Source organism: Dipodomys merriami, unplaced genomic scaffold, assembly GCF_024711535.1.
Source record: "Dipodomys merriami isolate MVZ:Mamm:240054 unplaced genomic scaffold, mDipMer1.0.p SCAF_19, whole genome shotgun sequence".
NCBI classification, from domain to species: domain Eukaryota; kingdom Metazoa; phylum Chordata; class Mammalia; order Rodentia; family Heteromyidae; genus Dipodomys; species Dipodomys merriami.
The window spans coordinates 15,325,093-15,464,965 of NW_027203270.1; the positions used below are offsets into that span (position 1 = coordinate 15,325,093).

The 139,873-nt window shown below is 46.9% G+C and overlaps 3 protein-coding genes across 7 annotated transcripts in view; 2 read left to right on the forward strand and 1 right to left on the reverse strand.

The window, feature by feature from the left end:
- Positions 1-14,964, forward strand: part of Rph3al (rabphilin 3A like (without C2 domains)) — a 161,804-nt gene extending 146,840 nt beyond the window's left edge. The window contains exons 9-11 of one of the 4 annotated variants that reach the window (XR_011373059.1): positions 8,644-8,746; positions 13,886-14,084; positions 14,879-14,958. Coding sequence is in view for 1 of the 4 variants with exons in the window: in XM_070027440.1 (XP_069883541.1) it covers positions 8,644-8,675 (32 nt within the window). In the remaining 3 variants the exon portion in view is untranslated. Of the gene's footprint in view, positions 1-8,643; positions 8,884-13,885; positions 14,421-14,878 lie in introns of those variants that run through there. The other 3 variants (XR_011373060.1, XR_011373058.1, XM_070027440.1) reach the window with 3 other exon arrangements.
- Positions 14,965-21,440: 6,476 nt separating this feature from the next.
- On the forward strand, positions 21,441-55,562 carry Doc2b (double C2 domain beta). Of its 2 annotated transcripts, none has more exons than XM_070027431.1 (9): positions 21,441-21,976; positions 30,917-30,996; positions 35,464-35,538; positions 37,041-37,150; positions 37,299-37,425; positions 42,443-42,600; positions 51,209-51,290; positions 51,863-51,959; positions 52,785-55,562. In XM_070027431.1, exons 1-9 carry the CDS (start codon positions 21,604-21,606, stop codon positions 52,919-52,921), a joined length of 1,239 nt encoding a protein of 412 aa, XP_069883532.1. In that variant the 5' UTR covers positions 21,441-21,603; the 3' UTR covers positions 52,922-55,562. The 2 variants fall into 2 exon arrangements, with proteins under 2 accessions (XP_069883532.1, XP_069883531.1); XM_070027430.1 differs by having other exon boundaries at positions 21,532-21,976; positions 37,299-37,500.
- Positions 55,563-64,934: 9,372 nt separating this feature from the next.
- On the reverse strand, positions 64,935-112,430 carry Ywhae (tyrosine 3-monooxygenase/tryptophan 5-monooxygenase activation protein epsilon). Its single transcript, XM_070027443.1, has 6 exons — positions 112,267-112,430; positions 85,153-85,352; positions 78,964-79,070; positions 77,622-77,828; positions 73,822-73,958; positions 64,935-66,007 (listed from the first exon to the last, which is right to left on the reverse strand). The coding sequence occupies exons 1-6, from the start codon at positions 112,328-112,330 to the stop codon at positions 65,955-65,957; spliced, it is 768 nt and encodes a 255-aa protein (XP_069883544.1). The 5' UTR covers positions 112,331-112,430; the 3' UTR covers positions 64,935-65,954.
- Between the last annotated feature and the right edge of the window lie 27,443 nt (positions 112,431-139,873).

The window sequence follows — 139,873 nt, forward strand, 5'->3', positions numbered from 1 at the left end:
GGGAGAGAGACTGGGTTTTCAGTGTCAAAACCGGGGAAGTTCCTGGGCAAAGTGATCCATAGAGACAGCTAGTACTCGGTCACATGTGTTGCAAGGGAAGGTCACACTGAGCCTTATATTAATTCCCATAAACTAGCGGTAAAGATGAGTCCCTGCCTTCCCCCACTTCACAGACAGGGGAAACAGACTAGGAGAGGTGAAGTACCTGGCCAAGGACAGCCAGCAAGTGGCAGAGGAAAGATTCGAGCACATAGCCTGTGCTTCTAACTACATGCTCATAGTGTCAGCCAGCTTTCCATGTTGTGGTGAAATGCCTGAGATCAACTAAAAAGAGGGAAGGTTTCTCCGGCTTCAGTGTTCAGGCAGTGGTAGCATGGTCCTGTTGCTTTGGGCCAGTGAAGAGGCGTCCTATCATGGTGAGGACATGTGGCTCTGCTCACATCATAGTACCTGAAGAACAAAAAAAGGGAAAGAGGAGAGGCCAGGGTCCCACTGCTCCCTCCAATGACTGTACCTCCCCTGACTAAGTCCCGCCTCCTAAAAGTTCCACAAGTTCCAAATAGCTCCCTGAGCTGAGGACCAACCTTTGAGCACACTCACTTCTGGAGCTTCCCTGGTGGCTCACACTTGTAATCCTGGCTACCCAAGAGGCTGAGCTCTGAGGATTGAAGTTGAAAGCCAGACCCGGCAGACAAATCTGAGGGACTCTTCGCCACCAAAAAGCTAGAAGTAAAAGCATGGATCAAGTGGTCAAGTGCCAGCCTTGAATAGAAAAAGCTAAGTGAGAGGGCAAGACCCTGAGTTCAACCCCAGTAATCACACACACACACACACACACACACACACAGAGGACCCTCGTTTGTATCCTTGTCTCCACTGTGTTCCATGTCCCATCCTACCCCGCCCCAACACAAATCCTCCCCACGCCCTCTTGCTGGCATCCCTCCTGGCCCAGGAGGCAGCGTTTCCTGCCTGCCCAGCCTGGGGAATTCTGAGCTGGGAATTCAAAGAGCTCAGCACAGAATAGACTCCAACAGGGTCAGCTAGTGGAAATAACAAGATGATAAATTATTCTAGGGAAAGAGCGATTTTCCTTATAGCCTACTTGACTCACAAAACATCGTGATCATGTTGGAAATTGGAGGAGTCAGAGCTGGTATCTGGGGAAAGAGAAATAAAAGCTCTCTGCCTGCTGCTGACAGCACAGCCCCCAGGTGTGAGAGTGAGTGTGGGGTCAGTTCCAGACTGGGCACACAGCTGGCCCCAGGCAGCCATGTCCTCCCTTAGCTGGCCCCAACCAGCAGGGCCTGCTACTCTCTTCTGGTCCTGGCTCTGACCAGATCTTAGACGCATCACTTAACCTGAGATTCAATAAGTTGCAGCTGTTGGGCCTCTAGGCCAGTCAGGCACTGGCCTTGGGATGCTTCTGCATGCTCTCAGATGCTTGCAGGTAACAAGTTTATCCTTTCCTTTGCTTGTTTGGGTTTTTTGTTTTGTGTTTTGAAGTTTTTTTTTTTGTTTTCATTTATTTTTCTGTTTGTTTGTTTTGGGTCAGTAATGGGGCTTCAACTCTTGGCCTAGGCTCTGTCACTGAGCTCTTTTGCTCAAGGCTAGTACTCTATCACTTTGAACCATAACACCAATTCCAGTTTTCTGGAATTGGTTAATTGGAGATAAGAGTTTCATGGACTTTCCTGCCCAGGCTGGCTTTGAACTGCCATCCACAGATCTGAGCCTCCTAAGTAGCTAGGATTACAGGCGGGAGCCTCCAGTGCTCAGCTCTTATTTGGGTTTGGTTCTGGTTTTTTAGTTTGTTTTTGTGATACTGAAGATTGAGTTCAGTCTTACACATACTTGCTAGGCAAATTCTCTACCACTTGAGCCAAGCCTACTCCTTTTTTTTTAATTTAATTTTATTGTATTTGTGAACATACTGTACAGAGGAGTTACAATTACATGGGCAGGATAATGCGTACATTTCTTACCAAGCATTGCAGCCTCCTCCTTTGTTTACCCTTCACATCCCTTCCCAGCCTCCCCCCTCCCCCCCAATAAGCCTACTCCTTTTTTTAGTTTGTTTTCAGACTTTTTTTTAAATGCTGGTCCTGAGGCTTGAACTCAGGGCCTGGACACTGTCCCTGAGCTTTTTTGCTCAAGACTAGTGCTCTACCACTTGAGCCATAGCTCCATTTCCAAGTTTTTGGTGGTTGGAGATAATCCCATGGACTTCCCTGTCCGGGATGACTTTGAACCATGATCCTCAGATCTCAGCCTCTGAGCTACCTAGGGTTACAGGCCTGAGCCACCAGCACCTGGCAAGTCTCAGTCCTGATCCACCTACCTCTGTATGCCAAGTAGCTGGGTTATAGGTATGCACCACCATATTCTATTATAGTTGTTTTTATTGCTGCTTTTATGGAATTCTTTTTTTTCTTTTGGTGGTGGGGGTCAAACCTAGGGTTTTGTATATGCTAAACACAGAGTTATACGTATACCCAGCTCTTGTGGGAATCTTGGATGGATGAGGAGCACCCTTACTTTCCAGGTAAATATTATCTTGTAAATTTTGATCTCTCAGAGAGTTTAGGAAAGAAGGGGACCTCTTTGCCCTCACACTGAATGGCCCTAGGGAATAAGAACTACAGTTGGCACCTAACAAACACATCAAGAGACCAGCCCGAGATACACTTCTCCTAGCTCTGTTGCTCATGCCCCCAGGGAGATCAGGCATCTGCCGGTGGACAGGAGATAAACGAGCATCACCAAATTGTTGTTCTGGGCTTGCTGGGAGGCCAGACTCGGACTCTGAGATGAGCTCTGTTCTAAAGACATTTCTCACTGTTTAAAGGGTTTTGATCCCTTCGCTGCCCAGGAACTGGCTGAGTTCCCAGGGCTGAAGTTGCCTTGAAGTTGACTGCTGGGTAAGACAAAGAGCTTTCCCCTGTTTTCTTATGGACTTCATCCAGAGCCTGAGTTTGCAGCATAAAGATTTCAAACATCCTAAGTAGGTTTCTGCAACTAGACTTTTTTTTTTTTGGCAAATACAAGAATAAAATTGAGGGTGGGGGCAGACACAGAAAGAAAAATAAGACCCAATGCCAGACTGAGGCAGACTGAGCAGGGGGTATCCTAAAGAGACTCAGACTCAAGGGGGATTCATCAGCCAGAAAAATAACTTAGATTTGAGGGTCCATATTTTAACTTGCCAACCAAGAATACAAGATCAGCATCCAGGAGTGGTAGAGCACACCTGTAATCTCAGGACTCAGGAGGCAGAGGTAGAGGCAAGAGGATCTCTCATTCAAGGCCTTGTGTAAGATCACCCTTATAATAAGATCATTTTAGAAAGGAGAAAATTTTCATAAAACGGCTTTCTTATAAATGAAGGGAATTTAACCTTGTGAATAACTTACTGTAACTGCCCTCTGCTTCTCCCACTTTGTCTTGGACCAGACAGGAAGACGTCCTCATGAACCAGTCAGCCTATCTATGGCCTTTTGCAAACTACCTGGGCAGGGCCATGACTTGGGAGCTGGATGCCAGAACTCTGGATAGCTGCTAGGTCGTAGGGTCTTCTGAACATACGGCCTGGAGTTGAACTCAGAGCCTAGCTCTTGCTGGCATAGAACGCTGTAGGTAACTTTGCCTCAGTTTCCCCATCTGGACAGTAGTAGTAGTTGTTGTGCCCATTTCTTTTTTTTTTCTTTTTCTTTTTTTTTTTTGTGGGGCCTGAACTCTGGGCCTGGGAGCTGTCCCTCAGCTCTTCAGCTCAAGGCTAGAGCTCTACCACTTGAGCCACAGAGCCACTTCCGGCTTTTTTCTTTTTGCTTATGTGGTGTTGGGAAATTGAACCCAGGGCCTCATGCATGCAAGGCAAACGCTCTACCACTGAGCTACCCTCCCAGCCCCGTGCCCATTTCTTAGACTGGCAGTGAGGCCATGTGTGGGACACACTGTGCACTTGGTCCTAGATTCCTATTGGTTGTCTATTTGGTTGAACTCAGGGCCTCAGACTTGCTAGATAGGGACTCTACCACTTGACTCAGGCCTCCAAACCTTTTTGCTTTTGTTATTTTTCAATATGGTCTCAAGTTTTTGCTGGGACATCCTGGACTCCAACCCTCCTATTTCCACTTCCTACATTGCTAGGATGACAGACACATGTCACTACACCCAGATACTGGTCTCATAAACTTTTGCCATGGCTAATAGCTGCCTCCCTACTTGGGATTATAGGTGTGAGCCACCATGCCATCTACTGTCGCTTTTTCGCTGAAGTCCCCACATCCCCTTGTGGCTCTGTGGAGGGAAGTTCAAATGAGTGCAGAGATAGGAATGGTCTTTGGAGTAGAAGCTTGAAAGCTACTTGGTAGAAAGGGGGCACAGCAGTCCCTGAGATCATGCCCACATCTATTCTCCTGGGCAGAAACTATGACAGGCCTGTAGCAGGCAGCTCGGCAGAAGCTGTGGGGCTCAGGGCTAAGCCCCACAGTTAGTGCCTTTGGGGAGGTACCTTATCAGAGGGGCATCCCAAAAGCTATCCCCCATCTCATACCACAAACAAAGTAATTCACATACCCATGCACATGTGCACAAATACGTGCACACACTCTCTCTCATACACACGCATGCACCCTGAGCCAACAAAGAGCCTTAGAACCTCAACCATGGCTAGTTGAGTGTCTGTTCAGCAATGTGCATGCACATGCCTGTGTGGGTGTGCACCTGTATGTATTGCTTGCTTACACAATTGTATACACAGACATATGCACATCAGAGTGCCACATGCCGTGCATGGAATTGTAAGTGCCTTCATGGGTGTAGCTTGAGTGTGAAAGAATTCAAATGTTGGCTCTGCCACATCTTCCTCCCTCCTTTTTCTCTCTTTCTCCCTCTCCCCTTCCCTCCCTCCTTCTCTCTTCTGCTTTCTCCCCCTGTCTCTCCCCTCCTCTGCCCCACCTTCTACTTCTGTCTTATTTTTTTCTTCACAAAGAAAGGAAGGCAGCAGAGGAGACAAGCAAGGGGCCAGGCAAACTTGGGAGTCACATAGCTTGGTTAAGGTCGCAGTTCTACCACTCCCTGTCTGGTGTAGCACCTAGGCATTTCCCTCCCTGAGCCTGGCCTACACTGTGGGAGCACAGCCCTGGATGTTTCACCCCACGGCAGGAGAGTTCTCAGCTTCACAGTGGCCATGACCTGGGACCCTGGGGCTGACTGGGACCAGCCCTGGGGCTCACAGTCTGTTTCTGGTAACAGTGACCTGGGCAACCTCTTACCCTCTCTGTGTCTCCATCATGCTAAGACTCTGCTCCTTTCCAAATCACCATTAGGACCAAAGGTGGTGACATGTGTAACATCCTCGGGGCAGTGAGATATTTACTGGGAGCTTTCTAAGGGGAGATTACCAAGATGTCTATCCTAAAGCATTGCCAACAGGCTACAGAGAAAATAAGCAGCGTTTAGATGTGTGTGTGTGTGTGTGTGTGTGTGTGTGTGTGTGTGTGTGTGTGTGTGTGTGTGTGTGTGTGTGTGTGTGTTCTGGTACTAGGGCTTGAACTCAGGGCTTTAGACACTTATTTGGATTTTTTTATCCCAAGCTGGATCTCTACCACTTGAGCCACACCTCCACTTCTTGGTTTTTGGTGCTGAGGAATCGAACCCAGGGCCTCATGCATGCGAGGCAAGCACTCTTCCACTAAGCCACCTTCCCAGCCCTCGGTTTTTGTTGTTTAATTGGAGTTAAGAGTGCCACAGACTTCTCCTAGGATTACAGGAGTGAGCCACCAGCACCCAGCACATTTAGGCTTTTTTTTTTTTTTGGGGGGGGGTCGGTCATGAGGCTTTGAACTCTGGGCCTGGGCACTGTTCCTCAGCTCTTCAGCTCAAGGCTAGTGCTCTACCACTTGAGCCACAGCGCCACTTCCAGTTTTCTGAGTGGTTTATTGGAGATAAGAGTCTCACGGTCTTTCCTGCCCAGATTGGCTTTGAACCGAGATCCTCAGATCTCAGCTTCCTGAGATTACAGGCGTGAGCCACCAGCACCCGGCTCATTTAGGCTTTTTAGAAGAGATAGAAATGTTTTGAAACTGGATTCTGCTGATGATTGCATGACTCTGTAAATTTACTAAAAAATCATTAAATTGTACACTTGGAATGGTTGGATTTTATGGTATATAAATTATATCCCAATAAAGCTGTTTTCTTTTTTCTAAGCATTTAGAGTTGAGGGGAAAACAACTGGCTGGATTATATATGCAATATTTTACCATCTATGAAAAGTTATAAACTATATGAACTGCTCTAATACAAATGTGCACAGTAAAAACATCAAAGGTGGCCTGTGATGACGTAGGCAAGTTTCATAATTGAGCATATAGTTAAGGGTATGGTTGGGATACAAGAAGGGAAGTTTTATTTTTATTTTATTATGTATTTATTCTTTTTGTGTGTGCTGATACTGGGGCTTGAACTCAAGGCCTCATATTCTCAATAGACTTTTTCATTCAAGGCTCTTTATCACTTGAGCCATACCTCTACCTCCAACTTTTTGTGGTTAATTAGAGATAAGAGTTTCAGGGACTTTCCTGCTGAGAGGGCTTTGAACTGAGATCTTCAGATCTCAGCATACTGAGTAGCTAGGATTATAGGCATGAGCCACCAGTGCCCAGCTTATATTTACACTGTGTGTGTGTGTGTGTGTGTGTGTGTGTGTGTGTGTGTGTGTGTGTGTGTGTGTGTGTGTGTACATGTGTGCGCGCACAGATCCTAGGGCTTAAACTCAGGGCCTGAGCATTGTCCCTGAGCTTTTTGTGCTCAAGGCTAGCATTCTACCACTTGAGCCACAGTGCCATTTCCAGCCTTTTCTAAGTAGTTTATTGGAGATAAGAGTCTCAGGAACTTTCCTCCCCAGGCTAGCTTCAAACCTCAAGCCTCACATCTCAGCCTCTTGAGTAGCTAGAATTACAAGTATAAGCTACCAGCATCCAGCTATATTTACACTTTTAAGACAGCAGGAAAAACTGTGCAGTGGCATCATGAGCATAGAATACAGTGGGTCCAGGAGGCTGTCATGTGGGTGACGGGAACTGGAGGGAGGGACAATTCCATTTCCGACTTGGCTGGCAATTTTGCTGGCATGTGCTATATGACTGGTCATTACCCCTGGCATCTGCATTCTGTGCATCTTTAAGTATAGCAGTCATAGTTGCGTGTGTATGTGTGCGTGAGCGCACGCACGCTGCGGATGGAACACAAGGCCTTTGCATGCTAGTCATGCACTCTGTCACAGACCTACACATCCAGCCCCTAGAGTCCCAATTTTTATAAGTTGAAAAGAATCTCTTTTTTAAAAAAAGATGAAACTATTTGGTGGATACCTCTCTGAATTTGTTGTGTTATTCTTTATACCCTGGTGTATTCAACTTTAGATAAAATAAAAGGCCTGTCCAGCAGAATGAGGGCTACAAGGAAAATGGGAACACATTGAAGAGCCTGGGGAGAGAAAAGGAGTGGGTGGTGTGGAGCACCTCCCTCTTCAACCTGGGGAACTGTCCCCAGTTCCCATGACACAGCCTGCCCATCAGGCTCCCAGATGACCCAGAGTGCCATGCAGACAGTAAGGGAAGGGACCTCAGACAGCCTCCCTGATTTACCAGGCTCTCCACGTCGCCGGCTGATGGATGACCCCCCTCCACTCTAAGCACTGCTGTCTCCAAGGCCACCACCACCACAAGAGCAGCAGGAAGGAACCACTAGCCTGGGCTGCTGGGCCCCTGCAGGCCTCCTTCCCAGCTACCTTGCCAGTAATGCCATTGATTCCGACCTTGCCCATCACCCCTGGGGACTGAGGGCGCAATGACTGAGGGACACGCTAGGTCGCTGTCAGAAGGAGCATGCAGCCAATATACAATAAATAAGCCAGACACCAGTGGATCACACCTGTAATCCTAGCTACTTGGGAAGCTGAGATCTGAGGATAGAGGCTCAAATCCAGCCAAGGCAGAAAAGTCCATGAAACTCTTGGGCTGGGAAGGTGGCTCAGTGGTAGAGCGCTTGCCTTGCATGCATGAGGCCCTGGGTTTGATTCCTCAGCACCACATAAGCAAAAAGAAAAAAGCCGGAAGTGGCGCTGTGGCTCAAGTGGTAGAGTGCTTAGCCTTGAGCTGAAGAGCTGAGGGACAGCGCCCAGGCCCAGAGTTCAGGCCCCACGACCGGACCCCCCCACAAAAAAAAAAGTCCATGAGACTCTTATATTCAAGTAACCAGCAAAAAGTCAGAAGTGGTAGAGCACCAGCATAGATTAAAAAACCTAAGGGATGGGCTGGGAATGTGGCTCAGTGGTAGAGTGCTTGCCTGCCTAGCATGCATAAAGCCCTGAGTTTGATTCCTCAGTACCACATATACAGAACAAGCCAGAAGTGGCACTCTGCCTCAAGTGGTAGAGTGATAGCCTTGAGCAAAAGAAGCTCAGGGACAGTGTCCAGGTCCTGGGTTCAAGCACCAAGACTGGAAAAAAAAGAAAGAGCAAGCTAACGGACAGTGCAAGGTTCTGAGTTTAAGTACCAGTACTAGCACAGAAAAAAATAAACATAACAAAACACCGGTGCTTACAGATGCTTTTAGTGGTTCCTCTGGCTTCTCTAGGAGTCATCCTTGAGCTGAGACCTGAAAGGTGAGAATGTGCCATCATGAGAAGATTTGATGTGGGGATACTCCAGAAGGACTTTGCTAGTACAAAGGCCCTGAGGTAGGTCTGGGCATTGGTCTGGGACTGAGCAGGCATAAAACTAGGAAAGATGGGAGAAATAAGTGAAATGGGTTCTTCCAAAGCACTGAATGGCCTTGCCCTTGTGGGAGGGGGCCTAGGTACTGTCAATACCAGGCTAAGGAACAGCCCCCAAAACAACCAATTTGTAGGCCTCACCGGGTTAGACTTAAAGCCTTGAGCTGGAGGCTGTGCCCAAAGATGGCAGGAAAGGATAGGACCAGCTTCCTACCCCTCCACTGCCCTGGACAGAGAGGGCACAAAGCTAGGATCCTGGTCCACCTTCAAAGTTACTATGACATTTAGTGGTTCAGTCACCTCTCTGGGCCTCAGTTTCCACATTAACAAAATGTTCTGTGCTGTGAAAGCCCTGCTTGAACGCGGCTGGGACATTGGGAACACTGGGGCATGGCTGACTCCTGACAGGACCGGCCCAGAGCTGGCAACTCCTGCCAAGGATCTGAACCTCCATTATCCCCAACACACCCACAGAGAGAGGCTTGACTATGTTCAAACTAAAGGTAGCCTGTCACAGCCTCAAACGTTGGCTTTGACTCTTTCTAGTTAGGAAATGTTGGGTAAATAATGCAATGTATTTTATTGTGCTGTTGTGTGTTTATCTCAGTGTTCCAGGACAGAAATATACTCTTGTTAGGACAAAGCTAGCCTGACACTTTGTGGATTTGGTTCGAACACACTGAGCACACTCTACCACCAAGCTATACTCCCAGCCCCCTGATGCATTGTTGAGTCAAGTTTAAGAAAAATAAAAAGCAGGGCACTGGTGGCTGACGCCTATAATCCTAGCTACTCAAGAGGCTGTTTAAAGTCAGCCTGAGCAGAAAAATCCTACAGACCCTTTTTTTTTTTTTTTTTTTGGTCCGGTCGTGGAGCCTGAACTCTGGGCCTGGGTGCTGTCCCTCAGCTCTTCAGCTCAAGGCTAGCGCTCTACCACTTGAGCCACAGCGCCACTTCCGGCTTTTTTTCTTATGTGGTGCTGAGGAATCGAACCCAGGGCCTCAGGCATGCAAGGCAAGCACTCTACCACTGAGCCACCTTCCCAGCCCCCCCCCTTTTTTTTAAATGCCAATCCTGGAGCTTGAACTCAAGGCCTAGGCACTGTCTCTGAGCTTCTTTTTACTCAAAACTAGCACTCTACCATTTGAGCCACAGCACTACTTCTGGCTTTTTCTAAGTCATTTATTAGAGATAAGAGTCTCATGGAGTTTCCTGCCCTGGCTGGCTTCAAACCTAGGTCCTCAGAGCTCAGCCTCCTGGGTAGCTAGGATTCCAGATGGGAGCCATCAGTGACCAGCACCTCCTCCAGACTCTTATTTCCAATTCACCAATAAAAAGCTGGAAGTGAAGCTATGGCTCAAGTGTTAAAGAACCAGCTATGAGCGAAAAAGCTAAGGAAGAACTTGGCCATGAGTTTAAGATTCAGTACTAGCACAAAGGGTATGGAGGTGGGAAGGGAAGGAAAGAGGAGAGGAGGGGAAGGGAGGGGGAGGGAGGGGAGGGGAGGGAGAGTTCAGCTGAGAAACTGGTTTCTAGCAAGGGAGGTGAGCGAGAGAGTGAGGTGAGGTCAAGGGTATATTTCACACCTGGCTATGGTTTGGGTTTTTCCTGGAGGCCAGAAGTTTTCAAACTGTGCCTCCGATTCTGTGACCCTGAAGGGACTGGGCCTCTGGTTAAGGGCAACAGGGGAGAAAGGAGGCTACTCACCCCTGTAGACTAGGTGTCCCTTCTTTGAGGTCTGACCCCACCATTCCACCCTAGCACCCCAGCACACGTATGACTTACATAGGGCATTCCTCTGTGGGGCAGAGAGAGAGACTGAAAGGAAGCAATTCACGCTGAGGCCAACGGGAATTAGGGCCACATGCAGGCTGGCAATGTATATGGAGGGTGTTGGGGTTTTCATGGGGCTGGTGGACTACATCGGGGGCAGAGTCTTAAAGGAAATAGGGGTGGGGATACACTGCCAATTGATGAGGAATAGTGGAGAGACCCAGGTCATCTGAGGTCTGTGTACACACAGGAGTGGAGCCAGGGCTGGAAGGAAGTGTGGGGGCTGGGGAAGCTCAGGCCAGTGCGGAGAACCAGGCCACTAGATCAATGGGGTACAGCCATGGTGGGTGGGGCTAGGCCAATGGGGCACAAACTGGCACCTTCTGCTTTAAGGAGAGCCTTGGGATCACTGCATCCTCCCATGGAGTGTCCTCCACCGCCCCTCCACCTCTCCCCCCCACCCTTACCACTTCCTTGTGAGCTGCTGTTTCCAAGCCTGCTTGTTCTTGCAGGGGTATCTATGCAAATACATATGCGCTCTCTCGCGGGCTCTCTCTCTCTCTCTCTCTCTCTCACACACACACACACACACACACACACACACACACAAGGAACACATTGGTTTATACCTCTTTCTTTTTTTATTTTATAATAAATCTGAAGCTCATTCCTGTAATCCTAACTACTCAGGAGATTGAGATATGAGCTGTGGTTCAGTGTGGTAGAGCACTAACCTTGAGCAAAAACAGCTCAGGGACTGTGCCCTTAGTTCAAGCCCCACAACCACCACCACCAACAACAATAATAAATCTGAGAAATCAGAACATCAATGTGCCTTCCACATCAGAGCTGCTCTATTCTCCTTTTTTACCTTGAGACATATTTGGCTATGTAGCTCAGCTTATCTACCTCAGCCTCCAGAGTATTGAGGTTACAGGTGTGTTATCACCACACTCAGCTGCTTTGTTCTTTGTTGTTGTTGTTGTTGTTTGCTTTTGAAACAGGGTTTCCGCTATGTTACCCAAGCTGGCCTCCAGCCATTTTCCTGGCTCAGCCTCGCAAGTTCTGGAATTACAGCTATATACCACCATGCCCTCCTGCTTCAGCCTTTTACTTGTTTTATTTTTTATTTTTTGCCAGTCCTGGGGCTTGAACTCAAGGCCTGGGCACTGTCCCTGAGCCTCTGTGCCCAAGGCTAGTGGCTCTACTGCTTGAGCCACAGCGCCACTTCCTGCCTTTTGTGTGTATGTGGTACTGAGAATCGAACCCAGGGCTTTATGCATGCTAGGCAAGTATTCTACCACTAAGCCACATTCCCAGCACTGCTTCATCCTTTTAAATAACCTGTATAATGATTTCTCCATACAGGAATGACACTATATTTAATCAATCCCTTACTGATAGAAATTCTTTCAGCTGGGCACCAGTGGCTTATACCTGTAATCCTAGCTACTCAGGAGACTGACATCTGAGGATTGAAGTTTGAAGCCAGTGTTAGCAAGAAAATCCATGAGACTCTTATCTCCAATTAGCCAGCAAAAAAAGCCAGGAATTGAGCTGTAGCTCAAATGATAGAGCCCTAGCCTTGAACAAAAAAACAAAAATCAAAAAGCTTAGAGACAGTGCCCAGGTCCTGAGTTCAAGCTCCTACACAGAGAGGAAAAAAAGAAGAAAGAATTCCTCCATTTCACTTTTTACATTTCTTTATTGACATCATGTGCCTACCTTTAGAGGCAAAAATGAATTAGCACTAGTTAGAAGGAAAACAAATTAGAAGAGAAACCCTTTAATGACTCTCAGAATGTCAAAACCACAAATGTTGATGAGGATGTAGAGAAACTGACAGGAAAGGGATGTCTAGTGGGAGGAAACTGGCTCTAATCAGTGCAGGGAGCAATTTAGTAATTCCTAGTCAAGCTAAAGGAAGGCACTTACTTAGCCCCTGGAGTGGCAATCCCCTGTTCAGGAGTTACAAGAGCACCAGCACTCCTACGAGTAGGCCAAGAACTAGAGCTAAGGTGTGGTCCAGTACCAGAATGCTTGCCTGCATGCTCAACACCCTCGATTCATCCCCAGCCCTGCCAAAAATAAATAAATAAAGGAAAAAAAGAGACAAACAAGAATAACCATCACAGCACATTGATAATAGGGAAGTATAGGGACCAACTTACATTCCAAAATTAGAAAAAAGAAGTAAATTACCATGCATTCCCAAAGTAGAATAGTACAGTAGGGAAAACAAACACAGCTACACCACAGGCAGGAAGAGAGCTCACAAACATTGTGAGTCAGACCTAAGCTAATGAGGATCTGTGCATTCTATAGCATGTGTGTGAAGTTTTAATGCAAACTAAACAATGCCATTTATTGCTTAAATACATATTTATTGAGTAAATATAAAAACAAATGCATGGTTGCCAGGTGCCAGTGGCTCACGCCTGTATTCCTAGCTACTCAGAAGGCAGGGATCCGAGGATCAAAGATTGAAGCTAGACCTCACAGAAAGTCCATGTGACTTGGGCTGTGGCTCCAGAGGTAGCGTGCTAGCCTTGAGCAAAAAGCTCAGGGACAGTGCTCAGTCCACAACTTCAAGCCCCCAGGACCAGCACACACACACACACACACACACACACACACACACACAAAGGCATGGTATTGACCGAATTCAAGATACTTTTTGCCTCTGCAGAAAGCCAAGAGAAGGAGGAGAAATATTGCATCAGGGCATTTCAAACACATTTGTAATGCTCTTTGGTTTTTTGTTGCTAGTCCTGGGGCTTGAACTCAAGGCCTAGGTGCTGTCCCTAAGCTTTTTGGCTAAAGGCTAGCCCTCTATCACTTGAGCCACAGCTCTACTTCTGGGTTTTTGGTGGTTAATTGGAGCTAAGAGTCTCACAGACTTTCCTGCCCGGGCTGCCTTTGAATGGAGACCTTCAGATTTGAGTGTCTTGTGTAGTGTGAGGCATTGCTGCTCAGCTTTTTCTGTTTGTTTTAGACAGGGTCCCACTATGTATCTGTGGAACTAGTTATGGAACTCAGGCTGACATCTAATTCCCAATCCTCCCACCTTTGCCTTCCAAATGTTGAGATTATAGATATGTACTACTATGTGTGGCCTATAACACATTTGTAATAAGATACAAATAACAAAGTTTGCCTTTTTAATCATTTTATGGGTGTTGTTAATTGAACCTAGAGCCTCTTAAATGCTTCGCATGAGAAACTCAACCCCCCCCCAATTTTTGATCATTTTAAATGTACAATTTGGTTTTACATTCACAATATTATACAACTCTTATCACTTTTTGTTGTTGTTGTTGTCAATTGTAGGGCTTGAACTCTGGCCCTGGCTGTCTCTCAGCTCTTCAACTCAAGACTAGCACTCTACCACTTAGTCACAGCACTTCTGGTTTTCTGGTGGTTTATTGGAGATACGAGTCTCATGGACTTTCCTGCCTGGGCTGGCTTTGGACAGGAATACTCAGATTTCAGCCTCCTGAAGAGCTAGGATTACAGGCGTGAGCCAACGGTACCTGGCTTTTTATCACTATTTTTGAGACTTTTTTCCATCACCCCAAACAGAAACTGAGCTCCTCAGTTTGGGTACCCTCCAATCTGTGTTCTGCCTCTATAAATTGACCTAGCCTAGATATCTCATGTAAGCAGAATTATATCCTAGTGTGCTTTTACTTCACTTTCCATGTTTTTAAGGTTCATTCATGCGGTAGCATATATAAGAACTTTTTATTTTTGTGACTAGACAACACTCCACTACTGAGCTATCTATCAGATTTTGTTTTGTATCCATTCACTTGTTGATGGGAACCAATTGTAGCACCTTTGGCTATTGTAAATAAAGCTGTCACTGAACATTGGGGTTTGAACTCAAAGCCTCCTCATACGAGGCTGCCTGCTGCTCTACTGCTGAGCCTCACCTCTAGCCCTATTTTGCTAGTTATTATTATTATTATTATTAGTCAGTTGTGGGGCTTGAACTCTGGGCCTGGGTGCTGTCCCTGAGCTCTTCTGCTCAAGGCTAGTGCTCTACCACTTGAACCACAGCACCACTTCCAGTTTTCTGGTGGTTATTTGGAGATAAGAGTCTCACAGATTTTTTTTTTGAACTGAGATCCTCAGATCTCAGCCTCCTAAGTAGCTAGGATTACAGGTGTGAGCCACTGGCTCCCAGAGCTAATTATTGTTAAGATAGGGTCTCACTTTCTGTCTGCACATGTGGCCATGCTGAGATCTGCCTACTTAGGGTTCCCGTAGTTGCTGTGATAACATGAACATTGTGCCATGAGTGTGTTTCTCTCTATTCAGATGGAGTCTCTTGGGGCTCTTTCTGCCTGGGCTGACCTGGAGCTGAGATTCTCTTCATCTCCTCCTTCAAAGAAGTTATGATTACAGGTGTGAGTCACTGACTTTTTTTGGGGGGGGGGGGGGTCCAGTCGTGGGGCCTGAACTCTGGGCCTGGGCGCTGTCCCTCAGCTCTTCAGCTCAAGGCTAGTGCTCTACTACTTGAGCCACAGTGCCACTTCCAGCTTTTTTCTTTTTGCTTATGTGGTGCTGAGGAATTGAACCCAGGGCCTCATGCATGCAAGGCAAGCGCTCTACCACTGAGCCACCTTCCCAGCCCGACTTTTTTTTTTTTTTAAAGACAGGATCTTGCTATGCTGCCCAGGCTGGTCTCGAACCCCTGAGTTCAGTTATCCTACTTCAGCACACACCACCATGCCTAGCTCCCATGCTCAGCTTTTCCCTTTTTAAAATATTTATTCTTGGTCCAGGAAGTTGGCTCAGTGGTAGAGCACTTGTCTTGCATACATGAGGCCCTGGGTTTGATTCCTCAGCACCACGTAAGCAGAAAAAGCCAGAAGTGGTGCTGTGGCTCAAGTGGTAGAGCACTAGCCTTGAGCTGAAGAGCTGAGGGACAGCGCTCAGGCCCAGAGTTCAGGCCCCAAAACTGACTATAAAAAAAAAACACTAAAATATTTATTCTTATTTATCATTTGTTTATTTTTTTGTATAACGATACATTTCAAACCCAGGACCTTGTACATATTAGGCAAGCATTCTACCACACTGAGCTACACCTCCAGCCTCTTAAATTTAGGATCTTTGAGGAATTTGGAATGAGTTACTTTTAAGTCAACTGATGGGTACATTATACTCGAAACCCTTTTTATATGACTGAACTATTTTATGAATTTAAGAGGTGGAACGGGTTATAATTGGAAGCTCCCACTTGCATTGTTAATACCTTTGAATTGCATGTGCCTTGCATTTCAAAATCATTAGTTTGAGTACTTCCTTTTTTTTTGGCAATGCTGGAGATCACACTGAGGATCTTTCACATAGTAGGCAAGTGCTCCACCACTGAGCCATACCCTCAAGCCCAAGTCCCTGCCACTTGGATACATTTATTACACTCGGATGTCCACCCCAACACTTGAACCAAGCCCCTGAGCTGCAGTGACCCACAGGCCTGGGGCAAGCCCATCAGTGCTGTCACCTAAGACTCCAATGACTTCTTTCTCCCAGAGGTCCCAAGAGAACATAGCATTTTCCCTTTATGGGAAAACGATCTCCCTGAGCTAAGTCCCTCCTAGAAGATGGGCCTCTTTCTAGCCTGGTCGCCCAGTCCATGGCCATTGTGGAGGGACAGGGCCTAGACTCTCTACCCCCAGGGGGCAGAGGGAGCCACACATCAAGAGACCTGGTTGGGTCACAAGCCTGCCTTATGGGCTCTCTTGCCAGGCCCTCTGTCTCTCCAGGCCTCAGGTGCCTCATCTGGAAAGCTGGAGCGGGTGAGGTGAGGAGCTCCCACATCCCAGGTGCCTCATTTAGCCCATCATTGCAGCTCCAGAGCATTTGACATCTGCAAAACATCATTAGGTAAGTGTTAACTTGTCCCCACTGCTAGGCCAGTGCTCGTAAATGTACTGTGACGAGTGTAATGTGTTTAGGAGAATGCACATAATAAATTATCTGAAAGAGCTGTATTTTTAATATCGTTTAGTACATCACATTTGCCCTGAAGTAGACACAAGCTATATTGCAAACACTTAAACAGACCCCCCACCCCCAACTCCCCCTTGGGCCATGGCTTTGGTGAGTACAAAGGTACAATGAAGGCAAGGGTCCCACGGAGAGAATGGCTCTGACAGCCCATCCTGATTTACCCCCCACCTCTGTCATCCAAACTCTAAAGAAAATCAGAGCTTTGCTGGGTACCTGGTCCCCTGCAGCCCACAGCACGGGGCCTGTTACAAAGGCATCGCTCAGTAAACATTTGTTGAAATGTGACTTCATAAATAAATGAATGGACAAGAACCTCTAGATAACTCCTCGCTGCCAGCCAGCAACAATGTTTAGAATTCCTCTACCAGCATCCCCTTTGGGTTAAAAAAATTCCACTTAGTACAGACAAGACTCTAGCCACACAGCAGGAAAGGAGCTCCCCAATAATCAGGGAAAGATGGAAAAATTGTGTGTGGGGGTGTTATGTACCCAGGATACATGGGAACTAGCCAGAAGTACCAACCAAGGACACCCAGACAAGTATCAGGTAGAGGCTGCTTCCTCAAAAGTCATGTCACAAGCCAGGCCCCGGTGGCTCATGTCCATAAGCCTAGTTATTTGGGAGGCTGAGATCTAGGGACTGCAGTTCGAAACCAGTCCACGCAGGAAACTCCATGTGACTCTTTTATCCAATTAACCAGCAAAAAAAAGCTAAAAGTGTAGTGTGGTTCAAGTAGCAGAGTGCCAGCCTTGAGCACAAAAGCCTTGAGTTTAAGCCCCATCCCAGAAGTCCCCTTTCCCCCCAAAAAGCATCTACCTATTGGAAGGAAAAGTATGCACTGGTTTTTCTGAGCCAGGGAACACATCCTAATAGCCAAGGTGGGGTGTATCAGGCTCCCCACTTTGGCTTTGCTAAATCCCTCTGGAAATTTCAGTACTGCCACTTCCTCCACATAACTCCCTCTGGCACTCACCTTCCCAGCTGAGAATTGCTAAGTATCAGGAGAGGGTGTTGGTGGTGATGGTGTGCATTACACATGTGAGCAATGTGGGGGCTGCCAACAGGTTGAGAATCGCTGGGAAGCTATTTGCACCTCCTAACCCAGTCATTCTCAGCCTTCATTGTGCATAAAAATGATCCAGGAGAGCTTTGTTGAGACACATCTGGACCTGCACATATTCTGGGTCAGTGTGAGGTAGGAAACTGGAATCTGCTTTACTAATAGACACCAGAATGGGACAGGGGCATAAGGCTCCAGATGTTTATGAACAAGAGCAGATTCTACCCATTTAACTTTGCTCAAGGGCCAGTCCAAACTGCCCATCCTAGCAACATGACTGATAGGGCTTGGACATTTACAGCTGCTTCAAGAGCCTCACACATGGCAGCCAGTGCAGTCTTGGCAAGTGCATACACTTCTCGATGTGCTGCTGCTCAGCATCCTTACCTGGTTCTGACAGCAGACAGGGAGAGCAGACAGGTGCTCTGCACTGATGGAGAAACTGAGGCAGGCCTTTTAGTGGTTAATTGGAAATAGATAAGAGTCTCACAGACTTTCTTACCTAGGCTGGCTTTTAGAACTGGAATCCTGAGACTCAGCTTTTTAGAAGTTAGGATTACAGGCATGAGCCATCGGCACCTGGCTAGACATTAGCTTTTTTATTTTGGGGGAGGGTTGGTCATGGGGCTTGAACTCTGGGCCTGGGCACTGTCCCTCAGCTCTCCAGCTCAAGGCTAGTACTCTACCACTTGAGCCACAGTGCCACTTCTGGCTTCTTCTGCTTATGTGGTGCTGAGGAATCGAACCCAGGGTCTCATGTGTGCAAGGCAAGCACTCTACCACTAAGCCACCTTCCCAGCTCCTAGATATTAGCTTTTGAATCCAAGTCTGTCTTCTTGCCTAACCCACATTCTTTCTAGAAATTGGACACCTGTCCACTTCTATCCCATCATGGGCTCCACCTCATCTGCACTGGGCTCATATCTGCAGTTTTGCCACCTGTCAAAGGTTTTCTCCACATACACCCCACAAGGTGAAAGCGTATTGGTGTTCCCTGGCTCTAGTCTTTGGAGGCTAGGCCCTCTACCCTACTTCTTCCAGGCCCTATCCCCCAAGAGCCAACTCCAGCAGAGCCAAGAGCGACGAGCTCATCTCCAAAATGCTAGATCCACAGAGAGTCAAGAAACCAGGAGGAAGCCATCCTCCATCCCAAACCCTAGGGAACACAGGGTCAGGGGTCAGTGTATCCAGGCTCCTGCTCCTGGTCTGTGTCTTACTAGCCACTTGACCACCTAAAGCCTCAGTTTACCCATCTGCAAGATGATTAGCACATCGTCTTACGCCTCAGTAAAGAAATTATGAAACATCAATTCTATTCTGTATTTTAATCCCTATATCATTACATAATCATGATACAGCCACCTCTGGCACAGCAAAAGTCGCTGTGTGCCTATTTAAGACTAATCCCCTTAAGTAGTCCTAGAAGGAAAACACCACTGAGCCCAGGCTCCTCCGCCCTTCTCTGGACTCTCAAAAGGCTGGAGCTATGCTCCACCAGGACCCAGGGTTTTTCCATTGTAATCTTTGAAGATCTCAGTGCCTTTTTTCCTCTTGCTCCTCTCTCCTCCTCCTCCTCTACACCTTTCTCCATCCACCCAGCTCACTCTGAGCCCCTGGGGCTCTGTAGGGCTAGGGGAGAAAAGAGAGTGGAAAGATCAAAAAATAGAAGATCCATGGGTTCTAATCCCAGCTCTCATCAATCAAGCAGTCATTTAGGGCAAATCCCTTGCCTCAGTCTTAATTTCTTTCCTTTCTTTCTTTCTTTCTTTCTTTTTTCTTTCTTTTTTTTGTTGTTGCTGGTGGTGGTGATGGTGGTGGTGGTCATGGGGCTTGAACTCGGGTCCTAGGCACTGTGTTCTTTTTGCTCAAAGCTGGCATTCTACTACATTGAGCTGGAACACCACTTGCGGTTTTCTGGTGGTTAATTGGAAATAAGAATCTCGACGGGTGCCGGTGGCTCACACCTGTAATCCTAGCTACACAGGAGGCTAAGATCTGAAGATCACGGTTCAAAGCCAGCCGGGGCAGGAAAGACTGTGACAGACTCTTATCTCCAATAAACCACTAGAAAACCAGAAGTGGCACTGTGGCTCAAGCGGTAGAGCGCTCGCCTTGAGCTGAAGAGCTAAGGGACAGCACCCAGGCCAAGAGTTCAAGCCCCACGACCGACAAAAAAAAAAAAAAGAATCTCACCGACTTCCCTGCCTGGGCTGGCTTTGAACAATGATCATTAGATCTCAGCCTCCTGAGTAGCTAGGATTATAAGCGTGAGCCACCTGCACCTAGCTCTGAATTTCTTTTTTTTTTTTTTTTTCTTTTTGCTTATGTGGTGCTGAGGAATCAAACCCAGGGCCTCATGCATGCAAGGCAAGCACTCTACCACTGAGCCACCTTCCCAGGCCCGCTCTGAATTTCTTTACCTACAAAATGGGAAGTGTATGCTCTGCTTGTTTTCTGGACTAGTAAAGGAATCCGTGAAAGATGTTGTAACAGTCAAATGTGGTTGTCAAAAGTAGATAGAAAGCAGCACAAAATAACATACAGTTCACTGCTACTCAGCAGTGTCCATTCATAGGGAGTGGGGGGGAAGGGGATGGAGAAAACAAAACAGACCTTATTGAGCACCTTGAACCTGTTAAACTCAGTGCTAATGGATCCTCCTCACAAAGCTGTGAGGTTGGAATTCGCCCCAACTGGGGAAATCGAGGCTGGGAGGGTTCAAATGACCTTCCTGAATGACACAAATGCAAACAGCCAGGAGACAGCCTCTATTACCGCTGCTCTTCACTCTCCATGGGGCTTAGGGTGAATCGTGGCTTGGGACCCTTCTTTGAGACCCATTGGAGGGACCCAGCCCAAGAATTCCATCCACACCGTGGTTTTCTGGGGCACACCTGTATACACAGCAGAGTCTACTCCCAGGAAGCTGGACATTAGCTTGTCAGGGATTTGTTTAGTCAGGTAACCGTGTGGGAGGCCTGAGAGGGTGGGCGGCTGACCCCCTCTGTGCCCCCTCCTGACCTGAGGTCCAGATCCTGTCCCGGGGTGGGGGTGGGGGGTCCTTCACTCAGTCATGGTCTGAGGGGTAGACACAGGTTAGAGTGCTCACCTTTGTATGTGACAGGAGTAAGTGGACATAGGCAGGGCCAGGAGTGTCCTGGGACAGCTGAGGGGCACATGTCCTGCTAGTGTGCGCAGGACCTGCTCCCACACGCCCAGGAGTGAGTTGATGTCTCCTAGAACGGATGCCAGGCCTAGGTACCCCAGTGGCTTCTACAATGGAGGGGGAGGGTGTCTATTATTTGTGCCTGGTGTCCTTGATCCATGTGCGTGTGTGTTGAGTGTGTGTTGGGAGAAGTGTTGTGCCACAGCATCCTCCACCAACTCTGCCTGCTAGTTTAGCTGCGGCGTTCTCATCCTTCATCCTGGCATGGGTGGACACTCCCACTAAGTGTCTCCACACGCGTTCGTGGGTGCCTGGAGTGTCTGTGCACACCTGCTTGCGCAGGGAGAGAGAACGGCGCCCCGCACGGGCTGGAGCGTGTGCGCGCAGTCCTGCGGGCCCCGGCTGGGGCTGGCTCCCCGCGGGCGCTCTGCGGGACGGCGTGGCCCGGGGCGCACGTGTGCACGCGCGGGGTGCCGCCGGCGCGCGCGCGCGGTGCGGGTGAGAGTGCGAGTGTGGCGGCGCTCGGCTCGGCGCCCGCCTGCGCGCACAGCCCGCACACTCGCTGCTTGGTTGCTACCGGGTGACGCGGGCTGGGCCCGCCCCCTGCCTGCCGGCCGCGGGCACTCACTCGCCCGGCCACCGCCGAGCAGGCAGCAGCCGCGTCAGGGCCGTCCGGGGGGCCGCGCCGGGGGATGCCCGCAGCCGCCGCCGCGCCCCGCCGGGCCTGCTGAGCCGCCCACCGGGCCAGGGTCACGCCGGGGGCCGGGGTCGCGCCCAGGCGGGGCGGCGCTGCCTGCATGACCCTCCGGCGGCGCGGGGAGAAGGCGACCATCAGCATCCAGGAGCATATGGCCATCGACGTGTGCCCCGGCCCCATCCGGCCCATCAAGCAGATCTCCGATTATTTCCCCCGCTTCCCGCGGGGCCTGCCCCCGGACGCCGGGCCCCGCGCCCCGGCGCCCCCGGACGCCCCCGCCACCCCCGCCGCAGCCAGCGCGGGTCGCCGCAGCCCCTCCGACGGCGCCCGCGACGACGATGAGGATGTGGACCAGCTCTTCGGAGCCTACGGCGCCAGCCCGGGCCCCGGCCCCGGCCCCAGCCCCGTGCGGCCACCCGCCAAGCCGCCCGAGGAGGAACCGGACGCCGACGGCTACGAATCGGACGACTGCAGTAAGTTTCCTAGTCGCCGGCTCCGCGTCCCCCCCGCCTCGCGCGCCCCCTCGGCCCCGCGGTCCCCGTGCGGGGCTCGCGCGCTCTCCGGGCACGCACCGCCCGCCCCGGCCCGCTCCGCGCTCCCCGCGCGCCCCGCAGGCCCGCCCGACACCCCCCCCCCCGACCTGGACGGGAGACGTGGGAAGTTTGGGGGCGCACCCTAGGGGGTGTCCCATTTCCAGGTCCAGGCACCCCAGCGTCCGCGCCGCGACCCCTCTCGGCCCGCGCGCCTGGAACCCCGGCGCGGGCAGCGGCTTTTGTTCCCGGGAAGGGCGGAGCTGCGCCTCTGGGAGACACCAGTTGCTGCCCGCCGCGCTGTCTCCCGCCGGCCAGGCGGCCCGGGGCAGCCCCGCGGCCGAGGGTCGGGATGGGGCGCGCCGGGCAGGGCCAGGGCTGGGCCCGCCCGCATGCCCGGTGGGCCCGGCGGCCGGCACAGCGCCGCGGCTTTACTGGCGTGGGCCGAGCACCAGGAGGACCGCGGAGCCGCTTGTCCTTTGGAAAAACCTTGGCGTTTCTTCCTCCCGAGCGGTTGGACCCCGTTGTGGCAGCGCTAGCCCGGGCGGCCGACCTTCACCCACCTGTTACGCCAGCTTTCTAAGGCAGGAGCCCCCCCAACCTCCCTCAGCCGCGCCCCTTCCTCCCCGGACGGGCCCCAGCCAGTGAGCAAGTGCCAGGGTCCCCCAGGCCGAGGGAGACCAGGCTGGCAGGAGCTCCTGGCATTTTGTACAGACCCTGAGGGTGCTTCCCTCACGCCACCTGATCATCGGGGAAACTGAGGCCCAAAGACGCCACAGGCCGGTGCCCGGTCGTCTTGCATGGGGACAAGGAGGGGGTCACTGCATGGAAAGCCCCCAACTCAGTTGAGGTCCCAGCCACAACGCCTAGACCTGGAAATCCACCATCAAAAGGGCCAGGGGTGGCAGGGGAGGCGTGGACCTCCCAGAGGGGGGGGTCCTGCACCAGCCCCACCATGGCTCCTCCATCCCCCCCCCTGCAGCAACACTGGCTGTGCCTGGCCTGGGCACTCACTCAGGCCTCTGAGCTGGAGCCTGGAGTCCTACAGTATGCTTCCAGAAGCTGAAGGTGGGGGTTCACAGGGCCACCTGGGGTGCAGACCCCTCATTGCCCCACCTCTGGGAAGCCGTCAGCGGTGGTGGGTTAGAGCTGGCTGCTTTGGGGAACGTTGCTTGCTGTGCACTTTCTCAGGCCTGGATCACAGCCCTGCAGCCCACGCATATTGAGGTCCTGCTGCGGGGCATGAGGGCTTGGGAGCTGTCCTCTCCCTCACTTTCTTGCTGGCTTGGAGAAATGGGGTCCAGGGAGCTTATTGCCTGCAGGGCTGTGCCCTAGATCTGCTCCCCTCCCAGCTCCCAGCACCCTGTGCAAGGCTCCTCCCTAGCTTACTGGCCTCTGGAGAAACCCTGAGACCCACGTCAGCCCTTTGACTGCCCTTAGACGGAGCCACCCCCAGGAGAAGGGATGGGAAGTTGTTTCTGTTTCCAGCATCTTGGTTGCCGAACCAAAGAGGTGAGCAGGGCTTCCACCCAAGCCTCCGGCCACTCTCCAGGTTCTATAGCAGGCCTAGGCCAAGAGGGGAGAAACACAGCCATTGCTTTTAGTTGTCCCTGAACCCACAGATGGAGAGCACCAGAAAGCCCAAAGCTCAAACCAGCAGCTCAAACCATCTCCCTCCAGGTCCCTGGGCTCAGAACACACAGGTGTCCCCCCTGGGGACACACTCACACAGGGTGGTCAATACCTTTGCCAGCTTGAAGGGAGGGGCTGGCCACACCCATATCATCAGGACACACTGGAAGTTTGGGGGCCAAGGAAGCAGGGGTGTGGATGAGCCAGGCAGCCCCCCTTCAAAGGTGCCCATCCTAGGCATGGAGCCCATCCATGGCTGGGGGGCATAGAAATCTTGGGGATCACAGGTTTCGCATCTGGCTGAGTTCTGACAACCAGATACCTAGAATAAGCTTAAATGATTCAAGCCAGATGGTTTGTTACAGCTTTAGCCAGGGTTATGCTATTTGCTGCCCTAATTATTGGATTATCTCTTCTGACAAAAAAAAAATTAGGGCGGCGGCTGTGTTGTCTAAGCAGAGAAAGAAGTGCTGTTTACACGGCTTTTTTCTCCTCTTTAAAGTCTTTTGTTTGTCACCCCAAAGCACATACCTGGGACCCACATGTCCCCTGCCCATCTCCCAGAGGGACGATTATGGGGAGAAGGCAGAGCACAGGGAGAAAGCACCAGCCCAGGCCTCCCTACTTTCCAGGTGTCTCAAGCTGACTGCTACCTGCACCTTCTGTACAGGCCCTGTGGCCACCGCCCCCCTCCAAGAACCTCCCCCCCCCCACTACTGCACACAGCCCCCAGCAGAGATGCAGTCCCACCAGCTCTGTTCCTCACTGGGGCAGTGGCTATAGGTGCTTTGGTTTGCAAGTAACGGAAAGCCAATTCCAAGTGGTTTAAACGGAGGACAGTAGAGAGATCCTGTGGGGCAAGGGTGTATTGCCACAGCAGCCCCTCACCACCTGTTTCTCTCCCCACTTGGCCAGCTCTTTGACTCATTCCCAAGCAGGTATGGGTGGGGGGCACCCAGATGCAAACCACAGTCCTGATGATGCTGTTAATCTCCATCACCTGAACAGGACCCTCGCTGTCCAAGTGGCTGCTGTGGGTCCAGACATCAAATGTAACAATAAGGTCCTACCTTCCATTTGAAGGATGGGTTTCCTCCCTCAATGTCGAGTTTAAGATCAAAGAAACCTCTCTTAGAAGATCCCAAGAGACCTGTCCTTTTGTCTCATTGGCCAGAATTGTGCCACCTGCCCGGCTGCAAGCTGCCCCTGCCTGCCTTACCCTGGGTACGAGCAGGAGTGATGGTTATTGAAGGACAAGAGGTGAAGGAGGGCATCATTGCCTCTTCATGGCTGGGGCAGATCCCAGATCACCGGGTATGATTTCCCTTCCTTTGAACCCCAAACTTCCGTGGGGCTGAGTCACAGACCTGGCATCACATTTTTATATACTCAACTTTCCAATGCCACCGTGTGTCAAGGCACTATGCAAGATTCAACCTCTGACCTCAGGGGTCCAAACAGGAAGCTCCGGCTTGCTCCCACAGAGAGGGCTCTGCTCTGAGGCTGGCCCTATGAGAGGAGAGGAAAGGGGACAGAACCATGAGCACAGAGCATGGAAGTCCGGGAAACAGCTGGCAGAGGCACGTAGAGAGCATGCGGCTGAAGCAAGAAGAGCTAGATGATAAGGTCCAGGCCTTAGTGGTTATATCACAGGTCTTGAATGCTACTCCAGGGAGGTTGAATGGAATCTGGGAGGTGGAGAACTTTTGGATAATTTCAAGCAAGAGATGGATAAAGGTCCCACAAACCTTTGCCTCTAAGGTTCTGGGAAACAGGGATGTGTAGCACAGTCCTCTATCCCTCCCTACCCCCCTCCACCGCCAACAGTGTCTACCTCAGTTTCATACTGAGTCCCTATTCCCCAGGGCCTAGGGGTCAGGCAAGTTCAGGTGCAGACTAAGGTCACAGTGAGGCTGCCAACCTCCCCCGGCCCAGCTGGGGGGGTGTTCAGCCTTAGAGGAAACCACAGGGCCTGGAGCTTGATTTTCTCTGAATTAGCCCCATTAAAGCTCTATAATTATCGACAAGCGGGTGACAACTCTCAAAGGCCCATTAGTGACCAACCTTCATTATGTTTCCAAAGATGTAAACTTTCATCAGGGCATATGATTTGAGTGGCTCCAGGGAGGAGGTGGCGGGATCCTGGGGGCACGCAGACACACAGCCTCCCCTCCCTGCGGGCCTCCCTCATCCCTCCACAGACCCGGATGCATTTCCAGCTCCGGCCCTGCCCCAGTACCCCTTCTGTGTGTCTCTCTCTCCTGCTTTATCCCCCCAAAGACTACAATGAAAGTAACAGAAGTTTCAGGAGTTGGGGGCTGGGAAGGTGGCTCAATGGTAGAGCGCTTGCCTTGCATGCCTGAGGCCCTGGGTTCAATTCCTCAGCACCACATAATCAAAAAGCCGAAAGTGGCGCTGTGGCTCAAGTGGTAGAGCGCTGAAGAGCTGAGGGACAGTGCCCAGGCCCAGAGTTCAAGCCTCACGACTGGACCCAAAAACAAACAAACAGAAGTTTCAGGAGTTAAAGGGGGAAAAAAAAAACTGCCCAGCTCTGCTGGGCCCCCCTGACCAGTCACCTCCCATTCTGAGCCCTATTTCTCCCTTTGGACCACAGGCCTCCTATGTCTCTCCCTATCCTCACACTCTTACCCACACATCCCTCAAGACTCTGACCAAATTTCCACTTACAAACTAGCTTCCCCCACCCACATAGCAGGGCTTGTGCTCAGCGTTGCAACCACTTGCTTGGCTTTTTCACTCAAGGCTGGTACTCTAGCACATTAGCCGTATCTCCACTTTCAGCTTTTTTTGCTGGTTAGTTAGAGATAAGAGTCTCTCAGATTGTCTGCCACGGGCTGGCTTCAAACCATGATCTATAGATCTCAGCCTCCTGAGTAGCTGGATTATAGGCATCAACTCACCAGTGCCTGGCTCCAACTAGCACGTCTTACAGAAATCCCAGTGGAGTAAGGATTGCTGCAGCAATCCCCTCCTGGGGCACCTGGGGTGTGTTGCCCTTTCCCAGAATGTGGTTTCCCTCTGTACACAGGGCCTTCCGAGGAGTAGTGGCAGAGACCCTTCCTGTCCTGCAACCGTACTCCTTTTGGTCAGCAGGGAGCCCATCTGTCTCCTTGGCTCATCTTTTCCTGGGATTGGAAGATAGCATGACATGTGTGCTTTCACACACGACACCACACCAAACCCAGCTACTGGGAGCAACTGGTGAGCAAGGTGGTTTGGAGGCCCACTGAATTCCTTGCTAATGTCAAAAGGTGTGGCCAAGGCAGACCTGAAGGGGACAGAAGATTGGTTGACTACCATTCAGAATCCACAGCTCAGGGCTGGGAAGGTGGCTTAGTGGTAGAGCGCTTGCCTTGCATGCATGAGGCCCTGGGTTTGATTCCTCAGTACCACATAAGCAGAAAAAGTCAGAAGTAGTGCTGTGGCTCAAGTGCTAGAGCACTAGCCTTGAGCTGAAGAGCTGAGGGACAGCGCCCAGGCACAGAGTTCAGGCCCCACAACTGGCAACAAAACAAAACAAAACCCACAGCTCAGCCTGAGGTCGGTGGCTCATACCTGTAATCCTTGCTACTCAGCAGGTTGAGATCTGAAGATTATGGTTCAAAGCCAACCTGGGCAGAAAAGTCTATAAGACTGTCATCTCTAATTAACCATCAAAAAGCTGGAAGTAAATTTTTGCTCAAGTGGTAGAGCATCAGCCTTGAGTGAAAAAGCTAATAGCACTCAGATCCTGTGTTCAAGCCCCAATACTGGCAAAAGAAAAAAAAAACCTTCATCTTTGAGATTGGTATTACTGCAGCCCAGGCCAGGTAAGTCTTGGGCCTATGGCTGGGTTGGTGGGTACAAGAAGGCTGATGGGTATTTCTCCTGCTTATCCTCACCTGCCCACAGCACAGATGGAAGCAAAGACACAGGCAATGAAGGACCAGACTGAAGCCGGCATGTTCTACTCAGGCTCACTCCTGACCTGTTGACTTGTTGTATGGCCACAGTTTAACAAGCAACATGGGGTTCTAATTGGTCTCATGGATAGAAATGAATAGGAAAGAGAATTGTCTGCATTACCATAAGGCAAATAGTCTGCTGCTGTGGAGGGAAGAGGCAGAAAAGAGAATATCTTAGCTGGCCACCAGTAGCTCACACCTGTAATCCTAGCTACTCAGAAGGCTGAGATCTGAGGTTCATGGCTCAAAGCCAACCTGGATAGGAAAGTCCATGATTGTCTTATCTCCAATTAAATACTAAAAAAAAAAAAATTTCCAAAGTAGCACTGTGGCTCAAGTAGTAGAATCTAGTCTTGAACAAAAGAGCTCAGGGACGGGCTGGGAAGGTGGCTCAGTGGTAGAGCGCTTGCCTTGCATGCATGAGGCCCTGGGTTCGATTCCTCAGCACCACATAAGCAAAAAGAAAAAAGCTGGAAGTGGCGCTGTGGCTCCACTGGTAGAGTGCTAGCCTTGAGCTGAAGAGCTGAGGGACAACGCCCAGGCCCAGAGTTCAGGCCCCACGACCGGACCCAAAAAAAAAAAAAGAGCTCAGGGACAGCACTCTGGCCCTGAGTTCAAGTCCTAGGAGTGGTACAAAAATAAAAGGGGCTGGGCACCGGTGGCCTGTAATCCTAGCTACTCAGGAGGCTGAGATCTGAGGATCACGGGTCAAAGCCAGTCCAGGCAGGAAAGTCCATGAGACACTGATCTCCAATCAACCACCAGAAATCTGGAAGTGGCACTGTGGCTTAAAGGGTAGAGCGTTTGCCTTGATCGTCCAGGCCCAGAGTTCAAGCCCCACAACCACCCAGAAAAAAAAATCTCACACAAGGGGGCTTCTGGATCCCCCAAGGAGGGATTGCTTCCCTCCCCTCTGTGTATGATGATAATCACAGGATGATCACAGGCTTCCAGAGACTCCGGTTACTCAGAAGCTTAAGTGACCAACGGCACGTTCCCCCAGAGACAGGGAGGAGTGATCCAGTTTAGAATGGGTTCCTTCCAGAGCAGGCCTCACAGGAGCCAGCACGGTTATCTAGAAATGTCACTGAAATAGATCTGCTTCTGTAATCGTCCGCTGAGAGCTCACCGCACCCCAGGTGCTGCAGTGGCCTCTTGTGTCCTGAGCCCCTTTGTGCCAGGAGACAACACCTACTGATCATTCTTGGCACAGGTGAAGCCTTGCCTCCTCCAGGAAGCCTCCCCTGATGGCCCCAGCTCATATGAAGCGCAGGTGTCCTTCCTTGTGACCCAATAGCTCTTAGAGGCTAACCAGACTGTTAGAACCTGCCCAGCAGTTGGCAGGACCAGGATTTCTGAGTCATTTAGGAATGTGCTGGGGTCTCCCTCACCCCTGCTCTGGCCTTCCTACGGGAGCCTCTGGGGCACAGAAGACACAGCTGCTGGGAATGACACAGCTGCACCTGGTTGTTGCTGCCTGCTCTGCCTGCCCCTCGGGAATTGCCCTGGGGGTAGCAACATAGGACCTCGCTGGCTCATCACAGTCCCCCCAGTCCCTCCTCAAGGAGCCAGGGGATGGGGGAGTGAATCAGCATGTCAGCCTGGCCGGGGCTGGGGCCTTGTTCACCTCACACGTTCCTGTGATACCGCCCACGTAAAGGGAACCTAGAGCTGGTACCCAGGCCAGCAGTTGCACAGTGGGGGCTGGGTTCCTGGGGCACGGGCACCACACGGGGCCGGGCCAGGCAGTGCAGTTAGGGCTGAGGCCTGGGCAGCTGCTGGAATGTGATTTGGGTTATCACTCATGGGGCCTTGAGTGGAACGTGCATATGCGCACACACAGGCACACACACAATCTGAGCATCAGCTCCTTCTCTGGACAGTGACAGAACATTGTCACTTTCCACAGTTGGGTGGGGCAGGGGTATAGGTAAAAGAATTGGCATACAATTGGTATTCATTTGGTGGTTTGGCATTCTTTGATTCCTCAATCATTGTATGCCATTATACTGGAATGGTTTTATTGAGTGTGTGTGTGTGTGTGTGTGTGAGAGAGAGAGAGAGAGAGAGAGAGACTTAATTATTTGCTTTTTGCAGTGGTAGGAATGGAACAGGGCTATGCACACGCAAGGCAAGTGCTCTTCCACTGAGCACACCTGCTCGGTGTGTGTTATTTGCCAGCAAAGGAGTGTTGAGGATTCAGTGGTGGTGGTGATGTTTCTCACTGTGAATGAGAAGGACTGTCTGGGCTCTTGGCCAATCTCAGTGTTCCTCAGCACTAGGAATTTCATATTCTTCCCTAATCTCAACACAGAAGTCTTTTGGGAGGAGGCTGAGATATGAGGATCGTGGTTTGAAGCCAGCCTAAGCAGACAAACTTGAGACACTCTTCTCTCCAATTAGCAAAAAGTCAGAAGTGAAGGTGTGGGAGCATGCCACCCTTAAGTGAAAATGCCAAGCAAAAACATTAGGCCCTGAGTTCAAGACCCAGCACCAGCAAAAAAAAAAAAAGAAAGAAAGAAAGAAAAATCATTTGATAACTTAAAATGTTGCTAAAGCTCTCCCTGGATGGTTTCACTAAGCTTTTTGTTGTTGTTCTTATGGGGCTTGAACTCAGGGCCTGGGTGTTGTCTCTGAGCTCTTTTGGCTCAAGGCTAGTGCTCTGTGACTTTGAGTCACAGCTCCACTTCCAGTTTTCTGGCAATTAAGAATCTCTTTGGGCCGGGCGCTGGTGGCTCACACCTGTAATCCTGGCTACTCAGGAGGCTGAGATCTGAGGATCGTGGTTCAAAGCCAGCCCAGGCAGGAGAGACCGTGAGACTCCTATCTCCAATAAACCACCAGAAAACCGGAAGTGGCGCTGTGGTTCAAGTGGTAGAGCGCTCGCCTTGAGCGGAAGAGCTGAGGGACAGCGCCCAGGCCCAGAGTTCAGGCCCCACAACAAAAAAAATTATCTGTCACCTTTTGGTTTGCACAGCAGCCATGAAAACAGTGAGTGACAGCTAGTGTCCATTGGAGCTGGTGGCCTGGGAACTGGGTCTGCTCACACCTGCGGTTGATGTGGGATCGGCTTTATTATTGCTGCCTCTACTCCATGCAGATTTAGCACATTTGAATATTCTGAAAAGGAGTATGAAGGATCTTCGTTCTGTGCAAACCTTTCCAAATCAACCTTTTAATCTTGGGGAGGCCTGAGAGGGAGAGAGTGGCTCTTCAAACCCCACAGGAGGGTGGCATTCCTACAGGATGCAGCTCCACTGTGACCCATGTCTTCCTCTGCCCACAGCCGCCCTGGGCACACTGGACTTCAGCCTGCTGTACGACCAGGAGAATAACGCCCTGCACTGCACCATCAGCAAGGCCAAGGTAGGCCCCGCCCCTGCTCCCAGCTCCAGGCTCCTGAGGAATGGCCCAGAAATGAGAGGGCAGTCTCCCCCCCATGCTTTCTGTTCAGGCTTCAAAGCGTCTATGTTGTGTGAGGTGCAGTTTGAAGGGGGGAACTTCTTACCTAGACCTATTGCCTATTCCTAAAAGTATCCTTACAAGCTGGGCACTGGTGGTACACACCCGTAATCCTAACTTAACACAAGGCTGAGATCTGAGGATGGAAGTTCCAAAGCAGGAAAATCTGTGAAACTCCAATTAATCATCAAAGAGCTGGAAGTGGAGGTGTGGCACCAGCCTTGAGCCAGAAAGCTAAGGGACAGTGCCCAGGTGCTGAGTTCAAGTCCTAATACAGGCAGTTCTGTACAGTTAGTGCATTTGGTGGAGCAAAAGCGGCCAAGGGGCCAGGCCAGGCTTAGGGGAGGCCAGCCTAGAGGAGCTGTTGAAGATAGGAAGCAGGAAAGCTAGGTCTGTCCTATAGGAAACAGGGAAGGCTAAATGCAGAGGTCCCCTGGCCTCCCTACCCCAAGCAGTGTGGACCCTACTAGTTTGCTCTGCAAGCTGCAGGTGCCACCAAAGGAAGCCGACACTCCAGCAAGGGCCCTGAGAGCCTTGCTGTTGGGGCTTATGGGTGTCTATCCTTGAGCCAGCAAATGTCAGCTGTGTTCTCATCTGTGTTTCTCCATCCCCCACCACATGGCTCCCTCTGGGAGGAAGGTTCCAAAGTTGATGTTCTCTCGAAAGGTAAGAGCCTGGGTGGCCAGTAGAGTGTCTGGTAGATCAGTAGAGCACCCTGTAAGGCTGTAAAGTGCCCAGTAGGGCTGTAGAAGGGCTTAGGCCAGCCCTACTCAGGGGGAGGGGCTGCCATAGAGCTGCCTGGCCCAGATACAACCTGCTCTACCCCTGTGGACACCCAGTAGGACTACCTGGGCTACACCACACTTGTCTCCCAGCCCAGCCAGACGGCCACACAAGGATTATCATGGCAAGTGTGAGGACCCGCCACACTGGGCCTAGCTGCTCTATCCTCTACCCCTTCCCTTTCCTATGGACTTTAAGCCATGACTTGGGAGATGCCCAGACCCACTCCAAAGAATGGAGCCTGGGGACCCTAAGCTCTCAAGAAGAGGTCAGGCTGTGGGCCAGGCAGACCCTTCTCCTCTCCCCTCTCCTAGCTTTACAGAGCTTGTCCAGGCTTGGGGACTAGACATTAGGCCACCCTTTCCCCTCCCCCACCCCCATGCAGACTCCAGACTCATCCTACCTTCTCTACCTTACCCCAGGTGTGCGTGTGTACGTGCATGTCTGTACGTGCACAGATCTCTGCGATTATTGGTGCATACACTAATGTGTCCACTTAGGGTGCATATCTGAAGGCATCAGTGTGGGAGTCCCCTGAATCACAGTGGGCCTCCTCTAATTCCTTCTCTGTAATTGCATCTGTGCAGGGGAGATATGGGGCTTTGGGTGGAGGGGAGCCCCAGAATAGGAATTAAAGCATGACTGAGGAAGTGAAGGCATGGATCAAGTGTCCAGCACCAGCCTTTACCAAAAATTCTAAATAATAGTGTAAGGCCCAAATAAAAATAAACCAAATAAAGAGCTGGGTGCCGGTGGCTCATGCCTGTAATCCTAGCTACTCAGGAGGCTGAGATCTGAGGATCATGGTTTGATAACACAGAAAAAAAGCCGTAAGTGGCATTGTGGCTCAAGTGGTAAAGTGCTAGCCTTGAGCAAAAAAGCTCAGAGTTCAAGCCCCAGGACTGGCAAAAAATAAAGTAGGACTGACTCAGTTCTTCTCAGGGGGCCCTGATAGAGGAGATATATCCAGGGCATCCCCCTGCCTTGGGTGAAGGTTGGCTTCTCTTTGCTCATTTGTAAATGAGGCTCATTGCACCACCCTGTGTGGCTTCTGTGAGCAGAAATTGAGGGAACAGGCAGTACCTGTCGTTCTTAAGTACTCAGTGCCTAGTACTGTCCTGAAGGGCAGTGGCACCCACTCAGGCCACAAGGCACAGTCCTGGAGGACTTGGTCAAATAATGCAAATGTAAACTTTACCATGGTAACCACTCTGAAGTGTACAGGGCAGCTGCAAGGTGGTGCTCCATCAATACCATCCATTCCCCAGAACTAAATTGGTTTTATTGTTTGTTTGTTTTCATTACTGCAGGTTGAAACCAGGGCCTTGCTTAGCAACCACTCTCCCACTTCAGCTGTACTTCCGGCCCTTTCAGCTTTGGTTATTTTGAGGATAGGGTCTCCATTTATACTCAGCTAACCTGGACCACAGTCCTCCTATTTATGTCTCCCTGTGTAATGGGGATGGCAGATGAACATCACCATGCCCATCTATTGATTGAGATGAGGTTCTTCCAACTTTGTGTGTGTGAGAGAGAAAGAGAGAGACAGAGAGAGGGGCGGGGGGGGGGAGAGGAGCATGCATGTGCATGAGTAAACCATAACCAGGGTTTAAACTCAGGGTCTCTTGCTCAACTTTCTTGCTCAGGACTGGTAATCTACCACTTGAGCCATGCCTCTAGCCTACGATTTTGCTGATTCATTGGAGATGGAGTCTCACAGACTTTTCTGCTAGGGCTGGCTTTGAACCACATGTCCCTAGATCCCAGCCTTCTGAGTAGATCAGACGAGTGCTTGTCATTTCACTCAACCCCAAATCCCCCACCAGTCACTGCTGGAGTGTGTCAGAACCCTTTCCTTCTCCCGGCTGGCCAGGTGATGACCTTTGCTTTGACAATGCGGAGAGCGGCCTCTGAGGCCCTCAGCAGCCATAGCCTCTGCCATCTGTCCGGTGACAGCAAGACCTGGGATCTGGGAGGAAGACCGTCTCTCTAGGTCAACCCCATCTGAACCCTTGGTGCCAGCGCCTCCTCTGCTGCCCTCCCTTGGCTTCAACTTTTGTCTCTTGTAGATATGCTAAGCTGAGGAGACTCCTTCAAAAGCCCCTCACCTCCTTTCTTCACAGGGTCAGGCTCCCTGTGGGCAGCCCCCGACAGACAGCTGAGGGAGGCATGCTTAAATGGTCACAGGCATGACACTGGGGCCAGGGACGGGGACAGGGAAGCCACCTGCATGAAGACAAGAGTAATGCCACTTCTGTCCATGTCAACTCTTCATGCTTCTGGCCACCTGGGTATCCAGGACTGGCCTGGGAGAGGGGTGCAGGGACCCCATGGCAGTCTAGGGGTCAGAAGGACAGGGCAGGCCTCACGCCTGGCGATCACACTCCCTCCTCTCCCTCCCTACCCCCCAGCCCAACCTAATCATGAGGATCCCAAAGAGCTGCAGATTTGACTCAACAAAAACATTTTAAGCCATGATAATAAGTAAATGTGTGAGAATTATAGAAATAGAAGCCTTCAGCCATCCCCTGCTCACATGGAGTCACCAAGATTCCCCAGGACCCTTTGAATGTTGCTATAGGCTATGGAGAGAGGGCAAGAGGCCCGGATGAGGACAGGCCAGGCTTGGCCCAGGGCCCCTTGCCTAGAAAATGAGAGCCAGAGCTGAGTGCTGAGCTCCAGCCAGCCTGCCCACCCCCCAACCTCTGCCCTGTTTTGGCAGCCAAAAAGTGGTAGGTGGAAAGCCCCCTAGTCGACCATCCAACCTAGAGGCCAGGCCTGGGGGAGGAGCCCAAGAGTGCCCTGGTTAGCAGCAGCAAGATGGGAAAGATAATGGGCCTGTTGCTGCACCTCTCACATGTCACCCCTGCCTACTCCCCCCACCAGCACCCTCTCCCCTCCTTCTCCCCCCAAGGCTCCCCAGCCCTGTGCACCTACCCAGAAGTAAGAAGGCAGTTTCCTGACAGAAACTCCTGCAGGCCAGTGGTACCTGTTTGCCTCTCAGACCATGCATACCTGAGTTGTCGGGAACTGGAAGCAGCGTTAGGGAGGGGTGCCATCTTGTGGAAGAACCCTCTAAAACCAGGCAGCCTGTGGCTCTGGGAATACTGGCTAGCTGACACTGAGGCAAATCCAGAGAAAAGCTGAGCACTGAGTCCAGCTGGCCTGCCAGGATGTGGAACACACGTCCCAGCCACCAAAGCAGTATGTGCATGCGTGGGCAGCAGGTCACGTGGACTCAGGGTCAGGAAGGGAAGTGTCCAAGGAGCCAATGTTGGAGAAATGGGAGAGGAACCTGGGAGAGGGAAGGGCCTCCCCAAAGCAGGGCAATGAGGCTTGTTTGTCCCTGCCTCTCATGATCCCAAGGCTAAGAAAAGAAGCCCCATGGCAGCTGCCCTGGGCCAGGGTGTTGTAGGGAGGGGAGACTGACTCAGCCCTACATAACCTATCTAGGACCTTGAGGTTGGGAACTTCTGCACAGAGGGTATGAAAGGGCCGAGCCCGGAGGCTCCAGGGACACGAACCATTATCTGCTGGCTGCTCCATGTCCAACTTCCAGCTCACACCCTCTGCTGGTCTCTGCTCTAGGGCCTGAAGCCGATGGACCACAATGGGTTGGCAGACCCCTATGTCAAGCTGCACCTGCTGCCAGGAGCCAGTAAGGTGAGAAGGACAGGGTGGCATAGAATCCCTGCATCCCTGCCCCCCCATGTTGGATGAGCTAGACAGCAGACAGAAACACAAAGGGAAGAGGAGAGGCACTACACCAGCCTGGACATGACACATGGTGACAAGACATTCTCTTGGCAGAAGGAACAGCCTGAACAAAAGCCAGCAAGAGGGGACATGAAGGATGTCCCCTGCCTCCTGCAGAATCAGTGCTTCCTACAGAGGCCTGATGCTGAAGTCCTCCTCAGGGCAGCTCCTGTGGCTGCTGTGACAACCTGCCACAAAGTTAAAAGCTTAAAATAACACATTTATTATCTCCCTGGTCTGGCTGTGGATTAGAAGTCTGACAGGCCTCACTACACTGAAAATCAAGATGTCAGCAGGGCTACATTTCTTCATTTCTTCTGGAGTCCGCAGAGCAATGTTATTTCCCCTCCCTTCACAGCTTTTAGAAGTTGATCTGTATGCCTTGGCTTGTGGCCCCTTCCTGAATATTCAGAGCCAACCACACACATCCCCTGACCTGCTCCGTCATACTTCCTCTCCAGTCCTCTCTTCTACTTTGAAGGATGGGATGGGATGACAGGGATTCCTCTCTAGGATAGTCAGCCTTTTTTTAAATTGTCAGTCTTGGGGCTTGAACTCAGGACTGGGCACATCTTTGAGCTCTTCTACTCAAGGCTAGCACTCGGGGCTGGGAAGGTGGCTCAGTGGTAGAGCGCTTGCCTTGCATGCTCAAGGCCCTGGGTTCGATTCCTCAGCACCACATAAGCAAAAAGAAAAAAGCTGGAAGTGGCGCTGTGGCTCAAGTGGTAGAGCGCTAGCCTTGAGCTGAAGAGCTGAGGGACAGCGCCCAGGCCCAGAGTTCAGGCCTCATGACCGGACCCAAAAAAAAAGGCTAGCACTCTACCACTTTGAACCACAGCTCCATTTTGGTTTTCTGGTGGTTAATTGGAGATAAGAGTCTCACAGAAGCTGGGTGCCAGTGGCTTATATGCCTATAATCCTGTCTACTCAGGAGGCTGAGATCTGAGGATCACGGTTCAAAGCCAGCCCAGGCAGGAAAGTCTGTGAGACTCTTATCTCCAATTAACCACCAGAAAACCAGAAGTGGTGCTGTGGCTCAAAGCAGTAGAGCTTATCCTTGAGCTAAAGAGCTCAGGGGGACAGTGTTCAGACCCAGAGTTCAAGACCCACAATTGACAAAAAAAAAAAAAAAAAAAAGTCTCACAGACTTTTCCTGCCTGTGCTGGCTTTCACCCATGATCCTCAGATCTCAGCCTCCTGAGGAGCTAGGATTACAGGTGTGAGCCACCAGCGCCTGGCTCAAAGTCTGCCATTTGATGATTGTCATTCCATCTGCAGTCTTAGGCCCCCTCTGCCTTGTGATCACGCCCACGGGTTCCAAGCATTAGGATGCTGTCTACTTTGGAGGCCATGATTCTGCCTACTGCGCTCATTGGGTGCTAATAGAATCATTTTTTTCCTTACCCTAGGCAAATAAGCTCAGAACAAAAACCCTGCGGAACACTCTGAACCCCACGTGGAACGAGACCCTCACTTACTATGGAATCACAGATGAAGACATGATCCGCAAGACACTGCGGTGGGTGAGGGTCCCGGCCGCCCGCCCCCCCCCAGCCCTACCCACAGGGCTGCCCTGCCCAAAGCCAGAGCCCCACTGGTTGTGGAAGCATGTGGAGAGCCCCCCGACCCCCCTGAGACTGAGGTGCTGGCTTTGTCCTTCCCCCCAGGATCTCTGTGTGCGATGAGGACAAGTTCCGCCATAATGAGTTCATCGGGGAGACACGGGTGCCCCTGAAGAGGCTGAAGCCCAACCACACGAAGACGTTCAGCATCTGCCTGGAGAAGCAGCTGCCGGTGAGCGGCCTCCGCCCCCACGTGCGCGGCCACAGGTGTGGGAGGCACGCGGGACTTCCTTTTGGAGGTGTGGGGGTGAGTGGACCCAGAGCCAGGAGAGGGGACCATCCCAGGAGGGGTCAGAGGTAACAGTGGGAAGTGGACACTTGTCAGTGACATTGGGATATCTGGGGGGGTTAGGGCTCAAACTTGGCACATATATGACCAGAGCCACACCTCCAACACCAGGTTTCCTTTATTCTTTCTGTGTGTGTGTGTGTGTGTGTGTGTCTGTGTGTGTGTGTGTGGCTGGTTGTGGGGCTTGAACACAGGGCCTAGGCACTGTCCCTGCAGTCTTTCACTCAAGGCTAGCACTCTACCACTTTGAGCCACAGTACCACTTCCGGTTTTCCGGTGATTAGTTAGAGATAAGAGTCTCACAGACTTTCCTGCCTGGGCTGGCTTTGAACCATGATCCTAACCCTCAGATCTCAGCGTCCTGAGTAGCTAGGATTACAGGTGTGAGCCACCAATGCCTGGCTCTGATTTTGTTTTTTGTGCTGGTAGTAGGGCTTGAACTTGTACTGTGGCTTGGCTTTTTTTGAGCAAGGCTAGTGCTCTAACACTTGAACCACAGTTCCACTTCTGCCTTTTTTGCTGGTTAATTGGAGATGAGTCTCACAGACTTCCCTGACCTTATTACCTTCAAACTGTGATACTCAGCCTCCTAAGTAGTTAGGATTACAGATGTGAGCCAACAGCACCGGTTTCATTTTTGGCTTATTTGGCTGGTGCTTGAACCCAGGGATTTGAACATGCTAGACAAGCACTCTACCACTTGATCCAAGTCTCCAACTCTCTGCTTCTTGGGCTCAGATTGGCCAGAAGAAGAGGGAGGAGAGAGTAAGGCCCCTCGTAGGCCAGAGACAGACTTGCTTCCAGATGGATGTACCAGCAGACTGGGCCTCGGGTGAGGCAAAGGGCAGTTCCAGATCTGAGGCCTGAGTCCCTGGAGGAACAAGGCAGCTGTTAACTAGGGGCAGCGAGAGCGACAGCCATGCAGGAGCTCAATTGGACCATGTTAGACTTGAAGTGCTTCTGAGATGCCCAGAGGAGACAGCAAATAATTCTTTTCCTAGAAATTGCAATTGTTTGAAAATGATGTCAGAAGAGATTTTGCCCCCTGGCTGGCTTCAGCAGCTGAGCCCTCCCAGAGCTTTGGTCTCTCTCTCTCTCTCTCTCTCTCTCTCTCTCTCTCTCTCTCTCTCTCTCTCTCTCTCTCTCTCTCTCTCTCCCTCTCTCCCCCCTCTCTCTCTCCCTCTCTCCCCCCTCTCTCTCTCCCTCTCTCCCCCCTCTCTCTCTCCCTCTCTCTCTCCCTCTCTCTCCCTCTCTCTCTCCCTCTCTCTCTCCCTCTCCCTCTCTCTCTCTCTCTCTCTCTCTCTCTCTCTCTCTCTCTCTCTCTCTCTCTCTCTCTCTCTCTCTCTCTCTCTCTCTCTCTCAGTGCCTGACTTCTTTCACTGGGTGGAAAAGGGTGGGGGAAGCTGGGTGCTGGTGGCTCACAACTGTAATCATGGTTCAAAGCCAGCCCAGGCAGGGAAGTAGGTGAGACTCTTATCTCCAATTAACCGCCAGAAAACTGGAAGTGGCGCTGTGGCTCAAAGTGACAGAGTGCTCGCCTTGAGCTGAAGAGCTCAGGGACAACACCCAAGCCCTGAGTTCAAGCCCCACGACCAACAACAACAGAAAAAGGGGGGGGGTGGGGAGAAGCCAGAAGTGCTCAAGGCCAAGAGAAGCACTGGCCCTCAGCTACCTCCCTTCCAGGGGCCTGAGTGGTGAAACTCAGGAAGATAAAGCCCAGCAGCCTGTGTGGAGGACCTGGCAGGGTGTGGCCCTCAGGATGTGGACTGGCCCCAGTGCTGCCTTTTTTATGGTGTGTGTGGGTACAGTCTGAGATTTGAACTCAGGTCCTCCAATTATATGGATGGAACTCAATTAATGAGCCACACCTCCAGTCCAATTAACTAGCAAATTTTTGCTAGTTAATTGGAAGTTAGAGTCCCATGGACTTTTCTGTCTTAACTAGCTTTGAACCATAATCCTCCAGATCTCAGCCTCCTAAGTAGCTAGGATTCCAGTGAGCCAGCAATGCCTGGCTCCAGTACTGCCTGGTTTTGTACATCATGATCGATCTACTCTCTTTCGCATCTCTCCCCCCCACAGACGCCCTGCGATGGGTGGAACCTTTTCTGCCTTATTAGTCACTAACCACAGATTACCTACTTTTTCCAAATGCTCCTCATCACTTAGGAAGGCAACACAGGCTCCCATGGTCCTTGTGTTCCTGAGCTCCAAACACACACACACACACACACACACACACTCTGTGTGAGTGGCAATATGGATGTGCACAGATTGTGTGTACAGCCCAAACACAAAAGGAGCCTAGCACAGACTCCTGGGAGAAGCCCTGGGGGGACCGGAGGCGTGGGCTCCAGCGGAGGGTGTCTGAGTGGGAAAAGGGCAGAAGAAGGGAGTTCTGGGATCGTAGATGGAAGGAAGGAGCCCACTGTGTCAGGAGGATGAGGCGTGGAGAAGCTTTTAGCTGGTTGGTTGGGGGCTGCTGCCACATTGAGGCCCGGAGCTTGCCCTTGTGGTGGGGACTGGGCATGCTAACGCACACCAGGGACTGGGTGGCTTTCCTGCCAGACTCCTAGCCACCCTGGGGCTGGAAGAGGCAAAGGTCTGACTTCCAGTCTTTCACAAAGCTGTTCCCTGAAAGATGCTAGCAAGCGACCTAGGACACTGGAGCTAGGGGAGGCTTGCCTTCTAGAATGTTCCATGTAGCCTCGACAAGCCTTTCATCCTTTCTCTGAGGCCCACCCTAGCATGAAGTTGAACCCAAAGGGGACCATCTGACACACTGTTTGTTCCCACCTGAAGGTTAGAACAAGTTTCTGTCAGATATAGCTCAGTGTCAGGCCTTTAGCCAGCTCTGAAGTTAAAAATTATCCAACTAAGCCAAGTACCAATGGCTCACACCTGTAATCCTATCTACTCAGGAGGAGGAGATCTAAGGATCACAGCTCAAAGCCAGCCAGGGCAGAAAGTCCCAGATTCTCTTATCTCTACCAAACTAAAAAAAAAAAGCCACACACACACACACACACACACACAATACAAGTAGATCTAGGCACACTGGCTAACACCCATAAATCTCATCTACTTGGGAGACTGAAATTGGGAGGATCACTGTTTGAGGCCAGTCCTGAAAAAAAAGTTAAGACCCCCCCCCACCATTTCAACCAATAAAAAGTGGGGCGGGAAGGTGGTTCAGTGGTAGAGTGCATGCCTTATATGCATAAGGCCCTGGGTTCAATTCCTCAGCACCACATAAGCAGAACAAGTCAGAAGTGGTGCTGTGGCTCAAGTGGTAGCATGCTAGCCTTGAGCTGAAGAGCTGAGGAACAGCGCCCAGGCCCAGAGTTCAGGCCCCGTGACCAACCAAAAAAAAAAAAAAAAAGTGAGGCATTATAGTTCAAACCCATCATCTCAGTTACCTGGGATCACAGTCCAAACTAGCTTGAGCAAAAAGTTAAGATTCTTCTTGAAAAATAATGAAAGCAAAAGGGCTAAAATCAGTTGAGCACCAGTGGCTCACACCTGTAATCCTAGCTACTCAGGAGGCTGAGATCTGAGGGTCACAGTTCAAAGCCAGCCCAGGCAGGAAAGTCTGTGAGATTCATCTCCAATTAACCTCCAGAAAACTGGAAGTGGTGCTGTGGCTTAAAGTAGTAGAGCACTAGCCATGAGCAAAAATGCTCAGGGATGGTGTCCAGGCCCTGAGTTCAAGCCCCATGACAAAAAAAGGGAGAAGGGCTAGAATCATGACTTGAGCAGTACCAAGCCTGTATGGCATGCTCAAGGATGTAAGTTCAAGTTCCAGTACAAAAAAAAAAAAAAAAAAAGAATCTGTCTTCCAGAGACCTAGAATCTGAAGGGAAACACATGAAGAAACAGGGACCAAAGCAGAGAGAGAGGATAGCCAACCTCCAGGTCAGGAAAGCCCAGGCTAGAGCCACTTGGGTGGTACCCAGTCCTAGAAAGAGCAAGGCTCATGGGTAACAGGACAGGAGGGCGCACTGGAGACACAGCCTGGGCTAAGGTGTGGCATGTGAGCTGACCTCAGCGTTGAAGACCTCAGCGCAGGCCAGGTTTAAGGCAGGATGGTGAATATGTTAGGCTTTTTGGGCCTGACCATCTCTGTTCACCCACTCATTTCTGCCACTGTAGAGCCAAAGCAGCTTAAAGGAGATATAAATAGAAGGATAGTACTATGTTCCAATAAAACTTTATTGATAGACACTAATTTTTATTTTTTTTTTATGGAACTGAGGTTTGAACTCAGAGCTTTGAGCTCACTCAATTTATTGCTTGGCTGAGTTACTACTTGAGCCACACCTCCAGCCCTGCTTTTTTTTGCTGGTTATTTTGGAGATGGAGTCTGGAAGACTAGACTGGCTTTGAACCCGTGATCCTCATAGTCTCCTGAGTAGCTGGGACTACAGGCATGAGCCATCGGTGCCCAGCCTAGGTTATTTTTTGAGATATAGTCTTGTACTTTTTTGCCCCAACAATCCTGTAGCTGCAGTCATCCTAACCATGCTAGGATTACAGGTTGTGCCACTGTGTATAGACTTTGCCTTTTTTTTTTTTTTTGACCTTTCAAGAAAGAAAAAAACACTTAGCCCTCACTTATGAAAAGTCAGCATCCAGCCTGACTTGGTCTGTAGATCTGTATATGCTGAGCTGAGACATGCAGGGCCATGGCGCCAGGCCCAGGCCACGGGTGCCAGGAGCTGGGAGGGTCAGGGTCAGGGGTCCACCGCAGACAGATCCCTTAGGAAGGAAGAGGTAGCAGAAAAACCTGAGAAGACACAGCTGGGGCCACTTGCAAGGAGCCCTGACAAGGCCTGGCTGTGCAGCACAGGTGTCCACCCTAGAGAAGCAAAGAGAGCTGAGTGCCTGCCCCGCCCAACAGGTGGACAAGACAGAAGACAAGTCCCTGGAGGAGCGAGGCCGGATCCTCATCTCTCTCAAGTACAGCTCACAGAAGCAAGGCCTGCTGGTGGGCATCGTGCGCTGTGCACACTTGGCCGCCATGGACGCCAATGGCTACTCAGACCCCTACGTGAAAACGTGAGTGTGCTGCCAGGCCTGTGCCCGCATCCCCTCCCCTCCCCACTGGCCAGAGCTGTGCCCAGCACGGCCATAGTTGCTTCCTTTGACAGCTCAGGAACGGACAAGGGAGGGTTGAATGTGGCCAATCTGTTTCACAGGTGGGGAAACGGGCTCAAAAGAGCTGAGTGCTTTTCCCAGGGTCACATAGAGAATAGTTACCTCCTGGTGCCATTCCTCACCCGTGACCTTAGGGTGCGGAGTCACGTGTACATTGGAGAAGGGGACAGGAGAAGGTGGTAGCCATGCCCGGAGAGGGCAAGAGGCTGGAGACCTGGTAAGGCAGCTCGCTGGGGTCTGTCCCATGTGCCCAGCCCTATATTTGATGATGGCACTGAGGTGACTGAATAGAGGCTCACACCAGTGACCTGAGCCTGAGTCAGGGAAGACTGCTTTGAGCCTGGTGGGACAGATGTGGTCAGGGGTGAGGAATGGGGGCGGGGGTGTCTTGGGACTACCACCTCAGGTGTGGGGTTCCTCACAAAAGGAGTGAGTGGGCTCAGACTCCATAGAGACTCTCCCGGGGAAGCACTGGGGCAGAAATTCAGCTTAGAGCAGAGCTAGGGCTGCTGGGGAGAGGACCCAGGAACTATGCGACAGTGTGCCCAACCTCAGGGCACACTGAAGAGACGCAAGTGGCTGAAGGCATTTTGGTCCCCCAGATGGCCAGTTCATAACACGAGGGTGGGTGCCATGCCCAAGGGGTGGGCTCAAGTGGTAGAGCACCTGATTCACAAGTAAAAAGCCCTGAATTCAAACCTCAAAACTGCCAAAAACAGAAGCTGGGCCCCAGTGGCTCACACCTATAATCCTAGACACTCAAGAGGCTGAGATCTGCTGATCAGTGTTGGAAGTCAATCTAGGAGGACAGATCTGCCTGAGAGATTCCTAGTCTCCAATTAATCAGCAAAAAGCCAGATGAGGCCCTGAGTTCCAGCATCAGTACTGACGGGGGGGGGGGGGGGGGGGCTAGGAAAAGAAGCCAGCAAATATGCATGTCTCTTCAGGGTGTCTGTGGGTGACACATGCTCACCCCCAGTGTGGAGTTTCCTGGAGGCATCCTGAATCTTAGGGACTTTATCCACTCTAGTGTAGATGAACATTGACTTATCAGAAAAGCAGACACACTGTACGATTTCACTTACCTTGAAGCTCAGAATAGGCAAATACATAGCAACTAAAGTAGTTAAGTAGTTGCCCAGGTCAAGAATAGGGAATTGGGGAGAAAATGGAGAATTTCTGCTAATGGGTGTAGGGGTTTCTGTCTGGGGTGATGAAGATAATTGAAAATTGCTTATGGAAATGGCTGCACAATTCTTGTGTGTGTGCATGTGTATTTTACCACTATGCAAGTGTTCTGTCCCTTTAGCTACACCCCCAGCCTTTTTAAATTGTTTTTTATTTTGAGGTAGCGTCTTGCTATGTAACGCTCTTGGCCGCCAACTGTTGATCCTCTTGCCTCTGCCTTCTGAGTAGCTAGGATAACAGCCACTGGTGCCTGGCTTCAGCTGTAATTCTTGGAAAACTGCATTGCGCTATACCTTTTTTAAAAAAAAAAATGTTTAATTTATTTTTATTGTAAAGATACTGTACAGAGGGGTTACATGAGCAAGGTAATGAATACATTTCCTATCAAGCATTTTTGCCCCCTCCTTTGTTTTTCCCCTACCATCCCTTTCCTCCCCACCTCCCCCATTCTACCTTTTTAAAAGGGCACATTACACAGGATGTAAATTATATCTCAATTAAGCAGTTTTGTTTTTTTTAATCTTATCACCCAGGCCCCAGAAGCAGATGGTGCATAAAGAATGGCTACCGTATTGTCCGGGAAAGTCAGGCTCCCAGAGAAAGCAGTGCTGGGATTAGTACTGGTTTTCTATTAGAAAGATTGTTAGGGCTGGGAAGGTGGCTCAGTGGTAGAGCGCTTGCCTTGCATGCATGAAGCCCTGGGTTCGATTCCTCAGCACCACATAAGCAGAAAAAAAAAGCCGGAAGTGGCGCTGTGGCTCAAGTGGTAGAGCCCTAGCCTTGAGCTGAAGAGCTGAGGGACAGCGCCCAGCCCCAGAGTTCAGGCCCCACAACCGGACCCCCCCCCCCCCCCACCAAAAAAGAAAAGATGGTTAATTGGGCGTGAAAGTTAAATTTAGCAAAACAATGTTTTCCAGTGGAAACCCATGTGAGGGCTGGCTGGGAATGTGGCTTAGTGGTAGAGTGCTTGCCTAGCATGCATGAAGCCCTGGGTTTGATTCCTTGTACCACATAAACAGAAAAAGCCAGAAGTGTCACTGTGGCTCAAGTGTTAAGAGTGCTAGCCTTGAGCAAAAGCAGCTCAGGACAGAGCCCAGGCCCTGAGTTCAAGCCCCAGGACTGGTAAAAAAAGAAAGAAAAGGAAGGAAGGAAGGAAGGGAGGGAGGGAGGGAAGGAGGGAAAGAAAAACCCAGGTGAGTAATTGTGGGAAGACAAGCCACAGATTCAGTCTTGGGGAGAAGTTTGAAAACATGCATTAGGGCTGCAGGTGTATCCTGCCAGGTTCATCTCCTAGAAACTGCAGCAGTGGAAAGCTGTTTATGGCAGTATTCCTTGTAATAGCCAGACATTTGTCAGCAAAATAGATTAATAACATGTGGCATCTGCATACAGGAGAGTATTAGGAAGTTAAAATGAATAAATTAGAACTAGCTGAATTAACACAGCTATCCAAAAGGCGAACCACAGGAGCATGCATGGTTTGTCTAAGTATTTTCTGCATCTGTGGACTCCTCCACCTGCAGATCAAAAATATTATTCAAAAAAGTAATTGCATTGTGCTTCCTGAACACAGATAACAACAACTTCCACCACATTTGCACTGTGTATGGTATTACAGATGGCCTAAAGCATACGTAAGGATTGTCTAGGCTATATGTAGATCTGGAGCCTTTTATACAAGGGATTTGAGTACTCCTCGATTTTGTTATCCAGAGGGGGTCCTGGCAACAATCCCCCACAGATACACAGGGACCCTGTATTTTTTGTTGTTGTTGTTTTGTCGGTCGTCGGGCTTGAACTCTGAGCCTGGGCACTGTCCCTCAGCAATTCAGCTCAATGCTAGCACTCTACCTCTTGAGCTATGCCACTTCCGGTTTTCTGGTGGTTTATTGGAGATGAGTTTCACAGACTTTTGTGCCCAGGCTGGCTTTGAACCTCAATCCTCAGATCTCAGCCTCCTGAGTAGCTAGGATTACCCGCGTGAGCCACTGGCGCCTGGCGACCCTGTAATTTCTTGAACCCTGCAGAACATGTCTTGAGTGGTGGTCTCTGGGGAGGCGGTTTCGTGCCTTCACCTCTACCAGAGATGCTAGATTTCTCTTCAGACAGCAATACAGTGTGAAGCCACAGCCTCTCCTTCCGAAGCAGGGGAAATGAGGGTTCAGGTTAGATTCCCAGCAGTGCATCTCTCAGCTGTGGTTTTTTTGGGGGAAGGTGAGGTGTCAGACACGGGACTTGAACTTGAACTCAGGTCCTGGGTGCTGTCCTTAGGCTTTTTGCTCAAGGCTAGCGCTCTACCACTTTGAACTATAGCCCCACCTCCGGTTTTCACGGATTTTTCTGCCCAGGCTGGCTTTGAACCTCAATCCTCAGATCTCAGCCTCCTGAGTAACTAGGATTACAGGCGTGAGCCAGCTATAGTCTTGGTGAGGCACTGTGGTCCAGGAGGGGGCAGGCTCTGAGGAGCTTAAGCCCCTAAGTGTGATGGAAAACACCGGGTTACAACCATAGGCTCGACGTGCCAGGCTTAGTTATCCCTGCCACAAGCCCCCCGCGCTCGCTCCAGTGGCCACCTGCATTTCATTTACATGAAACTGGGAGTAACTTGCTCTGCCACGCCAGGCAGCTCCCTCCTGCTCAGCCCTCTCCCCGCACCCAAAGGGATCCTTCCAGGAGCCTTTGGTAAACACAAGGGTGCGGGTGGCTCACGCCTGTCATCCTAGCTACTCAGGAGGCTGAGATCTGAGGATCGCGGTTCAAAGCCAGCCGGGGCAGGAAAGTCCGTGAGACTCTGATCTCCAATAAGCCACTAGAAAACCAGAAGTGGCGCTGTGGCTCAAGTGGTAGAGCGCTCGCCTTGAGCTGAAGAGCGCAGGGACAGCGCCCAGGCCCAGAGTTCCAGCCCCACGACCGACCAAAACCGTCCCAGGAACGACGGGGCGGCACTGCCGCGGGGTGGAGGGGTGGGGGTGAGGGCTTCTTGAGCTGCCGCGACAGGAGAGGGTCCTCCGGAGGAGCGAGGTCTTAGCGACCTGGTTGGTGAGCACAGAGAACACAAACGCGCCAGGGAGGGGGCGTGGCGAAGCCAAGAGTGGGCGGGGCTGCAGCAGATAGTGGGCGGGGCCTGAAGGCTGAGTTGGCGCCACGAGGGCGTGGCGAGGCCTGCAGGGCATAGCCGGAAGGGAGGGGGGCGGGGTGAGAAGGAAAAGGTGAGGCCAGGGCCTTGGCAAGAGAGGAAGGAGCAAAGGAGTGAAGTGAGGCCTGAGAGGCCAGAAGCTATTGATTCCTTATGAGTCTGGGGGGGGTTGTGGGCTTGAACTCTGGGCCTGGACGCTGTCCCTCGGCTCTTCAGCTCAAGGTTGGCGCTCTATCACCACAGAGCCACTTCCAGTTTTCTAGTGGTTTATCACGGACTTTATTGCCTGGGCTGGCTTTGATCCGTAATCCTCAGATCTCAGCCTCCGGAGTAGTGAGGATTACAGGCCTGAGCCAGCAGCGCCCGGCTTGATTAGGAGTCTTGGGGACAAAAATATGTGCACATGTTCCATGTAATATCTTTGGAATATTTCCAATCTCCTGTTGATTGTATCTGCTAACTGTAGAAGTAAAGGACAGACCAACTATATTGCCATACCGTTTTCTGGCCAAGATTTTCATAGCATCCTGGGATGGATGCTGACTCTGGTGTCTGGCTTCTTGAGCCCAACAGGATGCTTTTAAGGTTCCCACGTTTGGTGGTGATTTGGGTCAGTGTGTTAAGTCTTCCTTCTTGCTGTGGGCATAAACCACAGCTGTGGCTGACCAGGTCCCCGCTAAAGGGCATGTAGATTGTTCCCAATTTGAGTTGATTGTGTAGTGCCCACGTCGCAGGACCTCCACCAAGAAGACCAAGGAGAGTCAGATGTTCCAAAATGCAAAAGCAAGGTTTTATTTAGACAGGTTGCAGCTCTGGCCTTGTCCTATACTCTGACACAGCGGAGCCTAGGAGGAGAGCCCCGAGCTAAATATTTGCAGGGCTTATAAAGGCGAACAACCAGGTGTTTGGATTACCACAACGTGTTTCTCTGCTAGCTGAGATAAACAAGCAACAAATAAATGGTCACTGCCTCAAAATGGAGTTACTTTAACCCTTCAATTGTATGAAGCTGATGTAAATAGATATCCTAATTTCTCCTCCCACTTTCGTTGACATAACTTTCTAGTGTCTCTTTAATAAATCAATATTATCTATGTAATGAAAGTTACAAATTGTTTTGTGTGCCAATACTGGGCTTGAACTCAGGGCCTGGGCTCTGTCCCTCAGCTTTATTGCTGACACTCTACCACTTGAGCAACAGCTTCTGGCTTTTGGTGTTTAATTGGAGAAAAAAGTGTCACAGACTTTTCCTGCCCAGGTTAGCTTTTAACTGCAATCCTCAAATCTCAGCCTCCTGAGTAGATAGGATTACAAGTATGAGCTACTGGCATTTGACTTATAAAATGGCATTTTTAAAAGACAAAGGAGGGATCAGAAAGAATGACATTGCCCCATTTGTTAGGAAATGGAAAGGCTTGGAAAAAATTATATTAAGTGAAGCCACGCCCAAAGAAACAAAGGTCCCATGGTTTCCCTTATTTGCAATATCTAGTATATGTCTGAGTCAAGCAGAAAAGGTCAGATAAGGTAATGTTAGGGAAATGAACCCTAAGATACGTATTCAAATGTTTTTTTTTTCTTTCATGCAATTGTTTCTAACGCATTTATAAGATTATTTCTTTGTTACTTTGTATGTCCCTCCCCCACAGTATAACCCCTGCTTTCACTGTATTTGATGTGGGTATAATTTGTGGAGGGGAAGGGGAAAAACAAGTCGTTTAAATAGGGATACAGGTGGACCTGTTGCAACAATGAGAAGTATAAGTCGTATGTCGAAAACGAACTTTACAACTTTGGGGGGGGGGAGAGGGGAGAGGATTGGGGGGGGCAGGAGGAGGATGGGAAGGGATGGGAAGGGGAAACAAAGGAGGAGGCTACAGTGCTTGATAAGAAATGTACTCATTATCTTGCCCATGTAATTGTAACCCCTCTGTACAGTATTTTCACAATAAAAAAATTTAAAAAAAGTAAAAAAATTAAAAAAAAGACAAAGGAGGGGCTGGGAATGTGGCTTGCCTAGAATGCATGAAGCCTTGGGTTTGAGTCCTCAATACCACATAAACAGAAAAAGCCAGAAATGGCACTGTGACTCAAATGGTAGAATACTAGCTTTCAGCAAAAGCAGCTCAGGGACAGTGCCCAGGCCCTGAGTTCAAACCCCAGGACTGGCAAAAAAAAAAAAAAAGGAAAACAGTAATAAGATGCCAGCAAGGTTTGAGCTAGAAGTTGATGCCACCTGCCTGAGGACCTATCATGGCACTTTTAGGACTCCTGTCATTCCTTTGACACTGAGCGGTGCACCAGGAAGCTGGGAGTGGCAGAGACTGAAGTGCTGTCATCTAGAGCACACTCAGCAGGAGTAAAGCAACTGTCACCCAGTTATCCGTGCAGGGGCAGGGCAATAGGTTCTCCAGAGAGCTGGAGCAATTCCTCCTCTCCTCCAGGCTGTCACTGGGCATGGCTTCCAAGCTCTATCCACAAGCATAACAACTGTGGAAGCTTGGACAAATCAGTCCATCTCTCTGAACTCTGGAGAAGGCAGCTTGTCTGCATCTGTCTACCAGGTGGATGCTGCAGAGCTTAGCCTAGCCTCCCTCTCCAGGAGGCCTAAAACTTGAGGATGGAAGTGGTGGTATGTGAATTCATCAAGAAAGTCTTTTTTGTTTTTGTTTTGTTTGTTTGTTTGCTGGTCATGGGGCCTGAACTCTGAGGTGCTGTCCCTCAGCTCTTTAGCTCACGGCTAAGCCACAGTGCCACTTCCAACTTCTTCTGCTTATGTGGTGCTGAGGAATCGAACCCAGGGCTTCATGCATGCAAGGCAAGCGCTCTACCACTGAGCCACCTTCCCAACCCCAAGAAAGTCTTTTTTTTTTTTTTTTTTTTATGTATCACTGTGAAGCCTAGGCTAGCCTTCTGACTGCTTGGTATTACAGGCTAGCATCACAATGCCTGGTGCTCACTCACCCACACTTGCACACACCCATGTCCTGCACAACCAGTCCTGGGGCTTGATCTCAGGGCCTGAGCACTGGCCCTGGGCTTTTTTGCTCAAGACTTGTGCTTTACCACTTGAGCCACAGCTCCACCTTTTTTTTTCTGTAGGTCATTAATTGGAAATGAGAATCTCATAACTCTACTAACTTCAAACCTTAATCCTCAGATACCAGCCTTTTGAGTAGCTAGGATTATAGGCATGAGCTACTTGTGCCTGGCTATGCATTTTTTTTCTTTTCTTTTCTTTTCTTTTGTCGGTTGTGGGTCCTTGAACTCTGGGCCTGGGCGCTGTCCCTCAGCTCTTGAGCTCAAGGCTAGCACTCTACCACTTGAGCCACAGTGCCACTTCCAGATTTTTTTTGCTTATATGGTACTGAGGAATTGAACCCAGGGCATCATGCATGCAAGGCAAGCACTGTACCACTGAGCCACCTTCCCAGCCAGCTGGCTGTGCTTTTAATCTGTTTATTTAAAGAAACGTGCCAGTGGCTCATGCCTGTAAGCCATCTGGGAGGCTGAGAACAGGCAGATCACAGTTCAAGGCCAGCCTGGGCAAAAAGTTGGTGGGATCTCTTTTCAACCTGTTCCTGGGCACGATGGAATGTTCCTGTTGTCCTAAGCTAAGTGGGAGTCTGAGATTGGGAGGATCATTTTTCCAATCTAGGACAGGCAGACCAGGTCTGTAAAGAAGATAGACATAGTGGCACCTGCCTATCATTCCAGGTAGGACAGGAAATTAAACAGGCAGATTAAGGTCCAGACACACAAGGGCAGGAAGCAAAGCCTTCATCTTAAAAACAATAAGTACAAAAAAGGCTGGAGGCTCAACTCAGCCTGCCTAGCAAGTACAAGGCCCTGAGTTCAAGCCCCAGTACAGCCAGAAAAAAGAAACAATTGAACAAAGGACCAGCTCTGCTGAAAACATTTTTCTAGTAGGAAACATGAGCTTCATGAAAATTAAACTTCCAGAGACAGGCCCATTCTCTTCCTGGGGGATGGAGGTTCTGTGGGTACCACCAAGACCACTTCCTTCTCCACAGCAACTATCACCAGCCACAGTGCAGTGCTGGAAAATCCCATGTTGAGGGCTGGGACCTTGTCTCCAGGGACAGGAGCAGTACACAGTCCCGCCCGCTCCACTGTGGCCCATGGCCCTCCCCCAGCACTGACTGCCTTTGGTTGTAATTACAGATACCTGAAGCCAGATGTGGATAAGAAATCCAAGCATAAGACAGCAGTGAAGAAGAAAACCCTGAACCCAGAGTTCAACGAGGTACGAAGGGCTGAAATGGCTTCTTGAGGGGCCTTGGGCCTCCCCAAGGGGTGGGTGGGGATCTAAAGGGGTGGGGTTTGCACTGCAGGAGCTGGTGGTAGCAAGAAAGGGGTGAAAAGCAGATGGGAAGGCCTCCTCACAGAAGGGGCGAGGCCCCCACCAGGCTTTGGTGATATGGGTGGGAAGTGGCCGGGAGGCTCCACCCTCCCAGGACGGGGATCTGAGCAGAGGGAGAAGGATCCTAAGGGGAACCTGCGCCACAGCTAGCAAAGGAGAGACTCCACAAAACAAAGCTAGCCCAGAAGTCAAGTATGAACAGGACCCCCCCCCACACACACACACACATACACATACACACAGCAAGGGGCTGAGAGCCGCAGAGGACAGCTTCGGTGAGAATGGGCTGTGGATGAGGAGATGGGGACCTTGGCTGAGCTCTTACCTTGAGTGAGAACTCATGATAATCCAGCCCCATGCCTGCCCACCTCCACCCCTCCTTGCCCTCACCATACTGCACACCCCTTCCCCCCCCCCCATGTGGCCCTGCCCTAACACTCCCCTCTGCCCAGCAGGAGTTCTGCTATGAGATCAAGCATGGTGATCTGGCCAAGAAGACCCTGGAGGTCACAGTTTGGGATTATGACATTGGAAAGTCCAATGATTTCATCGGTAAGGGGACAGTGGGATGGATTTGGCCTGAATCAGGATTTGGCCCCTCCTGGCTGGTCTCTGGGGAAGCCTGGGGCTATGGACCATCTGTCCCCAGTGTAAGGTGTTTCAGATATTGTCCCAGCCTGCCCCATGTGACAAGTGACAGATCCATAGAGTGGCGTCTGAGAGTGAGGTGATCTGATGGTCAAACCCTGGGGCTGGGCTCTTGAGCCCATGTGGCCCCTAGTCGCTGTGACACAGTAAGCCTGCCACGGCCCTACCCTTTCTCTCCTCTTCTCCCACCTTTAGTACTAGGATTTGAACTCAGGGCCTGGCACTTGCTAGGCAGGTGCTTTAGCATTCAAGCCATGCCTCTAACACGTTTTGTTCCAGGCCCTGAGTGGCCTCAGCTCATGATCCTCTCAAACAGCTGGGATTACAGAAGTGTACCATCATACTTGGCTTGCGGGAATGGGGCCTTGCGTTTTGCCTTGCTGGCCTCAAATTGTGATTCTCCCAATCTATGCCTTCCAAGTATCTGAAATGACAGATATGAGCCAGTACACCAGGTCTTCTTTCCCTTTTCCGATCCCCATTCCTCAGCCCCTAACACCTACCATGCCCCCTTTCCCAGCACTGTCCCCATCCTAGTGGAGAAAGAGCAGGACCTGGGTCTCTGACATGGGGGGTGGGGAGACAGAGTACAGCCGAAAGCCAGGCCTGTGCATACACAGGGCCTGGTGGGCGGGGAGAGTCCGCTCACGGTACAGACTCCGGGAGGAAGAACCTCCCAGGGCCCCTGGTCACTAAGGCCCCTGGCCCTCCCTCTGGCCCCTCCTGCAGGCGGTGTGGTCCTGGGCATCAATGCCAAGGGCGAACGCCTGAAGCACTGGTTCGACTGCCTGAAGAACAAGGACAAGAGGATCGAGCGCTGGCACACACTCACCAACGAACTCCCCGGGGCAGTGCTCAGTGACTGACTGCCCACCCTGCCACCCGGCCGCACAGGCCAGGCCCTGGGCTTCCTCAGCTGCCACCAAGGGCTGTGGCCCCAACGCTGGGCAACCTTCAGAACACCTGCTCGGACACAGAGCCACTGCAGCTCCACGGCTTGGAGAACCCAGTGCCCAGCCACTCAGAAAGGGAGGGGGACAGGGACGCCAGAGCCCGGGGGTCCAGGATGGCCAGTGGTAGGAAGAGACCTCAGCACTGCCTGGGACTGGCTGAGCTCCATGCTCTGGTGAAGCCAGAGAGAGCAGAGCGGGGAGGGTGGGTTGAGGCACAAGACAGAACGCTAAAGGCGAAGGCAAAAGCGGCATTCCGCCACATCCTTTCCCCTTGCGCTGCAGGCAGGTGGAGAGCCTGTGAGCCAAGTATAGTGCAGCTCCAAAGGCTCCAGCAGACAGGAGTCTGCGAGTCCCAGGGAGGTGAAGTGAGCCCTCCAGCTCAGCAGGGGGCCGAATGCTGGCCCCTATAACAGGGGGGCGGAGACCACCAGAACAGCTGGCCCCTGCAAGTGGTGTTACTGTGGCTTGCAGGAAAGTAGGGAAGGCTTCCTGGAGGAGGCCGTGCTTAGCTAGGCCTTGAAGGATGATCAAGGTTCTAGGCAACAAAGAAGACAGTCCAGGCAGTGGGAGCAGGGCCTAGAGGTTTGGAAGGGAGAGGAAAAGGATGGGAGTAGGAAGGGGTGTAGTCTTGGAGTCACTCTAGAGAGCGGCATTCCTGGTGAGGGGGAGAAATGCGAAGTTCCATGCTCAGACTCTTGCTTGCCCATTCTGGTCCCTTTGTCCTCCTGAGGAGACCTTGCTAAGTTGTCCTCAGCTACAAGAAGAGGTTTCTTTTGACCGAAGAAAACATTCCTCCATGCCCCTTACCCATCCCTCTGGGCTCAAGCTGGTGTGAGGCCCCTTCATGGCTACCCTGGACATTCTATTCTAAGGTGGCCACAATGCCCTTTTCAGGAGTATCAAGTGGCAGTCCAGGAGGATCTTGTTTCCAGAAGGCCTGTAGAGCTGCCTAGGAACTAGGAAAAAAGAGACCCTGCCACGCCAGTCAGTCTCCAGGAAGAGTTTGAGAGGATCTCAATTGTAAGATCCAAAGCCCCAACCTTCAGGAACATTGATTGGATAAACAAATGCAGAACCAAGGAGTTTCAATCCATTCTTGTCTGACTGAGCCCAGACGTCCTGAGGAGGGCAACCCAAGGCCCTAGCACAGCTGGAACCTGGATTCAAGGCCTCTGGGGTGGTAGCTTGAATCCCAAATCATTCTCAGCCCTTTTCTAGTTGGCAGGGAAAACATCTCCAGTCCCCACATCCCCTGGCGCTCTTGCTGTGCGTGGAGATGGGTTTCCCATCCTGAGGAAAGTTTTGCCTTGTGTTTGGGGGGGCAGCAGACACTGTCTTCACAACTCTTAAGTAGGTTGGAGAAAGTGTGATAGTTGGCCAAAGCCACACATCTGGGAGAGGCAAACCAAGTCTCAAACCCTTTGGTGAGGACTTTCCAGGACTTACCTCCTGGGGTACTGGGTACTGAGTATGGTCTGTTAAATTCTGGAGATATGGGGTCTTGTCTCCTAATTGGCTCTGACACCATCCTGCCACTTCAGATTTGTTCTGTGGTCAAGGAGCTTGAGGCAAAGGCCCTCTTCTATGCTCATAGCCAGAATGGGGACTGTGTGGTGGCCTACATTTAAGGGACCCTGTGTATGGGTGAGTGCTGGATACGTCCTCAGCTTCATGTTCTGGGCAGCCAATCCAGACAAGGAAGTGCAAAAGGGCCCCACTAGAAGGGCTGTGAACCCTACCTAGGATGACTTTCTTAATAAGACACTTGGGGCAAATGGGGTCCAGCTGAGCCAAGAAGGCAGGATTCCCAGTACCCAATTCAGGGCTTTCTACTACCCCAGGCTGTACAGGAGTGGACTTGACCGTGAAAATGATCCCTGTTGGCCATAAGACAGAATGGGCGCTGTCTTCTGACTACCTTGCTCAGGTGTAAAATGGGGAGCTCAGCAGGAGCCGCTAGGAATGGCAAAATCTTCCCTTGGGTCCTGAGACTATTCTAGGCCTTGTGCATATTGCATTTAAGAAGAGTGCTTTGAGAAGCTGCAGAATCGGCTCTGCTTTTGAAGGGCATCTTTCCTTGGGCCCATTACTCACACAACGCTTTTTTTCCCCCCTAAAAACAAAAGTCCAAAATTATTCCAAAGTCAGGTGTCAGTAACTAGGTCTCTGCCCTGCCCACCGCTACCACTAGCCGATCCCCGATGGGCCCGTCTTCCAACCCTGAGGCAGTAACCACCTGACCTCTAGTGGCGAAAGGGAGGAACTGCACCTCCCCGGCCCGCCGAGCTCGGGCCGTGCATGTCCTGCCCTTTGTTCCGTCTCAAACCAAGTGAACCTCCCGATGCATGGACTCTGGCTGTCGTCGACGCAGACTCTCGTGCACTGCTTAACTGTTTTGCTACCATGTGACGGCTGCAGAAAGTGTCCTCAAACTGCAGCCTCACCACAAAATTTTTGTACTTTTCGTCTGGCCTTCCCAAAGGTGTCCTTTTTAAGTCTTATTAATATTTATAATGGCATATAATCCAAAGTAAATGGAAATGTCATATTGCAATATTGATGTGGGATTCATTTTAACAGATTTGGAGGATGAATGGCTGGTTGAGGGGAAGGCTACTTACTGGGGCTTTCCTCTTAAGAACCCACTGGAGGCATGCTGCTGTTACAGTTGGGGAAACTGAGGCCCAGGAACATGAACATATAGCCAAAACTCATACTCCAGCCTTTGCATAGCCAGACCAATATGCCTGACCTGTTGGCATCTGCGTGTGTGTCCTGACCACACACAGAATGAAATGTGGGAAAGTGGCAAGCAAAATGACTGGGCAGAATCAAAGACATGAATAAAAAGGATTACTGGGCACCAGGAGGAGAAGGGGCTAAGACCTGAGAATGAGGAGGGTATGAATAATGATATAGTGAAGGTGACCCAATAGCTCAGTCTATAATCTTAGCTACTTGGAAAGCAGGGATGGAGGATTATGGTTTTGTCAGCCAGGGCAGGAAAGTTGAAACTTCATCTCAATGACTGGGTGCAGTAGCACGTGCCTGACATCCTCAGTGACACAGGGAAGCCTAAGTAGGAGGATCACAGCCCAGCAGAAACCAAGACCTTACTTCAGAATTAACCAATGGAAAAAGGGGCTGGAGATATGGTTCACACAGCATAGCACCCACTTTTCAAGTATGAAAGTACTCCAGTACTAGAAGCAAAGAGAAACCATTATTTTGTGTGTGGGAAGGAGGAACAAAGGGACTAAAAATCAGGTGGGATTGGGCATCATGATACACACCTATAATCCCAGTAGTCCAGAGGCTGAGGCAGCAAGAGTTCAGGCCAGCAAGACTTAAAACAGCAAGACCCTGTTTAAAAAAATCAGACCCAGTTTTTGCTGGGCACAGGTGGCTCACGCCTGTAATCCTAGCTACTCAGGAGGCTGAGTTCTGAGGATGGCAGTTCCAAGCCAGGCTAGGCAGGAAAACTCTGTGAGACTCATCTCCAATAAACCACTAGAAAATGGGAAGTGGCACTGTGGTTCAAGTGGTAGAGCGCTCACTTTGAGCTGAAGAGCACAGGGAAAGCACCCAGGCCCAGAGTTCAAGCCCCATGGTGGACAAAAACAAACAACAGATAATTCCTAGTTACCTGTCTGGTTATCCCAGAGTTGAAACCACAGTTAAGAACAGAGCAGGACAGCAGCAAGAATTTCTTGGACAAGTGGATAAAATCTGCTGGCCAGACATTTGCAGAGAGCCAAAGCAGTGTGTCTGGGGCACTGGTTCTGATAGTGTTGGGCCCAAACATATGCTCCCAAAACTGGAGTACAGGACCACTGGTTTACTCTGAAAGACTGTGTCAAAGTGCTGGTGGCTCATGTCTAATCCTAGCTATTCAGAAGGCTGAGATTTGAGGATGGATCCAGGCTCGAAGCCAGGACAAGAAAGTCTGAAAGACTCCTATTTCCAATTAACGAGCAAAAAGCCAGAAACAGCTGTGGCTCAAGTGGTAGAGCTTTCATTAACCCTGAGCAAAAGAAGCTAAGGGAGAGCATGACCCCACACACTCTTAATTTGGAGATGTGGTGCTGGAGACACGGGGCTGGTGATCCAAGTGGCCTCCCCAGAATGAACTTACTGCAGGGTAGGAATCAGAAAGCAGAGAAAATAACATCTCTTAAGGGTCTTGGGTTTTCCCCTACAGCTCTCTGAATCTTCCTGTGTCCCCTCCTCTCTCTGCAGGCTCACGGGCTCTTTTTAAACAGCCTTACTAAGGTGGGTATAACTGATACATTATCAATATGCAATGTTTGAACATATACTGACCATGAGACCTGCCAGCACCCCATCAATGAATACACATATCAAACACCTCCACCTCCCAGTTTTCTTGGAGAGGGTTAAGAGATGCAAACCTCAGCTATGTTGAAGTGCATAATATTATAAACACTGTTGTACAGCTCATCTCTGGAATAAATCAGCAGAAAGGACACTATATACCATTTTCCCCACCCCTCACAGTAATCTTGGCTTTGGAAAGTCTGATTATTACAAATCCTTCAAACGAAGCCGTGTCTGTCAGCATAAGCCAGTGTAACTGGCTTAGTTCATTAGCATACTGTCCTCCAGGTCTATCTACATTGTGACAAAAGGCAACATTTTTTTTTGGGGGGGGGGGTCGTTGTGGGGCCTGAACTCTGGGCCTGGGCGCTGTCCCTCAGCTTTTCAGCTCAAGGCTGGTGCTCTACCACTTGAGCCACAGCACCACTTCCGGCTTTTTTCTTTTTGCTTATGTGGTGCTGAGGAATCGAACCCAGGGCCTCATGCATGCAAGGCAAGCACTCTACTACTGAGCCACCTTCCCAGCCTCCGGCTTTTTTCTTATGTGGTGCTGAGGAATCGAACCCAGGGCCTCATGCATGCAAGGCAAGCACTCTACCATGGAGCCACCTTCCCAGCCCCAACACTTTTTTTTTAATTGGGCTGAATGACCCTTCATTCAGCACAACTGCTTTTCCCTTTTTTCCACTGATGGCACTGAAGTTATAGCAGCTTATCTGGGTCTGGGTCCAGCACCATCTGAACCAGTGCCCCAGATACACAGGGTTTGGCTCCCTACATATATTTGTTAACAGATTTAATCCACTTGTTAAATTCTTACTGGAGGCCTGCTCTGTTTGGCTCTGGCTTGGGCCCGGTAGGGGACAAACCAGACAGATGTGGTCCCTGCGGTCATGAAGGGGAGTGAGGAGTCACGGTCTGTGATCTGTCAGTACACAGTGATGGCTCAGTGGCTTTTCAGTCTGCCTCTCCACGGCCACCTAGGAACATTGTCAGGGCCCCTTAGCTCAGATTTTTAGGAGAGAAATGAGTCGACTGAAGTTGACTCCTCCTTGGGTCAAGGGGGAGGAGTGACAATGACAGTTGAAACCATAGTTGGGGACAAGACAGTCACACACTGCTTTCACACCAAGTCCCCAAGCCAGCAGCAAAAGCTGAGTGCCATCCAAGGAAAAGGGACAGATGCCAAAAAGCAGGAACCATCTCAACAGTAAAGAATGCCTAGAGAAAGCCGGGCGCTGGTGGCTCACGCCTGTAATCCTAGCTACTCAGGAGGCTGAGATCTGAGGATCACGGTTCAAAGCCAGCCCGGGCAGGAGAGACCGTGAGACTCCTATCTCCAATAAACCACCAGAAAAAAACCGGAAGTGGCGCTGTAGCTCAAGTGGTAGAGCGCTCGCCCTGAGCTGAAGAGCTGAGGGACAGTGCCCAGGCCCAGAGTTCAAGTCCCACGACCGACAAAAAAAAAAAAGGAAAAGCCGGGGGCAGGAGGGGTGGGCTGGGCTGGGAAGGTGGCTCAGTGGTGGAGTGTTTGCCTTGCATGCATGAGGCCCTGGGTTAGATTTCTTAGCACCACAGAAGCAGAAAAAGCCAAAAGTGGTGCTTGTCTCAAGTGGTAGAGCACTAACTTTGCGCAGAAGAGCTGAGGGGACAGCGCCCAGGCCCAGAGTTCAGACCCCACGACCAACAAAAAAAAGAAGAAGAAAAAGCCAGAAATGGCACTGTGGCTCAAGTAGTAGAGTGCTAGCCTTCTGCAAAAGCAGGTCAGGAATAGTGCCCAGGCCGGCCCTGAGTTCAAGCCCTAGGACTAGGATGAACACATGCGCGCACACGTGCTTGCACACACACACACAGACTTTTCTGCACAGGCTGGCTTTGAGTTGTGATTCTGTCTCAGCCTCCTAAATAGGATTAAAGGAGTTGAGCCACCAGTGCCATTAAAAAGTTTTTAATATTTCTATCACACCATACACGAAACACATTCTGCCTAATTCTAGGTCTAGATGATAGGAACCCTTTCTTTTATTTGAGACAGGGTCTCATTGTGCAAAACCTTCTGCATGTAACATAGGCATAGCACTTACCTCAAAGGAAAGACTTGCTTGATTAACATTCCTGAGGTCCTGGGTTTGAGCTCCCTTGCTCAAGTAAGAGGAAAGAAAAAAGTATCATTATTAAGACAGAGTGAGGGCTGGGAAGGTGACTCAGTGGTAGAGTGCTTGCCTTGCATGCCTGAGGCCCTGGGTTCGATTCCTCGGCACCACATAAGAAAAAAGCCGGAAGTGGCTCTGTGGCTCAAGTGGTGGTGCGCTAGCCTTGAGTTGAAAAGCTGAGGGACAGCGCCCAGGCCCAGAGATCAGGCCCCACAACCGGACCAAAAAAAAAAAGACAGTGATAGTAGCAATTACAGTTCCAAAAGCAGACTCTTCCTAAAACACCTCCTCCTACAGATCAGAAAGAAAATGACCACCTAACCAAAATAATCAAGTGGATATCTAACAAAGAGGAATATTTCAACATATTAAAAAGTCATCAAGGAAATTAAATCAGTTACCAAATCAAATCTTGAATTAAATCCATTTACACACATAAAAGAATGGCTGTGCCAAGTACCAGTGGCTCACGCCTGTAATCCTAGCTACTCAGGAAGCTGAGATCTGAGGATCGCGGTTCAAAGCCAACCCAGGCAGGAAAGACTATGAGACTATCTCCAATAAACCACCAGAAAACCAGAGGAAGTGGCACTGTGGCTCAAGTGGCAGAGCACTACCTCCCACCACCCACTTAATTCCTTTAATATACATACAACATAAATGCATACCAAAAGATGTCCAAGAATGTTCATGTGTGTGTGTGTATGTGTGTGTGTGTGTATGTGTCCTGGGGCTTGAGTTTGGGGCCTTGGCACTCTAAGCTTTCTGCTCAAGATTAGCACTCTAGGCTTGGGAAGGTAGCTCAGTGGTAGAGTGCTTGCCTTGCATGCATGAGGCCCTGGGTTCGATTCCTCAGCACCACATAAGCAGAAAAAGCTGGAAGGGGCACTGTGGCTCTAGTGGTAGGGCTCTAGCCTTGAGCTGAAGAGCTGAGGGACAGCGCCCAGGCCCTGAGTTCAGGCCCCAGGACTGGCAAAAGAAAAAGAAAAAAAAAAGTAAAATATCAACGGCATACACATAAGACCATTTCTCTACATTTTCATAAAGCACAATTAGCATTTCTTAACAATTTTATCTTCCATCTCCTTGTTCTTTTTTGGTCCTGAGCTCAAAGGTCTATTGCTCTCACTCAGATTTTACAATTATGGCTAGAATTTACTGGGCTTGAACTCAGGGCTTGGGCATTGTCCTTGTGCTTCTTTTGTTCTAGGCTAGATAGCACTCTACAGCTTGAGCCACAGTTCCACTTCTAGCTTTCTCTAAACAGTTAATTGAAGATTGTCTTTCAGACTTTCCTGCCCCCGCTGGTGTCAAAACATGACCTTCAGATCTCTGTTCAGAGTAAGCAGGATTACAGCTCATCTCTTTTCAAAATTGTTTTACTGGAGAAATGGGCTAATTAAAGTAGAAAAGCAAGCCAGAATCTTTATCTGCTCCTCCCAAAAGCAATGGTTACTCTCTAGGACACCCCGAGTTTTAGCTATTTGCTAGTTAATGGACAATAATCTCACAGGATTGCCTGGCCTGAGTAGCTTTCAAACAGAAATCCATAGATGTCATCCTTCTGATATCTTATAGATATGAGCTTTTACATCTCCTTAATGGTTAAGATTTTACTATTCATTTTTCTGGTAGAGGAATAGTCAAGTCTGAATTTATTACTTTTTAATATTTTATATTTTAAATACACAGTACAGTTAAGCCAGAGTAACATTTGTTTGCATTTTGCTATTTTTTTCGGGGTGGGGGGGAGGGCGGGGTGGGGTGTCTGGTTGTGGGGCCTGAACTCTGGGCCTGGGCACTGTCCCTCAGCTCTCCAGCTCAAGGCTAGTACTCTACCACTTGAGCCACAGCGCCACTTCCAGCTTTTTACTGTGTATGTGCTGCTGAGGGATTGAACCCAGGGCCTCAGGCATGCAAGGCAAGCGCTCTACCACTGAGCCACCTTCCCAGCACTGCATTTTGCTTTTATTTTTCAAGCTAGGCACCACTGGCTCACACCTGTAATCCTAGCTACTCAGGTGGCTAAGATCTAAGGACTGCAGTTCAAAGCCAGCCCAGGCAGGAAAATCCATGAGATTCTTACCTACAATATACCACCAGAAAACTGGAAGTGGCGCTGTGGCGTTGCAGCTCAAGTGATATAATGCTCACCTGGAGCTGAAGAGCTCAGGTACAGCCCCCAGGCCGAGTTTAAGCCCCATGACCAACAATAAAATTTAAAAAAAATACATTTTGGGGCTGGGAAGGTGGCTCAGTGGTAGAGTGCTTGCTTCGCATGCATTATGTAAGTAGAAAGAGCCCAAAGTGGTGCTGTGGCTCAAGTGGTAGTGCTCGCCTTGAGCTGAAGAGCTGAGGGACAGCACTCAGGCCGAGTTCAAGCCCCACAATCGACAAGACAAAAAAAAAAATATATATATATATATATATATATATATTTTGTTGTTTATGTGCTACTGAGGAATTGAACCAGGGTTCGATGCATACTAGGCAAGCATTCTACCACTGAGCCACAATCTGAGCCAGGAGTATGGCCCTACCCTTGCTAGGCAGGTGTTCTACCTTAAGCTACCCCACCATACCTTTCTGTGCTGGCTATTTTGGGGGGGGTGGGAGGGTGGTCTGGTCAGGGGGCCTGAACTCTGGGCCTAGGCACTGTCCCTCAGCTCTTCAGCTCAAGGCTAGCCCTCTACCACTTGAGCCACAGCACCACTTGCGGCTTTTTTTTCTTTTTGCTTATGTGGTGCTGAGGAATCGAACCCAGGGCCTCATGCATGCAAGGCAAGCGCTCCACCACTGAGCCACCTCTCCAGTCCTATGTGCTGGTTATTTTTGAGATAGAACCTCACATCTGGGCCAGCCTGGACTGTGATTATTCTTTCTCACATTGTCAGGAGGATAGGGGTGCACCACTGTGCCCTGCATTTGGTGAATTTAATCTCTTAATTTTTTTAAGATAGGCTCAAGACAGCAATCTTTGGATTTCTGCTTCCCAAGTAACTAGGATTACAGGATTGAGCTATCACACCCTTTTTCTTCTTTTGTTCTTAAGTTTATATAAAGGCAGAAGCCAGTGGCTTGCACCTGTAATCCTAGTCAGGAGGATGGATCAGGGTTCAAAGCCAGCCCAGGAAGGAAAGGCCATGCTGTGAGACTCTTAATCTCCAATAAACCAGCAGAAAACCAGAATTGGTGCTATGGCTCAAGTGGTAGAGTGCTCACCTTAAGCTGAAGAGCTGAGGGACAGAGCCCAGGCCCAGAGTTTAAGCCCCGACCAACCTCCCCTCCCCCCACCAAAATTACATTAAAACCAAATTCTAAGTAGGTATTTACAACTACAAATGTGCCATTACCGGAGAGGGCAATTTAGGGGCTGAAGCGAGTCAAACTAATCAATCCTTCAACATCAAAAAGATCTTTGTAGAAGACCTATAAACCACCTACAGCTCAGAGGCATGAGTGTCCAGGGAATGCTGGGAGTTGCTGCCTAACTACAAAATCTCAAAGGATAAATCAAGACGGAAGTAGTACAAATACACACAGAGAACCTTTGGGAATCTAGAAATCTACCATCAAGGAGCAAATTCTCTTTAAAGAAAAACCAATTTTCTGCCCTCCTTTAGGCCTGTACCTATATCTACAACAGTGAGCAGATTATGAGAGCCAATAAAGGGTGATCCTCAAAGCAGTTATTTTTTTGATTAATCATGGGGCTTGAACTCATGGCCTGGGCACTGTCCCCAAGATTTTTTGCTCAGGGCTAGCGCTCTACTACTTTTGAGCCACAGTGCCACTTCCAGTTTTTTAGTTATTTGGAGATAGGCTAATGGGGACTTGGCCCAGACTGATTTTGAACTGTGATACTCAGATCCCAGCTTCCTAAATAGCTAGGATTACAGGTTTGAGCCACCAGTGCCCAGCTACTTATCCATGTTATTTCCAGTATTTCCACCAACATATGGTAGCTCACAGCTATATCCTAGTGCTCGAGTCAAGAGAACTAATCCAGAAGCCACAGGTGTGAACTATGACAGCTGAGCTTACATCTTTCAAGTCTACGCATCAGGCATTAGTGTTCAGTGTGGCACAAGTCTAAAATACTTTGCCTTCTGTAAATGGTTTAAAACTGCCACAGCCAGGTACTGGTAGCTCACGCTTGTAATTCTAGCTTCTTATGACACTGAGATATGAGGATCAAGGTTTGAAGCTAGCCTAGGCAGGTGAGTCTGAGACTCATCTCCAAGCAACCAGCAAGAAGCTGGAAATGGAGCTCTGGCTCAAGTGGAAAAATGCTAACCCTGAGAGAAAAACTAAGGGACTATGGGCTTAGTATTAGTAGTTAATAAATTTACAAATGTCTTCAATTCTGGCCTTAAGTGGCTACACACAGAAGTTAACCTAAGATACAACTGTTTCCAACTCTATGGTGAAAAGACAATTCTCAAAAACATTCTTCAAATGGCTTACACAACTGACGATAAAACCTACAAAACCACTCACCGGTTGGATCTTTTACAATTTTTCTAGGCTACTAGGATCTCAAACCTGGACTATATTTGTTCATGCCATTTAAAAAAGTCAAACGTGGGGCTGGGAAGGTGGTTCAGTGGTAGAGTGCTTGCCTTGAATGCATGCATGAGGCCCTGGGTTCGACTCCTCAGCACCATATAAGCAGAAAAAGCCAGAAATGGCACTGTGGCTCAAGCGGCAGAGCACTAGCCTTGAGCTGAAGAGCTCAGGGTCAGTGCCGAGGCCCAGAATTCAGGTCCCATGACTGACAAAAATAGTCAAGTGTGGGGAAGAAACACTTACCAACTGAATACTGTGTTTCCTTCCCATTCCCAGAGAGGAAAACGTTTTCTGACATGCAGTATCTGTACCTTACACACAAAAAATTCCATTAAACAGAAATATTGAGTATTTACTACAGCAAAGAAAGAACTTGTTCAAAAGTAAACTGGCTTTGCAAACTTCAGGTGTATGTCCATGTTAACATAAGACCAGTATAGGAGACATAAAGCAAGTATGCACATGGTAATACATAAACTACCTCTGGAAGAAACTACTTATGCATACATTTCTGGTAAGAAGTAACACTGGGAATGGACTTCAGTATTTTCTGGGAATATACCATTTTACTTCAGCCCAAGAATTCAGCCTGATTGGTTGCACCCAAAACTCCATGGCAGAAAATGATTCATAATTACACCTGTGTTAAATACACATGTTATACTTTAATGATTAACATAAATACTGTGTTAACTGGCTTGGAAAACAGGACATGTAATAGACTGACTTAAATTACTCAGTATTCTTCACAACCAGATTACAAGCAATGTTTTTTTCTTTTTTCCAAAATATACATCTTGAGGAAACACAAATGATTTTTGGAACGGGGTATATCTTTCACATTCAGACAAACATAATACTGTCAATATGTTTGGACTAGAGATTTTATTTTAGAAGTATAAAGGATGGAGGCGCAATGTATTTGGCATTTTTCATTTAGGTTTGTTTTATTTAAGTTTAATGTTAATTCCATGCTGTGTTTCAGTAAGAACAATACAGATTCTGTATCTGTGGCTCCAGTCAGATATCCAGTAGTACAAATTAGCTTCAAGTTACACATACTGAACAAAAGAGGTTGAGCGAGCGAAGGAAAGAAGGAAAGAAGGGAGGGAGGAAGGAAAGGGGAGGGAGGGAAGGAAGGAGGGAAAGAGCGAGAGAGAGAGAGAGGGAGGGAGGGAGGGAGGGGAGAGGGAAGAAGAAACAAAGAACTGAACACGCATGCAGGCTTCTCCATACCACCTTCAATGCTAACCTGCTTCGGAGGGAGAGAAAAAGTAGGCAAGAATGAGCAGCCACGGACTGTTGAACTGTTACCAGCACTCAACTTTTCAGCCAACACTTCAGCAGAGTTTGAAACACTTTTTACAGCAAAACCATTGCAACAAACTCCCCCCAAAACAATCTTCAACCACTTCAAGTTAACGCCCAATTAAATTTAAACATTGGTATAAAATTCGATTTAAACAATTAGAAAAAGGAAAAATGATTCACATATGCCTCTATAGTGTGATCAATCTCTTTTATAAGATGCATCACCTAGAAGTCTAATGGCTTTCAAATGTAATTTCCATTTCTAATGATCTTGCCACACCTGGCATGGAGACAATACAGTAATGCTGAAAAAGCCTCTACACAGTCCTGTTAGTGTCTTAAAGAACCTAAAAGCTGGGACCAGTAAAATCCACAGAAATTCACTCTTGCCTTTAAGAACTTTTGAAAACTGTTTAAAAAAAAAAAAAAAAAAACCAACAGGGCAGGAACCTAAATTCTGAGACCAAATGTGAAAGTCAGATTTCATGGTTCTCAGTGACAATGGGGACTTTCCAAGGGCAGGGTGGGGAGGAGTGGGGTGGTCAGAGATGGTTTCTCTTGTTGGCTTTTATGTCTCACTGATTTTCATCTTCCACATCCTGCAGCGCTTCCTTATTCTGCTCTTCACCTGTGAGGAGGAAGACAAAATTCTATCAGACTTGACTATTAAGCTATAGTAGTCATATAGATATTCTGAAAGCATGAAGATTTCTTCTTTTGGCTAAATTATTAAATACAGACAGGCAAAGAACTTCAATCATCCTTGACATCTGAGATGCTTAAACCAAGAAGGCCTGCTGATCACAATCCTGATGATATATATCAAGTCAAAAACCAAAAACTGATGCACGAAGTCAATGATATTTAAGCTAAATAAGCTCTTTAAAGTACACAGCCAGGGTATCCATATTCTTAAAATGATTTTCAAGCTTTCATGTAGATCCTGGATCAGATACCCTTTTCAATAACCTCCTCAAGAACCAAGTTTCTGGTTTTTTGTTTGAACAAAATCTAATTTACTTACAAGCTCATTATAAGAAATGCTTCAATAAAATTGAACTGATTAGTAAAATGCTCCACAGGAGTTTCTATGTATCCTGCTGTTGTAAATGAACATTTAATATTTTGTTTTTTGACCTATCATATAGCAAATTCAAACCAGATTTCTCATTTCAGAAGGAAACAGCATGCTTAAAGTAAACCAGACCACTGAGGTTATTAAAGAAGAGCATTTGGACCAGTTCTCTCATGCTATCTCTCTTTTCTCTTTGAATAAAACAAGTAACTAGCCTAGGGAATTTCAACCACACTAGGACATGCAACAAAAAGCCAATCTTTGGAGGGTCTTCTACCCGCTAATAAGCATTAATCAAATCAGCCGAAATGAAGCATGCAAAGGCCTTTGCTAAGATAGTAAAACAGGTAAAAATCAGTCTTTCTTGTACTTGCACCACACTTAACAATTCCTTGTAGTTACTAGTTTGAATCAAAATAAATTAACCAGGAGTTGGGAAAAGAGCTCAGAGTTAGAGTATGTATTTAGCATGCACAAGGCTCTGTGCTCCAACCTCCGCACTGCATAAAAATAATACACATACACAGGAAGTGCTAAACCACAAATTTAGGAAAAAATTTAAAATAAGTCCAACAACCGTGTAAGAGTTCAGCTGACAACCTACCCAATTCATTCATAATGCCTGTTAAATTATTCAATTGGGATGTTCAACACTAAGACTGGCTTCCTAAATGTGAAATAGACTGAGGCCAGCTTTCAAGCAATCTAAGTATCTTGGTGTTACAAGCAGGAAATGTCATAGCATTAAGGATTAAGTAAAGATAGTTTTAAAATTACTTCTGTGACACATATATTTAGATTAATATGACTCTTAAAAAGTTAAAGCACTCATTTTTAACTTACAATACAGAGACATGCAAAGACAAAAACAACCATTTATGAAGGAAAGAAAGACACCAAGTGTTCCCCAAAGAACAATAATAGATTCAGGCTAAGAACACATCATTTACTCTCAAAAGACTTTCAACAGGAATACACTGCCACAATAAGCTACAATTTAGCACTATAACAAACTAATTCACTCCTAAGCAACCATTATATGTGGCAAAAGTCCCAAGTAACTTTGGCATGAAAATCACATAAATACATCTTCACACAAGTCACACCCAAATAGACAAAGGCAGGGTAGCAGGCCATTGATGTTTTAGAAAGTTTTTAGCACCTTGGAATGTAGAACAGGCAGTTTTGTAAGCAACGGGATGATAATATGCAGGCATGATTAGTGAAGAACCAAAACTAAAAGCAGAATTCACTGTGCCATGATAATGACTTACAAAGTAGATTTTAGGAAAAGAAGAGTTGGATTTTCCTTTAGGAATCTATTGCAAGGAGAAAGGGAGGGAGAACAATCATATGAAAAGCAACATTACCAGAAAAATCAACACAGCAGGACAAAAGAAAACATCAATGATACAGGGAAGTTAAGATTGTGTGTGTGTGTGTGTGTGTGTGCGTGTGTGCGCGCGCGCGTGCGCGCAGCCAAGGAGCCTTGAACAAGGCCTCTGTAACTGTCTCTGAGCTTCTGTGCTCAAAGTTAGCACTCTACCACATAAGCCACAACTCCCCATCTGACTTTCTAGCATAGTTAATTGGAGGTAAGAGTCTCAAGGACTTTCTTGACCATGATGGCTTTGAACTGTGATCCTCACATCAACCTCAGGCATAAGCAACCTGGCCAGATTTTGGTCTTTAAACTGCATAAACACTGCAACGATACATAGGAAAGAGAAAAAAAAGGTTTCCCGAAGTTTTACCCACTATTTCTAGATTTTGGTGAAGAACAGGCAGAGAGAGCGTACATTTCTACTATGGCCTTATGTATGAAAGTCCATTTACTGGTTAGAGAAAAGGACCAAATACACTCAAAAGAGTACTGATCTCTTGGGGCTGGGAAGGTGGCTCAGTGGTAGAGCGCTTGCCTTGCATGCATGAGGCCCTGGGTTCCATTCCTCAGCACCACATAAGAAAAAAGCCGGAAGTGGCGCTGTGGCTCAAGTGGTAGAGTGCTAGCCTTGAGCTGAAGAGCTGAGGGACAGTGCCCAGGCCTAGAGTTCAGGCCCCAGGACCGGACCCCCCCCCAAAAAGAAAACAAACAAGAGTACTGATCTCTCAAAATAAACACAATGGGACAGATATTAGCATATTTTCAACACAAAGACAAAAGTATGTAGTTAAACCACTTATATTTCCTCCATTATTTCCACCTACAGAAATACTATTTTCATAGGAAAATCATTAAAAAATTACTTGTCAATAAAAAAATGAGATAAGTACCCTTAACCTAAATGAAAGTAACATTCTAAAGAACTGTAAAGTCTATGACTGCAGTTCTTTCATACTTAGCACTGAATGTACAACAAAAACAATTCAAAGTGGTGCTATGGCTCAAGTGGTAGGTAAAGCATTTGCCTTGAGCTCAGAGACAGCACCCAGGCCCCGAGTTCAAGCCCTACAATCAACAAAAAAAAGTTGCCAGGTGCAGGTGGCTCATGCCTGTAATCCTAGCTACTCAGATACTCAGGAGACTGAAATCTGAGTATCACAGTTCAAAGCCAGCCCCGGCAGGAAAGTGAGACTCTTATCTCCAATTAACAATCAAAAAGCCAAAAGTGGCACTGTGGCTAAGTGGTAGAGCACTGGCCTTGAGCTGAAGACGTCAAAAAAAAATTTTTTTAAATAAATGCAGTACTACATTTTCAATAAAACAATGTCTTAGTATTCATAACAATTATAGTAGGTTCAGGCAAGTTTCAGTTAATTTCACTAGAATGTTAAAAAATCTTTTTTTTCCACTAAGCTATCATGCTTCTTCACTGTGCTAAAAAAAAAAAACTATATAATGTACAAATTGTTCTATGTGAATTAAAAAAGGTTTTCAGAAAAAAAACTAGAAGTATTTACTAAATATTAAATTAAAATTTAGTCTTTAACCAACATCAGTTTTTTAGACTGAATTAAGTACTAAAGCTTAAACTAAGTTTCTCTAGAAATAAAACTGGGAGTCTTTAATTCCTATTTCCTGTGAGGTGGGAGAGAAATGTTTCTCTTTTTGTATTTCTCCCTACTTTAACCCTGTTACACTAAAATAAATCCCAACTAAACCTTCCACAACAACAAAATGCCAGGTGCTGGTGGCTCACACCGGTAATCCTAGATACTCAGCAGGCTGAGATCTGAGGATCATAGTTCAAAGCCAGCTCCCCCCTACTTCTCAAGGGAAGTTCGTGAGACTCTTTATCTCCAATAAACCACTAGAAAACCAGAAGTGGCGCTGTGGCTCAAGTGGCAGAATGCTCACCTTGAGCTGAAGAGCTGAGGAACAGCGCCCAAGCCTTGAGTTCAAGCCCCACAACCAACCAACCAAAAAAAGTTCTAGAATTAAAGAAACATATAAACATCTTTGTAGGAAGTAGTTTAAGCCAGGTACAGGTAGCTAAGCCTATAATCCTAGCTATTCAGGAGGCCTACCAGAGGTCTGAAGTTCAAAGCTGACTAAATTTGTCTTATCCCCCATTAATCAGCAAAAGCCCACAACTGGAGGTATGGTTTAAGTGGTCCAGGCACCAGCTATGAGTGAAAAGGCCAGGAGTTCAAGGTACCAAGTTCCAGCACCAATATGGGCACCATAGGTATGTATGTATTTGTGTATGCATTAATGTAGTTTAAAGATGAGCCGTTTCATAAAACCATATAACAAAGACATTTTTGTGTTTGTGTAAGTTCCAGGGCTTAAAAACTCAGGACCTAAGTGCTGTCCCTGAGCTTTTTTTACTCAAGGCTGGTGCTTCACCAGTTGAGCCACAGCTCCACTTTCACCTTTTTGTTTTTAACTAGTTTACTGGAGATAGGAGTCTCATAGACTTTCCTGTCCAGGCTGGCTTCGAACAGTGATCCTCAGATCTCAGCATCCTGAGTAGTTAGGAATCCAAGCATGAGCTTTTTGTAGTTAATTGGATAAAAGAATCACACCAAAAAGGCTTTTCCAGGTGTGGTGCCAGTGGCTCTCACCTGCAGTTCTAGCTACTCAGGCTGAGATCTGAGGATCTCCGTTCAAAGCCAGCTCCAGCTAGGAAAGTCCATGAGACTTTTTATTTATTTTTTTTTTTTGGGGGGGGGGTCTGGTCATAGGACCTGAACTCTGGGCCTGAGCGCTGTCCCTCAGCTCTTCAGCTCAAGGCTAGCACTCTACCACCTGAGCCACAGCACCACTTCCAGCTTTTTTTTCCTGCTTATGTGGTGCTGAGGTTCGAATCGAACCCAGGGCCTCATGCATGCAAGGCAAGCGCTCTCTACCACTGAGCCATCTTCTCAGCCCTCCATGAGACTCTTATTTCCTATTAACCACTCAAAAACTGGCGCTGAGGGCTTGAGCCTTGAGCACAAAGAAGCTCAAGGACAGCACCCAGGCCCCAAATACAAGCCCCACAACCAAAAAATAAAACAAAGTCTTTTCCTGCCCAGGCTGGCTTTGCAATCCTCAGATTTCAGCATCCTGAGTAGCTAAGATTATAGGTGTGAGCTACCAACAACTGGCTACTTCTGGCCTTTTCATGGTTAATTAGAAAAGGTGTCTCACAGACTTTCCTACAGAGATTGGCTTTGAACAGTAATCCTCAGATCTTAGCATCCTGCGTGGCTGAGTGGCCATAAATCCCTGGCACTGGGTATCACATACATACAGAAAAGTATTTTACTCCAGATAATATTTATTTTACTTCACCCTTAAAATATCTCCAGGTTTAGAACAGTTTAGGAAAGAGCAATGACTAAGACCATTTACCAAACTCTGTACATGCTTTTCACCCCCTAAAAGAGGCAGAGATACTAGTGTTCTCAAATCATCAACTGTGAAGACTGCAAGGCTGTTTGGCCATTCTTGATTAAAATATAAACAAATTTAAAGCTAGAATAATCCTAGCTCAGAGATGATAAATTGGTTTTGCATTCCAAGGGCTAGTCTTTGTAGTGCTGTGTGGAAAAGTATTCTGTAGCTCCATCTAGCAGTGTTGGAAGTGTGTAAATAGGTTACATATCATAACAAAAATACATTGCATTTACTCAATAGAGCTAGGGAGTTTTAGAAGCTGAGCTGCCTAATTCTCATGTTAGTTCCATAGCCAGAAATCTGACTCATCTTTAAGGAAGAAACCGGGAACACACACACTTTCAGAGGTAGTTTTTGAAAAGTATTACCATTTCTGACCAACAAAGACAAATTATGAAGGAATACATTTTCTTCAGTTTGGATAGCTCTCAATGAAATTTTAGCTCTAACTATTAACAAACTTCATTTCCAATCCATACCAGCAACTATATTATCTCATAATGAATGGTCACATTATACTCCATTGCCATCTACACAGAAACAAATTATCTTTAGGGATAAGGCTATCACTAAGTGGCAAAACATGTTATTTATCATGTAGCACAAGGACCTGGATTCTATCCCCAGCACCAAAAAGAAGAAAGATGGGAGGGGGAGGGGAGAGGAGAAAAGGGAAGCGAAAGTAAGTCTTCCAAGATAGAAAGAAATCTTCAAAAATCAATAAATGTGACAAATTTGTAATTTTAAACATAAAATTACCATTTGCACACACAACACTCACATACCAAATCACAAATTAAGTTTTGTAAAATGCTCTATTTCCAACTGAAAACTTAATAACAGGCACATTATAGCTCTTAAATAGACCTAAAGATGGAAATAATTCACTTCTCTATATAATTCAAAGAGAAAGTAAGCTCCTTTCCAGATTCCCACAATGAAGATATTCCCTAAGTAACTTATGTTGTTGCTTGTGGGGTTTTAACTCAGGGCCCAGGTGCTCTCACTGAGTTCTTTTGCTAAAAGGCTAGTGCTCTACCATTTTAAGCCACAGTACCACTTCCGGTTTTTTGGTGGTTAATTGGAAATAAAGAGTCACAGCTGGGCACTAGTGGCTAACGTGTATAATCCTGGCTACTAAGGAGGCTGAGATCTAAGGACTGTGGTTTGAAGCCAACCTGGGCAGGAAAGTCTGTGAGAATTTTATCTCCCATTAACCACCAGAAAACATGAAGTGGCACTATGGCTCCAAGTGGTACAGCATCAGCCTTGAGCAAAAAGAGCTCAGTGACAGCACCCAGGCCCCAAGTTAATCCCACAACAGAACCCCATCCCCCCAAAAATCTGACTTTCCTGCCTGAGCTGGTTTTGAACCTTGATCTTTAGATCTCAGCATCCTGAGTAACTAGGATTACAGACAGAAGCCACCAATGCCCAGCCCCAATTAACTATTTTAACCTCAATGGGGGCTCCCTGTACCTACTGCTTTCTCCCCATATTGCTTATATTATCTAGCCTTCAAAACACAGTGTGAAGTAAGTCCATTAAGAAAACTTTATATAAATTTGAAAACAACTAGCACCAGTGGCTCATGGCTATAATCTTAGCTACTTAGGAAGCTGAGATGTAAGGATCACATTCTGATGGTCAGCCCTGGTAGGAAAGTCTGTAAGACTCATAAATCACCAGTAAAGTGTTTAAGTGGGGCTGTGGCTCACAGTGGTAGAGTACAAGCCTTGAGCAAAAAAGCTCAGACAGTGCCCCACATTGAGTTTAAGCCCCATGACAAACAAAAATAAAAATAAAAATAAATTCAAAGAAAAACTTTAAAAATTCAAATACTAACAAAAGGCTTCCTTCCCTTTTCCAGGACTAGGATTCTAACTGAAGTACTTGCCTAGCTAGCATGAGGCTGGGGGTTCAATCCCTAGCAATGTAAAAATAATAAAAGCCCTTTCTTGCTGGACAGAGGGGGCTCATGTCTGTAATCCTACTCAGGAGGCTGAGATTTGAGGATCACAGTTCAAAGACAGCCCAGGCAAGAAAAGTTCATGAGACTCTTATCTCCAATAAACCACCAGAAAGACTGGAAGTGGCGCTGTGGCTCAAGTGGTAGAGCACTTGCCTTGAGCTGAAGAACTGAGAGACAGTGCCCAGACACAGAGTTCAAACCCCACAACTGACAAAAAAAAGTCATTTCTTCACACAGATTTTCACTTTACAATATTAAACACCATACTTCTTTTGTTTCATTTTTTATGAAGACAGTAATTAAAATTTAAATAGTTTATTAACAGAAAGGCACTAAGTGGAAACTATAATCTATAGAAATACAAAGTTATTTCTAAAATAACCTAAGCGGAAGTGGCGCTGTAGCTCAAGTGGTAGAGCGCTCGCCTTGAGCTAAAGAGCTGAAGGACAGTGCCCAGGCCCAGAGTTCAAGCCCCACGACCGACAAAAAAAATAAAATAAAATAAAATAAAATAAAATAAAATAAAATAACCTAAGAACTAAAAGACCTAACTTCTGAAAGTTTGCTTACCATCCCCCTGCATGTCTGAAGTCCATAGTGTCAGATTATCACGTAACAACTGCATGATAAGTGTAGAGTCCTTATAGCTTTCTTCACTCAGAGTATCCAGTTCTGCAATTGCATCATCAAAAGCTGCTTTTGCCAACCTGAAATAAACGTAAGAATTAAAGTTAAAAAACTAAAATAGTACCTATAGAAAGTCATCAGAAGCTGGGCGCCGGTGGCTCTCGCCTGTAATCCTAGCTGCTCAGAAGGCTGAGATCTGAGGATCACGGATCAAAGCCATCCTGGGCTGGAAACTCTGTGAGACTCTTATCTCCATACATTACCAGAAAACAGGAAGTGGTGCTGTGGCTCAACGGGCAGAGCTCTCCCCTTGAGCTGAAGAGCACAGGGACAGTGCCCAGGCCCAGAGTTCAAGCCCCATGACCAACCAAAAAAAGGCATCAGTGGCTCACGTCTGTAATCCTAGCTACTCAGGAGGCTGAGATCTGAGGATGGCAGTTCAAAGCCAGCCTAGGCAGGAAAGTCCATCAGACTCATCTCCAATTATTAGCCATCAGAAAACTGGAAATGGCACTGTGGCTCAAGTGGTAGGAACGCTCACCTTGAGCTGAAGAGCTGAGGGACAGCACCCAGGCCCAGAGTTTAGGCCCCATAACTGGACCCCCCCCCAAAAAAAGAAAAATAGATATGGTTGGTGAAAATAAATCTGAAATTAAAGGTTTAGGATTTTGTGTTGTTCTGCTTGCCAGTTTTTGTTGGGGTTTTTTGTATCTCAGTACTGAGGCTTGAACACTGCCCCTGAGCCTTTGTACTTAAAGAGTAGCACTCTACCACTTGAACAAATTTGATCTCCAATTAACCCCCCCCCCCAAAAAAAAGCTCCACTTAACAGCTTTGGAGATAGAGTTGCATGGACTTTCCTGTCTGGGCTGGCTTGCTAGAAGATCATGCATGTATCTAACTCAGGAAGCTGAGCCCTGGAGGACTGAGGTTCAAGGCTGGCATTGATTAGAAAAGCCCAGGAGAGGAAGGGAGAGGGGGAGGAGGGAGGATTGGATGGGAAAACAAAGGAGGAAGCTATAATGCTTGATAAGAAAGGTACTCATTATCTTGCCCATGTAATTGTAACCTCATTGTACAGTATTTTCACAATTAAAAAAAAAAAAAGAGCCGGGCGCTGGTGGCTCACGCCTATAATCCTAGCTACTCAGGAGGCTGAGATCTGAGGATCTCGGTTCAAAGCCAGCCCGGGCAGGAGAGACCGTGAGACTCCTATCTCCAATAAACCACCAGAAAACCGGAAGTGGCGCTGTAGCTCAAGTGGTAGAGCGCTTGCCTTGAGCTGAAGAGCTGAGGGACAGCGCCCAGGCCCAGAGTTCAAGCCCCACGACCGACAAAAAAAAAAAGAAAAAGAAAAAGAAAAGAAAAGCCAGGAGACATCATCTCTAATCAGCAAAAGTCAGATCCTGATTTCAAACTGGTTTGGCAAATCCTCTTCCCCAAAAGGTAAAAAACATTCCCAGGCTGGAGATAACAAGTGCTTATCTAAACTAGGTAAGTACTTATCCCCAGCGTTGCTATGAACAAAAAAAAAATGTGGGGCTGGGAAGGTGGCTCAGTGGTAGAGCACTTGCCTTGCATGCTCGAGGCCCTAGGTTCAATTCCTCAGCCCCACATAAGCAAAAATAAAAAAGCCGGAAGTGGCTCTGTGGCTCAAGTGGTAGAGTGCTAGCCTTGAGCTAAAGAGCTGAGGGACAGCGCCCAGGCCCAGAGTTCAGGCCCCAGGACCGGGAAAAAAAAAAAAAAAATGTATTCATGTTAAATTCGTACCTATAGTAAGAAAAAATATTGGAATAAACTGAAATAAAAATGTGAGAAAAAGTTAGGACACCAGTGGCTCAAATCTGTAATGCCATAAATTCGAAAACTGTGTATCTCCAACTATCCAGCAAAACAACAAGATTGGAAGTATGTCTCAACCGGTATTGGGTTGAAAAGCTGAGCAAGAGCAGGAGGCCCTGAGTTCAAACCCCTGTAGCAGTAATAAGAAAGCATGTATGCATGTATGTATGTGTGTGTGACACTGGTGAATTTAAAAACTTTTAAATCACAAAAAGGGCCTGATCACTATGAAATTATTATTGAAATATGCCTGGGCTGGGAAGTTGGCTCAGTGGTAGAGCTCTTGCCTTGCATGCATGAAGCCTTGGGATTGATTCCTCCGCACCACATAAGCAGGGAAAAAAAAGCCGGAAGTGGTGCTATGGCTCAAGTGGTAGAGTGCTAGCCTTGAACTGAAGAGCTGAGGGACAGCGCCAGGCCCAGAGTTCAGCCCCACAACCAGACCCCCCCCCAAAAATAAAGTATGCCTGTAATCCCAAAAGGAATGCTAGTTTCAGGAGATTGTATCTTTAAACATTATCTTCATCAATGATAACAAAAATTACGACCTAAGCTGGGTGGCAGGGGCTCACGCCTGTGATCCTAACTACTCCTACTCAGGAGGCTGAGATCTGAGGATCAGGGTTCAAAGCCAGCCCCGGCTGGCCACGAGACTCTTACCTCAACAAACTACCAGAAAACCAGAAGAGGCACTGTGGCTCAAGTGGTAGAACACTAGCCTTGAGCTGAAGAGCTGAGGGATAGCGCTCAGGCCCAGAGTTCAAGCCCATGACCAACAAAAATAAATAAATAAATAAAATAAAGACCTAGATGAGGTGACTCAGGTGTGTAATCTCACCTACTAGAGGCAGAGAAAAGAGGATGTGGTTCCAGACCAGGCCAGTAAAAGACACTAAGCCTTCATCTCAAAAACAAGAGGGGGTAAGAGTGAGGGAAATGATAAAGTACACCTATGGTTCCAGCTACATGTCAAGTAGAGGAAGGGAAAACTCTAGGCTTTATCTGGAAGTCACAGTAGTATATAGAAAAGTTGAGAGCAAGACTTAAGTTAATGGGATATATGTTGATCTAGGTTTTGTCACTGTCCTTTGTGGTAGAGTGCTTGCCTAGCATACTTGAAGCCCTGGGTTCAATTCCTCAGTACAACATAAATAGAAAAAGCCAGAAGTGGTGCTGTGGCTCAAGTGGTAGAGCTTTAAGCAAAACAAAGCTCAAGGACAGTTCCCATGCCCTGAGTCCAAGCCCCAGAACTGGCAAAGAGAGATAGAGAGATAGAGATAGAGAGAGAGAGAGAGAGAGAGAGAGAGAGAGAGAGAGAGAGAGAGGAAAGAAAGAAAGAAAGAATGAAATAGGCCTATCATTGTATTATCCAAAGTAATTCCGCTGAGGTTTAAAAAAAAAAAAAAAAACCTATGAGCCCATCCGTCAAAGATAGAAAAATAAGTGGCAATCTGTTCCTCTAGAACAATTTTTTTTTGGTAGGTCGTGGGACTTGAACTCTGGCCTGGACATTGTCCCTCAGCTCTTCAGCTCAAGGCTAATTGAGCCACAGCGCCACTTCTGACTTTATTATGTGGTACTGAGGAACTGAACCAGTTTTCTGGTGGTTAACTAGAGGTTAAGAGCCTCACCAGATTTTCCTGCAGAGCTAGCTTTGAACAGCAATCCTCAGATCTCAGCCTCCTAGGCAGCTAGGGCACCCAGCCTCCTGGAACAATTTTTATTTCACACTGAGTGATTTTTGTCTATCAAGTATTGTTGTAGACATTTGTTATCTCAGCAGAAGGATCAGGAGGTTCAAGCCCAGCCTAAGCTACAGAGTGAAACTGTCAAAAAGAAAGGGGCGGGGGGGGGGGGGGGGGGGGGGAGTTGTGGCGCTTTTGCTTTCATCCATAGCATACCTGCAGGCCCGGTCAGGAGAATTAAGAATTTCATAGTAGAATACAGAAAAGTTGAGAGCAAGACCTAAACGGATGGGATGCGTTGGTGGAAGTTCTGTCATTGCAATATCACTAGCAGCTTTATAAGCCACTAGGCTGTTTTCCGCAGCCTCCTTCCTGTCATTTCCTGTGGCAAATTCAGCCAGATACCTGTGGTAGTCCCCTTTCCTACAACAAAACAAAACTGGAATTAAACAAGGCTTTGAAAGAAAAACAAATTTAAAATTTTTTTCTATTTCATGTAAAATGTGATAAAAATATTTAAAATTGAAGCATGCTTTAGCTTTAGTAAAATTTAAACACTCAGAAATGATCAGTTCTTTTCCTAAGATATTATATATTAACCAATATACTCAAACTCCCACAGACATTAACTGCAGGGGGAAAAAAAAACCCACAAAACCAACAAAGCAGACACCAATTGACAGAGTAAAACTAAGTGATTCGAAATAAAGACACAAGTTTATTAAACATAAAATTAGGGGCTGGGAAGATGGCTCAGTAGTAGAGTGCTTGCCTTGCATGCCTGAGGCCCTCGGTTCGATTCCTCAGTACCACATAAGCAAAAAGAAAAAAGCCGGAAGTGGCACTGTGGCTCAAGTGGTAGAGTGCTAGCCTTAAGCTGAAGAGCTGAGGACAACGCCCAGGCCCAGAGTTCAGGCCCTACAACCGGACCAAAAAAAAAAAAACCCACATAAAATTAAACCTTTCTGGTTTTATTACTTACTCTACTTAAGATTACTCAGGATTGAACCAGGGCCTCAAGCATGCTAAGCATATACTCTACCACTAAACTACAGCCCCAGTCCTCACTTTACTCTATAAAAAGTAAAAATTGCACTGTAAAAGGTATAGGTATAATCAGAGCAAAGGAGTCCACAAAAGCCAGAGTTAATACATTTTATAATAGTCTGACCATTTTAAATCTAGCACTGTTAATTATTAGAAGTAAATTTGCAAATAACTTTTTTAGCCAGGAGCCAGTAGCTCATAGTTGTAATCCTAGATATTCAGAGGATTGCAATTCAAAGCCAGCTAAGGCAGAAAAGTACTTGCCCACCAGAACTCAATCTCCAGTTAACTAGATGAAAGTGGCTCAAGTGGTAAAGAGCCTACCACGAGCAAACAAACCAAGCAAGAAGAGTATAAGGCACTGATTTCAAGCCTTGGCAACACAACAACAACAACAACAAAAAACAAAAAACACTAGCTTAAATAAAAGCTGAAAACCTACATTTAAAAAGTCATTGGCTAAGGCCAAGTTTTACTCTTACATTGTTTTCCCTACTAGTATAGAACCTACATTTTATAATAGAAAACCTTGGACTCGCCAGTGTTAGCTGCTGGAATGAGGTGTTTGTCCAGTACATCCAGAATGTCACAACAGATTAACTTTAGTTCAGTCTCAACCTGGGAGGGGGAGAAACAGAATGTTTAAGTCTAGAAATCATACAAAGTATTTCATATTCTACCTATCACGGATTTTAATATAGTACTAAGAAGACACATATCTCTACAAACCTCCTTCATCCTTGATACAAAAGCAGAGAAAAGCTGTATTCAGATTATAGAAAGTATCTTTCCTCCTTAAAACATGCACATACACTGGATGCACAATCATACCTCAATAAGACTGAAATGCTGATTGCTTCTTAGTCCATGCAGTTTCTATGAATAAACTTATTATGAAATAGCCACTTAAATAGGAAAACAGATTAATATACAGAACTTGAACACTGTCTGTGTGTGTGGTTCAAGCAGCAGATCATCTGCCATGCTCGAGCCTGAAATCAAATCCCGGTACCATAAAGAGGAAAAGAAAATCAGCTGAGCACTGGTGGCTCACACCTGTAATCCCAGCTACTCAGGAGGCTGACACACTTTAGGATTGCGGTTTGAAGCCAGCCATAGCCTTTAAAAAGTCCCAGTGAGATGCTTATCACCAATTAACCACTCAAAACCTGCAAGTGGAGCTGTGACTCAAAGTGGGAGAGCATTAGTCTTTAGCAAAAGAGCTCAGGGACTGTGCCTAGGCCCTGAGTCCAAGCCCCACAACCAACAAAAACAACAACAACAAAATCCAGAAGAGTGGGGCTAAGGATGTGGCTTGGTGGTAGGGCACTTTCCTAGCATTCAAGACCCTGGGTTCAATTCTCAGCACCACAAAAAGGGGAGAGGCACAATGTCTCAACACCTATAATCAGGTATGGGGAGGTGAAGAACAAGAAGAGTTGAGGCCAACCTAAGTAAGATCCTGGTTCAAACAATAAAACTCGGCGTGATGTTCACCTGTCTACCTGGCTACATGGGTATGGGTGGCAATAATGGAGGAATTACAGTGCATGCTGATCCTGGTAGAAATTAAGACCCTATTTGATAAACAAGGTCAGAGACATGGCTCAAAAAGTAGAGTGATTGCTTAGCAAGTGCAAAGTCCTGAGTTCAAATCTCAGTACTATAGAGGATACAGTAAAATAAGGACTTAAACCCAGGCAGGGTGTGAAAAACAATCAAAATTCAGAACTTGTAGTCCCTAAAATATGCATATACAACCAGTAATGGCATTCATCTCTCTTATTAGTTTATAATACACCTAAAATGCTACAGCATGCCTAGTCATTTTGCCCTCCATTTTCTATTCACTAACAAAGACAATGTTAAGATTATACAGTTAAATCTATAATTATAAAGATCTAAGTATCCTTGGGAGGTAGATATTGGGAGATTGAGGTCCCTTGGCCAGTTAAAGGCAAAAAATTTTGTGAGTCTCCATCTCAACCACTGGTGTGCCTGTCAATCCTAGTTATGTAGGGAAATAGAAATAGGATTGCATCGGACTGGCAAGGGCAACAACCAAGACCCTCAACATAATCAAAGAGAGATGGGCAGGCATATGGTTCGAGGGTGATAGGTAGGGGGCCTGCCTAGCAAGCTTGTACATACCGAGTATCCTTACGTCTCATTATTCCAAATCCCTCTTCCTGAAAAAGCTCATCAATTTGTCATCAACACATCTCCATGTCCATCCCCCTTATTCACTAAGTACATACAGCTATTTCTTTAAGACTTCCTTCTTCAGTACCTCCATCTTATTTATCTTCCTCATTTTCTCATCCTTTACACCAAACTAATCTACAGCCAGTCCATATTCCTTGTTCTAGGGTACCAGTATCCCAACTTACTCTCTATAGACTCCTTGAGATTGTTACCTAACTACTCAGAAGACCTGTTTTACAACTTATTTTTTGCAGTGCTAGAGATTAAATGAAGGGCCTTGAGGATGCTAGTTAAGAACTCTTGAGTTATATCACCATCTCCAATTTTGTACTGAAGTTTATAAAACAATTCTTAGCCCTTACATTGACGGAAACCCTAATATTTTCTTTTGTTTCAAAAACAGCAATTAGCCAGGCACTAGTGGCTCACATCTATAATCCTACCTACTCAGGAGGGCTGAGATCTCAGGATCACGGTCAGAAAGTGCAGAAGTCCCTGTGAGACTCTTAGCTCCAAATAACCACTCAAAACCCAGAAGTGGTGCTATGTGTGGCTCAAATGATAGAGCACTACCGTTGAGCGCAAAAAGAGGCTCAGGCATAGCACCCAGGCCCTGAGTTCAAGGCCCGCAATTGACAAAAAAAAAAAAAAAAAAGGAAGAAAAAACAATTAGAACAAGCATCCATAAGGACAGTAAATAGATTTATTTCATCTCTGGTTAAATACAGATTTATTTTATCTCTTGATCCAAAATACCTAACAAATTATATAGCACCCAAGAGGCATTCAAGTATTCACTAAATTAACCCAAATATGAATGCCAGGTTAATGGAGTATTTTACAGTTTCTAACGCTAAGGGCAAAAATTAAACCTGTTTGCTTGGTTATACAGTGATCAAAATTGATTTCTGCACTAGGAAATATATCAGAGGCACAGTGTGCTTGCCTAGTACGGGTAAAGCTATGGGACTAATCCTTAGTTACTATTAAAAAAATGGAATGCCAACCTATGCAGTCTCTAGCACAATAAATTATTTGCTTCTGTCCTGAAATCCTGTTATTTCTAGTCCAGGAAGTACCAGACTGTGACCTAAAATGTCCAACATCTAAGGCCAACTTACAATTATAGGCCGGAGACATAATTCAAACACTCAAAAGAATTAGGACATAATCAGTTAACAATCACCACCTGTAAAGTAAAAGTGATTTTTATTTCTGTACTAAAAATGATAATGAATATTACTATGGCTTAATGCCCCAATTTCTCTTCCTATTTACTCCCCAGCTCATAATGCAACTGGTTTTGCTGTCAAGCACTTCCTACTACTGTCATAAAGAAAGTCCACCACTGGAACCTACCCAACTATGTACAAAACCTTTAAAAAACTGGGTAAACATCTTTACAAGCTGATCAGCTTTTATGTTTGGCCAGTATGGGGCCTAAACTCTGAGCTTGGGCCCTGTCCCTGAGATCTCTTTTCTCAAGGCTAGTACTCTACCATTTTGAGCCACAGCACCACTTCCAGTTTTTAAGTGGTTAACTGGATATAGAGTCTCAGGGGAATTTTTTTTTGGTCGGTCCTGGGGCTTGAACTCTGGGCCTGAATGCTGTCCCTCCGCTCTTCAGCTCAAGGCTAGTGCTCTACCACTTGAGCCATAGCACCACTTCTGGTTTTTTAAGTGGTTTATTGGAGATAAGAGTCTCACGGACTTTCCTGCTGGAGATGGCTTTGAACTGTGATTCTCAGATCTCAGCCTCCTGAGTAACTAGGATTACAGGCGTGAGCCACCGGCACACAGCTTCATGGAAATTTTTTTTGCCCACACTGGCTTCAAAATATGATCCTAAGGTCTCAGCTTCCTGACTAGCAAGGAATACAGGTGTAAGCCACTGGTACCCAGCAGCTAAGTTAATAATCTCTAATACAAACTGGGACACGGTGAAACTTTCAGCATTTATCTAGCATGCGCAGGAACCCAAGTTTGATACTTAGCACCTCAAAAAAGAACAAAAAATTTCAGTAGAAAGAGGAATGGAACCAGGAACTGGAGGCATGATTCAAGTGACAGTAGCCATGCAGGAAAAAGCCAAACTAAAGTGGGAGGCCTTGTGTTAAAGCCCCAGTACCAACACAAAAACTACCAAAGCTATAAATTAAAAGCAATATCTAGCTGGGCATTGGTGGCTTACACCTGTAATCCCAGTTACTCAAGTGGCTGAGATCTGGGGATTGCAGTTCAAAGCCAGCTCAGGCAGGAAAGTCCTTAAGACTCTTATCTCCAATTAACCACCAGAAAACCTGAAGTAGCTCTGTGGCTCAATGTGATAGAGCATTAGCCTCAGCAAAAAGAGCTCAGAGAGGGTACCCAGGCCCCAAGTTCAAGCCCCACAACCAACATACATACATATATACATACAACATGCACATATACACACAAAATCAACATCAATATTAAAGAAACAGTAAGAAAAATAAGTGCCAGTGGCTCATGCCTGTAATCCTAGCTACTTAGGAGGGTGAGATCTGAGGATCAAGGTTCAAAGCTAACCTGGGCAAGAAATTCCAGAAGTAGAGGTATGTCCCAAGTGGTAGAACATACTTGAGGAAAAAAATAGCTAAGTAACAGCATGAAAGCCCTGAATCCAAACTCTAGTACTGGCACATGCATGCACCTGCATGCAAATATACATGTGCGCAAACACACAAAGCAGCATCAATGATCTAATAAAAATACTGGGCACTGGTAGCTCATGCCTGTAATCCTAGCTCCTCAAGAGGCTGAGATCTGAGGGTCACGGCCCGGGCCCAGGCAGGAAAGTCCAGGCAGGAAAGTCTGTGAGACTCTTATCTCCAATAAACCACTAGAAAACCGGAAGTGGCACTGTCGCTCAAGTGGTAGAGCACTCACCTTGAGCTGAAGAGCAAAGGGACAGCGCCCAAGCCCAGAGTTCAAGCCGAGCCAACCCGAATACAAAGCCAACCCGAGCAGGAAACACTTTCCTGTACGACTCTTATCTCTAATAAACCATTTAGAAAACCAGAAGTGGTACTGTGGCTCAAGTGGTAGAGCGCTCGCCTTGAGCTGAAGAGCTGAGGGACAGCACCCACGCCCAGAGCTCAAGCCCCACAACTAACCAAACCCCCTTCCCCCCCCAAAAAAAAATCCAACTGAATCTGGTGGAAAACAGGAAGGGGCATGGGGCGGTTGGGGAAAGCCATGGTATTCTCCAAGGCTGCTGGACATCACTGGTCAGTACACTGTGACCAGGACTCTTTACACTGAGTTAAACGCCATGATTACAGTCAAGAGTGACAAGCTAGACTTCTAATAGTTTGAATCTGGAGTATCCTCCAAAAGTCCCTGTATTAAAGGCATGGGGGGTGGGGTATCCCACGACTGACAAAAAATAAATAAGTGAATAAATAAATAAAGCTAGCCAAGGCATGAAAGTGCTTGAGACTCTTATCTCCAATTAACTACAAAAATGCTAGCAGTAGAGCTATAGCTCAAATGGTAGAGTGGTGGTATCCTTGAGCAAGAGGTCAGAAATAGTGCCTAGACTCAGAGTTCACACCTCAGTACCAGAACCAAAACGTTCACAAACTCACACGCACACACAAGCACACGCACACAGGTTGATGTACTTTATGAATGTATGAAAAAAAAAGCTTGTTAAAATTGTTTTAGAAAGAATAAGGGAGGGCTGGGAAGGTGGCTCAGTGGTAGAGTGCTTGTCTTGCATGCATGAGGCCCTGGGTTCGATTCCTCAGCACCACATAAGCAGGAGAAAAAAAAGCCGCAAGTGGCGCTGTGGCTCAAGTGGTAGAGTGCTAGCCTTGAGCTGAAGGGCTGAGAGACAGCACCCAGGCCCAGAGTTCTAGCCCCAGACCAAAAAAAAAAAAAAAAAAAAAAAAAAAAAGAATAAGGAAGCGCTGGGAAGGCTCAGTGGAAGAGTGCATGCCTTGCATGCATGAGGCCCTGGGTTCGATTCCTCAGCACCACATAAGCAGAAAAAAGCCAGAAGTGGCTCTGTGGTTCAAGTGGTAGAGCACTAGCCTTGAACTGAAATGCTGAGGAACAGCACCCAGGCCCACAGTTCCACCCCGACGATCAACAACAAAAAAGAATAAGGGAGCCAGGCACCAGTGGCTCAGGCATCTAATCCTAGCTACTCAGGAGACTGAGATCTGAAGATTGAGGTCCAAAGCCAGCCCGGGCAGGAAGATCTGCAGGAAAGTCAGTGAGATTCTTATCTCTGATAAACCACCAGAATACCCAAAGTAGCTCTGTGGCTCAAGTGGGAGAACACTTGCCTTGAGCTGAAGAGCTCAGGAATAGTGCCCAGGCCCAAAGTTCTCAAGCTCTATGACCGGGGGGAAAAAAAATAGAAGGGAAAATGACATGATAGTGAGGTTAATGGTTCACACTGTATGCATTATGGAAATGAGTGCAACCCTCACCAGCACACACACTTACATACAAAAACCCTCACCATTTGCCGATATTCCTGAATCATTTTTAGTTTGTTTTCTCCTCCCTTGTTTTCTTCTTTCTGTTCGATGCTGCTAATTATTCTCCAGGAGGCTCTTCTAGCTCCAATCACATTTTTATATGCAACAGATAGGAGATTTCTTTCTTCAACTGTCAGCTCCACATCCATCCCTGCTACTTTCTTCATTGATTCCACCATTTCTATGTGAGAAAGGGAAAACCAGATTGCACAAATTTTAGATGTTTTGTTAACATATCCCTTTCACAGTACTTTTTTCCTGTTAGGATAATACAAAAAACAATGTATAAAATTTAACAAAAATTGCGTCTATACCTTTATGCAATACTTCAATGAGCCCTGAGTTCAATCCCCACCACCCCAGGAAAAAAAGTTATTTAAAAACAACTGGCCAGGCACTGGTGGCTCACGCCTGTTATCCTAGCTACTCAAGAAGCTGGGATCTAGGGGCTGGGAAGGTGGCTCAGTGGTAGAGCGCTTGCCTTGCATGCCTGAGGCCCTGGGTTCAATTCCTCAGCACCACATAAGCAAAAAGAAAAAATGCCGGAAGTGGCGCTGTGGCTCAAGTGGTAGAGCGCTAGCCTTGAGCTGAAGAGCTGAGGGACAGTGCCCAGGCCCAGAATTCAGGCCCAACGACGGGACCCCCCCCCAAAAAAAAAGAAGCTCAGATCTAAATAAGCATTGTTGTTCAAAGCCATACTGGGCAAAGTTTGTGAGGCTCTTATCTCCAGCTAACCACCAGAAAAATCAGAATTAGAGATATGGCTCAAATGGTAGAGCGCTATCCTTGGTCAAAAGTAGCTCAGGGACAGTGCCAAGGCAAGGCCCTTAGTTGAAGTCCCATGACTGACAAAAAATAGTAACTTGAGCCAGGTGCTCAACCTCTACTGGCTACTCAAGAGGTCAAGAAATGAGGTTTGAAGCCATCCATACAAATCCAAGAAACCTTTTTTTGTGCTGCTCCTGGGGCTTTTGCATTCAAGGTTAGCCCTCTACCACATGAACCACAGTCTATTTCTGGCTTTTTGGTGGTTAACTGGAGACTTTCCTGCATGAGCTGGCTTTGAGCCTCAATCCTCAGATCTCAGCCTCCTGAGTAGCTAGAGTCACAGGCTTGAGCCACTGGTGCCTGTCAAGAAACTAGTCTCCAATTAACCAGGTGGGGAAAAAAGGCCAGAACTGTTGTCCTGGCTCAAGTGGTAGCACTTCAGCCATGAGTGAAAAAGCCCGATGAGAGCCAGATTCTCAGAGTTCAAGATCCAGTACAAGCCGGGCACCAGTGGCTCATGCCTGTAATCCTAGCTACTCAGGAGGCTGAGATCTGAGGATCAAGGTTCAAAGCCAACCCTGGGCAGGAAAGTCCATGAGACTCTTATCTCCAATAAACCACTCGAAAACCGGAAAGGGCATTATGGCTCAAGCGGAAGATTGCTAGCCTTGAGCTGAAGAGCTGAGGAATAGCGCCGAAGCCCAGAGTTCAAGCCCCAGAACTGACAAAAAAAAAAAAAAAAAGATCCAGTACAGAACAAAACTAAAAAGAATTCAAAACCATCCAAACTAATTTGAGATAGCCAGACAGGGTGACACATACCTGTAATTCTAGCACTTACCTAGGAGATTGAAACAGGAAGATTACAAGTTCAAAGCAGCCTAAAATACATAGCTAGACCCTAGCTAAAAGTAAATTAAGAAATTAAGCAGAAAATAATATAGTAAGTACCTAACAAAGAACCAACTACAGAATATGTTTTAGGTAGCCAGATGTGGAACACCTGTAATCACAGCTACTCAGAAAATGGAGACAAGGGCTGGGAAGGTGGCTCAGTGGTAGAGCACTTGCCTTGCATGCATGAGGCCCTGGGATCAATTCCCCAGCACCACATAAGCAAAAAGAAAAAAGCTGGAAGTGGCTCTGTGGCTCAAGTGGTAGAGCACTAGCCTTGAGCTGAAGAGCTGAGGGACAGCGCCCAGGCCCAGAGTTCAGGCCCCACGACCGGAACCCCCCCCCAAAAAAAAGAAAATGGAGACAAAAGCTATTTGAGACCAGCCAGAGCAAATCTGGAGACCCTATCTTAATAAGAATACAAAGGGGGCTGGGCACTGGTGGCTCACGCCTATAATCCTAGCTACTCAGGAGGCTGAGATCTGAGGATCGGGTTCAAAGCCAGCAGGAGAGACTGTGAGACTCCTATCTCCAATAAACCACCAGAAAACCGGAAGTGGCGCTGTAGCTCAAGTGGTAGAGCGCTCGCCTTGAGCTGAAGAGCTGAGGGACAGCGCCCAGGCCCAGAGTTCAAGCCCCACGACCGACAAAAAAAAAAAAAATACAAAGGGGTTGGCATAAGTGGTAGAGCACTTGCCTAGCATGTTTTTTTGTTTGTTTTTTGCCAGTCCTGGGCTTAAACTCAGGGCCAGGGCACTGTCCCTGACCTGCTTTTGCTGAATGCTAGCACTCTACCACTTGAACCACAGTGCTACTTCTGGCCTTTTCTGTCTATGTAGTACTGAGGAATAGAACCCAGGGCTTAATGCATGCTAGGCAAGCACTCTACTACTAAGCCACATTCCCAGCCCCACCTAGCATGTTTTGAGGCTCTGGATTCAATTCCCAGTACCAGGGTTGGGGGAGAATACAAGACATGGATCAAGAAGACTTCAAATGACATCTAGTATAGTATTATACTATAATTTGCAAGTATATCTCAGGTTAAAACAGTCTCTTATTCCCTTGAACAAATTAAACTGCATTTAGCAAAAAAAAAAAAAAAAAAAAAAAAAAAAGCAAAGTTAGCCGGATGCCAGTGGCTCACACCTGTAATCCTGGCTACTCAAGAGGCTGAGATCTGAGGATCACGGTTCAAAGCCAGCCCTGGAGACTTCTATCTCCAATAAATTACTAGAAAACCAGAAGTGGCCCTGTGGCTCAAGTGCTCGCCTTGAGCTCTTCAAGTCAGAGTTCAAGCCCCATGACTGACCAAAAAAAAAAAAAAAAAAAAGCAGTCAGCTCAAGGTATGGCTCAGGTTTTAGACTATATGCATAGCATGTGCTGCGCCTTCAATTCCCAGTACTTAACTAAAGACATGGGAGCAAAGATTCACTCACAGCTAAATATAGTTAAGCATGAACTCCTGTCCTACCAATAATTTACTAATAAACCTTTTGCTGGTTACTGTTACCACTAGGTGGCGAGCAATTAAAGGGGACCAGATAATCATCAGGCTATATCCCCCAGATAGCAAAATATAAATTAAACAGAGTAGGTTTGAAAATATGCTTTTAGCCAGGTGCCCATGACTCACACTCCAGGGGCTGACATCTGAAGATCACCTGCAGCAAATTCGATTAAGACTCTCATCTCCAGGCTGGGAAGGTGGCTCAGTGGTAGAGGCTTGCCTTAGATGCATATGCCCTGGGTTCGATTCCTCAGCACCACGTAAACAGAAAAAGCCGGAAGTGGTGCTGTGGCTCAAGTGGTAGAGCACTAGCCTTGAGCTGAAGAGCTGAGGGACAGCACCCAGGCCCAGAGTTCAAGCCCCATGACCAACAAGAAAAAAGACTCTCATCTCCAATAAACTACTCAAAACCAGAAGTGGGGCTATGGCTCAAGGGGTGGAGTGCTAGGCTTGACCAAAAGAGGCTCAGGGACAGCGCCCAGGCCCTGAGTTCAAGCCCCAGGACTGACAACAACAAAAAAAAAAAAAAAAAAAACAAAAACACCTACACACAACTATATAATGCTAATAGCATTTTAACACAGTTAAACCTAAGTAACATCCTTCTTATTGCTGTACTTTACAAATTTTCAACTATATTTTGACATCAACAAGGCAATGTGCAGAACCCTTCTGCTACCACTACCTGTAGATCACACAGGAGTTGCTCCTCTTTGCATTTTCTATTCTTATTTTCCTTACTATTCAAATTAGGGTGGGAGAGCCAGGCACAGGTGGCTCATTCCTACTAGCTAGTCAGGAGGCTGAGATCTGAGGATCGTGATTCAAAGCCAGGCATGGCAGGAAAAGTCTGTGACTCAAATGGTAAAGCCTTGAGCTGAAGAGCTGAGAGACAGCCTCAGGCCGAGTTCAAGCCCCATAACCGACCAAAAAAAAAAAAAAAAGCTCAGGGGCAGCACACAGGATGGAGTTCAAGGCCTAGAACTGGCCAAACTACCACGGTTGCCCAAAATAAAAGCTTTACCAATAAAATTTACATAAATAACAGTGCATCCAGTTACAACATACATTTTTCTTAATAAGCTACAAATTCTCTATCACAATAATTCTACAACAATGACTCCAAAAGAAAATCCCCATATCCTTTAGCATTATGTCTCATTTATTCCCAAACCCAACCAATTTTTTAATCTATTCTGGATATTTAATATAAATGGAATGTACATGTATGTGGCCTTGGGGTGACTAGCTTCCAAGGTTCATCCACAGTACATATGAACAACATACCAGTTTATCCATTCACCAATTACTGATGACATTTGGGTATTTCCACTGTGACAATTATGAAATGCTGCTGTGAAAATTCATATAAATGTATGGCTATATCCGAGCCTGAGTATGGCCTTCAGAGTCAAGGAGTAACATTTTGAAGGTCATAGTTTTCTACTTATATTCCTATCAGCAACATTTTCATTCATTCTCATCTTTTTTTTTTTTTTAGTCAGGAATGGGGCTTGAACACTGGACCTGGTACTGTCCCCTCAGATCTCAACTCAAGGTTAGCGTTTAGCGTTCTACCACTTGAGCCACAGCACTTGTGGCTTTTTCTGTTTATGTGGTACAGGACCTCATGCATGTGAGGCAAGCACTCACACTAAGCCACCATCCCAGCCCCCTCCTGATTCCTTTTTTTGGGTCCGGTCATGGGGCCTGAACTCTGGGGCTTGGGCGCTGTCCCTCAGCTCTTCAGCTCAAGGCTAGTGCTCTACCACTTGAGCCACAGCGCCACTTCCGGCTTTTTTGTTTTTGCTTATGTGGTGCTGAGGAATCGAACCCAGGGCCTCAGGCATGCAAGGCAAGCGCTCTACCACTGAGCCACCTTCCTAGCCCTCCATTTTTTTTTTAATTTTTATTTTTTGTGAACATACTGTACCAGAGGGGTTACAATTACATGGGCAAAAAACCACCAGAAAACCGGAAGTGGCGCTGTAGCTCAAGTGGTAGAGCGCTCGCCTTGAGCTGAAGAGCTGAGGGACAGCGCCCAGGCCCAGAGTTCAAGCCCCACGGCCGACAAAAAAAAAAAAAAAAAAATTACATGGGCAAGATAATGAGTACATTTCTTATCAAGCATTGCAGCCTCCTCCTTTGTTTACCCTTCACATCCCTTCCCAGCCTCCCCCCGCCCCCCCCAAACCCTCCCCACCCTCCCCCACCAAAGTTGTAAAGTTCGTTTTCAACATGACAACTTGTACTTCTCATAGTTGCAATGGGTCCACTTGTATCCTTAAACGACTTGTTTTTCCCCATCTCCTCCACAAATTATACCGACATCAAATATAGTGAAAGCAGGGGTTATACTGTGGGGGAGGGACATCTGATTTAATTGTGTTTTGTTTTTCAGTATGTTTTTTTTCCAATGCTGGGGATCTAATCCAACAGCTTGTACATGGGAGGCAAGATACATACCTAGCCATTAGGTGTGGTTGCATGTACTATCACCATTTATCTATCTTCTTTGGAGAGAAATTTTAAATGTGTTGCCCATCGCTCAATTTTTTTTTTCTGGCCCTACGGCTTGAACTCTGGGCCTGGGCACTGGACACTGTCCCTAAGCCTCTTTGTGCTCAAAGATAGCACTCTACCACTTGAGCTACAGTGCCATTCCTGGCTTTTTTTGAGTAGTTTATTGGAGAGTCTGACTTTTCTGCCCAGGCTGGCTTCAAACCTCAATGCTCCGACCTCAGCCTCCAGCACCCAGCAATCACTTAATTTTTAAATTCCTGCTGAGTTATTCCATTTTTTGGTGTACTGGTATTGGGACTTGAACTTGGAATCTCACTCTCTTGGCTTTTCCACTCAAGACTGTCACTCTACCACACTTGAGCCATAACTCCACTTCCCATTATTCACTTTTAAGGAACTCAACAAAACCAGCCCCTCCTCTTTGGGGGCTGATTTAATGTTTTTCATTATAAAGGTGATGCATAGAAAGGTTACAGAGTTACCTAAGTTAGGTAATGAGTACATTTCTTTTAGGACAACGTCACTCCTTCCCAACATCATTCCTTCCCTCGCTCTCTCCCATCCTTACCAACAAGTTGTATAGTTCATTTTCAATATAGTGTCTAGTGAGTGCCACTGCTGCACCTTTTTACCCTTAAAGTTGTTCCATTTCTATGCCTCCCCCTGCACTCCCAAAACAAAAAGAAAACAAAAACATCAACAAAGAAAAAACCCAGTTTCCATTTTCTAGAGTTCATTTTGATAAACACTATTTTGTGTATGACCAGATGCACATAGGCATTGTGCTTTTGTTTGTCTCCTAAACGTATCCTCTTCTGATCTCACTGTGTGTGAATGCCTAGAGTCCAGTATGTTTTAGGAATCTTTTTATATAATCTTATCATCCTATCTGCAAGCTATTAATTTTGTTTGCTTGTGGTACTAAGCTTGAAACTCAGAGCCTAGGGCTTATGCTAGGCAGGCCTTCCACCCTTGAGCCACGTCTTGTGCCATGGATAGTAAATTAAGGATGTGTTAATATCAAGTCAGAAGTTTCTCTTTTTTTTTTTTTTTTTTTGGGGGGGGGGTCCGGTCTTGGGCCTGAACTCTGGGCCTGGGCGCTGTCCCTCAGCTCTTCAGCTCAAGGCTAGCGCTCTACCACTTGAGCCACAGCACCACTTCCGGTTTTTTTCTGCTTATGTGGTGCTGAGGAATCGAACCCAGGGCCTCATGCATGCAAGGCAAGCGCTCTACCACTGAGCCACCTTCCCAGCCCCCTAAGTCAGAAGTTTCTTTATCCCCTCTAAATATCTAAAGCCAGTGTTTTATGAATCATAATTGTAATAAAGCAGGAACTTGTGTTATCTTTTTTAAAGTGGCAACAGAGACATGCACCACGAAATGACAGAAGAGAGACCCCATTGGCCCCACATTCTTATTAACCATGCCCTTAAAATCTTCAATACAAGATTGACTGTTCCTTGGTATCATGTCATGAACTTTTTTGGTAGCAAATATTTTATCAATGTAATATATAACATATCTAGGGGGAGAGGAGGTCACGTGTCTACAACAAGCATAATTTATGCATCTCATGATGGAATCACTCCTTGTGGTTAACACAGGCAGTTTGGTGCATGAAACTTGGCCAGTGAAATATACTTGAGACTTCTGATAGTTTTAAGAAAATGAATGGCTGACTGAACATCACTGGTTTTTTTTTTTTTTTTTTTTTGGTTTTTTTTTTTGTCGGTCGTGGGGCTTGAACTCTGGGCCTGGGCGCTGTCCCTCAGCTCTTCAGCTCAAGGCGAGCGCTCTACCACTTGAGCTACAGCGCCACTTCTGGTTTTCTGGTGGTTTTATTTGAGAAAGGAGTCTCACGGTCTTTCCTGCCCGGGCTGGCTTTGAACCGCAATCCTCAGATCTCAGCCTCCTGAGTAGCTAGGATTACAGGCGTGAGCCACCAGCGCCCAGCTGAACATCACTGTTGTACCAATTCTGAAACATAACGTCCACAATAAGTCCAAATGCGTACACTAAACACATTGAACTTCCCCCCCAAGTTATCTTCCCTTCACTGTGTTATAGTACCTAGATATAATTATTTCAAAGAACAATCTCCTGTCTGGGACATCTAGGACTTCCAGGAAAGTCTATTCATCCTGACTTCATTTCCTTCTTACCCCAAGGATGACTTCATCTTCAACCCTAGCTTTGTTTCTTGGTTTCTCTCTGAAGTATTTACACATTCATTCAATAAACTCATTCACAAATAAAACACTGTAGGCTAGGTTCAATGGTTTAAATGGTCATCATGAAAATACCTAACAGTATAAATCTTCATTTTACATGAGGAAAGTAGATGTGGAGCCTAAACATGCTTAGTACCATAGTGCCTTTGATTGACACATTGCCTCAAGTCTAAATTCACCTAAGAGGATCCCTTTATTTATAAAAACAGGTTTGGCCTGGGAATGTGGCTTAGTGGTAGAGTGCTTGCCTAGTATGCATGAAGCTCTGGATTCAATTCCTCAGTACCACATAAACAGAAAAGGCTGGAAGTGGCGCCATCCCAAGTGGTAAAGTGGCTAGCCTTGAGCAAAAAGCAGCTCTGGAACAGTGCCCAGGCCCTAGTTTAAGCCCCAGGACTGGCCAAAAAAAGAACAGGTTTGAAGTGAAGTTTTGGCTCAGTGATAGAGCAAATACATAGCATGCCACATACACAGCATGCTCAAAGGACACAGAGACACTAGGGTGAAAAGCTAGGGATAAAGCACGGTGATAGAACATGCATGAGGCACCCCAAGTGCTAGTGACTCAGGTGACTGAGATCTGAGTTCAAAGCCAGCAGAGGCAGGAAAATCCTTCAGATTCTTATCTCCAATTAACCACAAGACAACCAGAAGTAGAGCTGTGGCTCAAAGTGGTAGAGCGCTAGCCTTGAGCAAAAGGAGCTCGGGGCCAGCGTTGAGGGCTTAAGTTCAAGCCCCAAGATCAACCAAAATAAAAAAGAACATGCATGAGGTGAATCTTGAGCACCAAAAAAAAAGCACGTAAAACAACTGGTTTCACTGACTACAAGACAATTTTTTTGGGGGGGGGGGTCAGTTGTGGGGCTTAAACTCTGGGCTTGGGCACTCTACCACTTGAGCCACAGCACCACTTCCCGTTTTCTGGTGGCTAACTGAAGAGTGTCACAGATGTTCCTGCCCAGGCTAGCTTTGAACCGCCCCACCCATCCTGATTTCAGCCTCCTAAGTAGGTAGGATTACAGGTGTGAGCCACTGGCACCTAGGTCAAAACACAATTTTTGGGGGGGGCGGGGGGCGGTAGTGGGGTTTGAACTCTGGGCTTGGGTGCTATCCCTGCACTCTTCAGCTCAAGGCGAGCGCTCTATCACTTAAGCCACAGCACCACTGCCTGTTTTCTAGTGGTTTATTGGAGTCTCACGGACTTTCCTGCCCAGGCTGGCTTTGAACCACCATCCTCAGATCTCAGCCTCTTGAGTAGCTAGGATTACAGGCGTGAGCCACCACCTGGTAAAACACGGCTTTTTTCCATCTAGCTTGACCATTATCTCTTCCAAGACTACCACCTGACAAGGGTGAAACAAGTCTTTGCTTAGTTTCAACAGTCCTCTTGCAGTTTTAAGACACTGGCTTCTATCCTTCAGGCTTAGGCACCTCAGTGCTTAGATAACAGGCTTGCCCCAGGCCCAAATCAACAGTCCTTTGATGGGCTGGGAAGATAGCTCAGTGGTAGAGTGCTTGCCTTGCTTGCATGAGGTCCTGGGTTCAATTCCTCAGCACCATATAAGCAGAAAAAGCCAGAAGTGGCACTGTGGCTCAAGTGGTAGAGTGCTAGCCTTGAGCTCAAGAGCTGAGGGACAGTACCCAGGCCCAGAGTTCAGGCCCCAGGACTGGCCAAAAAAAAAAGAAAAGAAATGAGGGTGGCAGGGGACAGGACATATATTACCTATTACTGAGAGGTTACCACAAAGACTAATCGTACAGATCCTAATTGATGAGAATCATTAGGACAGAAGCAAAGTTTTCAGACTGGTCATAAAGAAAACCAGCAGGCTCTATACTAGCTTAGAGGATCACACTGTCTCATACCAAAGTATTTATTGTTATAATCTTAACTTCTTCCCAAATGTTTACTGGTTGTTATAATTACTTTATTTATGTATTTAGTACTGTTACCAAGGTTTGAAAAAGCTACTCCCAATCAGCTTTTTCATTCATGGCTGGCACTCTACCATTTTGAAGCAGATCTGTATAAATTGGAGATAGTCTGACAAACTTTGCTGTGGAAGCTAGCAATCCTCAGACCAAAGCCTCCTAAGTGGTTAAAATTACAGCACTGAGCATGTAATTTTTAATTTTTTTTTTTGGGGGGGGTCTGGATGTGGGACCTGAACTCTGGGCCTGGGCGCTGTCCCTCAGCACTTCAGCTCAAGGCAAGCGCTCTATCACTTGAGCTACAGCGCCACTTCCAGCACTGAGCCTGTAAATAAAGTAGTTATTAGCACCCAGTCAACTAGTTCAGTTTTAAGGACAATACAGAAGCCAAGGTAAATTTGCCTGAAGCCACAAAATGATAAAACGAAAGTTCAAATCCAGGACTGGGAATGTGGCTTAATGGTAGATTAACTGCTTGCCTAGTGTGCATGATGCCCTGGGTTCAAGTCCTCAGTATCACACAGACAGAAAAAGCCCAAAGTGGTGTTGCAGCTCAAGTGGTAGAGTGCTAGCCTTAAGGAAAAAGCAGATCAGGGACCGTGTCCAGGCCTGAGTTCAAGCCCCAGGATCCCCCCCCCATCCCCCCCCCAAAAATTGCAAATCCAGACCACCTTTATTTCCTTGGGCTTTTTTTTTTCTTTTTGGAGACAGTATCTCACCATTTGAGCGCTGTGGCTCAAAAAAAAAAGACTATGGCATCTACAGAGACATTATATTAAGACATTTATAATCAGATCTTGAGTATATAATCCAGAACCAGTTATGTTTCTCAAAATAAGCCAAGGTATTTACATATACTAAGAACCTGGTATAACGTAATCTAGACGCCTCAATGATTTCTCTGCTAGAGTACTGAGAAAAGCCAGCAAAAAAAACCAGCTCTTGACAGCATGCAGGCCTGAGTTCAAGCCTTATAACTGACTAAAACAAAAGGAAAAGCCAGACTAGAGAGGTCTAAGGCTTGTCTTTGTGTGAACAAGTAAATGAAGATTGAGAAAAAAAATCCCATCAAAGCAATATAAGAGAGACAATAAACAGACCCAATTCCCTTTAGGCTCCATTTAGAGCCAGACAAGTATGAGGGAGGTTTAATTTCCTTCTTACTGAAAAGACTAAAATAAAAAATAAAAATAAAAAATAAAATGACCCCGTAGCTCTATCCCAACCTCTGCAGTCCTTTTCTCAAAGAAAAGTATTCCAGATATGATGATAGTGACTGTGAACTCTCCAATTGACTGGGAACCAATTGTTGGGGGAAAAAATAATCTCCAAAGATCCAACATGAGAGGAAATACAGGATGAAAAGGAATTCCACTGCTGAATTGCAGCCCATTTGGTACAACTACTAACTTACATGAAAGCAAATTTCCTGAACTGTGTAAAATAGGAATCAAAGTTACTTAGGCCTGTACAGAACTACGGGGACAGCCAAGGTAAAAAAGGAGACAAAAGCCAGGCACCAGTGGCTTACACCTGTAATCCTAGCTACTCAGGAAGCTGAGATCTGAGGATCACGGTTCAAAGACAGCCCAGGCAAGGAAAGTCCAGGAGACTCTTATCTCCAATAAACCACTAGAAAACCAGAAGTGGCACTATGGCTCAAGTGGTAGAGCACTTGCCTTGAGCTGAAAAGCTGAGGGATAGCGCCCAAGCCCAGAGTTCAAACCCCACAACTGATGAAAAAAAAAGGAGACAAAGCAATTTGTAAAACTGTAAAAAAAAAAAAAAAAATTGTGTGTTATGTTTCAGTTGTGGGGCTTTTAATTCAGGGCCTGGATGCTGTCCTTGAGCTTTTTTGCTGAGGGATAGTGCTCTATCACTTTGAGCCACAGCTACACTTCAACTTTTCTGATAAGAGTCTCACTCCTGGCCCTGGCTATGCACCATGATCCCCAGATCTGTCTCCTGAGCAGCTAGAATTACAGGCATAAGCCACTGACACCTGTCTTAAAAATTAACCTCTCTATAAAACAAAATCATTCTTGCTGGGCACTGGTGGCTCATGTCTGTAAATCCTAGCTACTCTGGAGGCTGAGACCACAAGTCAAAGCCACCTTGGTCAGGAAAGTCCCTGAGACTCTCAGCTCCAATAAACTACTCAGAAAAAGCCTGAAATGGGGCTGGGAAGGTGGTTCAGGGTAGAGTGCTAACCTCGCATGCATAAAGCCCTGGACTAGTTTCCTCAGCACCACATACACAGAAAAAGCACAAAATGGCGCTGGCTCAAGCGGTAGAGCACTAGCCTTGAGCTGAAGAGCTCAGGGACTGCGCACAGGCCCTGATTTCAAGGCCCAGGACAGTTAAAAAAACAAAACAAAAAAGCCAGAAATGGCACTGTGTCTAAGTGGCAGAGAACTAGCCTTAGGGAAAAGGCTCAGGGACAGCACCCAGGCCCAGAGTTCGACACCTTAGTTCCAGTCCTAGCACTGGCGCACACGCACACATACACATACACATACACATACACATACACATACACACACACACTTGTAGCTCAGTGGTTTAATTCCATACCAATGACAATTTCCTATATTTCAATCTCATAATTCATTCAACACAAGTAGAACTACAAATGCAAATCTGAAGAGTTTGTCTATTAAATAGACCACTAAGCGGGGCGCCAGTGGCTCACGCCTGTAATCCTAGCTACTCAGGAGGCTAGGATCTGAAGATCATGGTTCAAAGCCAGCCCGGGCAGGAAAGTCCATGAGACTCATCTCCAATAAACCACTAGAAAGCTGGAAGTGGCACTGTGGCTCAAGCGGCTAAAGCGGTAGAGTGCTTGCCTTGAGCTGAATAGCGCAGGGACAGCGCCCAAGCCCAGAGTTCAAGCCCCACGACCGACAAAAATAAATAAATATAAATAAAAATAAATAGACCAGTGGGGCTGGGAAGGTGGCTCAGTGGTAGAGCACTTGCCTTGCATGCTCGAGGCCCTGGGTTCGATTCCTCAGCACCACATAAGAAAAAAGCCGGAAGTGGTGCTATGGCTCAAGTGGTAGAGTGCTAGCCTTGAGCTGAAGAGCTGAGGGACAGCGCCCAGGCCCAGAGTTCAGGCCCCACGACCGTACCCTAAATAAATAAATAAATAAATAAATAAATAAATAAATAAATAAATAAATAAATAAATAAATAGACCAGTAACTACAGGCTGCAGCAGAACATATAAACTGAGGGCTGGGAAGGTGGCTCGGTGGTAGAGCGCGCTTGCCTTGCATGCATGAGGCCCTGGGTTCCATTCCTCAGCACCACATAAGAAAAAAGAAAAAAGTCGGAAGTGGCGCTGTAGCTCAAGTGGTAGAGCACTAGCCTTGAACTGAAGACCTGAGAGACAGCACCCAGGCCCAGAGTTCAGGCCCCACAACCAGAAACCCCCCCCAAAAAAAGAACATATAAACTGAATACAGAGGTATAATATTTTGATTTCTTAGATCCTCTACCATGCTAGTCATAATGCACACATTTTTTAAAGTTTCAGTTTATAAATGAAGCTGGTGACTCACTAGAAGGACAGAAGTGGCGCTGTAGCTCAAGCGGTAGAGTGCTTGCCTTGAGCTGAAAAGCACAGGGACAGCGCCCAAACCCAGAGTTCAAGCCCCACAACCGACCAAAAACAAACAAACAAAAAAACAACAAGACCCTATCTAAAAAACAAAACACCAGCACTGGTGGCTCATGCCTGTAAATCCTAGCTACCCAGAAGGCTGAAATCAAAGGATTGTAGTTTGACACCGGAACCAAGAAAAAGTCTGTGAGACTCTTAAAAAAAGAAAAGTTGGGGGCTGGGAAGGTAGCTCAGTGGTAGTGCTTGCCTTGCATGCATGAGGCCTTGGGTTCAATTCCTCAGCACCACATAAGCAAAAAGAAAAAAAGCCCAAAGTGACGCTGTGGCTCAAGTGGTAGAGCGCTAGCCTTGAGCTGAAGAGCTGAGGGACAGCGCCCAGGCCAGAGTCCAGGCCCCACAACCGCACCCAAAAAAAAAGAGAAAGAAAAGTAATGCTGAGGTCCAGTATTGGTACATGCCAAGAATCACAAAAGAACTGGTAACTTGAAGCTACATAGCAAGCAAGGCTCTGTCAAAGAAAAAAGAGAAAGTGGGACTGGCAAGATGGCTAAGTGATTGTATAGTGCTTGCCCTGCATGCAGGAGGCCCTGGGTTCGATTCCTCAGCACCACATAAGCAGAAAAAAATGAGGGAGGAAGGTAAAGTGTGGGCTGCTGGTGGCTCATGCTTGTTATCCCAGCTACTCAGGAGACTGAGATCTAAGGATTGCAGTTTAAAGCCATCCCAGGCAAATTTGTGAGACTCTTATTTCCTATTAATCAGCAAAAAGCCAGCTTCAACCTTGAAGGAAATACTAAAAGAGTACAAGGCCAAGTTCAAACACCAGGTAGGTACATACATACATGTATACATGTACATGTACACACACATCACAGAGGCAATTTGTTATTGTACAGATAAGAACAGTCCCAGAAACTAAATGACATCTAAATGGGACAGCATTCAAGAGCTAAAACCCTGTGCTAGACACACTGCTCTGTATATGTAACTATTTCCAAAACTCTAGTTCTAATTTCACTATATCTTGGTTCCTCTCCTATAGAAAACATACTCATTCTACTGGGCCCCAGTGACTTACTTCTGTAATCCTAGCTGAGATCTGAGGATCAAAGGTTGAAAGCCACAGCCTGTTCAGATATATCCATGAGACACATCTACAATTAATCAGCAAAAAGTCAAGTGGAGCCATAGCTCAAGTGGTAGAGTACCATCCTTGAATGAAAATTCCAAGCCAAGGGCTGGGAATGTGGCTTAGTGGTAGAGCTTGCCTAGCACGCATAAAGCCCTGGGTTTGATTTCTCAGTACCACGCCAACAGAAAAAGCTGGAAGCAGCACCATAGCTCAAATAGTAGAGCTCTAGCCTTGAGCGTAAGAGGCTCAGAGACAGAGCCCAGGCCTTGAGTTCAAGGCTCAGGACCAGCAAAAAAAAAAAAAAAAAAAAAAAAAAAATTCCAAGCAAGAGTACAAGGCCCTGAGTTCAAACCCCAGGGCTGGGATGTAGCTCAGTGGCAAAGCACTTAACTAACAAGTGCAAAGTCCTGAGTTTAATCCCCAGTACCAAAAAAAAAAAAAAGGGGGGGGGGGGACAACAAAGAAAATAGTTTTAAAAATTAAGTATTAATACCACTCAAGTATCACTATTATTTTTGCCAGTCCTGGGACTTGAACTCAGGTCTGGACACTGTCCCTGAACTTGTTTTGCTCAAGACTAGCACGCTATATCACTTGAGCCACAGTACTACTTCTGGCTTTTTCTGTTTATGTAGTACTGAGGAAAGGAACTCAGAGCTTCATGAATGCTAGGCAAGCAGCACTCTACCACTAAGCTGCATTCCCAGCCCCAAGTATTACATCTTTTTTTCTTTTTTTTTTTTTTGGGGGGGGGTCCGGTCGTGGGACCTGAACTCTGGGCCTGGGCGCTGTCCCTCAGCTCTTCAGCTCAAGGCTAGTGCTCTACCACTTGAGCCACAGCGCCACTTCCGGCTTTTTTCTTTTTGCTTATGTAGTGCTGAGGAATGGAACCCAGGGCCTCATGCATGCAAGGCAAGCACTCTACCACTGAGCCACCTTCCCAGCCCCCTACATCTTATTTTTTGCTGATTTTTTTTGGGGGGTGGTCGGCCGTGGAGCTTGAACTCTGAGCCTGGGTGCTGCCCCTGAGCTCTTCAGCTCAAGACCAGTGCTCTACCACTTGAACCACAGCGCCACTTCCAAGTATTACATCTTATAACCTCACAATTTCCTAACAGGCCTGTGAATTAGTAGCCAAAGCAGACTGTATGATTCCAAAGTCTTTGCGTTCTATCCATCTGCCAAAATGAGCCATAATTCCTATTCATAGTGTAATATCTCCTTCAAATTGTGTATATAGATGAAATTCAACATATTTCACATTGCTTTAACGATAAAAGTTAACTTGATGACCAGAAATTAAGACTACCAATAAGCAAGCTGTTGAGTTACTATAATTATAAGAAGGGCTCTAAGTTTCAAAATTAAATATCAAAACACATACACTGAATCCTGTGCAATATAGTTCAGAAAATATGACCATAAACTTGGTTTACCTTTTTTTTCTTTTCTTTTGTCAGTTGTGGGGCCTGAACTCGGGCCTGGGTGCTGTCCCTCAGCTCTTTTTTTTTTTTTTTTTTTTTTTGGCCGGTCGTGGGGCTTGAACTCTGGGCCTGGGCGCTATCCCTCAGCTCTTCAGCTCAAGGCGAGCGCTCTACCACTTGAGCTACAGCGCCACTTCCGGTTTTCTGGTGGTTTTATTTGAGAAAGGAGTCTCACGGTCTTTCCTGCCCGGGCTGGCTTTGAACCGCGATCCTCAGATCTCAGCCTCCTGAGTAGCTAGGATTACAGGCGTGAGCCACCAGCGCCCGGCTGTCCCTCAGCTCTTCAGCTCAAGGCTAGCACTCTTACCACTGGAGCCACAGCGCCACTTCCAGCTTTTTCTGTTTATGTGGTGCTGAGGAATAGAACCCAGGGCCTCATGCATGCAAGGCAAGCACTCTACCACTGAGCCACCTTCCCAGCCTTATGTTTATTTTTTTTTAAAAACAGTGCTGGGGAGTGTACCCAAAAGTGCTTGCCTAAAATGTAGAAGTTCTAAGTACAATCCCCAGTGTTCTAAACAGAACAGTCACATCACAACAAGGTATGGTAAAGGTTTTAAAAACTTATGTGGAGGGCTGGGAAGGTGGCTCAGTGGTAGAGTGCTTACCTTGCATGCATGAGGCCCTGGGTTCAATTCCTCAGCACCACATAAGCAAAAAGAAAAAAGCCAGAAGTGGCACTGTGTCTCAAGTGGTAGAACGCCAGCCTTGAGCTGAAGAGCTGAGGGACAGCACCCAGGCCCAGAGTTCAGGTCCCACGACTAGAACCAAAAAACTTATGTGGAGCCAAGCTTGCGCCGAGGGGGGGGGGGGGAAGGAGAGGGGACGCGCCTCACACCTGTAATCCTAGCCACTCAGAAGGCTGAGATCTGAGGACTGTGATTCAAAGCCAACCCTAGTCAAAAAATCCATGAGATTCATCTCAAATTAACAATCAGAAAACCGAAGTGGCACTGGGGCTCAAGTGGTAGAGCGTTAGCCTTGAGCTGAAGAGCTGGGACAGTGCCTAGGCCCAGAGTTCAATCCCCATAACCAACAACAACAACAAAAAAATTATTATAGTTCACGCCTGTAATCCCAGCTACTCAGGAGGCTGAGATCTGAGGATCATGGTTTAAAGCCAGCCCCGGCAGGAAAGTCTGTGAGAATCTTACCTCTGATAAAAAAACCACCAGAAAATTGAAAGTGGCACTGTACTCTAAGTGATAGAGTGCTAGCCTTGAGCAAAAGAAGCTCAGGGATAGGGCCCAGGCCCCGGGGTTCAAGCCCCAGAACTGGCACACACAAAAAAAGTATACAAAGGAAAAAGTACATAAAAATATTTAAAGCAGGGGCTGGGAAGGTGGCTCAGTGGTAGAGCGCTTGCCTTGCATGCCTGAGGCCCTGGGTTCGATTCCTCAGCACCACATAAGCAAAAAGAAAAAAGCCAGAAGTGGCGTTGTGGCTCTAGTGGTAGAGCGCTAGCCTTGAGCTGAAGAGCTGAGGGACAGCGCTCAGGCCCAGAGTTCAGGCCCCACGTATGGAGCAAAAAAAAAAAAAAAATATTTAAAGCAGTAACAACTTTAAGTAGAATTATCCTTAAGGCAAGTTTATCACACAAAGAATATAATGCCAATTTCTACCAGCTGTACTGGCACATTTGTGAATTAGTATCTTTTTTCCTCAAGATTCGTTTTGATGACTTTTTGCTGAGTAAATTGAAATAATCTTTTGAAATTGTTACTATTATGGACATGAATGAGCTCAAATCATAGTTAAGTTGGCAATAATATTTTTGGGGGGTCGGTTGTGGGACTGAACTCTGGTCCTGGGTGCTGTCCCCCAGCTCTTCAGCTCAAGGCTAGCACTCTACCACTTGAGCCACAGTGCCACTTCTGGCATTGTCTGCTTATGTGGTGCTGAGGAATCGAACCCAGAGCCTCATGCGAGCAAGGCAAGCACTCTACCACTGAGCCACCTTCCTAGCCCAGCAATAATATTTAAATATAGGTGTTTTTTTTTGGCGGGGGGGGGGGGGGGGATTGGTTCATTGTAGGGCTTGAACTCTGAGCCTGAGTGCTGTCCCTGACTCTCTTCAGCTCAAGCCTAACACTCTACCACTTGAGCTATAGCACCACTTGCGATTTTCTGGTGGTTTTATGGGAGGTAAGAGTCTCACAGACTTTGCTGGTGGGGCTGGCTTTAAACCACAATCCTCAGATCTCAAGCCTCCTGAGTAGCTCGGATTACAGGTGTGAGCCACCGGTGCCCAGCTTAAATACAGTATTTAACTGTATTAAACTCTTCACTTACCATTTCAAAAGCAGAATTTTCTTTTGCTGTTCCTTACTAATACCCTTTTAACAAGATTCTGTTTTATAGGATCTAAGCTCTTTGGAACAACATTTATCAATCAATCATATGCCAACTTCTGCTCTTCTGAAAGTTTTGACTTTTTTTTTTTCAGTTGTGGGACTTGAACTCTGGGCCTGGGCACTGTCCCTCAGCTCTTCAGCTCAAGGAGAGAGCTCTCTACCACTTGAGCCAAAGCACCACTTCCAGTTTTGACATTTTTAACTTAAGGATATTCACTGAGCGTCAATGGTTAATACCTAGCTTCTCAGGAAGCTGAGATCCGAGGATCACTGTTCAAAGCCAGCCAGGGCAGGAAAGTCCATGAGCCTCTAATTTCCAATTAATTCCAGAAAATTGGAGGTGAAGTGGCTCAAAGAGGTAGAGCACTAGCCTTTAGCAAAAGAGCTCAGGAAAGTGCCCAGGCCCTGAGTTCAAGTTCCATGACCAACAAAAAAAAAGATGAAAACAGAACCAAGTGTAGCATGGCATACTGCTGGTTATCTTTGTTACAGAGTAGCGTGAAGGCTGTGGAAGTATAGTGCGTTGACAGCTTGGGCAACATATGAAGAGGACTTATACCACCAAAAGCACACAAACAAGCAAGTAGTATAGATGTCTTCATTGGTCTCCAAGTACCTACATGTGAACATACATTCTGAGACTGTCTAGAATCTCTCATTATAACTTGGTTTACTGGGCCTTGAGATATTTTATGTTTTGAAATAAAGCATCAGTCAGGCGCTATGGCTCACGCCTGTAAAATCCTATTCAGAAGGCTAAGATCTGAGGATGGCAGTTCAAAACCATCCCAGGTAGCCAAGTTCAGAGACATAGCCCAATTAACTACAAAAAAAAAAAAAAAAGCCATAAATGGAGTTGTGGCTCAAGATACAGAGTGCCAGTTTTGGGCACAAAAGTGCCCAGACACTCAAACCCCAGGACTGGCAAAAGAAAAAAAGAAAAAAATCTTGCTGGGCACTGGTGTCTCACGCCTGTAATCCTAGCTACTCAGGAGGCTGGGATCTAAAGTTCAAGGTTCAAAGCCAGTCCAGGAAGGAAAGTCCATGAGACTCTTATCTCTGAAAGTAGTGCTGTGGCTCAAGTGGTAGAGCACTTGCCTTGAACTGATGAGCTCAGAGACAGCACTAGGCCCAAGGTTCAAGACTCATGACCCACACACACACACCAAAAATAAAAAATAAAAGACCTGCAAGTTAAAAATAACAAAAAAGATCAGCCTTCTTTTTTTTAGTTATCCTTCAGATTACCAGAGAATAGGGGACTTGTAAAATTAGATACATTAATTTACTGGGCTGAAATTTTACTTAACATACCAGATTAAAATCAAGTAATTCTTAAAATATTTCCTAGGGCTATGGATAGAGATGACTGGTAGAGCTAGTAGAGTTCTTACCTAGCATTAGTATGCACAAGACTCAGAGTTAAACAGAAGAAGAGACCAAACTAAGATGTAAATAAGACTCCACAACTGTTTCACAGCTGGTCAAGAAAACTGGGGGGGGGGGGTTGTTTTGCAAGGCATTTATCTAAGAAGCAGCAGGGTCTAGGGATTGAAGTGAGGTGAGGTAGAAGGAGTTCAGGTGGGTCTGGGCAGGTCAGCTGTATGGCAGGCACTCCAGGGCAGAGAGAAGCTCAGGTATGGGTGTGGAGCTGAGGACCAAAAGTGGGCATAATGCTTACAGTGGGGGTTGAACTCAGGGCCTGTGTGCTGTCCCTGAGCTCTTTCATTCAAGGCTAGTACTCTATAACTTGAGCCAGAGTGCCACTTCTAGCTTTTTCTGAGTATTTTATTGGAGATAAGAGTCCCACACGGAGCTGGGAAGGTGGCTCAGTGGTACAATGCTTGCCATGTATGCATGAGGCCCTGGGTTCGATTCCTCAGCACCACATAAACAGAAAAAAAAAAGGAAGTGGCGCTGTGGCCCAAGTGGTAGAGCACTAGCTTTGAGGTAAAGAGCTGAGGGACAGTGCCCAGGCCCAGAGTTCAAGCCCCATGACCGACCCCCCCACCAAAAAAAAAGAAGTCCCACAGACTTCCTGCCTGAGCTAGTTTTGAACCATGAGCCTCCAGATCTGCCTCTTGAGGCAACTAAGATTATAGGCCTGAGCTACCACTACCCAGCTTCCCATAAAATTTTTATCTACAGTTAACCATCAAAAAATCAGAATATAAGATGTGGTAGAGCACAAACCTTGAGCAAAAAAGCCAAGCAAGAGTTAAGACCTCAAGTTTAAGCCCCAATAGTGACACACAAAGAGTTAGGTTCTGTTGGCTCATTCCCTAGCGACTCAGGAATTATGATTCGAAGCCTGTCTGATTCACCACCAAAATGCGGGAGGCAGAGCTGTGGCTCAAATAGTAGACTAGCCTTGAGCAAAAAGGCTCAAGGACAGCGCCCAGTTCAAGCCCCAGAACAGACAGACCAGACAGAAAAGGAAAGGAAAGAGTAAGGGAAGAAAAGGTAGGTAAGGTTTATTATTGTGTGTGTTTTTTTTAGTAGTCCTACGGATTAAACCAGGGAGGGTCATGCACATGCTAGGCAAGTACTCTACCACTGAGTCACATCCACAGCCCTATTTTTTTTGCCATAAAAAAAAATAACATCTAGGGGCTGGGAAGTGGCTCAGTGGTAGAGCACTTGCCTCGCATGCATGAGGCCCTGGGTTCAATTCCTCAGTACCACATAAGCAGAAAAAGCAGGAAGTGGCACTGTGGCTCAAGTGGTAGAGTGCTAGCCTTGAGCTGAATAGCTGAGGGACAGCGCTCAGGCCCAGAGTTCAGCCCCCACGACCAGCCAAAAAAAAAAAAAAAAAAAAAATTAAAGAAAATCTAATAATGGTGAAAAATAATGGGGGCAAGGGAGGCCAGTCCTGCAGCTCAAGTGGTGAAATGTCTGCCTAACAAGCTTGAGGGACTTCAAAACCCCCAGTACTATAGCACCAAATTCATTTTCATACTTACAATAGCACTTTGAAACAAGGTCTTACTAAACTGACCAGATGAGCCATTAACTTTTTTAATTAATTTACTTTATTATTATTATAGAGGTGATATACAGAGGATTACAATTACATGAGTCAAGAAGTGAGTAATTTCCTTTCATAGTGTCTTCTGTTCCCTCATTATCTCCCAGTCCCTCCCCTCCTGTTGTATAGTTCACTTTCATCAATGTCTAGTCAGATCCACTGCTGCACTTTCTCTCCATTTTTCCCTCCCCTCCATCCTCCAGAAAATATACACGTGAATACACCATAAACACAGAATACACATAAAGATAGAATCACCAAAAACTTTTAAAAAATCTTTTGTTTCCATACCTTGGAGTTCATTTCAGCATATATTATCGAAATATGAAGAGGCACGTATGCATTGCACCTTTGTGTTTCTCTCCTAACAGTGTACTCCTTTGGTCTCACTAGGTATATCTGGAATCCTGCATAATTTGTCATACCCCAATACATCTAGAGCCATTAACTGGGTTTTTTGTTGTTTTTGTTTTCCACCAATCTTGGGGCTTGAACTCATGGCCTGGGCAGTGTCCCTGAACTTCTTTTGCTCAAGGGTAATACTTTATCACGTGAGCCACACCACCACTTCCTGCTTTTGTTGTTTATGTGGTACCGAGGAATAGAACCCAAGGCTTCATGCATGTTAGGCAAGCACTCTACCACTAAGCCACATTCCCAGCCCCTAGACCCATTAGCTTTTAACCCTTCACCTAAGCCTCTTCAGTAGCAGGAAGTATACATATGCCACCTCATCCAGCTCTATGTATTTCCTTGTGCTTCCTTGCACTTACTAAAACTTGTTCCACCTATTACATGACCAGGTGTTCTTCCCATATCAGAGTTTAAATTATGATCTTATGTAAAAGCATGACAAGTGCTTGGAGAATTTCCTCAGTATTAAAATCTTAATCTGCCATGTGTTGGTGGCACACACCTGTAATCCTAGCTACTCAGAAGACTGAGATCTGAAGATCAAGGTTCAAATTCAACCTGGGCAACAAAGTCTGTGATACTCTTACCTCCAATTGACCACCAGAAAATGGGACTACCCTTGAGCTGAAAAGCTGAGGGACAGCCCATGGGCCCAGAGTTTAAGCCCCTTGACCAACAATAGAGAGACAGAGACAGAGACAGAGAGAGACAGCGAATTGGAAGACTGGACACCAATGCATAAGGCCTGTAATTCTAGCTACTTAGGAGACCCAGACATGAGGCTTTCAAGGACAGTTCCCTGAGACTCCTATCTCCAATTAATCACAGAAAAAGTGGGAAGTAGAGCTGTGGCTCAAGTGGTAGAATGCTAGCCAACTACTTGAAGCTCTGGGACAATACTTAAGCCCTGAGTCCAAACCCAGGACCAGCACAAAAAATAACTGGTAGTTAACCTAAAGGCTCTTATATTATGGTTTGTTTCATAATAAATGAATTCAAAGCATGTTCACTTAGCAGAAGCTCAAGGTGAGCTTTTGATGTTTTAAAATAACTCTCAAGCTAGTGACTGAGAACAGATGCATTTTGATGTTGATGTATTCTGATTGTTCATAAATTTTACCCCACCAATCACTGGAAGTGTAAATGCTTGTCTATCAAGGTCAAGGACCTAAATTCATTTCAAACCCCAGTATGAAGGGGAATTACTCCACCTCATATGGAACCAATTTTGAGAGTAAAGATTATTAGAAAGAGGCCAAGCACCAGTGGCTTATGCCTGTAACCCTACCTATTCAAGAGGCTGAGTAGTTCCTACTACTTACTGACATGTAGCTCTTAGTGGTAGAGCTCTAGCCTTGGGGGGAAAAAAGAAAAGCTCAAGGACAGCACCTAGGCCCTGAGTTCAAGCCCCATGAACTCACGCACGCACAGACACGTGCACACGCACAAGCGCGCACGCACGCGCGCACACACACACACACACACACAAATTAAGGAAGGACAAAAAGAGCAACCACAGTTGGGTGCCAGTGGCTTATGCCTGTAATCCTAGCCATAGCCAATCCAGAGGTTGAGATATGGAGGGAGGGGATATGTGCCAGGAAAGACCATGACACCCTCATCTCCAATCAAACACCAGAAAACCAGAAGTGATGCTGCGGCTTAAAGTGGTAGAATACTAGCCTTGAGCAAAAGCAGCTCAGGAACAGTGCCCAAGTCCTGAATTCAAGCCTCAGGACTGGCCAAAAAAACAAACAACCATTCCAGGAATTCTAATGTTGACTCCCTTTGTTCTCCACAAAGAGAAAAATAATCATTCTCATCTTCCAATAAGACCCTACTTTTTTTTTTTTTTTGGGGGGGGGTCTGGTCGTGGGGCCTGAACTCTGGGCCTGGGTGCTGTCCCTCAGCTCTTCAGCTCAAAGATAGCACTCTACCACTTGAGCCACAGCGCCACTTCCGGCTTTTTTCTTTTTGCTTATGTGGTGCTGAGGAATCAAACCCAAGGCCTCGAGCATGCAAGGCATGCACTCTACCACTGAACCACCTTCCCAGCCCCTAGACCCTCCTTTTTTATACCAATGTGGTTCATAGACATGGGAAGATTAAGACTTGCTTCTAAAATACCATATATTAAACCTGCTTACTATGGCTATAAATACATAAATACTATCTCTTAGACTATATGACTTGTTAAAGGGATTAGATGCCATATTTAACAGTTTTAGCCCAAAACTTCAGTGTTTCCCATATGCAACCTCAAACTGTCCAGTTCCTGAACAGTTTAGCTCTTCTAGCACCATTAAGCAATCAGTATAAATTGCTTTCAATTCTCTAGGGTAGTTAAAAAGGAGAATGGTTTTAGGCAGCTGTCCACAGCATGCAAAAAGGTAAGCCTTCAGCAGTAACAAAAAAAGGACATTTAGAGGCCAACATTCAAAATGTATCGAAAAGCCCCAAAACATGACAATGTCTTTTCACTTTCTTTCACACTGCACACCTGGTAAGTTTTAAGTGACTAATACCACAGGAGCACTCTCATTTCTTTCCATACTCCCACACCTGGTAACTTTTTTGTTATGTCATTAATACTACAGGAATTTTTTTTGTCACCACAAAACCCAATTACTACATGTTATTAATGAAAGAGGGAACACAGACTGGTTTTTGGTGATTTCCTCTCTTCTCTCCCTTTCCACTGAATCTCTTATGCTCAACCTTTTAACTTATAAAGAGGACACAAACACACAGTAACCATGTGGCTCTGCCTAGAGTCCTACCTAGAATAATCAGGGCTTGGTCAAAAACCCTCAGTACTCAAATGCCAATATGATCATCACTAACCTGTCATTTATTTGGAAGCTACAATCATAAGCTTTCAAATCATCTTTTAATGAATTTAAAAGAACTTCTGCCCCAATAACACATCTCCTTTATCTCAGCCAGTATACTAAAAGCCTAAATTCCCACAGAACATCAAGTATTCAAATAGATATCCAAGTTTCTTCCTCTCAAGGGCATCAGAAGAAACTTATTTGGGGCCCTGAGGAGGGAAAGAGACTTTCATTACTAGTACACCTTCATTTGTTTGGTTTTTAAACACACTGAAATAATGACAAAGCTGACCTTGAGCTGTACTCCTCATTTTACATCCCTACCCCTTCCCAACAGGAAAAATCTGTACGACTAAATTTAGTTCAATATCTCCCTTAACTTTTGAGTTTTTCAAGTCATTTCTCTTACTTTTGACATCCTTGAATTTCTGCTGATACACTAGGGCTAGTCCATATGATCCAAACTACTATTGAAGGGCCCTACATAATGTTTCGGAAAATAAGACACTTTTTAAGTCTAATGATCATACAATACTTGATTCTAACCATGCCAGTTACCCCACAAAAGCATAAAAACCACTGGAACCATGTATGTAAACACGCTGTGTTAACAGATGCTGTACAACTTAAGTATCTAAATCCAAAATGAAGGCAAGATTTAAAAAAGAAATAAAAGGGACCAGGATTGACTGAACAGATGCAATTGATAAATCTCTGAAAAATCACTGAAACATCAACTGAATAGGGGCTAAGAGTGTAGTAGCTCAGGGGTAGAGAAGGCTTGAAGCTCTAGGTTCAATTCCCAGCCCAGAAAGAAATTAACAAAGAGGACTATTAAAACCTGTACCAAAAAAAAAAAAACTACTTAAAATGTAGAAGAAAAAAATGAATGAGGAGCTGGGAAAGTAGCTCAGTGGTAGAGTGCTTGCCTTGCAAGCCTGAGGCCCTGGATTCGATTCCTCAGCACCACATAAACAAAAAGAAAAAAGCCGGAAGTGGCGCTGTGGCTCAAGTGGTAGAACGCTAGCCTTGAGCTGAAGAGCTGAGGGACAGCGCCCAGGCCCAGAGTTCAAGCCCCACCCCACCCCCCAAAAAAATGAATGAGACTGCCTACATTCATAATGTAATCCAAAAATCCCAAGCCTCAGTTGAGTGCCTGGAATAGATTTCGTCCCAAAACGAAATTAAAAACATGCATTCCACGCTTGGTGTACTCAAAGTACAGTGGCTTTTAAAAAAAAATAAAAAGTAGGTAGTCATGTGAAATTATTTTTCAACAGGTCTGTGTGCCCCCCCCAAAAAAGTGCGTACCGATCAAAGTCATTTCTCACAAACGAGCAGACTGATGCCATGACCACGGCCAGAGGCAGAACTAAGGAGTCAGGGTTTTCTGTCCCCAGCTTTACGGATCTATCCTATCCACCAACACAGTGGCTCGTGCAGCCAGTGAAAAAGATTGCGGGCACTTCGGGGGTCTCCTGGGCCAGTAGAGGAAAAGGGAGAGTGAGAGAGACATTTCCGCACCTCCCCCGGAAGGCGGCCAGGTTGCAAAGCCCCCGCCCCCGCCCCACCCCCACCCCGCCAATCCCTCAGCCACAAGGTGTGTGTGTGTGTGTGTGTATGTGTGTGTGTGTGTGAGTGTGAGTGTCGGCCCGGGAAGAAATCCGGCCGTAGCATCTCCGCTCGCCTGGCACCCAAGGATGCCGGCTGTGATTCCCACCCCCCCGGCCCTCAACCCCCCCGAAGCCTGCGCCCCGGGCCCGGCCCAAAGAAGTCCCCCCCCACACACTCCAAATGGATCCCCCCCTTTTCTGAGGCGACTCCACAGCAGCCGCCGCCCCGCACACGGCCTCCGGGGAAAAGCCACCGCCCCCACCCGCCATATTTCCCTGAAAGGCGCCCGCGCTACGGCTCCCCGTCTCCACTCCGTCCCAGGGGGGCGGGTGTTGCTTCCCCCACACACACACCCCGCCACCCCGTGTCCCCCTCACATCTCAACCGTCCCAGGAGCTCCCCGAAGGAATGCTCGCCCGGGGGAACAGCACCCGCCATCGCCCCCTCCCCCGCCCAGGGACTCGCCCTCCCCCTCTTAGCCGCCATTTTACAACCAACTCCTCCACCCTTTTCGTCTCGGCCTCCCGGCTCCAGACGGTCTTGCGAATAAGGACACCGACCAGGTCAGGTTCCTGGACCGGGAGATTCCCATCGCTCCGGGAGCCCACACACGCCATTTCCTGCTTTCCGAATCCACGTCCCCGGGCCAGGCTCCGAGACGATGCCGCCATTTTGTCTCCTGATCCCGGGCCTCTGTGGGCGGCGGCAGAGGGTCCGAGGATTCCAGCCCCCTGTTGCCCCCCCAACTCACCGTCGTATCGCTCAGCCTGCTCGGCCAGCTTCGCCTGGTACACCAGATCTTCCCGATCATCCATAGCGGCAGCGGCTCCGGCAGGGTCTGCGCGACGGATGGAAGCGGATAGCGTCTCCGGCTCTCTCTGCCTCTCGCTCTGCGTCCGGGCAGCAAAAAATGGCGGCGCCTCAATCCGGGACTTCCGCCTGCGCACGCGGACAACTGCTCGGCTCTATGGCAACCGCTCCCTGGCAACTGGCGCGGGGGGGCGGGACCTGGAGCTCCGCGCTGGAAGAGGCTGGAACCCACGAGACTCTCCCCTCCTCCATCCGCTTAGCCCGCGCCAAAGGACCAAGGCGGGAACTGCGACTGCGCGTAGGGATACCACCCCCCCCACCCCCCACCCCCGGGAGGCAGTTTGGCTGCTTGCAGGCGAGGTCGTCCTGGATTGGGCCTTGAAAGCTCAGGCCAATGCCTGAGAATGCGGGAGACCGAAATTGTTTTTTGGTTTTTGCTTTTGTTTGATTGTAATGACAGGCCTTCCTCGCTAAAATCAAGCATTCTGCCCTTCCTGGCTCCCTTTGCTTACCTGAACCCAATTCCTGGGCCGTTTTCAAGCCTCTTCAGCCAAGAAGAATTGGGCCCAGCTTCAATACCATAGAAGTCAAGGGGAGCGGGTGGGGCTCCAGTCTTCACACCTCAACTCACTGACACACTAATCATTTCCTTTTATCCTTGTTTTCCCCCTTAGATTCTGCAAGGATAGGCCCAGGAAAATTCCTGGTCTAGGGGTTAGGAAGGTGACTTAGTAGTAGAGTGCTTGCCTAACATGCATGAAGCCCTGGGTTTTTTTCTTCAATACCACATAAACAGAAAAGGCCAGAAGTGGCACTGAGGCTCAAGTGGTAGAGTGCTAGCCTTGAGCAAAAGAAGCTCAGGGACAGCACCCAGGCCCTGCCTGAGTTCAAGCCCCATGGCCGGCCAAAAAGAAAATAATAGAAAAAAAAATATATATATATATACCTGGTCTAGAGGTGTGGCTCAGCAATAGACCTCCTGCCTAGAAAGCTGGACACCGAGTTCAAATTCCAGTACTATCAAAAAACAATTCAAGCTCAACAATTATGTTTACAAAAATAGGAATAAAGGAAAGAAACAAAGAAAAACCAGGAATTGGGCAGATGCTGATGACTCACCCCTGTAATCTTAATTACTCAGAAGGCTGAGATCTAGCTGAGTCATGCTGGTGGCTCAGGCCTGTAATCCTAGCTACTCAGGAGGCTGAGATCTGAGGATTATAGCACCACAGGAAAGTCTGTGAGATTCTTATCTCCAATGAAGGAGGTTCAAAGCCTTGGCTCACTTCTATAATCCTGTTCAAGAGGTTCATAGCTGATGAAGGAGGTTCAAAGCCAGCCTGGGCAGGAAAGTCCTTGGGGTTTTTTTTTGTTGTTGTTTGTTTGTTTTTATCTCTAAACCACTCAAAAGCTGAAGTGGAATTATGGCTCAAGTGGCTGGAAGTGAAACTGTGACTCAAGTGGTAGAGTGCTAGCCTTGAGGAAAAAAAAAAAAACTTAGGAACTGAGTGCCCAGAACCTGAGTTCAAACCCTATAGGCGTGCGCGCACACACACACACACACACACACACACACACACACACACACACACACACACACACACACACACACACACACACACACACACACAAAATCCTATGATTTACTGTCTATAAGCTTGGGACCTGCGAGGTACCAGTAATCCTAGTTAGACTCTTATCTCCAAATAACCACTCAAGAACCAGAAGTGGAACTGTGGCTCAAAGTGGTAGAGTGGTAGCTTTGAGCAAAAGAATTCAGGAACAGTGCCCAGGCTCTAAGTTTAAGTTCTACAACCGATTAAAAAAAAAAAAAAAAACTTGGGACTCAGGGGGAGCTAAGTCTGAAGACTTCAAAACCAAGATGTCTCATATCCGAGGGCAAGAGAAGATGGGCATTCCAGCCTCAGGAGATAAGTCATCCTTCCAAGTCATCCTTTCTATACCTTTCCTTCCATTCTCCATGAATTGGATGGTGCCCACCTTGTTGGTAAGGGCAGACCTTTCTTATTCAGTCCACTGGTTCAAATTATAAGCTCTTCCAGAAACACCACAAATACTTCATTAGCTATCTGGAGAGTGCAACCTAGTCATATTGACATGTTCAGTAGAAGAGCACTTGTCTAGTAAATATGAGGTCTTGGATTGGATCCTTGGTGCTGGGTATGGTTGGAGTGACAAGAAAAAGAAATAACTATTACAAACCATATGTCAACAAATTATATAGGAAATGAAATGAACAAATTCCTAGAAACACATAAACTGTCATAAGTAACCCAAGAAAGAAATAGAACTGAATAAACATATAACAGATTAACTCAGTAATCAAAAACCAACAATTGAACAATGGTGAATGTTTGTTTTGCAATAATAAGGATTAAACCCAAGCCTTGTTTTTCCAGTTCTAGGGATTGAACCCAAAGCCTGGTACATGCTAGCCTGACACTCTACCTCTTGAGTCACAGGCCCAAGCCTTTTTGCTCTATTGTTTAGTTATAGGGTCTCACTTTTTTGGGGGGGGGTCCAATCGTGGGGCCTGAACTCTGGGCCTGAGTGCTGTACCTCAGTTCTTCAGCTCAAGGCTAGACTCTACCACTTGAGCCACAGTGCCACTTCCAGCTTTTTTCTTTTTGTTTATGTGGTGCTGAGGAATCGAACCCAGGGCCTCAGGCATGCAAGGCAAGCGCTCTACCACTTGGCCAACTTCCCAGCCCTAGGGTCTCACTTTTTGCCCAGACCAGTCCAAATTACAATCCTACCACCATAACTGAGCTGACAGACACAACCACCACACCCAGCTTTTTCTGTTGAGATAAATCTCTGAATTTTTTGCCTGGACTAGCCTCCAATCATCCTAATCTCTGACACGTGGAGTAGGTTGGATTATAAACCTGAATCAGTGCCTAAATTGCCTTGTGTTTTTTTGTTTGTTTGGGGGTTTTTTGTTTTGTTTGCTAGTCCAGGGGCTTGACCTCAGGGCCGGGGCACTGTCCCTGAACTTCTTTTGCTCAAGGCTAGCATTCTACCACTTGAGCCAGAGCACCACTTTTCTTTTTATGTGGTACTGAGGAATCAAACCCAGGGCTTCATGCATGCTAGGCAAGCACTCTACCACTAAGCCATGTTCCCAGCCCATTGTTATTTAATCAGTCATGAGTCTTAACTTAGAGCCTGAGCACTGTCTCTAAACTCTTTCACTCAAGGCTAGCAGTCCCAGGGCTGGGAATGTGGCTTAGTGGTAAAGTGCTTGCCTAACATGCATGAAGCTCTGGATTTGATTCCTCAGTACCACATAAACAGAAAAAGCCAGAAGTGGCACTGTGGTACAAGTGGTAGAATACTAGAAGCTCAGGGACAGTGCCCAGGTCCTGAATTCAAGCCCCAGGACTGGGGGGAAAAAAAAAAAAAACACTAGTGCTCTACCATTTTGAATCACAGCTCCACTTCCGGTTTTCTGGTGGTTAAGTGGTGATGAATCTCATAGACTTTCTTGCCTGGACTGGTTTTAAACCACCATCCATAGATCTCAGCCTCCTGAGTAGCTAAGATTACAGGTATAAGTCACCAGTGCCCCACAATTGTTTTTTTATTTTTTGTTTTTTTTTGTTGGTCGTGGGGCTTGAACTCTGGGCCTGGGCGCTGTCCCTCAGCTCTTCAGCTCAAGGCGAGCGCTCTACCACTTGAGCTACAGCGCCACTTCTGGTTTTCTGATGGTTTTATTGGACTTAGGAGTCTCACGGTCTCTCCTGCCCGGGCTGGCTTTGAACCGAGATTCTCACATCTCAGCCTCCTGAGTAGCTAGGATTATAGGCATGAGCCACCAGCACCCGGCTCCAATTGTTTGTTTTTGAAAAAGGGTCTTACTTTGCCCAGGCTGGCCTTCAACTTGCTATATCCTTCTACTTCTGGCTCCAGAGTATCTAAGATTACAAGTATGTGCACTATTCCAAACTGCAATGTGAATGCACTGAATACCCATTGTACTCTATGTACCTAATACCAACTGTACTCCAAAAAAAAAAAAAAATTGAACGCTTGAACTCTGGGCCTGAGTGCTGTGTGCTTCAGCTCTTCAGCTTAAGGCTAGCACTCTACCACTCGAGCCACAGCACCACCTCCGGTTTTCTGAGTGGTTTATTGGAGATAAGAGTCTCACATACTTTTCTGCCCAGGCTGGCTTTGAGCCATGAGCCTCAGATCTCAGCCTCCTGAGTAGCTAGGATTACAGGCGTGAGCCACTGGCACCCAGCTCCAAAAAATTATTAAATTGATAATTTTTTTTGTGGGCAGGGACACAATGGTCATGAAGTCACAAAGAGAATATTACATCACAGTGGCACTGTGGTTCAAGTGGTAGAACACTAGCCTTGAGCACAAAAAGGCTCAGGAACAGTGCCTAAGTCCTGAGTTCAAGCCCCAAACAACAGCAACAACAACAAAAAGGTTTTCGGGTTGGGAATGTGGCTTAGTGGTAGAGTCTTTGCCTAGCATGCATGAAGCACTGGGTTCGATTCCTCAGTATCACAGAAAAAGCCAGATATGGCACTGTGGCTCAAATGGTAGAGCCCTAGCTTTGAGCAGAGAGTGGCTCAGGGATAAAGCCCAGGCCCTGAGTTCAAGCTCCAGGACGACCAAAAGAAAAAAAAAGAAGAGAGGGCTGGGAATGTGCTTTAGTGGTAGAGTGCTTGTCTAGCATTCATGAAGCCCTGGGTTCAATTCCTCAGTGCCATATAAACAGAAAAAGCCAGAAGTGGCACTGTGGCTTAAGTGGTAGAGTGCTAGCCTTGAAGAAAAGAAGCTCGGGCTGGGGAGGTGGCTCAGTGATAGAAGCGCTTGCCTTGCATGCATGAGGCCCTGGGTTCGATTCCCCAGCACCACATAAGCAAAAAGAAAAAAGCTGGAAGTGGCGCTGTGGCTCAAGTGGTAGAGCGCTAGCCTTGAGCTAAAAGAGCTGAGGGACAGCGCGCAGGCCCAGAGTTCAGGCCCCACGACTGGACCCAAAAAAAAAAGAAAAGAAAAAGAAAAGAAGCTCAAGGAGCTGCGTGGATGGTTTATGCCTATAATCCTAGCTATTTAGGAAGCTGAAATGTGAGGATCATGGTTTAAAGCCAGCCCAGGCAGAAAAATCTGTGAGACTCTTATTTCCAATTAACCACCAGAAAACTGGAAGTGGCTGTGGCTCAGGTGTTAGAGTGCTAGCCTTGAGCTGAAGAGCTCAGGGACAGCACCCAGGCCCAGAGTTCAAGCCCCAGGCCGGGACAAAAGAGAGAGAGAGAATATGACATCACAATAGGTCTAAGATATCAAAATGGTGATATGAGGGCACAATGGTCATGAGATTACAAACGAAATGTCATATCACAATGGATCTCTGATGTCAAACTACAATTGGAGATCACACTGGTCTTGAGTCACAATGTGGATATAAGTTCACAATGGGTCTATGATGTCACAAAGACAATGTGAGAGCACAATGGTCATGAGGTCACAAAGGGGATATGATGTCACAATCTGAGATACCACAATAGGAATGTGAGGTCACAATGTCATCAGGTCATAAGGGAAATGTGATGTCACAATGGGTCTGTGATATCACAATGGTAATGTAAGATCACAAAGATCATCAGGTCACATTGGTGATATGAAGTCACCATGGCGTCAATGATATCAAAATGGTGATTTGAGGGCACAATGGTAATGAGGTTACAACGAGGATGTGAGGTCATAATGTGTATATGAGGTCATAATAGGTCTGATATCACAGAAGAAATATGAGGGCACATTGGCCATGAGGTCACAAAGGAAATGTGATGTCACAATGGGCCTGTAGTATCACAATGGCACTGGGAGGTCAAAATGGGGACATGTCACAATTGGTCTAAGATATTACAATAGTCATGCGGTCCCAATGAGGATATGAGATAATAATGGGTCTGTTATATCATAATGGCAATGTGACATCACAATGTCATGATATTACAATTACAATGGAATTATGACATCACAATGAGAACATAAAGTGACAATGATGTGAGTACCCAATAGTCATGAGGTTACAAAGGAAATGTGATGTCACAATAGTAATGAGATATCACAATTTTCATGAGGTCAAAATGGGTCTGTGACATCAAAATGGTGATGTGAGAGCACAATGGTCGTGAAGTCAAAATGAAGATATGATATAGCAATGGCAATATGATGTAACAATTGGTCTGAGATATCACAATGACAATTTAAGGGCACAATGATCATGGGTTTACAATGGGCATATTAAATCACAATGGGTCTATGATGTCACAAGTGCAATGTGAGGATAGATGGTCATGATATCACAATGGGCCTATGACATCACAATTCAATGTGAAATCATAATGGTCAGGAGATCACAATGGGGATATGATGATGTCACAATGACAGTGGGAGGTCACAATGGGGATATGATAGCACATTGTGAGCTATTTTTGGTAAAGAAAGTGCTCTACAATTTGAGCTATAGCTCCACTTCTGGATTCTGGTGGGAAAATGTAGAAAAGTGTCTTGTAGACTTTCTTGTTCAGGTTGGCTTTGAACCTCTATCCTCAGATCTCAACCTCCTCAGTATCAAGGATTTCAGGTATTAGCCACCGGTGCCCAGCTACCTTGCTTATTTTTGAAATAAAGTCTTGGTTTTTGTCCAGCTGGCCCAGACCATGATCTTCCTATTTATACTTTATACCATAGCTGAGATAGCAGGCTCACATCACTGTGGCCAGCTTTTTCTAATGGGATGGGCACAAAAACAAACACAAAACCTAAAAAATAAGAATTAAGGGGCTGGGAAGGTGGCTCAGTAGTAGAATGTTTGCCTGGCATACATGAAGCCTTGGGTTCGATTCCTCAACATCACATAAGCAGAAAAAGAAGTGTGAGGGAAGGGAGGGTAGGGGAAAAACAAAGGAGAAGGTAACAATGCTTGATAGGAAATGTACTCATGACCTTGCTCATGTAACTGTAACCCCTCTGTACAGTATTTTTGCAATAAAAAGCATATTTAAAAAAAAAGAAAAAACTGGAAGTAGTACTGTGGCTTAAGTGGTAGAGATCTAGCCTTGAACTGAAGAGCTGAGGGACAGCCTCCAGGCCCAGAGTTCAGGCCCCATGACTAACAAAAAAAAAAAAAAAAAGGAAAAAAAAAAAGAAGAATTAAATGGGAATTGCTGGTTAACACCTGTCATCCTAGCTACTCAGTAGGTTGAGATCTGAGGACCATGGTTTAAAATCAATCTGGAGCCGGGCGCTGGTGGCTCACGCCTGTAATCCTAGCAACTCAGGAGGCTGAGATCTGAGGATCGAGGTTCAAAGCCAGTCCGGGCAGGAAAGACCGTGAGACTCCTATCTCCAATAAACCACCAGAAAACCGGAAGTGGAGCTGTAGCTCAAGTGGTAGAGCACTCGCCTAGAGCTGAAGAGCTGAGGGACAGCACCCAGGCCCAGAGTTCAAGCCCCACGACCGACAAATAAATAAATAAATAAATAAAAATAAAATCAATCTGGGCAGGAAACTCCATGAGACTCTTACCTCCAATTAACCTCCAAAAAGCTGGAAGTGGAGCTATGGTTCAAATGGTAAAGTGACAGCCCTGAGTAAAAATGCTCAAGGAAAGCCCGGAGCCAGTGCTTCATGCTTATAATCCTAGCTACTCAGGAGGCTGAAATCTGAGGATCTGGCTCAAAGTCCTCCCAAAAAGGAAAGTCTATGAGATTCTTATCTTCCATAAGCTACTGAAGCCAGGTGCTACTTATACCTGTAATCCTAGCTATTCACCAGGTTGAGATCAGAGGAGTACAGTTCCAAGCCAGCCTGAGCAGGAAAGTCCAGGAGACTCTTACCTCCAATAAACCACCAGAAAACCAGAAGTGGCCTTGTGGCTCAAGTGGTAAAGCACTTGCCTTGAGCTGAGATGCTGAGGGACAGTGCCCAGGCCCAGAGTTCAAGCCCCATGACTGACCAAAGAAAATTTAAAAAGCTACTCAAAAAAAAAGCCATGAGAGCTAATAACTGAGAATTCAAGGAAAAGGGAGATGATATTAAGGGAAAAAAATCATAAACAAATTTTTTTTTTAAAGCCAGAAGTAGCACTGTGGTTTACATGGTACAACACTAGCCTTGAGCACAAAGATGCTCAGAGATAGTGCCCAGGCCTTGAGTTCAAGCCCCAGCTAAAAAAAATAAAAAGCTCAAGCTCAAAAGACAGTACCTAGGCCCTGTGTTCAAGCCCCAAGACCAGCACCCAAGCCAGGTGCTGGTGGCTCATGCCTGTAATCCTAGCTACTCAGAAGGCTGAGATCTGAGGATCGTGGTTCAGAGCCAACCCAGGCAGGAAAGTCCATGAGACTCTTATGTCCGATTAACCACCAGAAAACCAGAAGTGGCATTGTTGTTCAAGTTGCAGAACTCTCACCTTAAGCTGAAAAGCTGAGGGACAGCACCTAGGCCTAGAATTCAAGACCCACGGCTGAGGGGGCTGGGAAGGTGGCTCAGTGGTAGAGAGCTTGCCTTGCATGCTTGAGGCCCTGGGTTCGATTCCTCAGCACCACATAAGCAAAAAGAAAAAAGCCGGAAGTGGCGCTGTAGCTCAAGTGGCAGAGTGCTAGCCTTGAGCTGAAGAGCTGAGGGAAAGCACCCAGGCCCAGAGTTCAGGCCCCACGACTGGACCCAAAAAAAAAAAAAAAAAAAAAAGACCCACGGCTGACAAAAAAAAAAAAAAAAAAAAAAAAAGACCAGCACCCCCCCCCCCAAAAAAAAATAGAATTAAGTGGGAGAGACTATATGAAAAAGGGCCTTGCCGGGCGCTGGTGGCTCACGCCTGTAATCCTAGCTACTCAGGAGGCTGAGATCTGAGGATCTCGGTTCAAAGCCAGCCCGGGCAGGAGAGACCGTGAGACTCCTATCTCCAATAAACCACCAGAAAACCAGAAGTGGCGCTGTAGCTCAAGTGGTAGAGCGTTCGCCTTGAGCTGAAGAGCTGAGGGACAGCGCCCAGGCCCAGAGTTCAAGCCCCACGACTGACAAAAAAAAAAAAAAAGAAAAAGGGCCTTACATTCAATGTTAGCTATGTTTACTCTCTCTCTCTCTCTCTCTCTCTCTCTCTCTCTCTCTCTCTCTCTCTCTCTCTCTCCTCTCTCTCCCGGCCAGTCCTGGAGCTTGAACTCAGGACCTATCCTTGAGCCTCTTTTGCTCAAGGCTACCACTCAACCACTTAAGCCATAGCACCACTTCTGGCTTTTTCTGTTTATGTGGTACTGAGGAATCAAACCCAGGGCTTCGTGCATGTGAGACAAGCACTCTACCACTGAGCATCTTCCCAGCCCCACTTACTAATGTTTCTATAGTCCAAACGTTGAGTAAGAATCAAAAGTTAGTGTCATAAAATAGCTTCAAAAAGAGGGTGGTCAGTGGAATTAAATTCTGCAGAGACATCAGGCAAGCTTAGCACTAAGGAAAAGCTATTAGATATAGCGGATAGGTCATTGGTGACCTTCAAGAGTAATTTCAAAAGGTTGCTGGGAGCCAGACTGCTCTTGGCTGAAGCACAGGGAAGGTGAGAGTTTGGGGAGAAGTGTTCAGTCTCTTGAGAATGGAAATGAAGAGCCAGGAGGGGATAATTTGTGACAGAGGAATGGCTAAGTAGTATGTACAAATAATGAATTTGGTCCATAACTTCACAACCCCCTTCCAAGTCCACAAAGCTGGCTCTCCTGCCTGGTTGGTTACAGGACTGTCCTGGACAGGTGCTGGACAGATTAGGGATAAGCTACTTTACCTTCTGGGTTTCCTCCTCTTTTAAAAGAGACTCAAGGGCTGGGAAGATGGCTCAGTGGTAGAGTGCTTGCCTTGTATACAGGAGGCCCTGGGTTCAATTCCTCAGCATCACATAAACAGAAAAGGCCAGAAGTGGCACTGTGGCTCAAGTGGTAGAGCACTAGCCTTGAGCTGAAGAGCTGAGGGACAGCACCCAGGCCCAGAGTTCAGGCCCCATGATGGGCAAAAATAAATAAATAAATAATAAAATAACATAAAATAAAAGAGACTCAAAACAGTGACTTCATTTCTCTGTGAAGTATCCAAAACAGTTGCTTCCTAAGAAGCTGCTTTGAAAGCAGAAATATTAAACCTATATTGATTCTCTGACTGTACAGTCTGTTCTCTCAAAGAAGATGCCAAAGGATAGAATTGGTTGATAGGAGACCAAAAATATAAACAGGTTTTTTTTTTTTTTTTGGGGGGGTGGGGGGTAGAAGTGTCAGTCATGGTTCTGGAACTCTGGGCCTAGGCGCTGTCGCTGAGCTTTTCAGCTAAAGGCAAGCACTCTACCACTTGAGCCATAATGCCACTTCCAGTTTTCTGGTGGTTAATTGGAGATAAGAGTCTCATGGACTTTTTCCTATCCAAGCTGGCTTTGAATCGTGATCCTTAGATCTCAGCCTCCTGAGTAGCTAAGATTACAGGCATGAGCTACCAGCACCCGGCTTAAACAAACATTTTTATGATTAAAAATGAAAAAATATTGGGCTGAGAAGGTGGCTCAGTGGTAGAATGCTTGCCTTGCATGCATGAGGCCCTGCATTTGATTCCTCAGCACCACATAAGCAGAAAAGGCCAGAAGTGGCACTGTAGCTCAAATAGTAGAGCACTAGCCTTGAGCTGAAGAGTTGAGGGACAGCGCCCAGACCCACAGTTCAGGCCCCATGACTGACAAAAAATAAAATTAAAAAAATGACACTGTATTAGGTGGCTTGTACTATATGATCCTGTACATCTCACCATTGCCCAGTTATGGACACTTTGCACTCCTTTGTGAATCCTTTAAAGCAATCAGAACTTTGGATCACACACATAAGAAGCATAATTAAGTCTCTTAGTTTTACTGAAGAATTGACTTGAATAGAAATAAGAACTCTCCAGGAGCCATTGGCTCATACCTTTAATCCTAGCTAATCACAAGACTGAGAACTGAGGATCAGGGTTTGAAGCCAGTCTGGGCAAGAAAGTCCATAAGACTCTTATCTCCAATTACCAAAAAACTGCAAGTGGAGTTATGGCTCAAGTGGTAAAGTGATAGCCTTGAGCTTAGGGACAGTGTCTAGACCCTGAATACAAGTTCCAGTATTGGCACAGGCACAAAAACATACACACACAAAAAAAAACAAGAACTCACTTAAGTTGCTCTGATTAGAACATAATATCACTACATAAAGGTACTAAACAATGAGAAACAGTAAACTGTTAAATATGTGTGTGTACATACATATATACATGTTATTGCTGCTAAGAATTTGCAATTTGTTGTTGGTGGTGGTTTTTGTCCTACAGGGATTCCAACATTTTTGCTCATTGGCTGGCATTCTACCACCTGAGCCAGGCTGCCAAACTCCAATTTAAATTTTTTAAATTATATTTTATTTTTAGCCAAGTGCCAGTGGCTCCCACCTGTAATCCTAGCTACTCAGGAGGCTGAGATCTGAGGATAGGGTTCAAAGCCAGTGCAGGCAGGAAAAAGTCCCTGAGACTCTTATCACCAATTAACCAACAGAAAACTGGAAGTGGAGCTATGGTTCAAAGTGGTAGAGCACTAGCCTTGAGTGAAAAAGCTCAAGGACAGTGCCCAGGCCCTGAGTTCCAGCTCCACAACCAAATAAACAAATTATATATATGTATGTGTGTGTGTGTGTGTGTGTGTGTGTGTGTGTGTGTGTGTGTGTGTGTGTGTTGGTTATGGGGCTTGAACTGTAAGCTAGGGCTCTGTCCCTCAGCTCAAGGTGGGCACTATACCAATTGAGCCACAATGCCACTTCTGGTAGTAAATTGGAGATAAGAGTCTCCCAGAAGCCATGCGTCGGTGGCTCACACCTGTAATCCTAGCTACTTAGGAAGCTGAGATCTGAGGAAGTAGCGCTGTAGCTCAAGTGGTAGAGCAGAGCTGAGGAACAGCACTCAGGCCCAGAGTTCAAGCACCACAACCAACAACAAAAAAAAAGACTCTCACAGACTTTCTTGCCTGGGCTGGCTTTGAATGGCGATCCTCAGATCTCAGCCTCCTGAGTAGCTAGGATTATAGGCGTCAGCCACCAGCCCAGCTATATTTTATTTTTTAAATAGTTGTGAAAGCAGTTGCCATTCAAGAAATGTGTGTGTCTTGTGCATGTAATTGTAACCCCTCTGTACAGTATTTTCACACAAAAAAAAATGTGTGTGTGTGTGTGTGTGTGTGTGCGCCCGTGCGTGTGCACATACGTGCCAGCCCTGGGGCTTGAACTAAGGGATTAGGCACTGTCCATGAGCTTCATTTTGTCAAGACTAGCACTCTACCACTTGAGCCACAGCTCCACTTCTGACTCTTTTTTAGTAGCTTATTGGAAATAAAGTCTCACAGACTTCCCTACCTGGGCTGGCTTCCAACTGCCATCCTCAGATCGCAGCCTGTTAAGTAGATAGAATTACAATCATGAGCTATCAGTATCTGGCTAGTTGCTTTTTTTTTTTTAGGTTGTCTTTATAGTTTTTTTTTTTTTTTGCCAGTCCTAGGGCTCGAACTCAGGACCTGGGCACTGTTCCAGAGCTTCTCTTGCTCAAGGCTAACACTCTACAACTTGAGCTACAGCACCATTTCTGGCTTTTTCTGTTTATGTAGTACTGAGGAATTGAACCCAGAGCTTCATGCATTCTAGGCAAGCACTTTACCACTAACTAAGCCAGCCCACTTTGTTCCTTTTTTTTTTTTTTCTTTTTTTTTTGGTCAGGAACTCTAGGCCTAGGTATTGTCCCTCAGCTCTTCAGCTCAAGGTGAGCACTCTACCACTTGAACCACAGTGCCACTTCTAGTTTCCTGGTGAGTCAACAGCACTTGGCTTGTTCCATTTAAAAACATATATATCACACATATGTATTAGTATACTTATACATATATGTATATATAAACACACGTATAAATGTGCATACATATACATACATGTATATACACATATATAAGGAGTGAGCCACTAGTGCTTTGGACATCGTTATTACTACTTTGTTTAAAAACAGAGAGAGAGAGAAAAGAAAGAAAGAAAGAAAGAAAGAAAGAAAGAAAGAAAGAAAGAAAGAAAGAAAGAAAGAAGGAAAGAAAGAGAAAAAAGCTAGAAAGGAAAGAAGATAAGAAGAAAGGAAGGAAGGAAAAAAGAAAGAAAAAAGAAAGAAAGAGGGTCTGGGAATGTGGCTTAGTGGTAGGGTACTTGCCTAGCATGCATGAATCCCTGGGTTTGAGTCTTTAGTACCACATACACAGAAAAAGCTGGAAGTGGCCCTGTGGCTCAAGTGGTAGAGTGCTAGCCTTGAGCAAAAGAAGCTCAGGGGCAATGCCCAGGCCCTGAGACTGGCAAAAAAGAAAAGAAAAAGAGTTAATTTCAGCCAGCCAGGTGACTCCCTCTTGCAATCCCATGTTCTAGAGGCAGAGATTGGGAGATAGCAGTCACAAACCAAGCCAGGCAAAAATTCCAGACCCTACATAAAAAATAACCCACAAGAAAAACAGCTGAAGCCGGGCTCCAGTGGCTCACGCCCATAATCCTAGCTACTCAGGAGGCTGAGATCTGAGGACCCACATTCAAAACCAACCTGGGCAGGAAAGTCCATGAAATTCCTATCTTTTTTTTTTTTTTTTTTTGGGTCCGGTCATAGGGCCTGAACTCTGGGCCTGGGCGCTGTCCCTCAGCTCTTCAGCTCAAGGCTAGCGCTCTACCACTTGAGTCACAGCGCCACTTCTGGGTTTTTTCTTTTTGCTTATGTGGTGCTGAGGAATCGAACCCAGGGCCTCATGCATGCAAGGCAAGCGCTCTACCACTGAGCCAATTTCCCAGCCCCATTAAATTCCTATCTACAATAAACCACTAGAAAACTGGAAGTGGCGCTGTAGCTGAAGTGGTAGAGCGCTAGCCTTGAGCTGAAGAGCTGAGGGACAGCGCCCAGGCCCAGAGTTCAAGCCCTACAACTGACAAAAAACACAAAACAAACAAAAAACAAACAAATAGCTGGAGTTATAGCTCCACTGTGGAGTCCCCTAAGGTCAAATCGTAGTACCAACAACAAAAGAATGTTGATACACTGATATATACACTCTTTCATGTATTTTTCCCCCTTCAAAAATTTCACCTATGGACTGGGAACATGGCTTAGTGGTAGAGTGCTTACCTAGCATGTATGAAGCCCTGGGTTCAATTCCTCAGTACTACATACACAGAAAAAGCTGGAAGTGGCATTGTGGCTCAAGTGATAGAGCATTAGCCTTGAGCAAAAAGCAGCTCAGAGACAGACAATAAAACAAGCAAGAGCTAGGAAAGTGGCTCAGTGGTAGAGTGCTTGTCTCGCATGCAGGAGGCTCTAGGTTCAATTCCTCAGCATAACATAAACAGAAAAGGCCAAAGTGGCGCTGTGGCTCAAGCCCCACAACCAACCCCCCGCCCCATTTTTTATTTTATTTTATTTTTTTGTCAGTCGTGGGGCTTGAACTCTGGGCCTGGGTGCTGTCCCTGTGCTCTTCAGCTCAAGGCAAGTGCTCTACCACTTGAGCCACAGCGCCACTTCTGGTTTTCTGGTGGTTTATTGGAGATAAGAGTCTCACAGATGTTCCTGCCCAGGCTGGCTTTGAACCACGATCCTCAGATCTCAGCCTTCTGAGTAGCTAGGATTAAAGGTGTGAGCCACCGGTACCCGGCTAAAACAACCAATTGTGTTTTCAGTCGTGGGGTCTTGAACTCTGTGCCTGGGCACTGTCCCTCAGCTCTTCAGCTCAAGGCTACCACTCTACCACCTGAGCCACAACACTGCTTCTGACTTTTTCTGCTTATGTGGTGTGGAGGAATCGAACCCAGGGCCTCATGCATGCAAGGCAAGCACTCTACCACTGAGCCACCTTCCCAGCCCCCCAAGTTGGTTTTTTTTTCTACTGTTTGGAAGATGCCACACAACTACTTGAATAGCTGTTTCCAGATCCCTTCCCAAGCCTGGCTGCCTTACATGGGAGCTGCCAGCCAAATAGACCCTTGGCAAACAACTAGACTCCCTCCAATTAGTCCAGCTGTTTTATATCTTTCAAGAGGACTGAAGCTGCAAGTAACATTGCAACAAACCTAGAACTCTTTTTCCAGAAGACCTTGCTCAGGTCATGACTGCTCCAAAACAATTTTCCTTGTGTTGGAAGACATGCTTCCAGACAAGTGCCCATGTAGTCCAAATGACCTTGCTCACCTGCAGGGAGAGAATCCCCTATTCCTTTCAAAGGGAACTCCTTCCCCAACACTTTTCTTGATTGCATTGATTGGTGCATTGAAAAGCCTGTGATTGGTCCTTATGTGAGGCCTAAGTCTGGAGGTTCTGGAAACTGTGCTATAGTTGGTGCAAATTACAATGCTGAATTTGTATGCCACACTTAAACCAAATCCTGCTGCCATCTGGTATCACAGTGTTAGGCACAAATTGAAGGTTTTAACTGTTGTTTTGTTTTGCGGGGAGAAGTCATGGGATTGAACCCATAGTCTTGCACATGCTAAGTAATGCTCACATAAATAGTGTTTTCTTGTCTTCTTAGGATCTTCATCAGGAGTAGAACAGGCTGAGGTGGTAACACAATGAGGAGCAGGCCAGCAAACAATTGGTAGCCATGGTAGAATAAGTGGTGGCAGTAGTTACAGTAAGAAGGTCACAGAAGACTGTCAAAAAGCAACGAGGAAGGGGGGCACTGATAGTTCATGCCCATAATCTTAGTAACACAGGAGGAAAAGAAAAAAGAAAGAAAGCAAATTGGGGCAAAGGTGGTAGAGAGCAAGGGTAGCTGAGAAAATAGACAATGAAATTACAGAGACAACAGAAGGCTGGGAAGAACCAAAGACAAAGGACTATGCATCCTATCAGCTCTACAAGTTCCAGGGACCTGCCAAGACCTAAGGGCCAAGGGCTCCAACAATTAAAGTCCAAAAGCTGAACCATTAGCTACTTTTAGAAGCTGTGGTGCCAACACCCTCAGTTTAGGAGCTATAACAGTAGTCATCATTCATTGCTGCTGTCACTAGCCACCACTAAGTGCAGAGGATTAATAGGGCATGAGAGCACCCACTTACAATCTCAGCTAAAATAAAGGCAGAGGCTGGAAGGTCAAGGGCTCTAGGCCAACCTAGACAAAGAAAGGGAGATCTTATCTCAAAAACAAAACATTGCTGGGCACTGGTGGCTCATGCCTGTAATCCTAGCTACTCAGGACGCTGAGATCTGAGGATTGCGGTTCAAAGCCAGCTGGGGCAGGAAAGTCTGTGAAACTCTGATCTCCAATAAACCACCAGAAAACCGGAAGTGGCACTGTAGCTCAATTGGCAGAGCACTAGCCTTGAGATAAAGAGCTCAGGGATAGCATGCAGACCCAGAGTTCAAGCCCCACAACTGACAAAAAAAGGTGTTTGTTTGTTTTTTTTCAAACAAAAGTGCTGCAGACTTTCTCTAGTGGTAGATAATTTGCCTAGCATCTAAGCAGCCCTGAGTTTTCAGTACCACACACACAAAAAAGGAAAAATGAACAGCAGATTATACTAGCTGCTGTCTGTCCAGCAACAATCAAAGGCTAGCATAATAAACTTCCAACCTCCAATATGAATGTTTTAGACCCATAAGTCCCGCCTCCAGAACCTGAAGCCATATTTTTTAGGTGGATACTTGGATTTATAAAACTCTTTTTATTAACCCAGACCATAAGCTTTTGACACACAATAGCCCAGGACTGCAACCTTTGCAACAACTTTATTCCTTACCTCCTTGAGATTTCTGAGTAGAACAAAAAGGCCCAACTAGCTGATTAGAAACAGGACAGTCAGGCTGGGAATATGGCTTAGTGGTAGAGTGCTTGCCTAGCATGCATGAAGCTCTGGGTTTGATTCCTTAGTACCACATAAACAGAAAAAGCCAGAAGGGACACTGTGGCTCAAGTGGTAGAGTGCTAGCCTTGAGAAAAAGCAGCTCAGGGACAGTGCCTAGGCCCTGAGTTCAAGCCCCAGTACTGGCATTAAAAACAAAACAAAAAACTGCAATCCTCAGATCTCAGCCTCCTCAGAAGCAAGGATTATAGGCTGAGTCACTGACACCTTAGATTGTCCTTTCTTACTGGAATTTTTATGTTTTATAGATCTTTTTCTTGGTGTACTATATGAGCCCAAAGAGGCTCTTATGGTAAAGGCTTGGCCTCTAGCTGGTAATGATAATTTGGTAATGGTGGAAACATTAGAAGATGGGACCCAGGGGGCTGGGAATGTGGCTTAGTAGTTCAGTGTTTGTCTAGCATGCACGAAGCCCTGGGATCAATTCCTCAGTACCACATAAACAGAAAAGGCCAGAAATGGCACTATGGCTCAAGTGGTAGAGTGCTAGCCTTGAACAAAAGAAGCTCAGGGACAGTACACAGGCCTGGTAAACCTCAGGACTGGCAAAAAAAGAAGACGGTGGGGGATAGAGGCAGCTGGTTACTTGGGTGCACCCTTGAAGGATATCTAGTACTTGAAGCCTTCCTATCTCCCATTCTACTTCCTGGCCACCTGAGGTGAATAATATGTTCCAACAGTGTCCTTCTGCCATGATGTTCTATCACATGTCAGGTCCAAAGCAATGGGTCCAGCTGACCTTAAACTGACACCTCTGAAACAATGAGGCAAAAATAAACCTTCTTCCTTTTGAGTTGTTCTTTCAGGCATGTTTCACCTTAACACAAAAGCTAATGCATGTACGTTAACTAAATTTTCCTTTCAGTCTCTCGATTTTGCATCATGCGTAAAATGTTTCATGGACATTCAACACTACAAAAACATCTGCCGTGTTTTCTTATTGTTCTGTTACAGTTTTGCTTTTTGTATTTTCATACTTAATATAGTGGAAATCATGTGTGTTGGAAAGCTAGAGAGCTTTTAAAGAAATCAATATGCCTAATGCCATTAAAACATCCATTACAACTCAGCTGATTTGAAATGGTATCTTTATTATGTATAGAATTTTCTGTTGTCTGGTCCTAGACTATTTAGGTTCACTGACCGTCTATTCTTACATAATATAATTTAAATTACAGTACCTTTACAATGTATTCTTCACAATTTCACTCATTTTTTATTTTTATTTTTTTAATTTTTTGGCCAGGCTGGGGATCAAACACAGGGCATCACATGCTAGGCAAGAACTCTACCTCTTAGTTAGGTACCTAGCCCAGACTTACTTTCTTTCTTTCTTTCTTTCTTTCTTTCTTTCTTTCTTTCTTTCTTTCTTTCTTGTCAGTCGTGGGGCTTGAACTCTGGGCCTGGGCACTGTCCTTCAGCTCTTCAGCTCAAGGCTAGTGCTCTATCACTTGAGCCACAGTGCCACTTCCAGTTTTCTAATGGTTTATTGAGATAAGAGTTTTGTGGACTTTTCTGCCCTGGCTGTCTTTGGGTCCAGTCGTGGGGCCTGAACTCTGGGCCTGAGCTCTGTCCCTCAGCTCTTCAGCTCAAGGCTAGCACTCTACCACTTGAGCCACAGCGCCACTTCCGGCTTTTTATTTTTTTATTTTTTCTGCTTATGTGGTGCTGAGGAATCGAACCCTGGGCCTCATGCATGCAAGGCAAGCGCTCTACCACTGAGCCACCTTCCCAGCCCCTTTCCCTGGCTGTCTTTGAATGGGGATCCTCAGATCTCAGCCTCCTGGGTAGCTAGGAATACAGGTGTGAGCCACCGGCGCCCAGCTTCTCAGGCTTTATTTTTATGGACTTTGGTCTCTTCTTTAATTGCTAAGTATAGCTAATATAGCTAATTATTTTAAATGAATTCTATTTGTATGTCTTCTTGTTTATAGGAGACTGATGGCTGACTTGCCTGGACATTTGTTGAAGTCCAGTGGAGAGTTCCACAGGGCTTCTCTTCTTGCTAGGTTAGGAAGATAGTGGCTTCACTTATTTTTGACCAATTTGACCCTAAGGAAAATATACACATTCTTTTCCGGGGAGGGTACCCAGTTCCAAGTGCTTGTTAGGCAAGTGCTCTAAGAGTTGAGCCTCACACCCAGCTCCCATCATTCTTCATGTACCTATTAATGAAAAAGCATGCCGTAGGCTGGGAATGTGGCTTAGTGGCAGAGAGCTTGCCTAGCATGCATGAAGCCCTGGGTTCCATTCCTCAGTACCACTTAAACAGAAAAAAAACAGAAGTTTCAGTGCTGTGGCTCAAGTGGTGGAGTGCTAGCTTAGAGCAAAAGAAGCTTAGCGATAGCACCCAGCCCCTCAGTTCAAGCCCCTGGATTGGGAAAAGAAAACAAAAAACAAAAAAAAATGTGTTCCTCTGGTACCTCCTTAGTCCTTCCATCTCTCTTTAATCTTTTTTTGGGGGGATGGGGGTAGGGGGTAGTCATAAAGCTTAAACTCAGGCCTGGACACTATCCCTTAGCTCTTTTTTTTGTTTTGTTTGGGGGGGGCGGGGTCCAGTAGTGGGGCCTGAACTCTGGGCCTAGGCGCTGTCCCTCAGCTCTTCAGCTCAAGGCTAGCACTCTACCACTTGAGCCACAGTGCCACTTCCGGCTTTTTTTCTTTTTGCTTATGTGGTGCTGAGGACTCAAACCCAGGGCCTCATGCATGCAAGGCAAGCGCTCTACCACTGAGCCACCTTCCCAGCCCTCCCTTAGCTCTTTTGCTCAAGGGTAGTGTTGTACCACTTTGAGCCACAGCATCACTTCCAGTTTTCTGGTGGTTAATTGGAGTTTCATGGAGGGCTTGGAAGGTAGCTCAGTGGTAGAGTGCTTGCTTTGCATGCAGGAGGCCCTGGGTTCAATTCCCCAACACCACATAAGCAGAAAAAGCCGGAAGTGGTGCTGTGGCTCAAGTGGTAGAGTAGTAGCCTTGAACTGAAGAGTTGAGGGACAGCGCCCAGGCCCAGAGTTCAGGCCCCACAACCGACAAAATAAATAAATAAAAATAAGAATAAATAAAAATAAGAAAGAGTTTCATGGACTTTCCTGCCCAGGCTGGCTTTGAATCTTGATCCTCAAATGTCAGCCTCCTGAGTAGCTAGAATTACAGGCGTGAGCCACCAGTCCCTGGCATCTCTCTTTAATTTTCTCAGAGAGGTACAGAAACCTGCATAGTTCATCACAACTTATCTTCTACCTTTGTATCTGATTCAGATCAACATTCTGCTATTTGTCTGGCACCTTAGCAACAAAGGAGACTGACAAGAAGGATCTTGGTTTAAGCCATCCAAGGCAGAAAAGTTCATTAAACCAACCTCAGCTCAAAAAATATCCAGCAGGGCTAGGAATGTAGCTTAGTGGTAGAGTACTTGTCCAGCATGCACGAAGCTCTAGGCTCAATTCCTCTAAACAGAAAAATAGAAGTGGTGCTGTGGTTCAAGTGGTAAAGTGCTAGCCTTGAGCCAAAACAAGCTTAGGGACAGTGCCCAGGCCCTTAGTTCAAGCCCCAGAAATGGCAAAAAAAAAAAAAATCCATGGGCTGGGAAGGTGGCTCAGTGGTAGAGCATTTGCCTTGCATGCTCAAGGCCCTGGGTTCAAGTCCTCAGCACCACATAAGAAAAAAAGCCAGAAGTGGCGCAATGGCTCAAGTGGTAGAGTGCTAGCCTTGAGCTGAAGAGCTGAGGGACAGCTCCCAGGCCCAGAGTTCAGGCCCCACGACCGGACCCCCCCCAAAAAAAAAAAATCCAGCAAACAAGGATGGAGGCATGGTTCCATCCTGGTGGAGCACCAGGAAAGCAAGCTCTGAGTTCAAATCTCAGAACCGGGCTGGGAAGGTGTCTCAGTGGTAGAGCGCTTGCCTTGCATGCCTGAGGCCCTGGGTTCAATTTCTCAGCACCACATAAGCAAAAAGAAAAAAGAAAAAAGCCGGAAGTAGCACTGTGGTTCAAGTGGTACAGCGCTAGCCTTGAGCTGAAATGCTGAGGGACAGCGCCCAGGCCCAGAGTTCAGGCCCCACAACCTGACCCAAAAAAAAAAAAAAAAGAGCCGGGCGCTGGTGGCTCACGCCTGTAATCCTAGCTACTCAGGAGGCTAAGATCTGAGAATTGCGGTTCAAAGCCAGCCCGGGCAGGAAAGACCGTGAGACTCCTATCTCCAATAAACCACTAGAAAACCGGAAGTGGCGCTGTAGCTCAAGTGGTAGAGCGCTTGCCTTGAGCTGAAGAGCTAAGGGACAGCGCCCAGGCCCAGAGTTCAAGCCCCATGACCGACAAAAAAAAAAAAAAAAGGCCAAATCTCAGAACCATCAGTTAATCAATCAATCAATAATTTAATGAGACATCTGGGTGCTGGTGGCACATACCTATAATTTAGCTTCTCAGAAGGCTGAGACTATGGGGCTGGGAAGGTGGCTCAGTGGTAGAATGCTTGCCTTGCATGTATAAGGCAGCCTAGATAGACAAATCTGAAAGATTCAGCTCCAGTTAACAAGCAAAAAGCTAGAAGTTGAATCATGTTCAAGTATTAGAGGGCCACACTTAAATGACAAAACTAAAAAAGACCACGAGGCCCTCCTGAGTTCAAGCCCCAGTATCAATACAAAGAAAATAACAGGAATTTAACATGATAAGCTGAGTAGACTGCACGTATTTATAATTCCAGCACTCTAGAGATTGAAACCAAAGTATCACTATTATTAGGCCAGCTTGAGGTACTGGGTTAGACCCTATCTTTAAAAAACGTTTCCGGGTGCTGGTAGCTCACATCTGTAAGCCTAATATACTCAGGAGATTGAGATCTGAGGATCGTAATTCAAAGCCAACCAGGGCAGGCAAGTCCATGAGACTCTTATCTTGAATAAACTACTCAGCTAAAGTCAGAAATGGTGCTTTGGCTCACGGTCAGTGCCCAGGCCCTGAGTTTAAACCTCAGGACCAGCACAAGAAAAAAAGTCTAATGTAGCAAATTTTTGGGGGTGGTGGGGAAGGTTTATCTTTGATAAAATCTCAAAAGGTTGAAATATTATGCATCAGCAAAACATTACATTGTGGAGAAATTGGGCAAAGTAGACTTTTCTATAAGAAGAACACTTTTCAAACACTGAAAGTAAATATCAACTAGTTGAATAAGTTACTGGAAATAACAAATAGAGTATGTAAAGATTATAACTTGGGAGGGGGAGATGGGAGGGCAGGGATGGTAAGGGGAAACAAAGGAGGAGATAACAATGCTTGATAAGAAATGTATTCATTACCTTGGTCATGTAATTGTAACCCCTCTGTATGGTATTTTCAGAATAAAAAAAACTTTAAAAAAGCCGGGCACTGGTGGCTCACGCCTGTAATCCTAGCTACTCAGGAGGCTGAGATCTGAGGGTCACAGTTCAAAGCCAGCCCGGGCAGGAAAGGCTGTGAGACTCCTATCTCCAATAAACCACCAGAAAACCAGAAGTGGCACTGTAGCTCAAGTGGTAGAGTGCTCTCCTTGAGCTGAAGAGCTGAGGGTCAGCGCCTAGGACCAGAGTTCAAGCCCCGCGACCGACAAAAAAAAAAAAAAAAAATGTAACTTGCAAGAGTGCAATTAATGATTGACAAGAAATGTACTCATTACCTTTATCATGTAACTGTAACCCCTCTGTACAGTATCTTTACAATGAAATTTTTAAAAAAGAGTGGAAGGCCCAGAATTCAAGCCTCAGTACAGGCCAAACTACCCCCCCCCCCCAAAAAAAAAATGTAGGCCAGGCACCGGTGGCTCATGCCTGTAATCCTAGCTACTCAGGAGGCTGAGATCTGAGGATCTCTGTTCAAAGCCAGCCCAGGCAGGAAAGTCCATGCGACTCTCGTCTCCAATAAACCACTAGAAAACTGGAAGCTGACACTGTGGCTCAAGCGGTAGAGCATTTGCCTTGAAATGAAGAGCACAAGGACAGTGCCCAGGCCCAGAGTTCAAGCCCCACGATAGACAAAAAAAAAAAAAAATGTGATTGTGCTGGGCGCTGGTGGCTCACACCTGTATTCCTAGCTACTCAGGAGGCTGAATTTTGAGGATTGCGGTTCAAAGCCAGCCTGGTCAAGAAAGTCCATGAGACTCTTATCTCCAATTAACCAACAGAAAATAAACAAACTGGAAGTGGCGCTGTGGCTCAAGTGGTAGAGCGCTACTCTTGAGCTAATAGCTGAGGGACAGCACCCAGGCCCAGAGTTCAAGTCCCATAACTGACAAAAAAAAAAAAAGTGAGACTGCGGAGGGACCTCATTAATGAAAGGGTAAAATTTGGGGGTGGGTGGATACAACATGGCCCTTTGTGTTCTAGAATAAAGACCTCAGGTCATTGCCAAAAAAAAAAAAAAAAGAAGTGATTGTGAGCCAGCCGCTGGTAGCTCATGCTTATAATCCTAGCTACTCAGGAGGCTGAGATCTGAGGGTCACAGTTCAAAGCCAGCCCAGAAGAGCTCAGGGACAGTGCCCCCCACCAAAAAAAAACCCAGGGCTTAGGCACTGTCCTTGAACTCTTTCCCGCAAGCCTAGCACTCTACCACTTTGAGCCAGAGTGCCACTTCTGGTTTTTTGAGTGGTTAATTGGTGAGAAGAGTCTCACATGACTTTTCTGCCAGGCTGGCTTTGAACCTCAATCTTCATATCTCAGCCTCCTGAGTAGCTAGGATTACAGGTGTGAGCCACCAGCACCTGGCTTAAAAAATTCACTTTCTGTGTGTGTGTGTGTGTGTGTGTGTGTGTGTGTGTGTGTGTGTGTGTGTGTGTGTGTGTGTGTGTGTGCCAATACTGGGCTTGACTTGTGACTGGTGCTTTATCACTTGAGCCATGTCTCTTGCTTCAGATTTTTTTTCCCCACTAGTTCATTGGAAGTAAGTTTCGAGGTTTAGCCCACTTGGGTTGGCTTTGAATCTCAGCCTCCTGAGTGACTAGGATATATGCACAAGCTACCAGTGCCTGGCTAAAAATTCATTAACTATTCTTAAGTGTAGGGATGAAACATTTAAAATACATTCACATTATCATACAAGATGCTAAATTATCTTTAAAAAAGTTAAATGAAGGTTTCACTTTCCAGGTTACTGTGCCTGGAACATTAGAATTGGTAAACACACTTTGGAAAGCAAAATATTGCAATGCAATAGTAGCTGTGACTCAGTAATCCTACTCCTGGAAATTTGTGCTAAAAATAATTCAGTTGAAGGAAAAGACTCATGAAGATATGTGTAATAGTTTCCTATGGCTGCTGTAAGAAATTACCATGAACTTTGTGGCTTAAAACAACATACATTGGTTACTTTGCGATTCTGGGGATGAGGACTTCCCCCAGCCAGGCTGTGCTCCATCTGGCGGCTTTAGAGAACTTGTTTCCTTGTCTTTCTAACTGTAGAGTAGGAGGACAGTCCTGGGCTCCAGGCCCCTTCTTCCACCTTCAAAGTGCTTATCAAACCTTGCTCATTATCTCACCTCCTTTTCTGACTCTGACACTTACTGCATTCTTTTTGTTGTTGTTGTTGGTCATGGGACTTGAACTCTCAGCCTGGGTGATGTTCCTGATTCTTCAGCTCAAGGCGAGTGCTCTACCACTTGAGCCACAGTGCCACTTTTGGTTTTCTGGTGGTTAATTGTAGATAGAGTCCCACAGGTTTTCCTGCCTGGCTTGGCTTTGAACCGTGATCCTCAGATCTCAACCTCCTGAGTAGCAAGGATTGTAGGTGAGAGCTATCAGCACCTGGCCTATTCAGGAGATTCTTAACTCTAATTAACCACCAAAAGAGCCAAAAGTGGAGGTGTGGCCAAAGTAGTAGAGCCCCAGCCTTGACCAAATAAAGCTAAGGGACAGTGCCCATGCCCTGAGTTCAAACCCTAATACTGGCGCGCGCACTCACTCACACACACACACCTCCCAAAACAAACTGTGATTGCGTTGGGAGCTCCAGGAGAAGACAGTGTGGATCTCCCAATCACAGCTAGCTCTCACCTGAAATCTTAGCTACTCAGGAGACTGAGATCCAGGATCAAAGTTTGAAGCCAGCCCAGCCAGAAAAGACTGTGAGAAAAAAGTACAGCTATATCTCAAATGGCAGAGCACCAGCCTTAAAAAAAAAAGCTATGGAGGGCTGGGAAGGTGGCTCAGTGGTAGAGCGCTTGCCTTGCATGCATGAGGCCCTGGGTTCCATTCCTCAGCACCACATACCGCTTGCCTTGCATGCATGAGACCCTGGGTTCGATTCCTCAGCACCACATACGCAGAAAAAAGAAAGCCGGAAGTGGTGCTGTAGCTCAAGTGGTAGAGTGCTAGCCTTGAGCTGGAGAGCTGAGGGACAGCGCCCAGGCCCAGAGTTCAGGCCCCATGACCGGACCCCCCCCCCAAAAAAAAAAAAAAAAGCTATGGAGCCAGGCACCAGTGGCTCATGCCTATAATTCTAGTTATTCAGGAGGCTGAGATCTAAAGATCGTGGTTCAAAGATAGCCAGGGCAGGAAAGTCTGAGACACTTATCTCCAATAAACTACTCAGAAAAAGCCAGAAATGGTGCTGTAGCTAAAATAGTAGAGCACTAGCTTTGAGCACAGAGAGGCTCAGAGACAGAGCACAGGCCCTGAGTTTAAGCCCCAGTAACAATACACACATACATACAGACCAGACATAGCTGCATATGGTGGCATTGCCTGTAATGTCAACACTCTGGAAGCAGATGCAGCAATATCAAGAGTTGAGTGTTAGGGCCTGGAAAAGTAGCTCAGTGGTACAGTGTTTGCCTCGCATGTGTGAAGTCCTGAGTTTGATTCCTCAGTACCACATACACAGAAAAAGCCGGAAGTGGTGCTGTGGCTCAAGTGGAAGAGTGCTAGCCTTGGGCAAAAACAAGCTCAAGGACAGTGCCCAAGCCCTGAGTTCATGCCCCAGGAGTGGAGAAAGAGAGAGAGTAAGAGAGAAGGGAGAGAAAGGGAGAGAGAGAGAGAGAGAGAGAGAGAGAGAGAGAGAGAGAGAGAGAGAGAGAGAGAGAGAGAGTTGTGTCAGCCTGGGCTGACTTAGCAACTTAGCAACTGACCAAAAAAAAAAAAAAAAAAATTGAAAATAGCTGGGCACTGGTGGCTCACACTGTAATCCTAGCTACTCAGGGGGCTGAGATCTGAGGTTGCAGTTCAAAACTAGCCCAGGCAGCCAGTCCAGGAGACTCTTTTATTTATTTTTTGTTGGTAATGGGCTTGAACTCTGGGCCTGGGCATTGTCCCTCAGCTCTTCAGCTCAAGGCAAGTGCTCTAGCCCATGAGCCACAGCGACACTTCCAGTTTTCTGGTGGTTAATTTGAGATAAGAGTCTCAAGGACTTTCCTGCTTGGGCTGGCTTGGAACTGTGATCCTCAGATCTCAGCCACCTGAGTAGCTAGGATTAAAGGCATGAGCCACTGTTGCCCGGCCTGTGAGACTCTAATCTCTAATTAACCATCAGAAAACTGGAAGTGGCACTGTGGCTCAAGTGGTAGAGCACTAGCCTTGAGCTGAAGAGCTGAGGAACAGAACCCAGGCCTTGAGTACAAGCCCCACAACCAACAACAACAACAAAAAAGTTGGGGGCTGGGCAGGTGGCTCAGTGGTGGAGTGCTTGACTTGCGTGTATGAAGCCCTGAGTTCAATTCCTCAGTACCACATACACAGAAAAAGCCAGAAGTAGGTGCTATTGCTCAAGTGGTAGGGTGCTCGCCTTGAGCTGAAGAGCTGAGGGACAGTGCCCAGGCGGCTCATTGGTAGAGTGCTTACCTTGCATACATGAGTTCCTGGGTTCGATTCTTCAGCACCACGTAAGCAGAAAAAGCCAGAAGGGGCTGGGAAGGTGGCTCAGTGGTAGGCATGAGGCCCTGGGTTTGACTCCCCAGCACCATATAAGCAAAAAGTAAAAAAGCCGGAAGTGGCGCTGTGGCTCAAGTGGTAGAGCGCTAGCCTTGAGCTGAAGAGCTGAGGGACAGTGCCCAGCCCCAGAGGTCAGGCCCCACGACTGGACAAAAAAAAAAAAAGAAAAAGAAAAAGCCAGAAGTGGCGCTATGGCTCAAGTGGTAGAGTACTAGCCTTGAGCTGAAGAGCTGAGGGACAGCACCCAGTCCCAGAGTTCAGGCCCCATGACCAACCTCCAAAAAAGTGGTAGGGATTAAAACTAAGCTCATTAAAATCATTGAACATGTTTTCTAAACTCTAGCTTCTAAAACATGGAGTTGGGCCAGGCACTGGTGGCTCACGCCTGTAACCCTAGCTACTTAGGAGGCTGAGATCTGAGAATCATGGTTGAAAGCCAGCCCGGGCAGGAAAGACCGTGAGACTCTTGTCTCCAATAAACCCCCAGGAAACTGGAAGTGGCGCTGTGGCTCAAACAATAGAGCACTCACCTTGAGCTAAAGAGCTGAGGGACAGCGCCCAAGCCCAGAATTCAAGCCCCATGACTGACAAATAAATAAATAAATAAATAAATAAATAAATAAATAAATAAAACATGGAGTTGGTATTTTATCTTTGTACTTCACTGAAATTTACTGTAAGTCATCCTGAATTACACGTGATCTCCC

What these genes read in the sequence shown, in the direction of transcription:
- Doc2b (XM_070027430.1), top strand. Translation starts at nt 21,604, where the DNA reads ATGACCCTCCGGCGGCGCGGGGAGAAGGCGACCATCAGCATCCAGGAG. An exon ending in CTACGAATCGGACGACTGCA is followed by an intron (nt 21,977 to 30,916) that starts GTAAGTTTCCTA and finishes CTCTGCCCACAG; the next exon opens with CCGCCCTGGGCACACTGGAC. An exon ending in ATGATCCGCAAGACACTGCG is followed by an intron (nt 37,151 to 37,298) that starts GTGGGTGAGGGT and finishes CCTTCCCCCCAG; the next exon opens with GATCTCTGTGTGCGATGAGG.
- Ywhae (XM_070027443.1), bottom strand. Translation starts at nt 112,330, where the DNA reads ATGGATGATCGGGAAGATCTGGTGTACCAGGCGAAGCTGGCCGAGCAG. An exon ending in AAGGTTTTCTATTATAAAAT is followed by an intron (nt 77,829 to 78,963) that starts GTAGGTTCTATA and finishes GTTTTGTTGTAG; the next exon opens with GAAAGGGGACTACCACAGGT. An exon ending in TCTCCTGACCGGGCCTGCAG is followed by an intron (nt 73,959 to 77,621) that starts GTATGCTATGGA and finishes CGTTTATTTCAG; the next exon opens with GTTGGCAAAAGCAGCTTTTG.